The sequence below is a fragment of the Taudactylus pleione genome, unplaced genomic scaffold (assembly GCF_031769625.1).
Source record: "Taudactylus pleione unplaced genomic scaffold, aTauple2 ptg000437l, whole genome shotgun sequence".
NCBI classification, from domain to species: Eukaryota; Metazoa; Chordata; class Amphibia; order Anura; family Myobatrachidae; genus Taudactylus; species Taudactylus pleione.
In genome coordinates, this window is record NW_028284839.1 from 6553452 (window position 1) to 6672500 (window position 119049).

The window sequence follows — 119049 nt, forward strand, 5'->3', positions numbered from 1 at the left end:
ATTGGTTGTTACAGCAGAAGCATTACAAAGTTACTACCCTGGGCTGTAAAAAAAATAAATTAGTCTTGTTTATCCAAGTTCCACCACACGGTTACCCTAATCGGGTCTGAGAGCCAAAGCCTCGTACACACAGGTGGTAATTTTAAGTGTTTAACCTGCATTCCTATATGCTACTAAATGTGCTTTCATGCAGATAGTGCAAATGTGAACAAGTGAACGTGCGTGCACAGCTTTTCACCAATGCTTGGATAGTGCCTTCAATGTTGAAGTCTCTCATCGCCCAGTAGAATACAATGGATGTTGGTGGCCATTCGCCCAATTGTGGTGGCTCCCACAGGCAGAAGGCATGGAAAAGAGAGATCCTTACATTTGAGAAAGTGAGCACTGTGGATGCCCATATGGCTGGCATCATGAGGACAAACAGCGGGCGAAGAGTAGCAGGTGTACCCACTTCAGGTCCTGCTGCATCACTGAGTGCTAATACAGTCTGATGTAGGGAGCTGGGACCTGCCCCCCCATACATCTAGCACATATACGTTCCACTAGTCTTACCGGGCCTGTAAAGCAAAGTCAGACTACTAAAGCACATTACCAGGTTTGTGGAGCTTGTGAAGGATTTACCCCATGATTACAAGGAAGCATTATGTATGGACTGTGCCTAGAAGGAGATGGCCGATTGCAACCTGCAGAACAATATTAATAATTAACTGGATGATGAGATACTTTGAATCCATTGTGAGTGAGTTCAGATGATTCAAGGTCACCGATAGGCATAGATCTGGATACTGTACAGGAGGTTTCCCCAGAAGGTCGTATAGGTTGGTGCATATGCCCACCTGATGGCGTGGAGGGGGAAATTAAAGACGAATCTGTACATTTGACCCCAAAGTACTTAGGAACCTTAATTATACACATTAATAAAACTCAGGGTATACATGATACACCTATATTCAAGTTACAAGCGGACTTTGCAGAGTATAGTACACAAGGTGAGTAAAGACCTGCTGCTGGATCTGTTGGAGAAAGGACAATCAATTTTTAAAGGATTAGACCATATGTTTCCCTTGCAAAAAATTGAGACTGCTAATTGGTAACTATAGTAACTTGCCTATCCACAGAGCGGCTATAGCAGTGCTTCCCAAACTGTGCCGTGGCCCCCTGGGGTGCTGCCACAGGCCTACAGAGGCAAGACGATGTTTTTTTTTTTTAAGTAGTTATCAGAAGGATCACAATGAATGACAGAGATCATAATAATCAAAATCAGTCCAGCGTACACAACGGTAAAGTAGGCAGAATAAAGAAAAAAAAGAGATTAAAAAGAGAAAAGGAAAGTTCCCCGGGGTGGGTCCCAAGACTGAAATAAATGACTACATATACACATCCTGTAAATATACATAGATATTTATACATATTCCAATATAAATTACTTACAGGGCAAATTGGGAGGGGGCAGATTGAGACGCTAACCACGGGCTGCATGGGGCATATTCAATTATACAAGAGGTTAAAAAACTCGCTCCCCATACCCGCGGTATCTAATGTTAAAAAAGTGGTCACGGGGTTTTCATATCTGAAAACAGTCGCATAATTTCAAAAAAATAAATAAAATCTGCACTTACCTGGCCGGGGGGTCTCCCCTCTTTCTTCTTACTGGAGAGGGGGCTGCTGGGAGGCTCCAGGGGTTGGTGGGAGGGGCAAGGGCTGCTGAGAGATGTAGTTCTCCCAGCGCCCAATCCCGGGGGGGCCACACATACACTGGGGGTCACACTCACTCATACACATGCACACACACACTGACATACTCACCCTGCTGCAGAAGACAGCACTGCAGAAGGTAAGCAATTAAGGACTAATTAAGCTAATTGGAAGCTTCCAATTGGTTAGTCCTAAGGGGAGGGGGGGGGTTTGCCGCTGGGGTCCCAGAGCAAGTCCTGCTGATTTTTCCTTAAATTAATGATTTAAGGAAAAATCTCACTTGCTCTGGAGGTGCGAGGAAAAAACCTCCCGGACCTCAAAATAATAAAAAACACGCACTTAATTGAATAGCAAGAATCCTGCACCTAGAAGAAATACCTCACAGGTGCTGGATTTTTGCTAATTTCGCACCCAATTGAATATGCCCCCATATGTTAGCAAAAGATTTAGAAGAATGGTTAATAATGCTGGTCATATATTCCATGCGATAAATATACCAGATGTGGGATAGAACAGACTGCATAGAGCAGGGGTGGGGAACCTTTTTTCTGCCGAGGGCCATTTTGATATACAGAACATTAATCGCGGGCCTGGTGCAGGCCACACCACATCCGTGTGATGTCACACAGGGGCAGGGCCACAATTGCCGGTGATTACAGCAATGACCGGAGCATCCTGAGGATGCTCCGGGGAGCTGTAAGGGCAGCGGTGTGACCGTCTGAAGCGTCCTAAGGATGCTCCAGGCGGCACTGCTGCATAGATTCTGGCTGCAGGGTGCCATTCTAGGCACCTGCTAGCCAGATGAGGCTAGCAGAAAAAAGCTCAGAGGGCCAGACCCAATGATTCCGAGGGCCTTATACGGCCCCCGGGCCTGAGGTTCCCCATCTCTGGCATAGAGGGAGAATCAAGCTTTTTCCAATCCCAAGCTAACTGACATTTCATTGCATTAACAATATGGTGCATCAATTATATTGGTGCCTAGTCAGCGTAGGAAGGTCTAAAGGGAGAAGAATATACAGTACTTAAGATCATAAGGAATAGGTATAGTGAGAAGACGGTTTACAAGGCCAATTACTTCTTTCCAAAAACCTACTATCTTAGGACAAGTCAACCAAATGTGGAAAAGGAAGCCCTCAGTGGCACAACCTCTCCAGCACCTATCTGACGTGCCAGGATACATTTTGCTCAATCGAGAGGGAACATAATACCATCTCTATAATAGCTTGTATGTATTCTCTTTGATTTTAACACAAATTGAGCTAGAGACCACATTATCCCAGACCCTGGCCCATTCCTCATCATCTAAAGAGACTCCCAAATCCACCTCCCAAGCCTTTTCATGAGAATCACGCTGTGGAGACAGCTCCTCAAAAGCATTGTATATAGGGAGGTAACGAAACCTCTGGTTGAGGGACAGTTGGTTTTTTTTTTTGTGTAAAATATTTTTTGTGCACGGGTGGGAGAGGGTTTGGCTGCGTGGAGTACAGCGGAGCGGCAGGGATGTTGCGATGAGCAGGGGGGAGAGCTGCCACTGTAAAGCAACAGGCAGTGAATCCTGAAGCTGCCTGTTGCTGAATGGGGTCCTACAACATAGGGCATTGTGGGAGATCAGACAGGAGGTATTAGATCTGAGGGGCGATGTTGCAGAACAGTGCTGACGATCACAACTAAAAGTAAGTAAGGGTGAGGGGACATGGAGAGGGAGATGAAGGGGGCAATGGGTAAGAGGAGCACTATTTTTCTCTTTTTGTCCCCCTTTTTTTTTTTTTAAATACTTATAATGTTATTTTGACCAAACTACTTTATTTTGGTTTAGGCGTGCCTTGAAAGAAATTATGGAGACCCTAAGTGTACCTAAAATTGAGAAAGTTTGGGAACCACTGGGCTATACCATTAGAGATTGGCGGTCCTCTTACACATCCAATGGATAAAAATGGAGAAATGTTTGAAGGAATTACATGTTCCATAGGTTTGACAACTAAATCAAGTCTTGCTGTGGCTTCAGTCTCCAGAGCAATCAGGAATTATATGGACAATGTGAGTACCGATACTCAAGAAAAACTAAGACGCAACATATGGAAGGATATTGAGATGATGGAATTACTCATTTGTTCAGCCTGAATAGACACGGGACAGCTAGAGGTATAGCACCCGCAGTGGTGGTAGGGAGGGACAGCAGTTCAGCAGTCTACAAACCCCCTAACTACACTCACATTTGAGGGTGGATTTCTGTATAGTAAAAAACTGGATACGATTATTCAACAAGTACTGAAGATTTTTTATATCAATCACTAATGATTAATAACTTTCCGGCTTATTCTAGGAATCCAGAAGTAATTGTTCTGTTAGCGAGTATACCAGACTTCATTGCCTCACTCAGGCATCCTTATAATCCCTTTTGCGGAAAATCGGGAAGACAACCAAGAAATCTACAAGATCAATGGATTAAAAGCCTCCATCGAGCCTAGTGAGTGGCAGGACTTTGAGGGTGGTGGGTGTTTGGATTACTTGCTGCACATGACCTTTTGGTGCAGAACTTCTGAAAAAAAAAAAAATGAATACAAAATAGATTTCCAGGTAGCACCCAGTAAATGTTTTTTTTTTTTTTGTGGCGCCTTGGCTCTCACAGTCTCTAGTGCAAAGGAAAGCATTGTGCACTAGCCTACAAAATACTGGTGGAGAAACAAGTGATTTTCAGATTATTGGATGGTGGTGTTCTTCATAATCCGCCAAAGAGGCACCAAGAGCAGGTACATGATGGTAGGAATATCAACAATCCAATCATGGGCAGACACCACCTAAAATCTCTTACAGAGCTCCCATGTAGCGGAGAAGGACAAGCTGGCAGATTGGGTTGGGTACGGATTACCTCAGTCGATTTCATGGATTTGATGACAAGCTAGAATTCCAAGTGGACTATCGGTGGCCCTGCAGAGCCTAAACCATTTACTGGGACACTATTAGGCACCTATTTGAGTATCTTACTTTCATCTCTGTGGCATGCGATAGCACAGTATAGTGGAATCTGCCTCTCACACTTACTAGGCTTGTGCGAAAGGCTACAGAAAACATATCACCGCTCTTCTCGCTATTCTCCTTGTATACCTATGCCGTTTTTCGGATGCAGTCTTGCCACGTGTAATGGGGCACAGACGTAAAATTGCCCAAGCCCCCCGATCAGCAAAATCCAACATGTTAGAAATTCCGACCATTTTTGGATCAGAAATTGTTGAAACGAGGATTTTGCCAACTTTTTATTTTTTATTTTTTACACAGTCTCTCGGTAGGATGCAGCGTTGTGCCGATAGATTGTTGATGTAAGGGCCCCACAAGAGTTTGCTTGGCCTTTCGCTGGTAGAATAATATTTTTTATTTTAGAGAGAGCTAAAGACATTATCCGCCCGTTTGGGATAAACTCTTTGGCCTACAGCTGGTCCAAGCGTGACTAAGCACAATTGAATACACATCATTGACCAGCATATCTGCCACTGTATGCCTTTTGTCAAAACCCTCCAGTAGGAGGTGGATATCACAACCATGACCTTGCATGAAAGAGGTTATGCCCAGCAAGGAATTTCATTGCTATTGTGACACCATTGCTGCTACCCAGGGACCCCCCCCACGCTAGTAGTTGGGAACAGATCTTGATCATGTGACGCTTGGCAACAAATCTGGTCAAACTCGCTAAAACATTCTATTAATGTGCCCATGTGTAATGGTGCCACCGTCCTCATGAGATGATCCATTCTCACTTAGCTAGATTCTTCCCTTCAGTCATGTGTCTGCTGTCTGGATGGATCTAGGTTCCAAAAGTATGCTGGCCATATGAAATGCCCAAAGTGTAAAATGTGTTGTATTAGTGATGCTATACTCCAAGTGAGGACCACCAGGCCACCGTGGAAGACCCTTCGCAACAAGCAAGTTACACTATCCAGTGACCTCACACAAATCGGTACATTATATATTCCTTGTGTTCAGTCCAAGGCAATTGCTACAGACGATTTGCCTTGAATATGTTTTTCTTACATGCACAGTTTCCCTGCCCCAACATTTATCTCTGGCCAAGTTTATGTGCCCATAAAACTTGAAATAAACAAATGCCCGACTGGCTGCTATGATTTACTGGAACATATTGCAAAGTCTGGCAATACAATTAATTCACCACACGGGGGCACTGTTCATTTAAGCAACTTGATGGCTCAAATGCCTCTTAATAATAGGAGGTAAATGTGTACAGTAATAAACTCTGTACAGAGAACCATGGTCTGGCGTAATTGTTAAGCCGCTGGGACAACATCCTGTATCCCTGTTATGTAATGCCAAGAAAATAAAAATACATTTAATACAATATAGTACAAAATAAAATCCCTCTTATTTTATTGGAGGAAAAAATAAAAAACACTTAGGAATAATACTTTTTTTTTTGTAAGCAACCACCGTACAAAAATTGTTCTGGTCATTGAGGTGCAAACTACCTCCTTAGGGATTATTTTAATATTCGCGCAAAGGGGTATATTTAGAAGTGGAGATGTTGCCCATAGCAACCAATCAAATTTGTAGCCAATATCTTCTAGAAGGTGCTAGATAAATGTTAAGTAGAATCTGATTGGTTGCTATGGGCAACATCTCCACTTCTAAATACCTGCACTTTAGTAAATATATCCCAAAGTGACTATTTATAGTCATTGACAGAGGACCCAGACAATAGTTTCTTTACTCCTGACCCCTAGAGTTTACTATAATGTGTTAAGATATGAAGGCACGCTAATATTATAGTACACAGTATAGCAAATTATTATATATGGTTGGACAGGTGCGATGCTAAGCATTACATCATCTAGCCAGGAAATGCAGAGCCTGTACTGTGCTCCTATTATAATTCTGCACAATTATATTCATCCGCTATAGAAAGGGGGGTGGGGGATGATGGAGGAAATGGAAGCTCAAGCTGGGTACACACTACAATTATCTGGCAGATCATCTGAGGATTTTATGATCTGACAGAAGATTGTATAATGTGTACGCACGAACAATCTCCATTGACCTCATAAATCATTGTCATCGCACAATCGCATCTTCTAGGGTGCTCATAAGATGCCATAAATCTGGTCACGGTATCGTGAACAATTTGCCGTGTCTATACACTGACGGCCGATCTGCCGACAGATTTTATTTTGATTAGGTGGCTACTATACAGATAATCTGCGCGGTGCGTACTGGGACACGATCTTCCCTTCCGATGATCAGGACAGAGGAATAGGAGGATCTGTAGAAACACTGGGCCTGATTCAGACCCGCTTGCAATCGCTATGCGCTCGCAAGCGGATGGATGGTGGCCCAGTGCGCATGCGCACGACGGAGCCGGCTCCGTCGTGCGCATGCGCGAGACCCGGATAGCGACGGGCAATCCGTCGCTCCGGGTCTCGTACCAAAGGGGGCGTGCTGTTGATGTTGAGTGACAGTACGCCCCCTTTGGTGGGCGGGCCGGGGGCGTGGCTGCCCAGACGGAGGCGTTCCCATGGGAACGCCTACCGTCTGGGGTCGGTCCCACTGACATCACAAGTGATGTCAGTGGGAGTGCTTTTGGCTCTGTTAGAGCTGAAAGCACTCTTGGGCTTGCGGCAACGAGACCCTACCACAAGGGTCTCGTCGCAAGCCCGATGGTCACGATGGTCTTGACCATCGTGACAATCTTCCTGGCAGCTCGCTATAGCTGTGGGTGGTCACCCACAGCTATGCGAGCAGCCAGGAGGCCGCTCTAAAAAACAGGAAGGCCGGCCCTGATTCAGAGCGTCCGCTCTGTCAGAGCGTCCAGCTCTGAATCAGGCCCACTGTACGGTGTGTACCCAGCTTTAGATTAAGACGCACGTCACTGCATAAAAACAAGAACAGGTTTTGTTTTCTGTCCAACTTTATTTAATTTAAATTCCATTCCAAACAATACAATGATCATGTAAAATAAAAACTAAATCATTCTACACAAAAAAACAAAACAAAAAACAATATAAAAGGCAAAACATGAGAACAGCACAAATGTCACAGTTTGCAGCTAATGATGTAAATACATACAGTTTTCTATGAAAACATTTATTTGCAGGCGAATAGCATCTGTAATTCTGCGTGGTGAAACTGTGTGTAGGAAGCGATCAAGTCACATCATATCCTGATCACCGCCGCCTACACATAACGGGGGCAGCGAGCGGAGAATACCCCACAGGAAGCCTGAACGCACACCATACAAGATCCCAGAAACAGTCAGTGGCACAATGTGAACTGGTGACGCTCGTCTTGCCGTATAGGAAGACGCATTATGGATAGTGCAGCGGGGAATGGGTGAGCAGCTTGCCCTATCTGGTATATATATATGTAGTGCAGCAGGGAATGGGTGAGCAGATTGCCCTATCTGGTATATATGTAGCACAACGTTCTGCAGGAGCTTATCAACAACAAACCAGTTCTGCTTTTCAGGAACAGACCTGCGTAAAAAGGACCTGATGCAGCGTGGATCACTATTCTGCTTATACGCACGCAACGCAGTTGCTAATAGCAGCGGTGACATGTAAATGTTTGCATTCGCATTGCGATTGCAGCCTGACATAAGGACGCCCACTTCCCCATACTAGGGCAACATAGCAAAATACTTGGCCACGAAGGTTTTCCTCCAATATCTCCACTGCCGATAAGCTGCCGATGGTTTACATATGTATTTGTGTGATAGAAGTTGCTTTACATAAAAACAATTTAGGTTTAATCGTCCTTTATAGCTATGAATGTCTAGGAGAGTCCACTGAACAATGGCTGGATATAAATGTACAGTGGGTCTCAGGTTACTATGACGGTTTATACTGCACCAGCTTTGTCCGCAGAACGTACGTTAGAACCATACGTGTGCAGTGATCCATGTAAAAAGGCGGAGACATAACTAAGTCTGAAAGCCTATAATCTAATGCAGCAGAACCCCAACTACTCACTATGCAGCGAACACATGATATAATTCAGGATCTCATCAGTGGCACATAGCATTCAATGGGAAACACTGTTTCCCTATCATACAAGAGCATAACAGCATATAGCGTTTTCACAACTGGAGCGCTTGTGTGACAACTACACGGTGTTCCCATCACCAGATACTATGGGTGGAATTCAATTGATTACGCGGTCCGGATCTCCCGTCTAAAGTGACAGGAGATCGTGGGCCGCCATTCAATTGCTGCCGTTCTTCGCGCTGATCGCGCCCATAGAGGTCAGGTTTAGCCGCGTAAAGCAGCTAAACCCGACCAAAGTGCTGGGCGCGATCGCGAAAAGTGATGTTTGGGTGCCCAAACATGTCACTTTTCGCACATTTCAGCTCTCATCCCCCAGGGGCTGCAAGCTGAAATGTAGCGTTTGGCAGCTGATCGCGCCCGACAGGAGCAAGAATAGAATAGCTCCGTCGGGCGCGATAGGGGATGAAAACAATTGAATTCCGCCCTATGACTGCTCATGATTCTATGGTGGATTCATAGGTAATGCAGCCACTGAGCTGGAGAGGCCTGGGAACACGCTTTGGCAACTCTGGATAAAATAGAATCTAGAATAACGTGAATACACAAATCTGCAAACATTTATTTTCTAGAGCGGTGCCACTGTTGCTACAAGGCGGGTGCGAGTCTGGAAGATACACTGAATTGCAGATAAAAGCAGAGTGACACCAGAGTAGGATTTATAGGTCACCTAATGTAAACCTGGACAGATATTGGCAACACTGCATTGCAATTGCACTCCAATGAATACGTTTAGGGGTATGTGTAGGTTTTACCCAGCTGCAGTACAGATCTGAAGTCCAGCCTGGTATATACCTGCATGGCTTGCACTGCAGAGTGCTTTATTATACAGAATGACAGGAACCAGTGTGGATATAGGAGTTAATGACCCGAACTATAGGGGAAAGAATATGCAAAAATGGCGCCCGCAGTTTAGGCAAAACCGCCGAGGCCATCTGGCTAACCGGCACAGGAGAACGGACAATATGCTTATTACGATGGCAATCATTATTGATTGAGGGGGAGGGGGAAACAGTATCAATATTATAATATGAATATATTATGGGGAGCAAATTAATGTATACTTATTTTGAGAGCTATCTTATTTATTACCTTATAGGGGGCAAACATATTACAGCACTATAAATGGTGCCCCATAAATACATATTTAATGCCCCATAACATAATTAATACATTATAATGTGCTCTTAATTCTAAATTAATTTGTCCTCTATAATTATCTTATGGGGCAAAATGATTTTCTGAATATATTATGATCAATAAATAATGACTGCCCTTATAATAAGTGTATTGAGCCCCCCGCATGTGCTGATTGGTCGGAGAGCGCAGACAGGATACGTCTGAGGAATCTCATCGCTCAGCACCAGCTCATATTTCTAGCGGGCTTTAAACTGCAGCTGGATAGACTTCAGGGTATGAGTTTTACTCTATGTAAGTAAATCAAGTTGGTGATTTCTGTGGTGCTTTTTAAGACATCACGTATTTCAGCGGTTTGGCCTTAGGTAATCATTGCTATTTCAAATCTGGCAGGAAAAATTGCCAAAAAAACCCCAAAACAGAACACCTTTAGTAAATCTTGACCTTAGTGTTTTGTGATACAGTTCCTCTTAGTGTTTAAGCTAGTCTGAACTAATAGCATACAACTCACATACATACATCAGCCATAACCAGGCCCGTAGATAGTCCGTCCGGGGCCCTGGGAATTTTCGGGGGGTTGGGGTGGGGTTTTAAGCCCAGGCTGGATAATTACTAACCCCCTCCCCTTCCTTCTTGGCTTCCCTGGCCATAACATTAAAACCACTGACAGGTGATGTGAATAAACTTGTTCAAGAACGGTTTGAGGAACATGACAGAGCCCAAGGTGTTTACTTGTCCTCCAATTTCCCCAGATCTCAATCAGATCGAGCATCTGTGGGATGTGCTGGAAAAACAAGTCTGAGCCATGGAGGCCTCACCCCGCAGCTCACAAGACTTAAAAGGATCTGTTGCTAACATCTTGGTCAGGGTGCCAGATACACAGGATACCTTCAGAGGTCTTCTGGAGTTCATGCCGCGACGGGTCAGGGCTGTTTTGGCGGCACAAGGGGGACCAACACAATATTAGACAGGTGGTTTTAATGTTATGGCTGATCAGTGTCACATACACACACAGGAAATTGGTGTCATGACAACCTACATTATCAACTGTTGCGGCCATTTTGTGGGCTCACCTTATCTTTAGCATGCCGCCTATGGGTTCTTTAGGACACAAAGAGAACAAGCTCTCGCTGAAGTTACTGACATCTACTGAATAGATTAGTTCATGAAAGTGACTTTGTTCCACAAAATGGCGTCCAGCTCTGGGAGATAGTTTAGACATGATGGCTACTACAATGACATTCAACGCTTACATTCCTGATGATGTTATTAGCGGGGTGGCTGTGTGTTTTACATATTTTTGTTTTTTATATGTTTGATAGCAAAAATATATTTTATAAAGATCTAATTCTTCTCCTTTTTGAAAAATTCAAAAGAAAAGTAACAGCTTTCAGCATACAGACACACCCATTGGCATGTATATATATATATATATATATATATATATATATATATATATATATATATATTTTGCAGAGTGCATCACGTGATCATGTGGAAAAAAAACAAGCGTATATAAATATATAATGTTATTAAAATAGAAACCGTGTCGTCTTCTAACGCGCCATTGGCCCTCTATCGATCTGGTCGTTTGGTTAAATTAGGTTGAGATAAAAGAAATATATCGATCTATCGTCGGTGCAATTCATTCAGATTGTGGTTGTGCAAGTTCTGCCGTCGTCTGTTCAGATTGATCGTGTTCCTTTCAATATTGGCGTTGTCTAGCGGGACGCCATCAAAGCTGTACTGGGTATGAGGCATAAACTGTCTGAATATGCTGACGCTGCCATGCCAGAAAGTGGGCTGAGGTAAATGTCCCACAATGCCCCATTCCTTTGTCTCTGGGTCGTATGCCTCCACCACATCAGATAGTTCAAAGGTATTGTCGTAACCGCCGGACACGTACAGTCTCCCGCCTAGCGCGGCCAGGCTCCCTCCAACGTGTACCTGAAATTATTATAACAGTGTTTAGACACCCATAAGTGTGGTATATTGTATACCAATTCCAGGGACTGGCGAGTACACAAAATCTACGGTGCTGCCGCAAAGATTTATTGAAATAAATGTGATTTCTCTAAATAAATGGTAATGGCCACCTACACACAATAGAAGCCGCCGTTTGTGTTCTCAGTTATTATCCAAATCAAGCAATTAACTTATAACCAGTGACAGCACAGCCAACATTCAATAATTAATGGCGGGTACGTAACCAATGCATTTTCTGGGCTGAACAAAATGGCTGCCTTGGCTATGTGCAGGTGACAGGTGCAGCTTAAAACGGACAAACTAAATATTAAAAGATAAAGTGTAACAAAGTATTCTTCCCTCGCCATCACAAATACAAAGACACACATTTCACAGCTTGTAGTTACTGACTAAAGCAGTGGTCAGGGAACAGGGGTAAATTACCCCACATGGGGTAAAACTAAAATCCCTGGGGGTAATGGACGGACAGCCGGGCATGCATATGAATCATTTTATAATATAGAATGATTCATATGCATGCCCGGCTGTGCTGCAGGGAGGCTCTAAGCCGGACGCCCGCTGAGATGTTATTACCAGCGGGCACCCCGCTCCTTCCCCGCAGCACCGCGTTAGACGGAGGCTGGTGTTCTCTCCTGAACTCCAGCTTCCGCCTCTCTCCATGTGCACTATGGGAGAGACTCATGACGTCTCTCCCATAGTTCCGAGGAGCAGCCGGACGGACAGGACGGCGGCGGATGCAGGAGCGGGGATTAAGGTAAGTGGGTTTTTTTTTTTTGTACAAGTGGCACTACAGGGGCATTATATGGGGACACTACTACAGGGGCATTATATGGGGGCACTACTACAGGAGCACTATATATGGGGGCACTACTACAGGGGCACTATATATGGGGGCACTACTATGGGGGCACTACTACAGGAGCACTATATGGGGGCACTATATGGGGGCACTACTACAGGGGCACTACTACAGGGGAATTATATGGGGGCACTACTACAGGAGCACTATATGGGGGCACTACTACAGGAGCACTATATGAGGGCACTACTACAGGGGCATTATATGGGGGCACTACTACAGGAGCACTATATGGGGGCACTACTACGGGGGCACTACTACAGGGGCACTATATGGGGGCACTACTACAGGGGCACTATATGGGGGCACTACTACAGGAGCACTATATGGGGGCACTACTACAGGGGCACTATTACAGGGGCACTACTACAGGAGCACTATATGGGGGCACTACTACAGGAGCACTATATGGGGGCACTACTACAGGGGCATAACTATGGGGGCACTACTACAGGGGCATAACTATGGGGGCACTCACTACTACAGGGGCATTATATGGGGGCACTACTATATGATTTCCTTCCTTTCAAATCAAGGGGGTAACGTCGGCGTATCTAAATATATTTTGGGGTAAAAGGTAAAAAAGTTCCCTGACCCCTGGACTAAAGGATGATCATATAGGCATACGGTGATTTATTATTAATGATTTTGACCTGTATAATTCAGATCTAAGAAATCCACAAACACCAGCTCAATCACAATTCCATGATAAGTACAGGAAGACAATAGAAAGAACAGAACATTACCTGCTTCATGTCAGGTATTTTGTTCCACTCATTCTCCACAGGACTGTATACATCCACTTCAGCCGAGTCGTCTCTGTAGTATGAAAAAAAGTGTGTTACTGAGAATACCGACACGCTGAGCGATATTTTACCCCCATCGATATCACTTATAAACATGTTGTCACAGACAGAACTAAGATGTGCAATTCTTTTGACTGCCATCTTGTCTTCATTCTAGCCACACGATGAAAGATAAAGAAGCTCCCCCTCCGTTTTACTTTTGCCAGCGAAGGAATAGGACTGCAAACATGCCCATCAGAGATTTGGAGAAGTAAAAACCTACTTGTGTCTCTCGTTCACACTGAATTACAGCAGCAGCTGCAAGGGATAGAGCCTGTTTACACTCCCACCATGTTCCAAATAGATTACGTAAAACAAAACCCTGTGCGCACCTGTGGGACAGACGGAAACGCCGGGCAACGTGCTGCGACCTGCAGGTTACACGGCTGCCCGGATCGGTAGCAGACGCGTATACGGAAACATCGATCCGGGTGCCTGCAGTATTTCAAAGAGCTCCACTTGTGTTGCGCAATTCTGAAGGCCATGTGATCAATTTCCCTCTGAGCGCTTAAAAATGGCCGCACGTGCTAATGCACCGGCAGCGACACCATGCACCCGCCATGCATGATGCCCATTAATACCAAATCCATCACATTATAATCATATAAAATTGTTGAAAAATGACATCATGAATGTGCAGACGCCTTCCAGGCCTGTATTGTCCAAAGTGGTCACCCGCAAGGTGCCTTGTTGTGTCGCTGGTATCTAGAGGGTTGGCAGCCGGGTATATAATAAACATAACCGCTTCCAATGTGAGTAGGAAATAGGTGCGCTTTAAATCTGAAAGTCTGCAATGCTGTACTCCCACAGGGAAGAGTAATAATTTTGCCCAATGCAGAAGAAAAACAATAAATAAAGGGTTATTCCAGAGATAAAAGCTCCTGCACAAAACATGTTGGTCAGTTGTTCCCAGCAATGGGGGAACATGATCCTGCAGACATTTCTCATGGTTTTATTATAGGAAAAATGTGTGTGACAGGAACAGGTGAGGAGCATTAGCCGAGGCTGGCGGAGGGATCAACAGCTGCCGCCCTTAAGAATAGTCATGGTAACTACTGAGGAAGGACATTTAAACAGGCACTACTGGGTTTGGCATAAATAACATATTTGGTTTATGTCGGCTAGACGTGATGCCTCGGAGGAACCTCTGTGGATCAGAGCCTATAAACATTATATTTAGTGGCGATGTCATGCTCAGTCCTGTTTTTGTTCTGGGTGTTTAAGGGAATGCAATGTTCTTGTAAGGGAGAAGAGTTCTGCCAAGATGGGCTTTTATATCCCGCAGCCTTCTATATTTATACTTCTGAAAAATAGTCTGAGGGAGCTTTGGACGGATGCAAAGTACAGACCTTGCTGGAAGAATACTCAGAACACAGACACTGTGTACAACACAAGGCTTTGTTCTGTTGTGCTGGGAGAGGCGGCCATCATTTATCATTTTAGACATTTTCACGGAAACAACAAGATTTACTCAGACGTCTTACAAAACACCACCAATATGCTTCTAAACTAAATAAAAAAAACAAAAACAGCTAATAACTGATTACAGAAGTGTTTACACCGCCTTGATTATATTCCTTTAACTGCAATTAGAGATGAGCGTTTATTTAGTGAAGTATTTACAAATTTCCACCCCAGTCGTCCTTCCAATATGGCTCTAGTTCAATCAGGTTGGATGGAGGTCTCTTGTTGTTGAAGAGCCTGAGTTTTCAGCTGGGACAGTCAGAGATATTTAACTATATATATATTTATTTTTATGCCACGCCAATGTGGTTTTTAGTCATGGTACTGCTTGTATATTAGTCTTGGCCCAAATTCTAGATCTATAGCCCTCACACACCTGCGCAATCCTGTACATTTTTGAAGGGCCGGACAAGTGTGGGCGAGCCAGATGAGGAGTGTGGGCGGTGCTTACAAGAGGGGGGAGGGACTATCCTGTCTTTAGTGCGCCGGACACCCGGAAGGCTTAAACCGGCCCTGTATTCACCAATTGCCACAATCTCCATATTTCTTAATGATGAACTCGATAGAGTTCTGGGGGATAATAAAGGTCTTTAAAATCTTCTTATGTCCTTCCCGTTTGGATCTTTTAAACAGCTTTTTGTTAAATTGGGTTTAATTGTTCTTTGATTTTCATGATGAAGCTCTTGTTTGTGAGATGCCCCACAGGTGATTAGTGTATTTTCAGACAGTTTTAATTTATTTTTTAAATCAACTGAAACATTACTTGCACACGGGTGGGCGCTCAACACTTATATGTCCATGGAAGACAGATCATTTCAACAAGATTTATTTAGGTAAATCTTAGTGGAAAATGATGAACAATTATGCAATCAATTACGGTCTTATTACTAGGAAAAATATAAAAAAACAAAAAACAAACCTTTATTGTTGAGTTTTATTTATTAATAAGCTCACAAATTCTATATACTGTCAAGCAGTAAGAGTTCTAGAATAAGGGGTCTATTTACTAAGCAGTGTTAGGAGAGAGTGAAAAGTGATAACAAAGTGATAAGTGCCAGCCAATCAGATCCCGACTGTCATTTTTCAACACAGCCTGTGAGATGACAGTTGGGAGCTGATTGGCTGGCACCTTATCACTTTTCACTCTGTCTCTTAACACTGCTTAGTAAATAGACCCCTAAATTTGGATTTCTCAATGTATGTAATTAGAACCTGTGCACTGACACTTGATATGCGGAAGGAATATTTTATAGCGGTGTCACAATTACAGTAGCGAATGGATAGACTACTGTGATTTTCCTTTTAGGATGGTATCAATAAAAAACAACAACTGTAAAGGTGATAAAAAGGTATTAAAAAACAATTTAATTTATACCGGAATGTGGTGGTAAGCAGAGTTTTACAGCACCAATAAAACAGTGATAAGTAACCAACTAGAACTGTGACTGGTCTGAAAATTCAAGAGACCCTCCCCAGCCTCAATATGCAGTCACATAACTGGTGTCACCTGCAAACAGCAGAGGACTTTAATAGCAACTAATAACATCACTGAGGAACACTAATCCTCAGCGGGTGCGCTTTACAGCTGTATGTATATTGTGACCTCACAGTAGGATACAGGATCTTCACTGTACGGAGCGCACATCTGTTATTCAGGCCTGTAACCAGATCTTACCAGAAGACAAGTCCTGCAATGACGAGATCCCTCCTCCCAAACACTTCCCCCCAAATGCATTAGTATTGCCGAGACTCACCTGACAAAATAAATTAATCCATTAAGTGTCACAGTTTTTGGTGCAAAGGACCAAGGGGGCAGCCGGCCACAGTTGACCAGGGACCACAAGTCACTTTCTGGATCATAGCACTGCATGACCATGGTCTCCTTGCCCTCTAGAGAGCCGATAGCGTAGAGCTTGCCCCGACAGGAGGTGGTTGAGCAGTTATCCATTGGGTACAGCATTGCCCGCAGCGACTCCCAGGAATCTATGGTGTGGTTGTAACGTTCTGTGCTGTCGGAGGCAATAACGTAGAGGAGGCCTTTCAGCACCGTGGAGCTGTGGTATTCCCGGGGCTTTAGCATCGGCGAGACCTCCGTCCATTCATTCACACTGGAGTTGTATCTCCAGACACAGTCGTAAAGCCGGGAACCATCAGACCCTCCTGGAATACAAGTATAAACAAAATAAATACATATTTTGTGCCGGTAGATAGTTCTTAATGACATTGTCTGTATGTTTGGGGTCGTTGTCCTGCTACAGAACACATTTGGAGCCAATCAGACCCCTCCCTGATGGTATTGAATGATGGATGAGAGGTACAAGAACTATCTTCAGCGTAAAGAAGAACAAGGAGTCCTGGCCTGGAAGTGATGATATGGCCCCCACAGAGCCCTGATCTCAACATCGAGTCTGTCTGGGATTACATGAAGAGACAGAAGGATGTGAACAAGTCTACATCCACAGAAGATCTGTGGTTAGTTCTCCAAGATGTTTGGAACAACCTCCCTGCTGAGAAGGCAAAGGGCGGTCACACCAAATATTGATTTGATTTAGATTCCTCTTCTGTTCATTCACTTTGCATTTTGTTAATTGATAAAAAATAATATATTAACACTTCTATTTTTCAAAGCATTCCTACTTTGCAGCATTTTTTCCACACCTGCCTAAAACTTTTGCACAGACCTGTATGACTGTCTACCTTTCTCTATGCTGGTGAACATACCCATGGAGTACCGAACTCCACCCAGAGTGATCGTAACCTTACACGTATATTTATCATTTTATTTTTAACAGTCACCTCCCACTTCCACCTCCACCTTCCTAGTTTCCTGCTGGGGTTGTGAGAGAGGGTTGAGCCGCAGAAATACAACAAATGCATGGGGACTCCTGTGTGCCACCACCTAGGAGAAAGATATTCCCCTAGGTGGTGGTACATCTGTACATTGTGTAACAGTGCTCATCTCAGTCACTGTATGAGTCTGGTCACCATGTCTGTGTAATACGGCTAAAATCACAGATCAGAGGCACTAATGTACTTTTCACCATTATGACCGTAGAACGAACTGCAGAACAGGTTTCCTGATAGGATATCCCATTTATGAAGAGATGCTGCAAACGTCTCTTATTCTACAAGTGGCGGCTTGTGACTATAATACAATCGATAAAGGCTTTCCCCAGTGATAGTGTAGTGGAATTGAAGCATTGTGAATCTGGTAATGGGCGAGCATGCACGTGGCTCAGTGTATCTGCACCTGCTCCTTCACATCTCTGGGGAGATATCAGAGTTCATACAAGTCACATTGTTATAAATAGATGGTGACTGAAGCGACAATCGCAGCTCACAAGACAGAATTACAGGCAGTACCAGGCTGCGACTATCACCTGCAGCTCACTATGCATGATGCTATACTGGCAGGGAGGTTAAACATCTACCCATAAGAAATTTGCTGGTCAGTGACCAGTTCTTCGTAAATTACAATCCAGCATCTAGCACAGTGGTCGGGGAACAGGGGTAAATGACCCCACATGGGGTAAAAATGAAATTCCTGGGGGTAATGGACGGACAGCCGGGCATGCATATGAATCATTTTATAATATAGAATGATTCATATGCATGCCCGGCAGTGCCACAGGGAGGCTCTAAGTCGGACGCCCGCTGAGATGTTATTACCAGCGGGCGCCCGGCTCCTTCCCTTCAGCGCCGCGTTAGCCGGAGTTCTCTTCTGAACTCCAGCTTCCGCCTCTCTCCATGCGCACTATGGGAGAGATATCATGACGTCTCTCCCACAATTCTGAGGAGCAGCCGGGCGGACAGGACGGCGGCGGATGCAGGAGCGGGGATTAAGGCAAGTGGTTTCTTTTGTACAAGCGGCACTACAGGGGCATTATATGGGGGCACTACTACAGGGGCACTATATGGGGGCACTACTACAGGGGCACTACTACAGGAGCACTATGGGCTTCATTCAGAGGCGGCCGTACGGTCTACGACCGCACAGCCGCCTCGATGTTTGTCCAGTGCGCATGCGCACGAGGGAGCCGGCTCCTTCGTGCGCATGCGTGAGACCCGCTACAACCGACAGCGCCGGTCGTAGCGGGTCTCTTTCCAAAGTGGGCGAGCTGTCGATGTTGATTGACAGCTCGCCCCGTTTGGAAGGCGGGCCGGGGGGGTGGCAGCCCAAACGGAGGCGTTCCCATGGGAACGCCTGCCGTTTAGGGGAGGCCCCACTGACATCACTAGTGATGTCAGTGGAGAGCTTCCGGCTCTGACAGAGTCAGAAGCTCTCCGGGGCTTACGACAAATGAGACCCTACCCTAGGGTCTCGTCGTAAGCCCCGATGGTCGCGATGGTCTATGACCATCGCGACCATCACCCTAGCTGTCGTTAGAGCTGTGGGTGTAAACCCACAGCCTAACGACCGAAACAGAGGCGGCCGGTCAGGATGCAAGCGGCCGCCCAGTTTCTGAGCGACCGCTTGCATCCTCCGGCCGCCTCTGAATGAGGGCCTATATGGGGGCACTACTACAGGGGCACTACTACAGGGGCATAACTATGGGGGCACTCACTACTACAGTGGCATTATATGGGGGCATTACTTTATGATTTCCTTCCTTTCAAATCAAGGGGGTAACGTCGGTGTATCTAAATATATTTTGGGGTAAAAGGTAAAAAAGTTCCCTGATCTAGCAGATCAGTAGCAGTAAGATAATCGTGTTGTCCAACTTGTTACCAGGTGCTAGATGTGAAGCTTCATTGGTGCAGGTACTGATGAGCCTGGGTTGCCTATTGCTACAGCAATGTAGAGTGTTGGTGCTATATAGACAGAAGATAGCAATAACAGTAACATCAATTCTGGTCTTTGGCTCTATTGGTACATGAGTAACCATTTGCCTACGGCCGGCCAGGTTCTTCTGGGGGCACTGACATCATTACTTCCCAGCTGTCAATGACAGCTGGAGGATCAGGAGAAGGTGCCAGAACGGTCTCGCTTGGTTCCTGGCATCCTATTGGCAGCGTTCAGTGTGAACGTTATGTGCCGAGTCCCTTTTTGAAGGGGAATTCCTGTGACGTTGCTGCAGTGACCACACAGGACGTAACCCAGCAGAGGGCAATCCCAGGGGCAATGCAGGGCAAAGCTGGTCTGCAGCTACTAGGGGTAAATAAACTGGATGAAATATCAGCAGATCTAATATAGCCACTATGCACTGAGGACCTTATTTCAGCTAGTGCTCTGCTGAACGCAGATCCTCGATGATAGGGAATCTGCGCAGGTGCCTGACGCAGAATGAGTCTGCGATCCTGGCAGCAGACTGTCATTGATTGACAGTCTGCTGCCGTTTGTGGGTGGAGAGGGGCGGCCATGGCCTCCGTTTCCCAAAATGGAGACCTGTTGCTGCCGTCGTTCACAGACATATCGCTGGTACACACTGGCCGACGGGCACCAGATATATTGCCAATATATCTGTCAGTGTGTACCCAGCTTAAGTCTCTTGGATCTTTTTAGGTGGGGTCTGATCAGCACACAATAATGACGAACGTACAAATGTGTCCACATTTGCACCTTTGGCGCATCACGGACTTTGCAAATTAGCTGCACCAAGCATAGCGCCAGAGACTTTTCCCAAAATATGCACCCTAAATACTAAACACTAAGGCGTCTATTTACTAAGCAGTGTTAGGAGACAGAGTGAAAAGTGATAAGTAAGTGATAAGGTGCCAGCCAATCAGCTCCCAACTGCCATCTCACAGGCTGTGTTTGAAAAATGACAGTTGGGAGCTGATTGGCTGGCACCTTATCACTTTTCACTCTGTCTCCTAACACTGCTTAGTAAATAGACCACTAAATACTGAAGCCAGCATTTCATGTAGCTTCTGTGTAAAGAAGCAAAAGACAGTGGGCCTGATTCAGACCCGGTCGCAAGCGCTATGCGCTCGCAACCGGGTCGATGGTGGGCCAGTGCGCATGCGCGAGACACGGATAGCGACAGGCACTCCGTTGCTCCGGGTCTCGCAACAAAGGGGGTGAGCTGTCGATGTTGAGTAACAGCACGCCCCCTTTGGTGGGCGGGCCGGAGGAGTGGCTGCCCAAACGGAGGCGTTCCCATGTGAACGCCTCCGTTTGGGGGCGGCCCCACTGACATCCGTCAGTGGGAGAGATTTCGGCTCTGTTAGAGCCGAAATCTCTCTGGGGCTTGCGGCCACGAGACCCTACCACAAGGGTCTCGTCGCAAGCCCGATGGTCTTGACCATCGCGACCATCTTCCTGGCCGCTCGCTATAGCTGTGGGTGGTTACCCACAGCTATGCGTGCGGTCGGGAGGCTGCTCGAAAAAAACAGAAGGCCGGCTCTGATTCAGAGCGAGAGCTCTGTCAGAGCGTCCGGCTCTGAATCAGGGCCTGTATTCCGATACGAGTGACTGTGCAATGCCATGTATCGTTGCTTACAAACTGGCTGATTAAGAAGCATGTAAGTATGGAGGAACCACGTTTTTTGCAAACCTCACTCTTCAGACTGCTAATTCTAAGTCAGCACGGTTGGCGTAGTGGTTGGAATTGCTGAGTGCTTTCTGTGTGTTGCATAACATTTGCCAAACCTTGCCGGTTTAAGAAATCTGACATTGTATTAACACATACTAAACAGCTGACTGCAATATACTGCTCTCTGCTATCAGCCATTTCAGATGCAAAGTTACTGCTCGCAGTGTCCTCTCGTAGGGTTAAAGAGAGACGTCAGATGTGCATTGATAAAATATATCCACCTTTTCTGGGTCTGTGAATCAGGACAGTCCTGTCAAGATAGGGACTGTCGGAAGGTATATAAAGGCACATTTATCATTGGTTGCTATGGTCTCAGCGCAGACTGGCACCTTTTCAGCGAGGACAGTAAATAACCCTACGTGCGCTTCTATAAACGTCTCATGTTTGGCAATCTGCGCTTACGACCAAAGTGCTGTTATGATTCAAGGTCTAAATATGTTCCGGTTGCTGCAAATAAAATGATCTATTTAATTCTGATTCAGGCTGTTTATTCAATACTCTGGTGCTGGTGGGCTATTAATACACCTCCGCGTGACCACGAGGTGGAGGAGGACACTCGGGCTGTTCACAAACTGTGATCCTGACAACACCAACAGGAATCTCAGCCAACGGCAGAGAAGAGCTGGAATTATTCCGCTGACAAGGTACACTGAGAACAAGACAGAGAACTGCTGCAACGTAAGCATAGAATGATTCAGCAGACAAAGAAATCGGATTACACCCCTCAGTAAGGGGCCTATTTATCAATTATTATGTGCAGGATACCTCCGAAAGCACCTGTTATCAGGGGGGTACCCGCAAATAATAAGTATCCCTCAAATGTATCTACAGTGATATTGGACATATCTTCTGCGGTCTCCCGTTTCGGCAAAAGCAGCCCCCATAGAAACCTATAGGGGGATCTTTCTGGCAGAATTTACCAAGCTCCAGAATGCTTGGCCCCGGTAGCTATAGGCTACAGATCGCAAAATGTCAGCAGACCACACATGCGCAGTAGATAATTTCTTATTGCCGCGAATAACGGCGATAAGAAATAATTATCGGGACAAAAACACAATAATTAGTAAATGGGCCCATAACTGAGGTAACTCCTCCCAGAGTAGGGCACAATTTTTAGGAAGTAAATAAAAACTTCTGATCCCATCTACTAACAAAGATGATTTAAAGGGGCACATCCACTAGGCAATATAAATGAGCGATTGAATAACAAAATCGTTATCGTTCAATCGCTCATTAATAATCGTGCACTATAATGTCTGAAACGACCAGTGATGTGCGCTCCCGCTGGTCGTTTCCGACATCGATCATCGCCTGAACATGCCGGTCAATCTGCCGATAATGACAGATTGACCATGTTCAGGGATGAGGGAGGGAGCCTGCACTGAACGATGTATAGTTCAGTGTGGGCACTGCACAGTTTAATGAACGTCTGAACGATATCGTTCAGTCCTTCACTAGTCGGCAAGTGGATGTGCCCCTTTTCAGCTTTTGTTAGTCACACTACTAGATATCAGATAGTTGCTATCGGATATCTACAATCCTTTCACAATCTGTGTCCCTCACCATTAGCAATACACTGCACATTTGCCTTTAAAGCCTGGTACACACTAGAGCTGGGTACACACTAGGTCGAACGGCTGACAGCCAACCTTTCTGCTGATTGGCAAGTGTATACACACCAATCGTCTTCCCTCTGTGCCAGGCTTAACAGCTCATCTGGGCGGGCATTTAAATTGGCCTGTCCAGTTGAACTGTCAATCACCGCGGGGTCCCTGCAGCATGCGTACAGATGATCAGCAGGTCGCTCGTATACAGCAGCATCTGCTGTGCTGCACCGCAGATCGATATGTCGGTGCACGACGTCGTTCACAGACATATCCGCTGTACACACTCGGCGATGCACTACAGATAGATCGCCCGTTCACTAATGTCCCTTGTTAAGCTTGTTTTGTAGTTTGTGCGGTAAAGGCAAATATAAAGCACTGAGTCTTGTTTGGAGAAAATTGCTATATAAATGACATTATTATTATTTCTCCATACACCCAAATAATTTCCCATATGACCTTACCAATATACGGGGGGTGGAATTTGCTTATAAAAGGAAATAACATGATACACACATGTGTATATAATGATGCCTGTCTGTGACATGTGCAGCGAGAGCCAATAGAGGTACGTGCATACCCACTGCCCGTGCTCACCAATGAGGGAAAACATGTTGGTAACACACAAACGCTGGGCATATCCTTAATATTGCAGGGTTCAGTGCAGTGACTGGAGAATTATGAATTGGGTATAGTTAGATGGATTTTGCCCAGATTTAGCTGGCCACAAATGCCACATCTTACCCCGTCACCTTGTACCATGGAAACATCTGTTGCTGTATGAAATCACCTTCCAGCAAAATGCCATTGTTAAGCTTGCCACCGAGGGTGACAGGCAGGAGAGGATATCCAATAGGACGTGTGTACTGCCGCCACTGTAGGATGGTCCAGTTTAGGGTACGGAACTAACCTTCCCGTTTACAGACCTGACAGAGGTGGCCTGATAATTGCATTTCTCCATTGGCTTTTTGCCCCTTGGCTTAATAAGTAATGGCAAGACTGAGGGAACGGCTGCTTTTATACCACTGCCAGTTAAACCTGACATAAGGCCAGAGAAGCCCGCTCATGTGCCAGCTGCAATTTAAGAAACGTAGGGGCCCTTCTTGCCAGTTTCCAGACACGCAGCCTTTTGTAGGAGTAAATGTATGGTGAAAACGTATATGACAGATCTTACGAAAGAACAGCAATGGACATTATCTAGGAGACCGCACCATTATGTAAATGTGCCCACGGATTGTGGCTGTCTGGTTGCAGAAGTGGCTGGAATGCTTTGCTAAGATGACCCATCCTGCACTCACAGCCCACATGGACCTAAAGGTAGGTGGGACACGTCCTTAGTAAAGGTGCCCAATCCGATCTATGACCAATAGCCTAAATCTGGCCTGGGCATGTTCTGTACGCCACCTGATCCCCCCGTTGGCACCAAATGTTTCCAACTTTGTAGCCCAATCCCCTTGTTCTTTGCGGAATGCGCCATCATCCTATAAAGCCACCATAGCGTTACCGTGCCTCACCTGTCACGTAGATGTCGTTGCCCAGTGCCGTGATGCTGTACCCACCACCCAGGTGGTCGGGGAACTCCGCCAGGTACCTCCACTGGCCGGTGTGGGGGTTGTAGCAGTCCACGGTGACCAGTTCATCGCAGTCCTGGTCGCAGCCACCGATGACCACCAATATCTCCGCCAGGCCGGTGGAGGGCCGGGGCCTCATCCGCTCGCAGGGCTGGTCGTGGCGGTCGTATTCGCAGGACTGGAAGGAGCGGGCCTCGCCAATGAGCCTCAGGCAGGAGGGGCTGTAGTAGACCAGGGGGTCGCTCTCCACATGGGCCAGCAGGTAGAAGCGGCGGATGAAGGGCAGGCGGACGTGCTGGAAGAGCTCGGGCCACCGGTGCTGGCGGTGGGGCAGGTCGGCCCGGACCCAGCACAGGACTATCTGGTAGGCTGTCTCCTCCTTGTCCACACACAGCCGGTCGTCCATGATGTACTCCAGCATGCGCTTCCAGGGCAGCCGCTCCACCTCCCGGGCCTGGGCCAGGTGGGCCATGTGGGCCAGGATGAAGCGCTTGGTGCTCTCGGCCAGGCCCCGGCAGGCGTAGGCCTCGGCGAAGTCCTGGATCTCCAGGCAGTTGCTGACGTCCAGCTGGCGCTCCAGGTAGGCGCAGCAGGCCTCCTTCACCGAGGGGAACTGGAAGAGGTCGGCGGCCTGCAGCAGCAGCTCCACGTTCTCCTGGGTGACGGTCACCCGGCCGGTGTAGCAGAAGTCCAGCAGCAGGGCCAGGATGGGGCCGGTGACCTGCTGCAGCTCCACCCGCTCGGCCTGGCTCTCCCGCAGGCGGCCGGCGAACATGGCGCGGAAGTAGGTGCTGGCGGCGGCCAGCACGGTGCGGTGACACGGGAAGTCCTGGCCGCCGGCGCTCACCGTCATGTCGAAGAACTTCTGCTCGGCCCGCAGCTCGCTGATGCCCCGGAGCAGGTGCAGGGCGTGAGAGGAGTCGAAGAAAGGCAGCGAGGCCTCGGGGGTGCCTCCTCCGCCCGAGCCGGGGGAGGTGGGGAGCGCTCTGTCCATGGTCCGGGCCTCAGCGGCGGATCATCTGGGGGACGAGAGAGAGAGAGAGGACGTGAGATGGGGCCGGGGACTGAGAAGGGGGGGTCAGTGCCTAACGCTGTGTTCTCCTCACCCCGGCCCTGTCATATAGCATGTATATTATATATGCCTACACTGTGCCCCCTAATATTAAAATATATATATATTACGTCATCATATACACTGTGACCCTATATATAATGTACCTCGTCATATACACTGTGTGATAATGTACCTCACATATACACTGTCACTATATATAATGTACCCCATCCCATATACATTGTGTGACCCTGAATATAATGTACCTCATCCCATATACACTGTGTGACCCTGTATATATTGTACCTCTTCCTATACAATGTGTCACTATATATAATATACTGTCCTCATATACACTGTCTCTCTCTCTCTCTCTCTCTCTCTCTCTCTCTCTCTCTCTCTCTCTCTCTCTCTCTCATTGTATACTGTGTCCCTACATAATGTACCTCGTCATACACTGCATACTGCCCCTATATAATGTACCTCGTCATACACTGCATACTGCCCCTATATAATGTACCTCGTCATACACTGCATACTGCCCCTATATAATGTACCTCATCATACACTGCATACTGCCCCTATATAATGTACCTCATCATACACTGCATACTGCCCCTATATAATGTACCTCATCATACACTGCATACTGCCCCTATATAATGTACCTCATCATACACTGCATACTGCTCCTATATAATGTACCTCATCATACACTGCATACTGCCCCTATATAATGTATCTCATACACTGCCTCTATATAATGTATCTCATACACTGCATTCTGCCCTTATATAATGTACCTCATACACTGCATACTGCCTTATATAATGTACCTCATACACTGCATACTGCCCCTATATAATGTACCTCATACACTGCATACTGCCCCTATATAATGTATCTCATACACTGCATACTGCACCTATATAATGTACCTCATACACTGCACACTGCTTCTATATAATGTATCTCATTATACACTGCATACTGCCCCTATATAATGTATCTCATACACTGCATTCTGCCCTCCTATAATGTATCTCATTATACACTGCATACTGCCTCTATATAATGTATCTCATACACTGCATTCTGCCCTTATATAATGTATCTCATACACTGCATTCTGCCCTTGTATCTCATACACTGCCTCTATATAATGTACCTCATCATACACTGCATACTGCCCCTATATAATGTACCTCATCATACACTGCATACTGCCCCTATATAATGTATCTCATACACTGCCTCTATATAATGTACCTCATCATACACTGCATACTGCCCCTATATAATGTACCTCATACACTGCATACTGTCTCTATATAATGTATCTCATTATACACTGCATACTGCCCCTATATAATGTACCTCATATACTGCATACTGTCTCTATATAATGTATCTCATTATACACTGTATTGTACAGTAACAATGTGCATGTATAATGTATCTCATACTCTGCAATACACATAACGTACCCAATACACTGTAGCATACTTCTCTATGCCTACTATTGCCTCATACACTGTACCTTACTGCTGTATACTGTACCTATGTACTTACACTTAGCATTCCCACAGTTACTGAAATGTATATTCAGGCCATCCATAGGTCTTTATGTAACCTCCGCCATAGATTCTACCTCAAACTTTCTTTTAGCTCCCAAATAAGGTCACTCAGACAGAGGGCTCTCTTCTATATTTGGTGCATGAAGATTTTGGGTAGAAATAGGAGGACTCTCCCGGCACAAACAACAGATGGACAGATCTATTATCGCACTGCACAAGTACAACCCTGCAAACACATTGTATTAGCAGCAGCAAGCCCAGATCACCCTCCTAAATGCGCCCAGTAATTCTAGTCTCTGACCATTGGGCGTCTTCGTGTGTACCAGTCCCCGAATAGTTACAATGTATCCGAGCCCATTACACCGGCTGTTTTATGTTGCAAAGGTTACATAAGGATAGGGGGAAATGCAACGATTACAATAATATAAATATATATACAAACAATGCTGACCTATCACCTGCCCAAACAATGCCAAGCTATAATAAGCACACAGACATACACACTGCACATGATGCCCTGAGATTTTATTACTGACCTGGGACTATCAGGAGAAATACAGAGATCTTCAGTCAGCTCAGTGCTAGGGCTCTTCCTATACTGGTAGAATGGCTGGGTGCTGTGCCAGTCTCTCCCTGGGCACGGTGTGACTGCCAGCTCCTGGGACAGAGGGTCTCTCTCTGCACTACAGCTGCTCACATTGATCTACAAGAGCAGCTTTGTCACGAGTGTCCACCCACTGGGCAGAGCCAAGGCACACGTGCTCCAGACAGACACTGACCCCACACTGCTGCTGCTGCTCCCCCCGGGGCGACGTGGAGTGACTCACCAGTGCAGCAGCTAATGGTGGAGACACGCTATTAACCCATTGTCACTGCAGCAAGCCCACAGCCCTGCTATTTATAGGCAGCACAGTACATGCAGTCAGGATTACACAGCCAGATGTGATGGGATGAATCAGTTTAAAAGGGGAACTTGTAACGCTGCAGAAAGTAGCATTATACTACACAAAACTAAAGATAGCCCCTTGTGACTCACTGTAGAGAGCTATCCCCTTAAGGCCAGGGGTTCCCAACCACAGTCCTCAAGGCACACTAACAGTCCAGAATTTAGGGATAGCCATATTGAGCACAAGTGACTTAATTAGTAACCATCTGTGCACAATCACGGATATCACTAAAACTAGGGGGCCCATTTATTAATGATCGCATTTTGCAATGCGATCAGGGCATGCAGTACCGCCCCTGATCGCATTGCAAAATGCGATCCTATCTGCCGGATGTATTATCCGGGACATGCAGGGAGACGGGCTCCGAAAAGAGCCCGTCCCTGGGATGTCTCCGGAGGGCAGTCGGGGCTTCTGCGCATGCGCAGTCCCGCGGACTGCACATGAGCGGCGCCCATTGCCGGCGGAGGGATCTGGGAGATCCCTCCGCCAGCTGATATGCGGTAAGTCCCCATAGGCTACAGCGGCTAACGCTATCTTTAGATAGTGTTAGCTGTTGGGGCCAATATCAGGAATGCTTCGCATTCCCGATATTGATACATTTTGCAGCATTGCATCCCCCATAGAAATCTATGGGGGAGGCAGCTGCCGGCGGCAATGGAGGGATCGCAGCAAGTATCGGAGATACCTGCTGCGGTTCCTCCTTCATACATCCTGGGGATACTTAGTATTTGAGGTAAACCCCCGAAAACAGGTGTTTTCGGGGAATTTACCTCAAATTCCCTTTGATAAATGGGCCCCTAGGACTGTTAAGGCCCCCATACATCAGCAATTGATAGCAGCAATCGATTGTGTATAAAAATCTTTCCCTTTTTCAATCGATTGCAGAATTGCCACAATCGATTGAAAAAGGGAAAGATTTTTATACACAATCGATTGCAAATTGCACGATTGCTGCAATAAATTGCTGATGTATGGGGGCCTTTAGGCGAATAATTCTAATATGTAAAAGTTTCTGCATCTGAGCAGTTATGAGAGAATGACAAAAACATGGGAATGGTAAGATGTTCTGTTGCTTCTGCATTAGGCTGTTTGTGTACAGATTTTAATCACTGGCTAGATCCATACATCAGCAGCTGCAACTACACCAGCAAGCTGTTGTTTAACTACATGACCCAAGACAGCTTAACGTACATTTACGTTTGGTCGATTTTTGCCGTTTTTAAACTCTATTTGACTCGCTGAAACTCGAGTGATTTTAGGCTTCTGAAACACTCAAATTTACCAAGAATCGTGCTTTGCTGAGAGTGTGTTTTCCGATGGTGTATCTGATTGAGATTTCTTACCCGAGTTTGCAGTGTCTGAACGCAGCCAAACACTCCCGAACAAGCAGCCTGCACATATCAGTGAGATATGTGAAGGCTCCTTGTGTGTTTTAACTGTAAAAAAAAGGGTTAATAAATAAAAAAAAATTATGTAAGGTCCCCCCAAAAAAGTATAACCAGCCCCTGGTTCCTAAAAGTATGGGGGGAAAAACGAGTAGAGTTCCCCCATATTTTAGGAACCAGCACTGGGCTGCTGAGCCAGTCTTTGTTTTTAAAATAGGGCGGGAAAAATGCGTAGGGGTTCCTCTATTTTTAAAACAAGCACTGGGCTCAAATCCGGCCACCTGCTGGCACTTGTAGTTCCACAAGTGCCAAAGGGCAGGCACGCTGGTACCTGTAGTTCCACTGTAAAAAAAACAATAGTTTAATGGTATTTTTAACACTAACCCCTGCACCCACAGCCCAGGAGTGTGGGGAAGAGCCCCGGGCTTCAGCTTAAGTCTGGGGTGCTCGGGAGAGGGGGACTCTTTATTGGGGGGTCCCCACCTCCGTTGAAATCCCCGGTTTGGTCTGACTGGCTTAGGGTGATAATGCTTTGGCTGGGGTGACCCGGTGAAAGGGTCCCCTGGCTGTGGCATTACACCTCAGCCGGATTTGAGCCCAGTGCTGGTAGAGGGACCCCAACACAATTTTTTTCCCCCTATTTTAGAACAAGGACTGGCTGAGCAGCCCAGTGCTGGTTTCTAAAATACGGGGGAACCCTACTCGTTTCCCTCCATCCCCCCTGTATTTTTGGAACCAGGACTGGATAAGCAGCCTGGGGCTGGTTATGGTTTGTTTTTTTTTGGGGGGGGGGGACCCTACGTCATTTAAAAAAATAAATAACACTTCAAACTGTCTGTAGACGCAGAAAAATACACAGATCACACTGATCTGTGTATTTTTCAGCAAAACACGCACCTCAGGAGGTGGTCTATTTTAAAATTCTATTTAGGTCCGAGTTTGCTACAATTCCACCAGTGATTGTAAACACGATTCTTGGTAAATTCCCGAGTTGTATACTTTTCAGTAAAAGTACTTTCGAGTTTGTCCGATGGTGTATTTAATCCTGTTTGCAATCTCACCCGAGTTTTTCAGTGTACATACAGAAATCTCTCCCAAACTCACCCGAGTTTGTCTTTAGTAAATTTGTGAGTTGAAAAAAATACCTAAACTCACCCGAGATTGCAATCTCGACCAAACACGATTCTTAGTAAATTCACCCCTAGGAATCATATAAATGATATATCGGTGATATCAATATTCAAAGTAGGTAGCGACTCGATTTCCAATCGATAACAGCCAATTTGATTTCCGCCAGATCGATCAACTATCTGCACTGTTAGAAAAGAGTTGGGTACGGGATGCTGGCGCTCGGGATCTCGGCAGTCAGAATCCAGATGCCGACATGCCGACAGGTAATATAATTAGTAGGTATTCTAACCCTACCCCTCCCTCTCCGCACCCTAAATGTAACTTCCCCCACTAGTGCCTAAACCTAACCCTCCTCGCTAGTGCCTAACCCTCCCCCTAACCCTACTATTTATCGTCGGGATGCTGGCAGTCGTGATGCCGTCGCCCGGGATTCTGACTGGTGTCAGGATTCCGGTGCCAGTGTTGTGAGCGCCTGTATCTCAGCTGTCGGCATTTTGACTACCTCCCGTCAGAAAAGTGTTCTGCTGCAATCTGTAAACTATTTTATTATTATTATTATTACACTTTATTTATAGGGCGCCACAAGTGTTCCGCAGAGCCGTACAGGGTAAAACAGTACAGTACAGTAGACCAGTAACTATTAGTGCTACAAATTTCAACTGATACAAGGGCTACAATGGAAAAATCCAGCGTAAGGTGAAACCTGTAGCTATTAGCGTGGGCTCAGATAGCGGGTCTAGGTCGTCTGAAGAAACAAAAACAACAGAGGAGTGAAGTCCAGGGGCAGAGAGCCCAAGGAGGAGTGAAGGCAGAGTGTAGCTGGTGTGCTAGAGAAGTAGGTAATGAGGACAGGAGGGAGGAGGGCCCTGCTCATGGAGCTTACAGTCTAAAGGGAACGACATACATCTCCTGTGTGCATGTGTGAATTAGCTAGAACCTTCAACTCTATGACATGTAAAAGTGGAAACTGGTTGAAGTCATTTAAGTTGTGTGTATATGTGAGGGGAATGCAGCAGACAGCAATACACAAAGGGCCTGATTCAGAGCCGCTCTTAAGCGGCCGCTCGTTCGCTCCGAGCGATGTTTGCCCAACTGCGCATGCGTACGGATCGTAATACGCATGCGCGAACCAGTCAGTGTGGCCAAAAATCGTTTGTTCGCTAAATAGCGAATGCCTGCTATTTTGAGTGACAGAATGAGGCGTTTGTGGGTGGTAACAGGGGAAGGTGCTTGAAAACGGGGAGTGGAGATCAGAACGCAGGCGTGCTTAAAGGTCAAAACGGGCGTTCTAAGGGTGTGCATAATTAATACAGCAGCGTCATTGACCACGTCACTGGGTTATTTTATAGCCAGAACTGCTCGCAAGATTGTGGTAGCAAAAACCAACCACAAGAATAGCGAGCAGTTCATACACTGGTCGATGTACTCGATTAATCTAATAAATAGCGGAAATGACGTAGGATGCGAGCGGCCAGGGGGCGTATTTTTTCAAAAAACGACCGCAAGTTTTGTTCGCTCATTCAGACATAGAGGTGTGAACAGACCGCAAAAAGCGAACGGTTCATTTGAATAGCCACCCCTATTTTCTGGACGAACGACCGCAAATAGCGTCCGGCTCTGAATCAGGCCCAAAGTTATTATATCCTGAGTCAGTAATTATAGGGACTCAGGGCCTGACTCAGAATCGCAGTTGCTTATACACACGCAAATTGATTTTCCCTAATGATTCAGACCATCTGATTGTCTATCCCCACATTACATGCTGCGCTGCCTGCTCAGTGCCCCTGCGGTACCCTTCTACTTAGTGCATAGTCTCCGCTTAGGCACAATGGCCCTCACTCAGAGGCAGTCGCAAGAAGCGAGCGCTTGCTCTGAATGAGGGCGGCCGCTTCAGTGTTCAAGTGCGGCCTCCTGGTCGCTAGCTAAGCTGTGGGTTACCACCCACAGCTTTAGCGACCGACCAGGGTGATGGTCGCGATGGTCAAGACCATCGCGATCAGGGCTTGCGACGAGACCCTAAGGTTGGGTTTCGGCAACCGCAAGCCCCAGGGAGCTTCCTGCTCTGATGGAGCAGGAAGCTCCCCACTGACATCACTGCTGATGTCAGTGCGGCCGCCCACAAAACGGCAGGCGTTCCTTAAGGAATGCCTGTTTGTGTAAAACGCCTACAAAACGGGCCAAGCTGTCGATCAACATCGACAGCCGGCCCTTTTGTAGTGAGCTACAGAGCGAGAGAATTTCTCTCTCGCTCCGAGGCTTGCGCACGCGCAGTGCCGCTGCTGCGCGTGCGCAGGGCCTAAACATCGACCCAGTTGTGAGTGCTTGCGAACGGGTCTGAATGAGGGCCAATGTCTGCTCATCCTGTACATTAGATATTGGATTCTCACCTGCTGACATGGATTTAAACATAAGCTCAATACACAGTAACATTATTTTGCACTGAACCCCTTGTATCTTCACTATGGGGGTCATTCAGACCCCCATAGTGAAGATACAAGGAAGCTCTCCGGGGCTTACGACAAGGGAGACCCTACCCTAGGGTCTCGTCGTAAGCCCCGATGGTCGCGATGGTCTTGACCATCGTGACCATCACCTTAGGCGGTCGTAAAGCTGTGGGTGTTAACCCACAGCCTTACCACCGCAAAGGAGGACGTCTTGAAAATTCAAGAGGTCCTCCCCTCATTCAGACCGACCGCGCTCTGTGCAACCGGCTCTGAATGAGGTCCTATGTCTCTCTGATACTTTAGTAGAGCTCTTCTGACTATATGTTACTGGCCAGTCTTCTTCTGGACCTTTCATTGGGCTACTCTCTGATTGCTGAATTACCAGCCATTACTGACCCACCGGGTAAAAATTTACGAAAGTGAGAGTTTTTAGAAGTGGAGATGTTGTCCATAACAACCAATCAGATTCTACTTAACATTTAACTAGCACCTTCTACAAGATAATAGCTAGGATCTGATTGGTTGCTATGGGCAACATCTCCACTCTTAAAAACTCTCACTTTAGTAAATTTACCCCACCCTGTTGTGCACCATCCCACTTTCTGTAACACCCCTAACCTTGTTTCTTTCAGGCTTCCAAATCTGTACTGCGTGTCCTCACCCCTGGTCTGTCTCCAACTTTATCTGACTTGTTGCATTGTCTTATGATCTATGCAGTCGCTGTCAGCTGCCATCTAGCGGGAATAGCCTGGGGGGCCTCAAATTGTGTGTGTATCGCAGTGAAGGCTATAACATCCTTGCAATGATTCCTGGCAGTGATTTCACTTTCTAATTTCAACTTTTCGGCTCAAGACTTGTTTGTTCCTGGTTAAAATGGGCACATACGTAACATAAGAGATTGGGGTACCTATACAACATGCATAACATAAGAGACTGGAGTATCTATACCAGAGGTTCCCAAACTTTTTTGAATCACGGCGCCCTAGTGCATCAGCATTGTTTTTGTGGCACCCCAAGGACAAAAACATGTTATTGAGAAATTCAGAAAAAACTGTAGTAAAGTAGTTAAAGTGAAGTAAAATTTGCTACCTGTCATCCTTAGGTTCAGTTATGTCTGGGATGGGGAACCTAAGGCCCGGGGGCCGTATAAGGTCCGCGGAATCATTTGGTCTGGCCCTCAGAGCTTTTTTCTGCTAGCCTCATCTGGTTAGCAGGGTGCCCAGAATGGCATCCTGCAGCCAGAATCTATGCAGCAGTGACACCTGGAGCATCCTGAGGACACTTCAGACAGTCATACCGCTGCCCTCAAAGCTCCCCCCGAGCATCCTCAGTATGCTTTTGGCATTGCAGTAATCACAGGCGACTGTGGCCCTGCCCTTTGTGATGTCACACGGAAGGGGCGTGACCTGCACCGGGCCCGCGAACAATGTTATATATATCAAAATGGCCCTTGGCAAAGAAAAAGGTTCCCCACCCCTGAGTTATGTGATGGGGACAGGTTTGCGCTTCTATTTGTCCACATACAACTGCAGGTCAGTATGCGGTTTGGTTTTGTACTCTAGGTTCAGAACTTGGGTGGAACCCCAAAGCGCTCGTGGCTACCTTTTGGCATAGACTTTTTAATATGTAACGACTGGCTGGCAGGCCCAAATGTTCCAGCACCGCTTATGTAAAGAAAACACTGGAGTTTCGCCAGAACTTGGTGGTGCAATTTAAGGAATGAGGGAGAGACAGCCTCTCTGCATTCGCTAGTACAGTAGTAGCGAGACCCAGTGTTGGAACATGAAGTCCGGAGGCAGGATCTCTTTATCCATGTGCCGCCCCCTTCCCCAAATCTCCATATGCACCCACCTCTTACACACCATTACGCGTTGTTTGAAACATACAGAATGCAGTCAGCGCTGTGAGACTCTCCCCTACTTCTCCGAGCCGCTGCTAGTGCCATTTATTGCATCAATAGTCTGTAATCATAAATGACCCCCTCTAACTCTCTTCCACCAGGTTCATACAATGCTTCACCCATCCCCTGTCAGGGCCGTTGGGTGGGGTGTGCTAGCGGTGCCATCGCACAGGACCCTGGGGGCGGCACCTTCGCTGCCCCACGATCTCTGCAATTCAGGTACTCTTAAATGACCTCCCCTAACTCCCTATCACCAGGGAGAGGTGTGCGAGTAGTGCTATCGCCCAGGGCCGTGGTGGCACAGTCGCTGCCACAAAGGCCCCTGTATCTGGCTAGCAGGGCATATGGAAACGGCACCCTACGGCCAGTAACATTGCTTCAGTGCTGCCCGGAGCATCCAAAGAACGCTCCAGGCAAGCACCCTGCAGGGTCCGGACAGCTCTACACTTTCTCCTGCCGGTGGCCTCGCCCACACACCATTGGGCACAGATTCCCTGTAATGCAGCACACCACTCACTGTAGTGAAGCAAACATGTCCTGTAATGGAGGATGTATGCCCAGTAAACCAACACACTTCCACTTCTCCACAATTCACCTGCCTGTAATTCATTATACATCCTTGGGGACAGAGCCACTCATGTAGCTATCCGTGTGCTGGAGAGCTGCAGCCATTTTCTTGTAGCATACATCCTTCTTAGTCTTCCCCAAGTGTTTTCTCCATGGGAGGTGGAGAGAGACTACATCATCCCTGTGTTGCTTACACCCAGCCCGGCCTTGGGGAGATTGCTAGACTATTCAGAGAGATCACCACTATTTCAGGGAGTCTCTGACATTCAGGGAGAGATGCAGCAATGCCCTAAAGATAACAAGGCCATGACCCCACAAGGAGATTTGGGCTCCTCTCTGGATCTTGGAATTTTTGATGCACCTTTTAGTAGTGCAATATATTTTTTTATCTATTAGATTAATATATTAATTTGGATTAAGATACATAATATATGTTCTGATTAACTCTGCAATTTGTGATGACTTCATTATATGTTTTTGATATGTATGTTCTTTCTATCAGGTCCGTAACTAGGGTAGTGCGACCAGTGCCATGGCACCGCAGGGCAGGGGGCGCTGTTTGGGCTGTCAATTTATCTGTTTATTATCATTCTCACTTGTATCTTCCTCTTCTTTTATCCCCAGTATCTCCTGGCCTCCCCTATCTCTTCCCTGGCCCTTCCCCATGAGGCCATGGCCCTTTTTCAGGTGCACTATCTTATGTCCCTATTTAAAAAATGGGGGGGGGATGGAGGGTGCCAATGCTCTCTCTGGCACAGTACACCAAAAAGTCTAGTTTCGGCTCTTCTTCTATCCTAATTTGTGAATTCTCCCCAGAATTATTTTGTATTTTTTATTGACGGACAATAGTTGGCCAACGAAAAAGCAAACACTTCTACCGAGATGACATAAAGGCTTTGGCAACATAGTGGACAGTTCATGCCCAATCCGTGTACAATACTGGCGAGGGGACGCCTCTTTACGCCCTGAGACTGTTACATGCAATACAGGACTGTTGGCAGGTGCCCAAAGATTCATTTAGTGATGGAATTAGTGAAAGTTTCAGGAGGGCGCTTAGAAACTAATATTGTCAGAAGGTAAAAAAAAAAATCCTTTTAAAGAAATCTGGTCTTCATGTCCAACTGGTGGTTCTGTTGTATAGCATACAGGCAGAAGCCAACTAGGGCTGCGCTATATACAGAAGAAGTTGTAAGATTATCACGTACAAAACTGTAGTCGGTGACCGAATACTTATCCACACAGCAGGCTGTACTAGACGGAGGGTTTTTCAAACTACGAGTGCCAGTCAGCCTTAGGACAGATGCACGCTGCAAGAGGTCATTTGAAACTTGCAAAATTAAAGCTGTATTTTGCTAGTGTATAAGTGAGTCTTGTTTAGTCCTCATAGTACTTAGATTATCCATTAAAACTGCAAGTGGTGTTTCAGCCGGCTATATACAGCAACACCATGAAGAACATGATTAGATTGGTGCCTGGAATCTCAAGTTTGTTATGCAAGAGACTGTGTATTTTAAGCTGAGCAAATTTTTAAACTGTGACCTGTCAAACGACAGCCAGTGCAGAGTCAAATTCATCCCTCTTGTGTGGCTCTCAGTATGACAGCAGAGGACAGTATGTGACTGTAGTCATTCAGGGGGTGGGGGAAACGTCAGAGCTGTCTGATGACTAATTTATGTTAAATAGAAAAACATGACCAATGGCTTGTAATGTGTCATCTAGTGCATGTCCTGCAGTCACATCCACTTCTATAAAGCAGCTGATTGTATGACTGTGATTCTATTGCACTTTTGTGTTGTGTTCTATTAGAATCTTGTGTTCTGTGTTTTTGTTAGGTCTCGATGATTATTATTTTCTTCCCAGTTGTCCTAAACTGCATCTGGTGCAAACATTAAACATATTGTCATTTTTTTTCCTGTTTTAATATGTTTTCATTTTCATAAACGTCTTAAGATTATCTAAGCAGAGTTCTTTTTTTATTTATTTTTTTATTACTATTTATTGTAAACACACATAATTGGGCTGAGTCGCACGCTAAGTGTCTGTAGTTGCCGGCAGCCGCGGGATCAAAATTGACTACCTTACACTAATGTGAGAATCCGTAGGTCTAAAGGGGGAGTTTGTGCTCTGTTATTGGAAACACAAAAATTATTGATCAATTGTTATTTTTCCACGTTATACTGGCATATGTAATGCCGGCTGTCAGGATGCCTCCTATCACAATACCGACAGCGGCATCCCAATGGTTGGTATCCCGTCAGGGGTCAGGTAAGTAAACTTACCCATCTCCCCCTAACCCTCCACACCCCGCACCCTAAAGCTTCCCCGATAGTGCCTAAACCTAAGTTCCCCCCCTTCGTTTCTAAACCCAAGCCTGCCCATTAGTACATAACCCCCCCCCAGTGATGCCTAATGCTAACCTCCCCCCCAGAACCTAACGCTAACCCCGCTGCCTGACCTAAACCTAACACTAAGGGTGCCCTAGCTTACCTTTGATGGGGCTGTCGTCCTCCTGGATTCCGGCGTCGGGATTAAGATAGTCGTCAGTATTTCGACGCCTATCTTAAGTCCCCTGTCGGCCTTCCAGTGTCGGGATTGAGACCGGCGGCATCGCGGACGCTGGTCTCATAACTGCATCCCATACTGGCACATGGCAACCGGTCACATGGCAGAGAGACTTTGAAACATCTCTGTGAATCACTGGACTTGGCAGTTCTGTACGCAGGGTTTAAATAGGACAATAATATTAAATTACAAGACACTCCTGGTTTTGCCATTAATATTACTGCCCTTCTACATCCCACAGCTTTTAATAAATATACGCCTAGGTCTGTGTTTCAGACTGTGACTGTGTCTGGCAGCCATAATGGTTTTCCCTCCAGAGAGACTTTGAAAGGGGATAATGATGGAGGAGAAAATGTACTACCAGATGTATGCTTAAAAAGGTACTAAACTTGCGATTTAAAGAAAATTAAATTCAACGTGTGATTGTTGCTTTGCGGTTCCTTTACTAATGGCTAGGAAAAATAATATTACACCACTTTCATGAATTCTGTTCCATGGCTATTCCCTACATGGCTGCCTACGTTACTTGTATGATCTGGTAAACGGGATGTATTCAGCATGGGATGCCGACAGCCTAAATACCGATGTCGGAATCCCAACAGCAGTTGGTATCTCGGCTCCACAATACTGACCGTCGGCATCCCGAAGGTGAGTATCGGGGGTTAGGGTGCATGGTTAGGCTCTGGGGGGGGGGTTAGGTTTAGGGTCCGGGGAGGAGGGAATTAGGTTCAGGCACTAGGTGGGGAGGTTAGGGTTAGGCACCAGGCACGGGGGGTTAGGGTAAGGAGAGGGGGAGGGTTAGCATACCAAAAAACAAGTGTCACTGGCAGCAGTCCACATGCAATGTTGCCATTGCACTAGTGTTCTACTAACACTGGCCTGGCTACCTGTGGCTCTCCAGCTGTTGTGAAACTACAAGTCCCAGCATGCCTTGCCACAGTTTTGCTATTTGGGAATGCTAAAACTCTGGCAAGGCATGCTGGGACTTGTAGTTTCACAACAGCTGGAGAGCCACAGGTTGGCCAGGCCTGTACTAACACATTTATCCGCAGATACAGATGTTCATGAAAAGATGCAGGTGTACAGGTAACAATGGCGACGCATTCTTATTCTACATAGAGACTGGAGAAACAGCCCTGCTCTGCGTGGTCACAGAGTATATGCGGACGTGTAATATATGATCAATTCACAAGCGTGAATATATCAGTCATTTTATAGACGTGTTAGAGGTTAAGACATTTGGAGGCTGAGATGAGTGAACAAGGCCTCTTATTCAGATGGTAAATGATCACCACCGGCAGCAATGGAGGCCCCCCCACTGCTCGGCCTATTCCACAAACATTGTGGTTTATTTCACATTACAGCAACACAGAGGAGGAGCATTACAGGGCGAGACCTCTGCAGTGACACAAAGTGATTTGCAGAGTGATCATCCACTTGGGGAATGAATAGTACAGTTACACAGCAGGGGGCCTGTCATGCTTTAGAATACGGGCTAAACAAAGAATGATGACAAAGGAAAATGAAAATGTACGTTATATATATAATGAAGATTGTTGTTTTGTAGGCTGAACCAATATACACAGCCTGTCAGTATATTACTTCTAAGTGACATCACTGAGGCATGTAGTGTCTCCTGCCTCAGTATTGTCATAATAAATGGCTGCATTCTGATAAAGGTTCAGTGCACAAGAAATCCGCTTCCCCTGTTTAGACTGAGAATAAAGGGCTTTTATTACCTAGCACAGTGGCAGTGGCTCGCAGACCCCCCAAGTCACAGCATGATTGACATGCTGCAGTGTTTGAGGGGGGGCGGAGCGTGGAACGCCTGGGCGACCGTTCTCAGAAACGGTGGGGTGTAGCCTCCGTTTTCCAGGAGGGACAAGGCTAGGGTCTGCGTCGGCGGACGCAGATCCTGGCCTCTTGCGTGACCATGCACCGGCCAAGATAAGGGAGCCTGACCAAAAGAGCAACCGGTTGCGATGGTGATCCCAGCCTGCTGCGTTGGTTGCAGTGCTGGGATCGCAAATGCAGCACAGAGGTGTCCGACATCTCCTTCTGCATTTGCATGTGAGATGGACGCTTGTGTGGGGCTGTGTAAATCCGTCCATCTCTGAATCAGTCCCACTGCTGATATGGTAGCCCAACATTGCTTATGTTACTGCGCCCCCTATCGGGTAGCGAGGCTAAAGGAGCAATGATGCCGTCATTATGAGCGTTCCCAAGCTGTTCCCACAACACATCACAAGTAACTGAATCGTCCCTATTGAGTTTCATTAGTTTATATATTATGGTACAGTATATCTCAGCTGTGCCCACATCTCACTTGAATCCTTTGTTTATAAGCATGTACATGTTATTATGTCTCAATCCTCCTGCGCTCTGTATATGCAAACCTTTCTTTTATTAGCCACAAATCAGATTTTCAGAAATAAGCGTGCGTTTCCTTCATCACAGTCACAGATTACATTGCACTACATGGGGCTTAGAAAGTATGACCATCTGTATGTAATCAGCCAGCCTGCCTGCATTCTCCAGTACCACCCATGTGTGTGGGCAGGAATATCTCACAAGAAACTGGATACCGGCGGTTACACTTTTAATCACATAATTGAATATCGACCTAGCAATCCGTGTATATCCAATCTCCATAACTCTGCCAGACACCAGCTTAATTCCAAACTTCATGGGATTTGTACTTGATCATTGCCTTTCAGCTCTCATCCTAACCCACTGCTCCATGCTCCTTCCTCTCTGTCTACCCCATCTGTGTCACCCCTGTCTGTCTACCCCTCCCTATTAGACTGTAAGCCCTCACGAGCAGGGCCCTCTTCCCTCATGTGCTTCTCCTTACTCATACTATTATCTACACCTAATCAGGGCTTAAAGTGGTCCTGGAGAGGTGGTGGAGCTCATCTCTGCCTACTCTCCCCCCAACCCCCCCGCCCCCCTCCCACCAGGCAGAGCTACTCTCAGAGGCCAGGACAACTGTGAAAACTGTTCTTTACACACAGTTGTGTCATACTTGCCTACTTTTGAAAAGTAGTTTGAGGGAGATCATTTACGGAAGTAGCAAACGACACGCGTGTTGTTGGAGGGCGTGGCCAGCACTGCCGAAAAGGCGTGTCTAGATCCATCTATTGGTGTATCTATTACCACGCGCCCACACACACACACAGTAATAGGACCCCCCCACACACATACACACACAGTAATAGGACCCCCCCACACACATACACACACAGTAATAGGACCCCCCACACACATACACACACAGTAATAGGACCCCCACACACACTCAGTAATAGGACCCCCCCACACACACACACAGTAATAGGACCCCCCCCCACACACACACACACACATTAATAGGACCCCCCCCCACACAGACTCACATTAATGGTCCCCCCACTGACACACACAGTAATAGGACCCCCCCACACAGACTCACATTAATGGTCCCCCTACTGACACACTCAGTAATAGGACCCCCCCCCACACACTCAGTAATAGGACCCCCCCACACAGACTCACATTAATAGTCCCCCCACTGACACACACAGTAATAGGACCCCCCCACACAGACTCGCATTAATGGTCCCCCCACTGACACACACAGTGATAGGACCCCCCCCACACAGAGTCAGTCTCTCTCTCTCCCTCTCTCTCTCTCCCCCTCTCCCTCTCTCCCCCTCTCCTGCAGCACCACTGACATTCATGGTTCTTGCTGGAGCTACAGTGAGCTCTGATCAGTCACACAGCTCCTCAGTCAGTGCAGCGTAGGCTCCTCCCCCAGCTGTCTGTCCTCCGTTATGGCTGGGAAGTCTGGGCTGGCCAGGGAATGCTGGGAGCATCAGTCTCTCCCAGCAGTCAGTGTGTGGCCCATGTGACTGTCAGCTGTGCAGGGGGCGGACCTGGGAGGCATCTCCGGGCTCCATAGCAGACAGACTCCCTGCCCCTGCGTCTTCCTATATACAAGCCTGGGCCCCATCACGCATGCGCAGGTAGGATTTCCAGCAGGGCAGTGGGGAAAGCGGGGGATTGCATATACATTGCGGGGTAGCGGGAGCTCCCATCTTAATTCGGGAGGCTCCCGCAGAAATCGGGAGGGTAGGCAAGCATGAGTTGTGTATAGAAAACTTTAACGTGAATGGCTGGGGGATGCCTGGGCCTCCAGAAGGTTTGGGGGCTATGATAGTGTGAAATACATTTTAGATGATTTTTTAGCACTCCTGACCTCAACTGTCTACAATGTTAGAGTACTTAAGGGGAGATGTACTAAGCTCTGGAAGTGATAAATTGGTGAGTGATAAACTACCAGCCCTCAGCTCTTAACTATCATCTTACAGGGGGTGTGGTATAAGAGATAGACAAAAGTTAGTTAGACAATGTCTAGATCTACCCCAGTTGTTAGACAGTCAATAGATCGACAGGTACTAAAGGTCGACATGTACAAATGGTCGACAGGGTCGAAAGATCGACATGGAAATGGTCGACACATTTTTTTATTATTTTTTTTTTAAATTTTGCATAAATACCATTCGGACCCTTGCGGGCTCGCTTCGCTCGCCACGCTGCGGGCACAGTGGCTCGCTTCGCTCGCCACATGGATTTATTCCCCCTCCATGCCCACTTGGATGGTAGGGAATGACGTTGGATGGTAGGGAATGACGTTGGACACTGGCTCATCTTAAGTGCCTAACCCAAAAAAAAAAAGTGTAGATCATTTTTGTGTCGACCATTTTCATGCCGACCTTTTGTACCTGTCGACCTTTTGTACCTGTCGACCTTCTTACATGTCGACCTTCATTGTGTCGACATTTAGTACCTGTCGACCTTTTGTACCTGTCGATCTACTGACTGTCTAACAACTGAGGTCGATCTAGACATTGTCTAACTAATTACTGTCTATCTACAGTCCGGCATCCCTTACAGGTTGTGTTTGAAAAATGACAGGAGCTGATTGGTTGGCAGTGTATCACTTTCCAGAGCTTAGTACATCTGCCCCTTAAAAAGAAAAAAAAAATGTTCTATATCATCAGTGTAACTCTTACACTGGAGAGACAACATCCTCCTATGTCTCTCCAGCATCTTCCCCCTGCATCCCTACAGTGCCACCCCCCCTTGCTACTCATCAACGCCATCCCCCCTGCATCTCACCAGCTTCATCCCCCTTGCGTCTAGCCAGCTTCATCCCCCCTGTGTCTCTCCAATGCCATCCCCCCACCATCTCTTCAGCACCATCTTCCTGTGTTTCACAAGCATCAGCCCCCACTGCATCTCACCAGCGCCATTCCCATGTCTTCACTCCAACACCATCCCCCTGTGTCTTTCCATCTTATCCCCTTGTATCCTTCCTGCAGCTCCCTGCCCCTGTGTCCCTCACCAGCAGCTCCCTGCCCCTGTGTCTCCTCTCCCACCAGCAGCTTATCCCGCACCCCTTTTCCCTCTAGCACACTGGTCGGGGAACAGGGGTAAATTACCCCAAATGGGGTAAAAATTAAATTCCTGGGGGTAATGGACAGACAGCCGGGCATGTATATTAATCATTGCATGCCCGGCTGTCCGTCCATTACCCCCAGGAATGGAGGTCACTGGCGCCAGGCGCGGCGCCAGTGACCTCCAGCCCGGCACCGCAGGGAGGCTCTAAGCCGGATGCCCGCTGAGATGTTATTACCAGCGGGCGCCCGGCTCCTTCCCTGCAGCGCCGCGTTAGCCGGAGGCTGGAGTTCTATTCTGAACTGAACTCCAGCTTCCACCTCTCTCCATGCGCACTATGGGAGAGACGTCATGACGTCTCTCCCATAGTTCCGAGGAGCAGCCGGGTGGACAGGACGGAGGCGGATGCAGGAGCGGGGATTAAGGTAAGTGTTTTGTTTTTTTTTCTTCGTACAAGCGGCACTATATGGGGGCACTACTAAAGGGGCATTATATTGGGGCACTACTAAAGGGGCATTATATGGGGGCACTGCTACAGTGGCATTATATGTGTGCACTGCTACTTGGGTATTAGATGGGTGCACTGTTACAGGGGCATTATATGGGGGCTCTACTACAGGGGCATTATATGGGGGCACTACTACAGGGGCATTATATGGGGCACTACTATATGATTTCCTTCCTTTCAAATCAAGGGGGGTAACGTCGGCGTATCTAAATATATTTTGGGGTAAAGGGTAAAAAAGTTCCCTGACCCCTGCTCTAGCAGCAGCTCACCTTCGTGCCTGACCTGACCCCTGCTTCTCAGTGCACACTATGCAGCAGTGGTGACGGCATGATGTCACATACGCTGTGCTGCAAAAGGAGCTGCCGGGATGCAGGCCCACAAAGTAAGTGACAGGAGGGGTGGGCCGCAGGGGGAGAAGGAGGAACATGGAGCTGGAAACCGGGGAGGGGGAGGCGGCGGCCGCCAGACAGAGTGGCCCTCTGCCTGTGGGTCTTCTATGCAGGGACATGGCGGAGGTAGATCTAGTTCCACCTATCATTAGAGGTGACGGAACTCCTCCCCGTTCCTGGCCACTTTAACCCCTGCTCCTAACTCCCCACAAGGGCACCTAACACTTGGTTGCTCACACCCTGCTGGTTTCTAGTTCGCTCACTTATTCATGTACTGTGTAAGGCGCTGCGGAACCCTTGTGGCACCATATAAATAAAGGATAATAATAATACAGGAACAGTTTTGCATATATTTTTCCTATAGTAAGTTATATTATGGGATATTATGTCACACTTGCCGACTCTCCCGAAATGGCCGGGAGCCTCCCGAAAATGGTGTGTCGCTCCAGGCCCCCCCAGTAAAGTGGGCAAGTCTCTGGGCTGACGCCACGCACCCACTCCCCCTTGCTGTTGGCTCCCCCCCAGCCGTTCGCCCCCCCCCCCCACCCGTAACTGGCTGTCCAGGGGAGCTGGTGACGCGAGTAACAATTGTACAATGCAATCGCTTACAGATCGCAGCTGCTAAAATATGGTAATGCCTGCCGAAGCACAGTCGACATAAAGACGCCCACTGCCGCCTTCTCATATCTGTCCAATGTCGCACTCCTGCGTACCATCTACCCACATCGGGCAGTCATGCAGCATGTACCAGCCGCAAACACTGCAGCTCTCCTCACATGCAGAGAGGTCTCATGCTGCGAATGCAATCGCCATGGTTAATTTATGCACGCCCATGAGATGGGCAGACGCGCCTGCGTTTACTTAACCACTCCTCGTTACCTCCCCCCAAACGCTGACCACATGACACTTTGCAAGTGGATCCTCTGTGCGTACATAGTCGCTATGCAATCGCAACGCATTGGCAGTGCGACTTACACGCTTGCGCTCAAAATAATCGCTCGAACTGTAAACATCAGCATTGAATCCGCTGCTGAATCAGACCCTAAGTAATTATTTTATTTCAAGTGATTCAAGTTGGAAAATAAGTGGAACAAGCGCAGCTAAACTGTTATCACACTGTGACACTAATAAAAAATCAAGTTGAGAGGCATAATTACCCCGGCCCGGGGAGCGTAAACGTCGCAACACAAAAAAATAAAATAGTCAGATTCCGGCAAATAAAAGTCAGATGAAATGTGCGACATTTACTAACAAAACGCAGAAAATCCGCTGTCCGCAGGGTCTTGGTTGGGGTTGGTTATCGAAATGATACTAAAGGTTCCAGGTCTGGGTAAATTTGTGAGCTTTGGGCCTGATTCACTACCGTACGCCGCTGGGAATACGCACGCAATCTGCCGATTGTTTTGCACTGCGCAAGCCAATGCATTGCAGTGCGCTTCCCCGAACTCGCCGCTGCGATGGGGACTGCGATCGCAGCGGCTACGCAGACCGCAGAGTGATTGACAGGGAGTGCTGTTTGTGGGTGGTGACGGGGTGGTGGTCGGCCGAGCACTGGCGTGCCATTGCAGGGGCCTGCATAAATTAGCCACTGCGATGCCATACGCAGTCTGAGGCCTCGCAGCGCGCGTGGTTGTTACCAATTTCTGAGTATTTCTTAGTTCTCCGCAACCTCCAACACTGGGGTGGGGGTGGGGGTGTCGCAGTTGTGCTAACCATCCTCTGGAGTCTCTATTATAGGTGGTATTTGGTATCAGCAAGTTTCTAGATGGGACCAACATGCCGGCAGCGTCCAATAGTATACTGTGGTAAACTGCCGTGACCTCTACCTACAAGCTAGACACCGATTTCATGCAGACCTCAGCTGCCAAGAGACCGATAGCTCCAGATCTCCGCACCAGACGTCCCTGTGTGCTGCAATACACAATCTGCCATGCTCCGGTGAGTTGTGGCACCAGGTACCTTGGTCTGCCCAAATCCCTTCCCATTCTAGATATTGCTTCGTAGGGGATCGGTATGAAATGCCGCCGAACCTATGTCCGGCGGTTCAAATCCCGACGTCGAAAGCCCGACACCAGTGAAAATCCCGACCGCTCTAAAGGTAAGTACTAACTAACCTAACCCCCCCTAACCCGGAATTGGTATTATTTACAGTTGGAATCCCGACAGCGGCTACCCGATATGGGTGAAAATACCGATGAACCCTATGGTAAGTATTCACTAACCTAATTCCCTCACCCTAACCCTCCTTAGGGGTGCCTAACCCTAACCTTCCCCCCCAGTGCCTAACCCTAATCCCCCCTCTAAGTGCCTAAACCTAACCCTCCCTTCCCCACCGCCTAAACCTAATTCCCCCGGGGGGGTGCCTAACCCTAAGTCCCCCCGAGGGTGCATAACCCTCCCCCCTCCTAGCCTAACTCTAACCTCCCGGGGGGTGCCTAACCCGAAGTCCCCCCAGGAGCTCTAAATTTGACCTCCCGGCGTCGGTCAAATGTCAGGCGTCTAGATTTAGATGCCTGTCATTTAACCCTCGCCAGCATAAAGCAGTCGGGAAGCCGGCTGTCAGGATTAGGTCTGCCGGCTTCCCGACTGCATACCCTTAACCCTAACCCTTCTTTAGGGGTGCCTAACCTCCCTCCCTAGTGCCTAACCCTAACCCCCCTCTAAGTGCCTAAACCTAACCCCCCCTTTCCCGCAGCCTAAACCTAACCCTCCCAGGGGGGGGGTGCCTAACCCTAACCTAATACGGCTGTCCACGCCTGGCTTACCTTCGATCAGTATGTCGGGCTCCCGGCGTAGGTGAAATGACAGGCGTCTGGAGGATATCGATGCCTGTCATTAGACCCCTGCCGGGATTAGACAGTCGGGAAGCTGGCGGTCGGCATTTCGACTTGGTTTTAACTAGCAAATTGTACAGGGGTGACAACATACCTTTGTAAAGGGGATTTGCGAAAACATCGAGACTCAAGTTGCGTCAGGGGTCTGGCCGTGCATTTTCATTGCCCATGAAGGTAAAATATATTAGACAGTTTTTAATTTGACATTACATTATTGTTAAAAAGAAAGTATTCCATTACAGACAGCTGCAACTCCTCTGTTATCTGTAGGACATTGCCTTGATGGGTCACAGCACAGGGCCCGATTAGCTGTGACATCATGGCTGGGCTTATATTTCTGCGAATCAACCAATCAACATGGTGCGTTTCTGCAAAACCCAGTCTGCCAAGCTGTCGGTGACTATGGGCCTGCAGTTTATCTATATTTTTACTGGTGTCTTAGAGATTACTGTAGACTTCCTTTATACATGCCAAATATACATCCTTTATAAATGCAAAAGAACAAAACAAAACATGGGACAAGCAGCATGACAAAAATGCTACAACACCACAAGTGGCATTGACAACATGCACAACAACATTAGAGATGGTAGGTTCTACTGTCACACCAGTGTCTACGCATTTTACAAACATTAAAAGCCCAGGCAAACAAAGAGTCAGTAGGTATGAGGCCTTAGAGAGGTATGCAATCGGGAAGCCGACTGCCTAAATACCGGCAGCCGGCTTCCCGACTGTCATATCCCGGCTAGGGTGAAATGCCGGGCGTCTAGATGTAGACGCCCGGCATTTCCCCGACGCCGGGAGACCGGCGCCCGGCATCCCGATCGTAGTGATGCCAGGCGCCGCGAGCGGACAGCCGCGGGAGGGGAGGGTTAGGTTTAGGGCTCCCAGGGGGGACTTAGGGTTAGGCTAGGGGGAGGGAGGGTTAGGGTTAGGCACCCCCCCGGGGGACTTAGATTTAGGCAGCGGGGAAGGGGGTGGTTAGGGTTAGGCACTTAGAGGGGGGGTTAGGCACTTGGGGGGCAGGTTAGGGTTAGGCACCCCTAAGGAGGGTTAGGGTTTGAGGGGTTAGGTTAGACAATACTTACCTATCCACGATCGGGATTTCCAGCGCTGTCGGGCTGCCGCTGCCTGGATCTCTGCTGATGTCGGGCTGCCGCTGCCGGCGGTATTTCATACCAATTCCCTTAGAGAAGCATCTTCACTCCGGATCAATTACCTGACATAGGGCCATATTCAATTAGCGGCGAAAAGTCGGAATCCGCAAAAAAGTATCGCGGATGACGTCATTTCGCCAGGCGGAAAGTTTCGTATGGGAAAATTCAATGTAATTGGCAGAAAAGTTTTGCCTATGAATAGCAGGCAGGAAAAAGTGCAGAATTGGGAAAACCCTCCTGCACCCTTGGGACAGTCCCCCAAAGATAAACTGTGTCAAAAAATAAAAGAAAAATACTTTAGGACACCCCAAAAAAGTACTTTTAATTTGGGGGCAGAAATGTTCAAAGTTGGGGGACAAACTTAAAAACTAGCAAAATAGACTTCTGGGGGGTCCCCAAGTATTCGGGGGGCATCTATAGTGATCCCCAATGTAAGTGCATCATTGGGGGGTGTCAGGCTGACTTCCCCATTTTTGACAGGACTTTTCACCTGTTTCGGTTTTGCCGGGTGCCGTTTTTGCGTCCTTTCTAATTGAATACAGCGAATAGTGGGAGCGCGCCCAATACTTTTACACATGCAAAACACGTGATGTAGGCGAATAGTCCGACATGCGAAAAAGTATCGCGGGTGCGAAACTAAATGAATATGGCCCTAATTCACATGCGGATTAGATAGTGTCAAAGGCCAATAATAGCACAAACAGGCAGATAAAGGGCATGGGTCAACCAGATTGAGCAAAATCTAATATTAATAGTAATTACTATTAGTTTTGTGATCTAGATCAGGTTGGTCTATAACAATTATTATTATTACATTTATTTATAGGACGCCGTACATACAGTAAAGGGTACACAGAACATTACATTACAATACAGTAACCAACTTATAAACAGAGCACAATGTAATTAGTCTTCATTCTAGCACCCTGCACCTGTCACAACCAGTGCAGTTCCTCCATCCTGCCTGGGGTGTCGCTCTCTGCCCTGGTGCTACTAGCACACTCAGCTAATGCACCAAACCGCCGAGATACAGGCACAATGGACCTCATTCAGAGTCGGTCGTAGCGGCTGCACGGTCGTAAGGGAAAAGGGGCCGGATATGCAAATGATGCCCTCGCAAGTTGCGTCCTTAAGATCGGATCGTTAGCTGGCCGACCAAGGGGAGGATGCGGCCGTACGACAAAAAATACGCCCCCTTCTCGTACGCATTACACGTCATGTCCGTGCATATAAGGATTAATTGAGACCATCGGGAACCATCGGAATTGATCGTAGAGCATAAGGTTGACCATACCCTCTCTTAAGCACTACGATCAGGTCAGTGTACAAACCACCCATGTCACATGTGCCATGACACTACTTTGTTAATTATGCACTCCCATAAAACGCCGTTCACATAATTAGGCACGCCTGCGTTCGGATCTCCACTCCCCCGTTTTCAAGCACCTTCCCCTGTTACCACCCACAAACGCCTCAATCTGTCACTCAAACTACGGACCTGGCTGTGTTCAAGGAGAGAGAAATTTCTGATCGTAGCAGCTAGGTTGCGCATGCGCATTGCGAACTTTACGTATGCGCAGTTTAGCGAACATCGGTGGCGTACGACCGACTCTGAATGAGGTCCAATGTGTGCAGACTGCAGAGCCTTCATGCCGATTGGCACACAGCTGTCGGGTTTGCGGCTGCCCCACCTAAATCGGTACACTCGGGAGGTATTCCCAAAATGACTTAAGGCCCCCATACATCAGCAATTGATTGCAGCAATTTGCAATCGATTGTGTATAAAAATCTTTCCCTTTTACAGTCGATTGCAGAAATGCCACAATCGATTGAAAAATGGAAAGATTTTTATACACAATCGATTGCAAATTACACAATTGCTGCAATCAATCTCTGATGTATGGGGGCCTTAAGTTTACAAACAGGATATCTGTTTATTGTGCAAAGCAGTTTGTGTTAGGGCAGAAGACTGAATACAACTAGCGCACGGGAAATGCCATTATGTATTCCTCACCTGCAGTGTATCAAACCAACAATTAGCTTTAGGATATGGTCCTCTCAGGGAAAACAAATACATTAATAAAAATGAAAACAATTCTTGAAAGTGGATTGTGCATTTAGACATATCCACATGTTGCAAAGCTAAAGGGGTTAAAAACCAAGGACTTGCTGTGGCTTAGTTATGTACAGTTTACTTTATGACCACAAGAGGCAGCCAAGATGCACTAATTCCCCTCAAACAACGGGCCTACTGAGGAGCACAGTACTTCTACAGTATGTCCAGACAAGTTTACAACCTGCCTTTCCACATAAGCCAGAGCGCAGTGCAGGCTTCCTTTACAGGAGAGCATTATGGGTAGTGGCATGTAAATTGGCAGCTTGAGAACAATATGTTTTTTTTTTTACCCACAGAGAATTATTCCACAGCACAGGCAAAGCGACTGATCAATAAAGTCAGACACAGGGGCTGATTCTGAGTTACACAAAGCAAGTAACGTTGCCATTCACATCAGTCCCTGCATGAGTGGTGCTTACTATCTATATTCCCTACCACACATATATAAAATGTGCAGAGGGATTTAGATTTGGGAGGGATGTGTCCATGCTAAGATCTAAATTACAGTGTAACAATAAAGCTACATGCCTACTCTCCCGTGAGCCACGGGAGGCTCACGATTTTTCGGGTAACCCCCCCGCACCCCTGGAAGTATAGGCAGATCTCCCGCATCCCGCCCACTTCCTAGTGGGAGCTTTTCCAATACATTTCCGGTTCCGTAGGGAGGGGCGGAGCTAAATAAAGCAAATGACGTAATTTAGCCCAGCCCCCTCACGGACCCACAAATCGAGGGATTTTACTGTAAAGGAGGCGGGGCATAATGACAGCTATAGCCTGGCCCCACCCCCCAAAGCTGAGAGGAGCAGGTCCTCTTCGGCTGCTCCCGGAAAAGACTACTGAAAAGTCGGTAAGTATGCAATAAAGCTGTCCAGTATTTGAGGGCTACTTGCAACAGCAGCCAGTATTTACCCTGCATGCAAAAACATATGAAAGTATTTGCCCCCCTCCCCCCTGTTGCATGGCAGCAAGGTTTGTTCCAGTTACAAAGATACTTTTTCGCTTTGCTCTCAACTCAGGGGCCCATTTATTAAGCAGTTTTATGATACCCAACAAGTTTTAAAACTCTCCAAAGGCTTCTTTGCAAAATAAGCCCATAGACTTCTAAAGTGGCATTGCCTGTCGGGCAGTAGCTCCGAAAAGTGTAAGTGCTACGTACCGGCACATTGCAGCCCCATAGAATTCTATGGACTGCAACACCGGTGATCCATAGCGGATATCTGCTGCAGACCATTTTATTACATACAGGGAACCATATATGTATTGCATTAAAACTCCAAAGCATTCCGTTATGGAGGTTTATCCACATTTTAAAGTTTGATACAACCCGCCCTAAATAAGAAATAGGCCCCTGAGACTTGCTTAGCGCAACGGTAATGTCACGAATGGGACATTGGCTGTGGACGTCTTTTACCCCTTTATGCTTCAACGCAGAATTTCAGATCACTGAATGGATCTGTTTTGGAGATATAGGTCAGTTTAGGACCGGACTTGCCAAACCTGGGCATGGCCTAAATATACCCATATGTAACACAATTTTGTGAATAGTTTGTTAAAGTATTTTTTTATTGACATCCACCATTTAAATATTTTTATTTATAGTATTAAAAGATGCTTAATCACATTCCCACAAGTTATTTTACAAACCAGACGATATGTCGGCACCAGCCGCATCCCGCTGCATGGGGTCATCAGCTGGATTGTCAGAATGAGCTGCAAGTAGGGCCGACCTGACGATGTGACTGACGACCAAACGAGGATGCGCTTGGTCGTTAGTAGTTCGTACACAGTGGCTGGTGACGATGTGTTGGCCCGATCTGCTGGATTGGACAACATATTGTCTACATATCGGGTAATGTGTACTAGGGATGGCTATCGACCATCAATGTTTCAAAACATCAATGGTTGCTGGCCGATGTTAACTACTTTTGGCAATGTTTCTCTGCTATCGATGGATGATCAGATGATCAGGAGACGATTTTGATCAGATGATCAGGAGATGATGGATGATCAGATGATCAGGATGAGCTCAGCCCCGTCCCAGCCCCCGATAAGCCTCACCCCCATTTTTAATTGGCCCGCGGCTTGGCGTGCCTGCAGCAGAGGTGACCATCGAGGGGGTGCAAACCCACAGAGGACCATCCCTAGTGTGTACTCAGGGCCTGATTCAGACTCGCTCGCAAGCGGGTCGATGGTGGCCCAGTGTGCACGCGCGAGCGCAAAAAGCACTCGCTCTGTGGCTCACTACAAAAGGGGCGGCTGTCGATGTTGATCGACAGCTCGCCCCATTTTGTAGGCGTGGCGGGGGGGTGGCTTCACAAACAGAGGCGTTCCCATGCGAACGCCTGCCGTTTGTGGGCGACCCCACTGACATCACCAGTGATGTCAGTGGGAGAGCTTCCGGCCCTATTAGAGCCAGAAGCTCTCTGGGGCTTGCGGCCACGAGACCCTACCACAAGGGTCTCGTCGCAAGCCCGATGGCGACCATCATCCTGGCCGCTCGCAATAGCTGTGGGTGGTAACCCACAGCTATGCAAGCGGCCAGGAGGCCGCAACAAAAAAAAAAAAAAGCGCCCACCCTGATTCAGAGCGAGCGCTCGCTTTTTGCGAGCGCCTCTGAATCAGGCCCTCAGCTTTAGGCACATTTTCACTAAAGTAATAAATAGCTTCAAACACACAAAATGAATTTTTGTATCTGGTACAGGCACGTGAGTCTCATGATTCCTTTCATTCAGAAATTAGTCAGAACCATACAGTATCTTAGGAGAAAACAAATCAGTCGTGATGAATTATGGGGGTGGTTTTAAAATGGTAGGAGAGAGATTTACCTGGAAAGGAACATTGCAGGAGGCAATTTTTATGGTTCATTAATGACCCTTTATTTTCGGTAATGCTAAACAAGGGGGTCATATTAATTGCCCCCTGGGTGGCAATGCTCTGTTGCATGATGATAAATTATAAAAACTTTGATTTTTGGCTGTTTTCTACGTGTATTTTATATAAAGTTAATCAATATTGTATTATACTACTATGACACAATCTGATGGCATGTATTTTAATTAATAACACAATGAATAACTAGCTAATTGATGCAGATCTGTCTTCTTATGTTAACTTTATGTACACTTATTTTATGCAAATTTCTGCAAACCTCTTGTGGCAGTAACTAAAGGCATTCATCTAGGAATGCACTACATACATACATACATACATACATACTGATAGACCTCAGAATGCATTACATAAGGCATTTATAAAGTACTTTGCAAGTAATATATGACCAAAGACAAATTATAACAGACATATTTATATCCACAAAACCCCAGCTGCAAGATGCTTGCAATCTGAAACATTCCACATTCCTCCTGTAGACTGGACCCAACTGAGATGCTGATTATAGCACTGTTATCTATACAGCGCATTATACCTATAGTCTCTTCAGTCAATTCACACCAACATTCACAAACCCTTCTTGTCTTTGGCTGTTAAGTTGGGTACACACTAGACGTTATGTTGTCCAATCCAGCGTATCGGAGCGACATATCGGATACATTGTCTAGTGTGTACCCATGGTATGCGCGCTCCCATGGGTCATTAGCGACATCGCCCGTTGATCCTACTGCAGGGCCGATGGGGGATGTCGCTAGCAATGTCATGCTTCAGAATGCAGCATTACACGTCCCTCCCCCCGTTGAACCCAGCATCGGCAAGTTAGTATTCACTTGCCGCATGCCAGGTCCCGTCACTGGCGATATAACACTGGGCACACATCAGCTACAGTTTAAGCTGTAGATTTGGTTGCAAGCCAGTGTGTTACCAGCAGCAGACTCTCACACACTACCAGGCTGATTTAGAGTTGGAAGCAAACCCCCCCCCCAAAAAACATGCTGCACTGCAGGGGGTGGCAGATGTAAGATGTGCAGAGAGATTTAGATTTGAGATGGGCTACATACAAAAGCAGCCAGTATTTACCCTGCATGCAAGAAAATAAAATGAAGCACACCCCTTACATTACAACACAGAATGACCAGGTGCAAATCTTTTTTTTTTGTTTTGTTTTGCTCACAACCCAGAATCAGCCCCTCTGTGCTCTGTCTATAACAGGACTTACAAGGGGAGAACATAGCAGACAGGTCACCATAGGGTCTTATGATCTGTTTGCATCATGACAGAAGACTGTAATGTAATGACCATTGCACTGCATGTGGGGGATCTGGCACAGCGAGTAGAGAAACTGCACTCAGCAGTCACTGTATATACTCTGAGGCAGCAAACATCCATTTACTGCTACATTGCATCTATGTCTATTCTATGTTCTGTGCGGTTACATTGTATCTATGTGCTGTATGATTACATTGTGTCTGTGCTGTACTGTTACATTGTATCTATGTGCTGTATGATTACATTATGTCTGTGCTGTACTGTTACATTGTATCTATGTGCTGTATGATTACATTGTGTCTGTGCTGTACTGTTACACTGTATCTATGTGCTGTGTGATTACATTATGCCTGTGCTGTACTGTTACATTGTATCTATGTGCTGTGTGGTTAAATTATGGCTGTGCTGTACAGTTACATTGTATCTATGCTGTGTGGCCATATTATGTCTGTGCTGTACTGTTACATTGTATCTATGTGCTGTATGATTACATTGTGTCTGTGCTGTACTGTTACATTGTATCTATGTGCTGTATGATTACATTGTGTCTGTGCTGTACTGTTACATTGTATCTATGTGCTGTATGGGTACAATATATATATGTGTGTGTGTGTTGTACTGTTACATTGTATCTATGTACTGTATGGTTACATTATGTCTGTTCTGTACTGTTACATTGTATCTATGTACTGTATAGTTACATTATGTATGTGCTGTACTGTTACATTGTATATATATGTGCTGTATGGTTACGATGGCTGTGTTGTACTGTTACATTGTATCTATGTGCTGTATGGTTACAGTATGAGTATGTCTGTGCTATACTGTTACATTGTATCTATGTGCTGTATGATTTCATTATGTCTGTGCTGTACTGTTACATTGTATCTATGTGCTGTGTGGCTATATTATGGCTGTGCTGTACAGTTACATTGTATCTATGCTGTGTGGCCATATTATGTCTGTGCTGTACTGTTACATTGTATCTATGTGCTGTGTGATTACATTATGTCTGTGCTGTACTGTTACATTATGTCTGTGCTGGTCTGTTCCATTTTATATATGTGTTGTATGGTTACATTATGTCTGTGCTGTACGGTTATATTGTATCTATGTGCTGTGTGGCTATATTATGGCTGTGCTGTACAGTTACATTGTATCTATGCTGTGTGGCCAAATTATGTCTGTGCTGTACTGTTACATTGTATCTATGTGCTGTATGATTACATTATGTCTGTGCTGTACTGTTACATTGTATCTGTGTTGTATGATTTCATTATGTCTGTGCTGTACTGTTCCATTGTATCTATGTGCTGTTTGGTTACATTGTGTCTGTGCAGTACTGTTACATTGTATCTATGTGTTGTATAGTTACATTATGTCTGCTCTACTGTTACATTGTATCTATGTACTGTATGGTTACTTTATGTCTGTGCTGTACTGTTGCATTGTATCTATGTACTGTATGGTTACATTATGTCTGTGCTGTACTGTTATATTGTTTCTATGTACTGTATGGTTACATTATGTCTGTGCCTGACTGTTACATTGTATCTATGTGCTGTGTGGTTACATTATGTCTGTGCTGTACTGTTACATTGTATCTATGTGCTGTATGGTTACATTATGTCTGTGCTGTAGTGTTACATTGTATCTATGTGCTGTGTGATTACATTATGGCTCTGCTGTACTATTACATTGTATCTATGTGCTGTGTGATTACATTATGTCTGTACTGTTACATTGTATCTATGTGCTGTATGGTTACGTTACGTCTGTGCTGTACTGTTACATTATGTCTGTGCTGGTCTGTTACATTTTATATATGTGCTGTATGGTCACATTATGATTGTGCTGTATGGTTACATAGCTATTGATACTTACACAGGTCTTCTGTACAGCAATACCTCTGGAACTGGCAGCCTGATAACCGTCCTCACATTCCTGCCCCTGTAGCAGCTATTTCTGATCACCCAGCCAGTGCTATTACACTGAGGACACTACACTGTACCTGGGGTAGAGGGAGCTACTGCCACCGCTCCAATAATCTAACAGGATGATGCCATCCCATCGGGCTCTGGTGATTCATATTACACCCTATAAACTCACAACTGGCACAGAACAGGCCTCACTGACAAAGGATTTTGCATATTAGACAAGTTAATGATTCTGTTCCTCCCCCTTGATGTGGTAGAGATGGTATAACCCAGCTGAATGAGTAGCATTGTCCTGGAATGCAGGCAGCTTGCACTGGTGTCAGCCCTGTACTGTATGTTCCTTCATGTCTATTCCTCCCATTATGAGCTCAGAGGCGGAGCAGTAACACTGACTCAGTCCTGCATTAGGGTCAGCTATCTGAAATAGAATAGACATGTACTTCTGATTGGTACAGAGTGCCGCATATGAAGCATTGAATTATGGCTAAATGCAGTATTATATTACACGTTAATCAGATTTCATTTGAACACAAGCAGGGCCATATTAACAATGGGGCAGATTGGACTACAGCTCCACATAGAAATAGGCCCATCATGACCGCATGATGGTGATCAGCCGCCAGCTGGCCCCCGGTTGGCCATAAATCAGACGCTTTAAAACTGTATTTGTATTTTCACCACTAAATGATGACAATTTCTACTTTCAGGTATTTAGTGAGATTTTGGGGCTGGTGGTGTAGGGCGTGTACATGTCCACATGGCACTGGCCACACCCACACTGTACTGGCCACACCCACCCTGTACTGGTCACACCCACATGACACTGGCCACACCCACACTGTACTGGCCACACCCACATGGTACTGGCCACACCCACACTGTACAGGTCACACCCACATGGCACTGGCAACAACCACACACCATTGGTCACATATCCTACACTTCTCACAATAGCTCCTTGATCATTTTCACCCCTTGTGGCTCTTAATCCAGACAGCCTTGAGCACAAGGACCCTTCATAGAGTAGAGGCATTCAATTAAATACTGCATGTAAAGGAGCCCTCCACTTCCGAACACATCCCCCTCCCCCTACGTACTGTACATTGAGAACCTTTCTCTCAGGAGGCAAGTAGGGCAATACAATGGTTGGCAACCATCAATGTTTTAATACCCTCATAGTCACTGCAGACCCAGCCAAATAGATAACTCATCCGCTTAATGAAATCCTAAAAATATGACTAAGGGCCCCGTTTCAGAAATTATCGCAGAGCCAATAGTTACGCAGTTGAGCAGTGTCTTGCTATAGCGCATGCGCAAAAAGTCCAGTAATCCCTTACAGCGCTCATGCGCACCCAAGTGTTCAATATCACTCGCAATTGCGTAAGACATCGCTAACACTTGAGAAGGGATTTGCTATCCCTGGGAGTTTCGAGCTGGAGACTGGGAGGTGAACTAAAGTGGTAGCAAAAAAGAGTTGTTTCCTGGGTGTGTTAGGGGGGTGTGTCTAGGAACACTGCTGTGCTTCAATCACAATGCCAGGGCTTCAGGGGCCATGTTTCATTGGATTAGGGAAGAGTAGCTAGAGTAGACCCTAGGCTACCGCGAATGTCGATGGTGCGACCCATATTGCATTGATGTTGGAGTGTTTACAATCTCCATCGCAAATGCACACACCACAGAGACTGAAAGTGGGCGTCTCACCACTCGTATACTTCATCCCGCACAAAAGGAAAGCTGAGTTTAGTAATTGCACATTCACGGCTACATTAGCAACCAGTGGCAGCTCCAGAGCAGTCTAAAATTCAAACAGTAGCCAAAACAGCTGCCCTTCCAAACGCTGCCAAACATCGCCGGCCGGGACTTACTGGCAGTTGGTGGGGCTCCCCTATTTGAATTTTGGACTGTGCTGCAGCCCCACCTCTGGTGCCACCCCTGTTACCAACTATCTCTGAACCTAAATGCCAACTGTCTGCCTTACCGAATGGGCTGGAAGGTTGGGAGTATGTTCCATTTACTGCAGGTCTTCATAGGAATTGTGCTCGCCAGTCAAAGGGTGTTCACAGGAGACAGGAACAGGGCAATTGTTATGAGCCAAAGACAGCCACAGTGACGTTTGGTCCAGGCTGATTGCTCCCAGCTGGGAAGACTCTGTGAACACGCAGCACTCTGCTGCTCATAGTGGTAATTACCAGAGGCTGGTCTCGTTTGCTCACATGGGATTGGCTCAGACTTCTCTTATAGGGCAGCTAGCCCATTCCTGCACTGTCAGAGATAGTTTCTTGTGGAATTTGTGCCATACGGTCCCTGTATCTGCTGTTTGGTATTCCTGGTTCCAGTCCTGACTCTGTCTTGCATTACCTGTACCTGTTGCAAGTACACCTGGAACATTCATTGTGCTACAAATCCACTCTGCTAGCCATGTGTATCTGAGTTTATTGCTATAACATCTTGCAATATATCTGTTGTTTGTGATTTCCACTATTTTATACACTTGTGTTTATATGCAATCGTATTCTGTTATTGTCCGCAGTACACGCTGCTCTGTGGTAATTACCCTGCAATATTATTTAGTATTGCTGATATTCACGCTACCTGTTTATTAGTGTGAATTCTATCTTGCTTGTGTCCACTACTGCAGGCTCCTCCGTGGTTAATATTACCCTTGTACTACTACTCCAGTTTTACCTTGCAAACTATATATAAGCCCCAACGGTCCGGACCTGGCGGCATCTTAAGTACTGGTGAGTGCATCATACTCTATGGGAACAATGGGCAGTTGTTTTAGGCAGATGCCCTCCCTAGAGTGACTCTAGGGGACTTATACCAATACAGGGGAGATTCATTACAGCAAGGGGCAGCCCAGCAAGGAGAAAAGCCTGGACACACTCTTGCTACTTCTGACAACGCCCCATTTTTTGTGCAGCTGCATTTCCTGATTCCCCAACCTAATAATATACCTGTTGGGGGTATTTAATGGCGGGGGAAGAGCAGAGTTGCCATAATCTCTTTTTAGTCCTGAAGTTAATTAATAAAGGTTGCAAATTTATCCCATTTATTTCTACATCAATAGGATATTACAACATAGTAAATTAGACACTTTAAGCTGAGTTAACTGGGTAATCAGGAACAGTTGTTTAAAAATAAAACACTGGCCAGACCTTACATATTAGGGGTATATTTACTAAATTGCGGGTTTTTAGAAGTGGAGATGTTGCCCATAGCAACCAATCAGATTCTAGCTATTATCTTCTATAAGGTGCTAGATAAATGTTAAGTAGAATCTGATTGGTTGCTATGGGCAACATCTCCACATCTAAAAACCTGCACTTTAGTAAATATACCCCATTGTGTTTCATCTATAATTTTATCTATACATTAGAATCCCATAACTGGGCCAGAACCATATAGAATATTTGGACAAACGGTGCTAACATGGTATTTAACCATAATACTTGGATATTGGTAATCTATTTTAACTAATAAGTTATTTTTTTATAAGCTTATTCGTACAATAAGAGTGCACACAAAAGAGTCTTTATTTCTTCCTCTTTTCGGACTTACTTGAATATTGTGTATACAGGGAGCACACGGGATTCCCTGGCCAGTGACACATCCTGTCTTACTGTGGCATGGGTGTGAACATGTAAACATAGGCAATAAAGTGATCATTTAAGGTGTGCACTGCGGCTGGCCCTAAAGGCTTGCTCACACTTCCGCTTGCATGGAGAGTGCAATTAGAGTCCATTAATTTAAACTACAAAATGCTGACTCTGTGTTTGACCTGTGTTGAAGTGTGAATGGGCAGTACGGTTCTTATGCAGATGGTCGGAGCAGTTATCAGCGACCCTACAGTCACAGAAGGCATAGAACAGCCCCATGGGTGAACAGCAATAAGTGAATAGGCATTTGGAACCAGACTGCATGATTTCATTTTGGACTGGTCACCTACACAAAGTGATTGTAGCCAGGTTGTGGGCTGAACTGATGTTTATGACAATGCGGCCATTCAATTAACTAGGAATTAGTGAGATCACTGAGGTATGAGCCATAAGGTGCCTCCTTCCTCAGTGTCATCACTGGTTTCTGGTCAGTTGATAAGCTGTATGCTCTGCCCAGGAAATAACTGCGCCCACTATGTGTAGCGGTACTTTGACCTGCACTAGTAGATAGCGAGTAGTACCGAGTCGCTCAGGATAACGGAGATGTCATTGTTATCACAGACGATTTATTGGGTAAGATTCAGAGTGTGTATATATTATTTTGCCTGCCTCAAAAATAATGTAACATTCATACACTTTATGATAAACCCATAGTTGCCGACTTTCTGGCTGCTCCTTCCGGGAGGGAGCAGCCAGATCGGCAGGGCAGCGGGGTGGCGTGGCCGAAAAAGGGGGCGTGTCCGGATGGGTGCCTGACGTTTGTAGGCATCACGGGGCGGAGTCACGCGATCGCATCATTTTGGCCCCGCCCCCGCTACACAATGCCGATAATACAGGCATTGTGAGGCAGGGCCCAAATTACGCGAATCGCGTCACTGGATGCCCTCGCAGCGGGGGTTAGGAGTAAATTGCGGGGGATTCGGGGGGATCGGCAGCCGCCGGGAGGCTAGCCTGCCTTTCCGGGGGGGGGCGGGAGCTGCACCTGAGTATCGGGAGGGTAGGCAACCCTAGATAAACCCATGTAATCGAAGTTTATTTCCTGAAAAAGTTTTGACATTAGTTATCTGTCTGTCTATATACTAGTAATGTGAATCTAGCATTTGCTGGGTCCCCTCAGCCCGCTCCCGCCCCCCTAACATTATACTGACCTGGTCCTCCTATTTTCTTCTGGTCGCTCCTGTCTCTGTAAATAAACAAAAAAATATGTGACTCAAAGGAAAAGGCGCTTGTGCAAGAAAAAATTAAAAATAGGAAATATTACGTTCCTTAGAAGAAAATAGTGTCCGTGATGGAAGTCTGGAGAGTTCTTCCTTCTTTGTCCTCCAGTATATACGTGATATCATAAAAACACACAAAAAAAACAAATACATATGTGTAATACAGTTTTTTTATAAATAAATTGTGTATAGACAGTTCTTTGTAGTGAAGATGATTCATTCAAATGGGTGCAGGCGTACCCCAACTCACACTCAGTGGTGTAATTTCATACATCAAAAGGTTTCTTTAATTCACCTCCGTGTTAAAGAGCTATATAGCCCGCACCAGAAAGAAAACAGAAAAATGGGGTACCCCACTCACTATAAGAGTGTAGGGTTTAAACACATCAAGGTATCTTTATGTAACCTCCACAAATGAGAAGCGTACCCCACTCACGGTAAGTATAGATGACTTCAAACGTATAAAGGTTTCTTTATCGATTTCCTTAATTCTCCATGTACAGACACTCTCTTCGTGAGATGTTAACGAGTGTGAACAGCCTTTGTGTCCTGGTACATCAGGTTTGCATCCATTTGAATCTTTTGTACTTTTTTTTGGAACTTTTTCAAATTTTTTATTTTTCATGTTCTTATGGAATTGTGGGCTTTATTCAGAGGCGGCCGTACGGTCTACGACCGCACGGCCACCTCGATGTTTGTCTAGTGCGCATGCACACGAGGGAGCCGGCTCCTTCGTGCGCATGCGTGAGACCCGCTACGACCGACAGCGCCGGTCGTAGAGGGTCTCTTTCCAAAGGGGGCGAGCTGTCGATGTTGATTGACAGCTCGCCCCGTTTGGAAGGCGGGCCGGGGGGGTGGCAGCCCAAACGGAGGCGTTCCCATGGGAACGCCTGCCGTTTGGGGGTGGCCCCACTGACATCACTAGTGATGTCAGCTGAGAGCTTCCGGCTCTGACAGAGCCAGAAGCTCTCCGGGGCTTACGACAAGTGAGACCCTACCCTAGGGTCTCGTCGTAAGCCCCGATGGTCGCGATGGTCATTGTGGGTGTTAACCCACAGCCTAACGACCGAAACAGAGGTGGCCGGTCAGGATGCAAGCGGCCGCCCAGTTTCTGAGCGACCGCTTGCATCCTCCGACCGCCTCTGAATGAGGGCCTGTGTCTCCTATGTATGTTTGACCATATTTGTAGGTCATTATACTTTTTAATATATGATTATTTGTTGCTGGCTTGTGCTATGGGCGATCTGTTGTAATAAAATTGGATATTTATACTCACTTGGATTTTACAAAAATCTTTTTTTTGGGGGGGGATTAACATCTCACGGAGAGAGTGCCTGAACGTAATATTTCCTATTTTTTCTTTTTTCTTGCACAAGCGCCTTTTCTTTTGAATCACATACTTTTTTTTGTTTTATTTACTTGTACTGAAATTTGGTGAGCTTTCATATGTTTGAATCGTCAATGCGGTGGGAGCTGTTGGGGGTGTGGGGGCACACTCTTACTGCGCATAATGAGAATGGTGGAGACGGGACAGGCCATCGTTGGTTCTACACATATGTTTTATTATGCATCATAAATGGCGGCATGAACAATCCATTATTATACCTCCCAGCAGTCCCAATCTCACGGCTCCATCCCACTCATGGACACGTTTGTTCGCCCCTGGATTGGAAGGTTAAGAGGTATACCCCTTCACCACTGATCTGCTGCAGATTTAAAGCAACAATCATTTAAAAGGCAAAACCAGGTTGTTTTTGCCTTTTAAATTATTGCTGCTTTAAATCTGCAGACGAAGTTGCTGTAATTGTGCTGGTTCACAGAACTCGCACCCTATTACATAAATCCCATGGCCGGGTCGGAGAATTGCTAATTGTCGTAATCTAGTGTAAGGAGGCGTGGCCACACCTCCTTACAAAAAAACATGCGACTCCGTGAGTTTGAGGGCGCTGTTCTACCACTCAGATACAAGGGTGGAGGGGTGCGACCAGTGCAACGCCATCTCCCTCCCCCACCGCCTTAGGGAAAACAATATCTAAAAATAATAATTGTGCAGTCGATGTGCGCTGGAGGGGGTGGCTCTGTAAGACCCTCAGCCATGGGCATATCCCATCCACCCCCGCACAGACAGAGGAGACTGCTGCCACTGCTCAGTGGCAGCAGCCTTCCTAGCCCCGCTGCTGACAGGTAAGACTCTTAAGACAGAGGGGGGGGCTCCAACAAGCAATTAGTATCCGCTGCCCCCCTCTTGGCGCCCCTGTGTGTATGGGACCACAGTTGTAGGTTGAAACATGCCCCGAAAACCGTTGCGACACATCTGCGTTTTTTGTTGACACTACCCTTAACCACCCCCAAACAAACCCCTGCTGTCAATCACTCTGGGAAGAAGTCTCTTGGCGCGCGCACAGCGTGACCGTGAAACATGCGCAGTCGGACGATAACCATCCAACTGTGTACATATCGCCATTCCGTAAATCTCTGTATCCGGTCCTGAGCCCAGTGCAGTGTTGGTGTGGTCGGAACTCTCAGTACTGCTCAAAATGCCGCAAAACGGCCACGGTGGCCATTTTTCCGGTGTTTTGCGCATGCGCTATGAGGAAATCGCCAGGAAAATGGCAGCCGCGCCATTTCCTCTGCGCTTGCGCAGTAGACTATCGACACACTCTATGGCTCAGAGTCTGCTGATTCTGCGGTGGCCGGGCAGCCGCGTCAGGGTGAGAGGAGGGGGCCCATGATGGGGGATGCACACAGCACCCTCCTCTCTAAAGACGCCACTGCTCTGATAGGATGGTTCATGCCCAAATACTTTCTTGGGGCCGTATTCAATTAGAGGCATTCGCCAATGCAATGTTTTCGCCACATTCCAAAGTATCGCCCTATTCAATTCCAGCACGTTCTCACATGTGCGAAAACTCCATAGACAAAAACAGGCAAAATAATTTCTCCACCCAAAGGCAGGAGAAAAGATGTGCAAAATCAATATTTTTGAGTAAAAATGTGAGGACTTGGTTCAGAACCCTTTGGGCACCCCCCTAATTACTAATTAGGCCATAAAATAAAATAAAAAATATCTAAATACACCCTAGAAAACACGTACATTTTGGGCTGAAAATTTAAAAATTTTGGTAAATGGGCTTAAAATACTGGGACAGGTATTTTGGGGGGCCTGTATGGATGTGACAGGTGTTTTTAGGATTGCAGGGGGCCGCAGCAGGTGTATTTTTAAAACTTTTTTATAAGGCACTTTGTAGACACAAAATGAAACGAGTACCCATTTAAATGAACGCCAAATTTAACTACAACAATTATTTTTCCCAAAAGAAACATCTTGTTATATTTAATCCACACATATGCATATAACAGCCATATGACTCAATTGAAAAAGCTAAAATACTTGTATCAGGTTTATTAATACACTTCTATATTGATTCCCTGAGTCAATTAGGCTTTTTAGAGGGTACAGAATGATTCCCCCCCCCACACAAAAAAAGTGTCCTTTTCGCTAGTCTCACCATTTGCTCATATGCGTTTCTGCCTGTTTTGCAATTGTATAGGGCGAAAAGGGGGAGCGCGCATTGTGTAAGTAGGCAAAAACTTTGCATGAAAATAGGCGGATGAGGTGAAAACATCAGTCATCGCCGATCCCGGCTTTTCGCCCCTAATTGAATCCGGCCCTTGGTTTTAAAATAGAAGCTAAAAATAGGTTGGGTTCAAAAATAACTAATTATGGGGTAGGCTGAATAGGCTGCAGCCTAGGGGCCCCCAACACCCGGGGCCTTTCCCCACAGTTCTTTATCCAGCCCTGATCTGAGCAATATTTATGAATAAAAACTGAAACGTACAGTATTACTTTATAAAGGAGGTTGTTCTAAAGCTACAGGAGGAGGACTTTGATGTGATGAATTCCACATTGTGAGCTGCAGACCTAAATGCCCTCCTAGTTTGCATAGCGTCACCAAAGAGCAGACAGTGGGCATGTACCTTCAAGTGTGCTGGGCGGACCACCCAGGCGCACTGGGGCAATTGTTGTGGCATTGCCTGGTGCACATCCGATGTGTTCCACGAATGATGTTCAATATGTAGAACAAGAGGAATTGTACCGAACAGAGGGCCTGATTCAGACCCGGTCGCAAGCGCTGAGCACTCGCAACCAGGTCGATGGTGGCCCAGAGCGCATGCGCACGACGGAGCCGGCTCCGTCGTGCGCATACGCGAGACCCGTATAGCAACGGGCAATCCGTCGCTCCGGGTCTCGTACCAAAGGGGGCGGGCCGGGGGAGTGGCTGCCCAAACGGAGGCGTTCCCATGTGAACGCCTCCGTCTGAGGCCGGCCCCACTGACATCACGAGTGATGTCAGTGGGAGAGATTTCAGCTCTGTAAGAGCCGAAATCTCTCTGGGGCTTGCGGCAACGAGACCCTACCACAAGGGTCTCGTCGCAAGCCCGATGGTCATGATGGTCTTGACCATTGCGACCATCTTCCTGGCCGCTCGCTATAGCTGTGGGTGGTCACCCACAGCTATGCGAGCGGCCAGGAGGCCGTTCTAAAAAAAAAATAGCCTGGCCCTGATTCAGAGCGAGCGGCTCTGAATCAGGGCCAGAGGGTCCATACTGATGTATAAGGCTACTTCCAGAATAAATCTAGGACTGTGCATGGACAGAGTTGGGACAATTGGCAGCTAGATATGCAATGTTTATATATGGCACAGTGGTATTCAGCACAGCTGTCCCTTTGCCAGCTATGGAGGCCAGGAGTAGGGCAGCACTAATCTACAAAGTTGAAATCATCTCATATTTATTACCAAAACAATTTACATAAAGCAGTGAGCGGGCAATCATTTAACTGCAGACTTCAAACATTGTAGCTTAATATTTGGAGGAAGCCCTTGTTTACACGGGGAGACTGCTACTGTACCTTTACCCAAGGCGGGTGCCAGCACCAGAGCCAGATTAACTACAGAGTGGCCTAAGGTGTAGCCCAGGGTCCCCAATACACTTGGACCTCCCACATAGCTACATCACCAGCGTGTGGGGTATTGTGGCATAATATATACCTCAATGATAATAACCAGTCGTCCTTTGCACTACAGATGTTTAAATGAGGAAAAGACAGGGGGAGATGTATCAAAGCTTGGATAGAGATAAAGGGAATGGGGATAAAGTACCAACCAATCAGCTGCTAACTTTACAGACTGTTTGAAAAATGTCAGGAGCTGATTGGTTGGTACTTTACCTCTCTGCACTTCAGCTCTCTCCAAGGCTTAGTACATCTACCCCATACTTACAAGTCCCCCACCGATGGAGGCTAGGGGTGAAGGTGGCAAGAGGTTGTAATTACGCAGGTGTGTGATGACATCATCCAGAGGGCAGGGGTCAGCCAATTATGCTACCATTTTGGTTGGAGAGACTACTTGGAAGCCCAGTCGTTACCTAGCAACAATGTGAGATACAACCCGTCACCAGCATACATAAAAAGTAATATATCACATATACATGCATTGCACACACACATACAGTATACTGTACATACATGAGATGAGAGGAGGAGACTGGCGGTAGCAGGATGATGTCAGGACAGATCTGCTAAAGCTGTGTATGAGCCCCAGCTCCCGCAATGACATTCTCTGATCAGAGCTCTCTGTCTCAGGAGTTACCACACATGCTGGGACTCAGGGGTGTTTCTTGAGGAGGGGGCCCGTGTGCAGTCTCCGGCATGAGCCCCCTCCTCTCTGTCCGGCGGCCGGAAGTGCACTGCGCTGTACACGGCCAACTCCGGAGTTATAGAATTTGGGCACTAAAGTGCGCCCAGAGTCTATAGAGATTGCGCAGGTCCCCGGGAAAATGGCCGCGGCGGCTATTTTCACTGTACTGCGCATGCGCAAACAATGAGAAAAAGGCGACGGCGGCCATTTTCCAGTAGCTTTTTACAGCACCGGACCCCGCGCCGACGTGGGACTCTGGAGAGGTAAGTAATACTATGGGTGCAGGGTGTGCGGTGCGGGGCCCCCCTAGACCCAGGGGACCGTGTCCCCGCACACCCGGCACCCATTATAGATATGCCCCTGCTGAGACTGAAGCTGGGTATCGTTAACAATTTCCCTTGAACGCCCCAGAACTCCTGGACAAACAATATGGTGTATACACACTGTGCTCTGCAATATTAATAATGACCAAATTATACATCGTTCGTCGTTAACGTTTTCCAAATCCTTAGATCATTAACCATATATCGTTTGCTGTATAAAACACCTGACGACCATCTTAAAGATTTCTGCCCAAATATAAATAATGGGCTGTACTATGACACAGATGCATGCACAGATCAGTGAGATCAGTGTAAACCCCCCACCCCCCAAAAAAAAAAGTGGGGTCCCCCCCTAAAAGCACAACCAGCCCCAGACTTTTCAGAGCCAGTCCTGGTTGTGAAAATACAGGGGACAAAAGATGTAGGGGTCCACTGTATTTAGCATAACTAGCCGGTCCTGGTTTTGGAGGTTAAAATGAGTAGGGGTCCCCTGTATTTTTCGTAACCAGCATCGGACTCTTTCTAGCAGGGGGGGGGGTATACTGCCACAGCCAGGGGAATCCAAAGCATTACATCTGACCGTTAGTCAGCCCAGGCCGGGGATCCCTCGGGAGGTGGGGACCCCCAATAAAGGGGTCCCCCTCTCCAGGGCTGTCCCCGGCACCCCTGGCCAGTGAGTGCTGGGTTGATTGTGTAAGGTGTTGTGTAAAAATAGATGTAAAAATTGTCTTTTGTTGGATAACTACAGGTCCCAGCAAGCCTCCCCCGCATGCTGGTACTTGGAGCATGCGGGACATTAAGGGCCCGCTGGTACCTCTTGGTCACCTGCAAAAGAAATATTAAAATAAACCGTACAGCCACCAATGTGTCTGTTTACTAACTGTCTGGATCAGATCGCCCCTCTCCCCTCCCTCGTCATCCAGCGCTGATGCTTGTGACTGAGATCAGCAGCAGCACAGAGAAGACCGTACTGAGAATAGGGCAAGCAGTCGGGAAGCCTGCGGACAAAATCCTGACCGCCGGTTTCCCGACTCTTTAATCCCGGCAAGGTGCTAATGACAGGCGTCGAAATCCTGATGCCTGTCCTACCGACACCCGGCATACCGATCGAAGGTAAGCCGGGTGCCGGGCGCGGACAGCAGCGGAGGAATGGGGGGGGGGTGTTGGGTTAGGGGCTGCAGGGGGGAAGTAACACTTCTGCCCCATAATATATTGCTAAGAAGATAAAAGAAGAGAAGAAACTCTCATCTTTGCTGGGGACACTCTTTGACAAGATATTAAAATATGACTTTTATTATGTATGTTAAAATGATCTTAACAACAATCAAACAACGTAAAACACATAAAAAAGTAACAAACGATGATACAGCGCTAACATGAATAATAAATAGTATGATATTACTGCATAGTTGCCGACTTTCTGGCTGCTCCTTCCGGGAGGGAGCAGCCAGATCGGGAGGGTAGTGGGGGGGGCGTGGCCGGAAAAGGGGGTGTGTCCGGATGGGTGCCTGCCGTTTGGAGGAGTCACGGGGGCGGGGTCACGCGACTGTGTCATTTTGGCCCTGCCCCGCTACACAATGCCGATAATACAGGCATTGTGAAGCAGGGGGCGGGGCCAAAATGACGCGATTCAACGTGAATCGTGTCACTGGCTGACTTCGCAGCAGGGAATAACAGTAAATTGCGGGGGGGAGGCTTGCCTGCCTTTCCGGGGGGCCAGGAGCTGCACACGATTATCGGGAGGCTCCTGGCCAAATCGGTAGGGTAGGCAAGCCTGTATTACTGAGTGTTAATATCCATTAGTATTAGGCAGCAGTCATGTTCAAGTATATAGGCAACTCTCTGTATATAATCCGAAGTAAGAAAATATATAGTACCTGGTAATTGCTTAAATAGAGTTACCTAGTATAGTCTTCTAATAGACCATTACTGTATGTAGTCTCTTATGCACTCACTACTTCTTATCTCCAACATACAATATAACTACATATACATACAGTTTTTCAAAATATAGTGATAGCATCCACCAATGGTGCAATATGTATTGCCGCCCATCAATAATGGCAATAAATCAGTCCTGAGGACCGAGTATGAGAACCACTGTATTAGTTAAATGATAGCTACAATCCAGTGATGGCACTGGGATCGGTAACACCTAGTGCATTCAATAAACTCCTTGTGTGCGCCGGAGGCTCGAGCACCTGAAAAGAGGGCGTGAACTTCATGGGTATGGGGCCGTGGCCTTGCTGCACACCCGTTTCATCACTCAGGGGGCATTCCCAGCACTCCAGGAGATACCCCAAGAGAGCGGCTCCTCAGTAAGGATGGCCATCGATTGGTCCATCAGTGATTACCATCGATGGTACACATACCGTCTATGGTGAACCATCGATGGTTTGCACCCCTCAATGGTCACCTCTGCTGCCGGTATGACGGCTGAGGGCCAGTCAAAACTGGGGGTGCAGCTTACCGCCAGCCAGGGGCGGGGCTAAACATAGATGGTCGATGGCATCCCTATTCCTCAGTGATCGGGAGACGGGCGTTGCACTGTGATTTCGGTGTGCAGCGATCGGCTCTCTGTCACTGAGACTGAGGTGCTGCCGGCATTTTGGTGTCACCCTCTTGGAGGGCGACACTCGGTTTCCTCCACAACCCCCTGCACCTCCTGTAGTCAGTGCTACAACAATCTGATTGGTTGATATGGGCAACACCTCCACCTGTCCATTTTAGAAGGTTTTGCTACATCCTCCTCCTTAAGCCAAATTTAGCATATAAAGTTTCAACTGCTAAATAAAAATAATAAAATCTAATATATATATATATATATATATATATATATATATATATATATATACACACACACACATATACATAAAAGAATCAGGCTGCTGTAATGAATATCTCATGCTGACATAAATAGTGGGAGCGCGCGCTGCTAATGTAATATGTAAAGCACCTCTGACTCTGAGACAACTTTTAGATGCCAATAAAGCTAGTTGAATAAAAAAAAAAGATGAAAAAAAAAAAAATCTCTCGCCAGCAGTCCTGTGGCGTCCAGAAGACTACAAGTCCCGGCATGCTGTGCTCTGCCGCCATGGGTGATTTCCTCGTGAGACTGGCCAATCCTACCAAGGAGGAGAGATTAACAAAAGCAAATTGTCAGTGACATCAGAAAAGGCGAGGAGGGTGAGAGGGAAGGGGGGGGGGCAAAAGGAGAGATTCATTGGGAGCTGCTGGAGTAGTTGGGTGGGCTGCCTGGCGTTGCAGGGCTCTGGACCTTGGGGGGGGCTTCTGGGATCACTGTTGCTGCTGGCACGTTATGAGGACTTGCTGCTCGTGGAGAACACGGTCTGCAGAGCCTTAAGGTGGCCAGCCTGGACACCTGACCCTCCCTGGGATTGCACCAGCACCCCCTGTCCAAGGGGGGCTAACCTACAGCTCCATTGCCCCATCCCTCCACCCCAAACACCTTCCTGGGATCAACCACCCCCTTGGATCACCCCCCTCCCCTGGATCATTCAATCCCTCCTGGGCTGCCTTGCTGACTGCACACCACCTACCCCAGCCATGGATACTGCATCCACCTCAACTTTTGATTCAGAGGTAAGTTGGTTTTATTTGTGATCATGAAATGCAGGTTGCTATGCAGCCCCCCCCTTATTGCACCTCCCCCCTTATATTTAGCACCCCATATGCTTGATGCCCCCTACCCCCAGCCTGTGTACCCCCATAGCAGGGCTGCCTATCCCTCTCGCTACCTGACCCATCTCTCATTACAACTTGCGCCATCTTGTCCTTGCACAGGGGAAGAAAAAGTATCTTTGGGGCAGCTTGCTCCCTACCCGTCCCCTGGTGACTGCCCCCCACTTGCCCCTGCTAGTCCCCCCCCCCCTGTAGGACGTGTCTCATTGTCTGAGCTTGGGGTTGTGCTCTCCAGGTATCTGGCTGGCAGGCAGTGTGAGCACCAGAAAATCACCATCTTGAATCCACTCCACAGTCAGGGCTGTGAGGCGTGACCTGCCTCACATTTGGGGGTACAGGTAGCTCCTTACAGTGAATATACCCCCAGATATCCTAGATTAATAAGAATAAAGTTAGGATTTGTGATCAGAGCATGGGGGAGGCTGGGGGCAGAGGTGGGGGATGAAGCTACTCTACCTAGACAGGCGACCCCCCCAATACTTGATCAATACACCTCTCCGGTGTCTGTCTCCCCCCAGCCCCCCCACATTGCTTCTCCCCAGTCTTCTTTGGTTTAACACTTTGCAGGCCAGATAGAAAGTGGTGCCCTGTGCATGTCTCATACAGCAGATGCCACACTGACCACAACTAAATCCCCCTCCAATTCCGTTTATAACGTACTAATCTACACTCATGGATGCATTATGGGGGTGCTGTAGTCGGTTGGCGTTCAAGGGGACCCACCCCCACTGCCACCATAACCCCACTGGTCTTTTCCCCACCCAGAAGTTTGAGACCAAGATTGGTAGGACACTGCTAAGTGGGGGGTGATTGTATATTTTATAAGTGTGAACCCTAATACCGAGGTATTATGTATATTTTATAAGTGTGAACCCTAATACCGAGGTATTATGTATATTTTATAAGTGTGAACCCTAATACCGAGGTATTAGCCCCCCCCTGCAGATGTCCCCAGTCACTGGCTATGGAGAAATGCAGGCGGATGAGGGGGGGAGGCAGATAGCCCAGACTACACCCACTCCCACTTGTATTGCCTATACATTTGCTTTGTTTCTGCCTTGGGTGTCCGGTCCATGTCCTGGGTGCTGACAGTAGGGAGGGGTGCACCAGTGTAGGGGGTCCCTGAAGCTGATAAAGCAGGGGGAGGGGGTGTGTGTGGGGGGGTCCGCCCTCTCTTTCTCTCTCTCTCCCTCTCTCTCCAGCAATCCCCAGCGCAGCGGTGGGCACATGAATCTCCTGTAAGATATTAAGGCATAAAAATCAGCAGCTTGTGCTCAGCGCGTTAATGTGGTGATCTGGTGTTACATTGTATCCCCACAACGTGTCTGTGGTGGAGGGGGGGGATCTCTTGCTGTGATCGTTTCTGTAATCAGGTTGACCAGGTCTCCTAGATGACCCCCCTCCCTCTCCCCATTTAAAGGGCAGGGTTCACCCTCATCGGACCACTTCTCCCTATTTCAGCCCCAATCTAGCTACAATCCAGCAGTAACATGGTCACTGGTGTCTGGCCTGCAGCCAGGAGGAGGAGTTGTTTGTTACATTGTATCAGTTATCAGGCTCCCATGTACAGGCTGGAAGGAGCCTCTCCAGTATTTAGTGGCACTATGGGGTAGTTTTTGTGCTGCTGCAGCGGATGGGTAAGGACTGGAGTTGTCACTCTCATGGTGTATATTAGTTGCTGGGAGTGTTACAGTGTATCTGATCAGTCGATCCTGTTTCCTTCCCTGGTATATCCGTGTCCCCTGCACAGGCAGGTCAAAGCACTCTGCTGTCCAGAGAGCCTCATCTCAGCGTTTTCTGGGTTAACTGTCACTCTCAGCAAGCTCCGCCCCTGGGCTTTCCTCCTGACTCCTCCCACAGTGTCACAAGGACTGAGGATGTCCCTGGTGGCTGCAGTCCCACCGATCACCATGTAATGCCCCCAGCACCGGGATCTATAACACCCTGAGCCCCTTTGGATGGCTGACACTGCCTGGCTGTGAAGGTGTTAACAAGGGCTGTCTTGTCCAGTGTATAGGGAGTTCCTTCTATGTATCAATAATATTGCAACATTTACTTAACCGGGTTTCAATGTTTACTCAATAACTAATGTTTGTCAATTTGTGGGGGGTTATAGGTTGCTCAGTGTTATTGCCGGTCTACACTAGAATCTTGTATGTAGACTCTGGAACAAACAAAATAAGATAAGTTAATGACAAATTTTAAGGTCAGCCCAGTTTTCTTCCTTAGTGACTGCAGTAAGTGTCTGCCCCCACCATAGCAATGTAACACTGACTATAGTCTACGTGGATGGGGCTAGTGCGTCAGACGGGTTTCCCAGATGGTGTGGATGGCAGAGGAGACTTGGCATGGTCCCAGGCAGTGTCTGGGGCACATAAGGTTTGCTCAGTGCCACATGATGCCATGGGGAACCCCTTATAGGACTTACTGTGTCCGTTTTATCATAAAGTGCAATAAATCTAATGCACCCATCCAATGTCTTATACTGGCCGCTAGTCCCCTCTGGGCTGTGCAGGGGAAATGAAGGAGTTAATAATAAGCTATATACAAGCTGATATGTCATTTGTATGTTATACCTACAATAAGTTGTCAGGCATCTGTGTGAGGAAGGTTGCACCCTCCTAGTGCCCGCCTTTACTGTATGTGCAACATGCTTAGTCTGCAATTGGCATCTGACATGTCAGGGATCTGTATTGACTTAGGGCATTCATCTGGTTTAACCCGTGAGGTTCCTTGAGGAATGAAGCCAGCTCTCATTGTGCGGTGTCTCACAATGGTGCCATTATTGTTCATGTGTCTCAGCTATTAGCATCCTTATTGGTCTTTAGGCATAAAGGAACTGTACTTATTTTAGATTACACATTAATGATCTGCAGAATGTATATATTATGTGCCCCCCTCCTCATGGTGCTGAATGGGGTTATCACAGATCCTGAAGCACTGGGTCATTTCTGTGGCAGGGAAAGTTTAACAGCTCCCAGACTCATAACCTGCTGCAGACCCCTGACTTGGGGTGCCGGCCACTGGGCCTGGCCGCTTTGTGTTTTTAACTCTTCACATTCCAGAATGTACATTGTCCATCACTGTCCACGTTGTGTGTGCTGCTGGCTGTATACATGTCAGTATAAGGATACTGGTTGTAAGTATCATTGCTTATAATAGGTAGTTCTGTCACATAGGATGTGTTTCATGCCTTTGTGTCATCTGTAGTCTTGTCTACACTAGTGGTGCAGATACATATACTGTATACCTCTTGTTAGAATATTCTACAGTGCTATGGAGGATTCTATTTATGTGGGGGTCACATAGGGGGGGTATATTTGGTCTGGTAGCGGTTCATTTTCATGGAACAGTTTGTATGCATTTGATTAAAGATCCCATGTTGAAGCACAAAGCAGGGATCCCATGTTTAGATCACCATTACCCATGTTATTGTGTAGCTGTTCTGTGTGGTGGCTTCAGATGCTCGCTCTGTACTGGCAGTGCATGGGTTAAATGCTAACACTGTTCATTGCAGGGCACCTTCCTGCATCCATTGTCATCTGTCCCCGGTAAGGTTGGGTTAGATCAGGTGTACTGTAGCAGAGACCTGCAAATGCTGTGAGATGGAGGAGAAGCAGCCTGGGGAGGGTGTATATTATATGTAAATGAGTGTCCCTCCCCAGTGTAAGGCGGAGACTGCATACTGTATGCTGATCAGGCTGCTGCTATCTGTGCAGCACTCAGGGCTTTATACCATGCAACAGTTACGGGTCAGCAGAAAGGCAGCTATGCAGGGAACTGATAGTATTCAGATATTAGGGTCAGAGATCCAGTGATTACAAGAACCCAGACAGAAAGTAATACATGGAGGGATCCATATTCTGCATTTTACTTTTTTATATTATTTATTTTTGTAGGGTTTTATTGGCTTAGTGTAACATTGCTCATCCACCTCTCTCCTTACTGTTAGGGCACTTCCCATATAGCCCCATCGGTTACTACTATCAAAGTGCAGCATCCTGTGCCTGTCCCTATAGCTAGAGCAAGTGTGTCCTCTCCTGGCCCTGCAGCAGCTGCCAATCAGGGAATTGCTAGATACATTGTATACAAATAAAAAAAAAAACCCCAACAACATTGTTTTTATTTATTACATAGATTGTATCCATTAACTTATCTCCGTAAGTACGTAATAGTATTATGTAGACTGAATACTTATCCTTTATTTAATTTTTTTTTTCAATCTCAGATGTTTATACAACTGTAATAGAGGAACTAAAACTGCTCACAGTGCAGAACATTTGTGCAGGAGACAAACAGGTGTGAGGCGAATAATATATAGCTGATTGCCTGCCTGCTTGGTCCATGTCCAAGAATCAGCACTTTTTTTAACTGCAGTTCTAAGTTTGGCCATTAGGGAGTCGAGAGAGCTCTGTGCTCAGTACTGAGTCTTGTGGTGATAATTATTACAGTCACTGCTGTGCAAGAATGTCACTGTTTGTTAATAAGGGTGTGGCTATTATGTATGTAATTAGTGTATGTGTGTGTGATATATATATATAATTATATCTCTCGTGTGTTGCAGACTTTGTATGCGTTTATGGTACGATCGTTCATTTAAATGATTGGGCATATAAAAAATGTATGGTAAATATAGATGGTCCTGTTTGGTTTGCAAAGTAGTTGCTTGAATTGTCTCATTAAAAATTGCTACAGTTTAAGATATTGTGAGTTATTGCGCATATGGCACAAAACTGATCCTAGTACGCTCCCCTGTATGACGCGTTCCTGACGCGTTTGTACTGTGTGGCACCAGCTACACATGGCCAAGTCACAGGCTGGAAACGGCCCATTTAGTCTTAGCGGTCACTACTTTAGTGCTCATTCCCGTGCAGTTCCTCTTTCCTACCTGGGGTGTTGCTCCCTGCTCTGGTGCTTCTAGCACACTCTGGTCTGAATCTCCGCAGTTTGTTGCATCAGCTGAGTGTGCTAGAAGCACCAGAGCAGAGAGCAATACCCCAGGCAGGAAAGAGGTTGTGTGTGACAGGTGCAGAGTGCTAGAATGAACACTACTACTTCTGTGTATGCTGTTTTAAAAAATAAACAAAGTGTAAATGAGGAAACACTACTTATTGTTTTTCAGGATGGAACCCCGAATTACAGACGGAGGAGAACTGTGGAGGACTTTAATAAGTTCTGTACATTTGTGTTGGCGTATGCTGGATACATACCGTACCCCGAAGAGGTAAGTCTCCAAGTAGCTGCTTTTTAGGGGAATGTTTATACTGTTTACAGTCAGTGTTTTATCATTTTTATATAGGATAATAAACAGCGTGCGGTCGGAGACATTTATCCTCCTAGTCACATGTAGCTTCTGTATAATGTCTGCTAAGCGCAGGGGCAGAAACCCACCTGGATGTTACATGCATTTATGGGAACCATTGTGATTCTTTATAAATAAGATGATGAGATTATTATCTTCTAAAATAAAAAGAAGGCTGGAAGGAGCACTTGGGGCCTGTAACACGTTAGAGTACTTAGGCCCGTCTTCAATTAGCCGCAAAAAGTCTGAATCCGCGAAAAAGTGTCGCCGATTGCAACTTTTCGCCAGGTGGAAACTTATCTCTGCATTCAACTGCAAACACTGTTTGCGTATGCTAAAACGCAATGTAATGTAATGGGCGAGAAAGATTCGCCTCTGAATAGGTGGAGAGAAAAAAAGTGCAGAATTGCTATTTAGGGGTGCAAAGGTGGGGAAACCTGCATCCTTGGGACAGCCCCCTAAAAAATAACTGTGTTAAAAAAAAAAAAAGAGGAACACCCCAAAATAGTACTTTGAAAATGGGTGCGAAAAAGTGCAAAGGGGGGTACAAACTTAAAAGCTAGCGAAATAGACTTTTGGGGGGTCTGCAAGTATGGGTGAGGTGGTTTTTTTGTTTTTTTTTCTTAAACTTTACTTTAGCGACTTTAAACCATGCTTGCACCCAATTTCAAGTACCCCAAATTTGACAGGACAAATTATTTTCAACAAAAAAAACTGCTTAACGCTATTCTTCACCATTTGTGCAAAGACGCTAATTAGAAGAAATTGACACACCTTATGTACCCCAAATAGCTTTAGTAGGGCTATTCGGGGGCATGTACATTGATCCCCAATGTTAGTGCACCTTTTATGGGGTGTCAGGCTGATTTCCCCAACTTTGTCAGCACTTTTCGCCTCTTTTGCATTCGTCGGGTTGCGTTTTCGCATCTTTTGGAATTGAATAGGGTGAATCACGGGGATTTACACTAAGTTTCCGCGGCTAAAATACGCGATGTAGGCAAAAAGTACGGCAGGCGAAACTTTACCGCGTACGCAAATCTAATTGAATACTGGCCCTAGGAGTCTATTTTACTAAGCAGTGTTAGACAGAGTGAAAAGTGATAAGAAAGTGATAAGGTGCCAGCCAATCAGCTCCCAACTGTCATCTCACAGGCTGTGTTTGAAAAATGACAGTTTGGAGCTGATTGGCTGGCACCTTATCACTTTTCACTCTGTCTCCTAACACTGCTTAGTAAATAGACCCCTTTAGAGTGTTTGGTAGCACAAGCTGCGGTTTTCTGGCCTCTGGTACTTCAGCAAACTTGTTTAAAATAAAAACTATTGTTTACTTAGTAAATCCGAAAAGATTTTAAATTGTTTTAGTTTAGCGCACAGGAATTTTGTAAATGATATAAGCACCTTTTTCCTGTAGCACTGTGCAGAATATTTGGTGCCATTCTGAAAGGGTTAAAGGAGACTGATCTAATATAAACAACCATTTGGCACGATTTGTGCAGGGCAGTGATTAATGTACCCAGTGACAGTCATCTGGCAATTTACATGTCATGCTAGAGGGCGGCTTCTTGCAGCGAGAGGTGCGTGTGGTATTGTGTTCTATTCTGGAGGAAGTTTGTCATCCTAATGTTACCTGACAGGTTACAGCAGAGATGATGTCACTCAGCAGCTGACCTGGGGCTAAGAGATCCCAAATGTCACTTATGTGGTTACCATTTCTGCACAGCAAAGGCAAGCAACCTGCGGAAGCCCAGCTGCTGAGGGACTACAAGCTCCAGCATGCTTTGGATGATAGGGCATGCTGCGACTAGTAATTCAATAGCATCTGGAAATCTGCAGGTTGTCTAAAACTGCTGTACAGTTTATGGGGGGGGGGGAGATGTGCCACCAGACGTGACCGTAATGTCAGGCAGAGTACATTACCGTCCTGACTGATCACTATCCCTGTAATGGCAGCCTTTCATGTACACCATTGGCAATCAATACAATGAAACCTAACAAGCGTTCTAGTATTTAACACAGACACTGGCAGCACAGAAATGGATAGTTTTTTGTATTTGTTCAACCAGAACCAGGCATTTAACACAGGGGCAATGTGTGGCACTACATATCCCAGCATGTCCTTCCACAGTTCAGCTGCAGTCCCACTCATTGCCTTCCCCTGCTCTAACAAGACATTAGTGAGACTCCTAGTAAGTGATCCCTCCTTTATAGAACTGCAGCATGTCCGCTGATGTATATTGATGGACAAAGTATGTGTGCCCATTAATTTCTGCTTGGTAATGTTTAAGATCCAGTGGTATTTATAACCAGCGGGTGCCCAGGCCTTTAGGGCAATTCCACTGTTGAACGAGCCCTCTTTAAAAGTTATGCCACTATTGATGAATAAGAGGAGTATTCCTTTGGGACCTGGTTTTAGATCCCTTTCAGACCTCTCTTGGGCTCTTCTGAGGTTGGAGGACAATGGGATGAGCTGTCCCAGGCTGCTCTCTCTCTCACCTGCTCTACCATTCTCTGACTAGCGGGTTTGAGCTGTTTGTGTTGAGACCAGGTGATGTCAACGCCAGGGATGGGGCTGATGTGTAACTAGCAGTGGCCTCACACTAGACCAACTTTCATCCAACTAGTCTGTTGGTTGGAATGAAAATAAGGGAATGTGTGGTATCAAATGACAATCAGCAATTTGCTCCCAGACCCCAGAAAATGGACAAAAACTGTCGTTCAGACCAAACAGATTTAACCAACTTTTCCGAACGACTGTTTTCCGGTGTTTGGGAGCAAATTGCTGCTTGCCATTTGCTCCCATACATTCCCAGATGCATTCCAACCAACCAACTAGCTGGATGACAGTTGGTCTAGTGCAGGCCTGGCCAACCTGTGGCTCTCCAGCTGTTGTGAAACTACAAGTCCCAGCATGCCGTGCCACAGTTTTAACATTTCCTCATAGCAAAACCATGGCAGGGCATGCTGGGACTTGTAGTTTCACAACAGCTGGAGAGCCTCAGGTTGGTCAAGCCTGGTCTAGTGCAACCCTGGCCAACCTGTGGCTCTCCAGCTGTTATGAAACTACAAATCCCAGCATGCTTTACCAGCTGAGTGGTGGGAGGGTATGCTGGGACTTGTAGTTTCACAACAGCTGGAGAGCCACAGGTTGGCCAGGCCTGGTCTTAGGGTATTGCCAGCATACGACCTGGTCATTCTGTAGTCCTCCAACTTGAGAAGAATTCAAAATCTGGAAAAAATAGTGAGATACAGATGTGACCACATAAATCTGTCCACTGTGCGCTACAAGTTGCGTTACACAGCGCGTGAGAGCCATGTGACTCTGGCGCTAAAAGATGCTCTGCGCTACCATCTTTACCTTCAAATGTCTTATTTGCACAGCGATGCAAATAGGAGTTTCTGCTGATTAAAATGATATGCGGCATGCTTATATTCTGTTTGTTTCTGCGGGTGTATCTGCATGCGAAATGCTACGTTAGACTATCAGCTGCTGTAACACTGTAACGTAGCATTAAATTGTGCGGTTTAACATTCTACTTGTTTGTTCTGGCAAACTGTATTGGCCCACTGACTGTAACCATTGACTGTGGAAAATTATCCCATCTGGGAATTTGCTTATATTTGCAGGCTGAGACTAGTAAGTGAGTTTGTTTTAGGAAGAGAGACCTTGTCTGTTTCCTAGAAATGGGTTATAAAAAAAAATATTATACTACATAATATATATATTTTTTTATTAAATATCTATTTCTGGCAGTAATAAGTGCAAAAATGTTTTGATATGTTTCTGCAAAGGCACTTAAAACCAATGGGTAGCTGCTCCCTGTTTTCACACTGGCGGCAGCCATTTTGTTAATAAGAGATTCACTTAGGATAATGTCCATTTTGTCGACATGTGCCAAAACATTTTGCTAATGAAAAGTATGAGGGGGAAAAAAGTCATAAATTGATTCCACTCCCCCTTGCCGTGTGCACTGAGTAATTGATTATCATTTCATCCTTATCTCTTCAGGAGTACCCTCTCCGAGCAGGCTCTAGCCCCCCCAACAGCACCGGAAGTACCATGGACAGTGACAGCTGGGATTCCAGGTTCCAGGACGTCTCGTCCACCGGGGTTTTGCCAATCAAAAAGCGAAGAAGCTTTGGAGACCTAAAACACGACCGATCCTACCCGTCGGTGCTGAAACGCTCCAAGCTCAGCAGCTTTCTCCTGGACCGGAAGAAACTGGACAAAATAAAGAAGAAGAAAAAGCTGAGGAAGAAGGAGCAGGCGGAGAAAGAGGAAGCGTATTTGAAGGCGTTTATTAAACTAGAGCCGGAGGACAACTTGCCAGAAGAGATGACCCCTGCTCCAGTCCTCGACCACCCCTTGGACCTTAAGATGTCCCCGCCACATGAGATGCCGGAGCCGATGTTTGAGAGCTGTAATGACAGCATGGACAGTGCTTCTGTCACTATGGCCTCTTATGACCAAGATGAGATAAAGACTGAGTACACAGAGGTGAACCTGGGGAAAAGAACAGTCATACGGCAGGGAAAGCAGGTGGTTTTCCGGGATGAAGACGGCACAGGCAACGATGAGGACATCATGGTGGATTCAGGTAAACATCGACTTCATCTGACCAATAGTTGGGATAGGCAACATAAAATGCTTAAAAAAAACAAGTTCTTGTCTGTACAGAGTGGAAACGGCCATTTTGTGAAGTCCATTTGCCAATTCAACATAAACCAGCATTGTGCTAGAGTGTTGTCACTGGATCCTAGTGAAATGGCTGCATTCTTCTAAATATTGGTTGAGTTCACAAAATGGCTGTCTCCACTGATTGTAGCTGACAGGTGCTCTGTAGGCATTTCCTTGGTTCATGTTATAAATGGATGTCTTACTTGACAGCAGGAAGCGTCATCAGCGGTTGTGCTTCAGAATAAGCAGAAGTAATGAGAGGTGTTTTTTTTTTTTGTTACATGTTAAGAATTTAAAATATAGAAACAACATATCTACAGACCTACATGTTATGTTAATAATCCTGTTCAGATTACATCCTGCACCGGAAAATAATTGTATCAACAGATGGCAGTAGGGAAAGATGTCTGATTGCACAATTATATTGTAATCCAGTTATGGCAGCCATTTTGTGTGCTGAACCAGTAGCCATTAGAATGCAGCCTTCTGATCGTATATGGACATCCTGGAGGTGTGTCATGGCCAAATATCCCAGTTACTTGATAGTTTATAGCAGGGGTTCCCAACCATGGTCCTCAAGGCACACTAACAGTCCAGGTTTTAGGGATAGCCATACTTGAGCACAGGTGACTTAATTAGTACCTCAGTTATTTTGATTCAACCATCTGGGCACAATCATGGATATCACTAAAACCAGGACTGTTAGTGTGCCTTGAGGATCGATGTTGGGAATCACTGGTCTATAGTGTTTTGAATATTGGCGCAGTCCACAAAATGGCTGCCTCTACTATGTCTATATATAATCTTGTCGTCATAAAATTAAGCTCTACTAAATGGTGCTTTCTCTCTGGCTATTCTGGACTGAATCCAACACTTTGTGGGAGATGTATGAAGCCGTGGAAAGCGATAAAGTACCAACCAATCCGCTTCTAACTCTCATATTACAGGCTGTGTTTGAAAAATTACAGGAGCTGATTAGTTGGTACTTTATCTCAGAGATTTTATACTTCTCCCTTGACACCACTATGAACGCTCATATGTGCACAAATAATGTAATGCATTAAAATGATTGATAGTACAGCGTTGTCCAATTTTTGGACAATGTACATAATTATAAAGCTTCTTTATAAGCGAAAGTCATTTTTATATGAAGGAAGAAGACACAAGGCATTCAGTGCGAGATCCACAATTTCTTGTTTCACTTATTTCAAAACACAAAATGGCAGCTCCCACTAACTCTGCTCAAGATGGCCGCCTTCCACTATGGAGTAAATTTGTGGATATTTTACACAGAGGCACAATAAAGTTAGGACAAAAGCAAATGCTGCTTATTGTATAAAAGTTTGTGAGGTGTTAATTTTGGAGGGGTGGACAAAATAAGGAGGAATTCTAGAGTCCTTAAGATTGAGGCGCTATGAAGGAGCCAGGGAGGATCTACATCCATTTACATCAGTAGAAATGGCTCCCACAAATTAGGCTCCAGCAGTAATTTTTCAGGTACATTGGACACCTTGTTCCTAGGAATTGTCCAGCCCGGGTTCATTTTACCCAAAAATGATAGGTAGCTTTTACACACCATAGATTTCCTGATAGTTTTTTTCTGAATACATGTTAATCTTTAATCCGGACAACTACCCAGTGAATACAGCGGCTGAGGCCTAATGAGGTATTTGTTTCGGGCTGCCCAGTATATCGCTCCTGTTTTCCCACCGATCTGCATGTGAATGAAGCCTAATCCTTCGTTTTGCTCTCTAGCGCTGATCCTTGCTCATAATGCTTTCGTTAAAATGCGACCCATTTTAGATGAGATTTGTACAGTGTTACAGCACCCCGCCTCTCCCAATCAGCCAGCACGATCAATGTCAGCTCCTCAACAGGCTGTACAAGCCTTTCTCAGAGTGGGGCATTTAACCCTCTCTTTCCTGTTCCCATAAGTAGATCTGTCCCATGTTGTGCTGGGTCTTAGTGCAACAAAGAGAAACAAATAGTCCCCAAAAATTAACAATAATAAAAAGTTAGCCCCTGAACCATGTAGCACGTTCTAACACATTCTGTACGAGTGCCACACAGAATGAATGTCGGCACACAATTAGCTTATTCCTACTGTAACCCATGTGCAGAACGTTCTAGAAAACGTATTCTCTGTGAAGCTAGCACACCTCCTAAGTGCAAACTTAGCCTGGCCATGAAGGGTTAATTAAATTGATTCATGGGGTGTTCATGCTTCATTGCATCACTGACATGAGGTGGGAGGTTCATACCTTATAAAGGGAAAGTATCCCTTTTTAGTCAGAAGGGCTGAGGCTGTAGCTGCAGATAGACACTTAAGGGGAATATTTATTAAAGAGTGTTTGAAAAACTGCAGTTTCCTGAGGATTTTTTGCAGTGACTTCCACAATAAGAGGCAGATTCAATTAGCCGCTGGCTAAAGTACCAGGTTTAACGTCCGGAACCAGTCAATTACTGACGCATTTCCATGCATGGTAAGCCCGCGCCTAACGCGCGGTAACCCATAGCTCCTATAGTGCCCAGAGTTATCCCGCTCGCTAAGCCCCAGAGGGTACGAGGACAGAAGCCAAATTAAGTGCACCCTCTGGGGCTTACAGCGTGAGGTAGCGGCAGTAATTTAATAATTAGGGGTAGCGCTTTAGGCCAACAGCTAATATTAAATCTGCCCCAAGGTTTCCCCAGAATAGATCAAGAGGGTACCACAGGAGAATTTTTTTTTTTGGGATCCATTTTTTTGGCTGAACCAACCATTCACAGGGATGCAGCTGTCATTTCAGTACAGACTAGTTCATGACGTTGGTTTGGCCACAAAATGGCCACTTCCACTACGTGAGACTGGTGCTCTGTAAAACAGACAAAAACTTATTTTCTGGCTTATATCTAGCTATAGTCTGACATTTTAGGCTCTAAGGGGTAAATTTACTAAGGTGAGAGTTTTTAGAAGTGGAGATGTTGCCCATAGCGACCAATCAGATCCTACTTAACATTTATCTAGCACCTTCTAGAAGATAATAGCTAGAATCTGGTTGCTATGGGCAACATCTCCACTTCTAAAAACTCTCAATTTACCTCCCAAGACTCTCTCTATTAGTTTGTAGATAGGTATATGTGACTGGTTTTGTGTATATATAAAATTTTTTGCCTGTTTATTGCAGATGACGAATCTTGGCATCTTGTCACCTGTTTCTGCCTGAAGCCCTTCGCCGGTCGGCCAATGATTGAGTGCAACGAATGCAACACTTGGATTCACCTATCCTGTGCCAAAATCCGCAAGTCTAACGTTCCAGAGATCTACGTTTGCCAAAAGTGCCGAGACACCAAATTCGACATCCGGCGATCAAACCGCTCGCGCATGGGCTGTAGGAAGCTCTTCTTGGACTAAGCAGAGGGGCCGTGTGCGCAGGGACTACGAGCAACGCACACAGGACTACACCACTGCACAGATCACCTTTTATCCTTTCAGAAAACAAGCAAACAATGCTTGTAGTAAATGGGCACACGTTTATAGACTAGTTTGTTATTGTTTTTTATTATTATTTTGATGGCCCCAAAGTCTGCTGCTTCTGCCTGTGTGAGAGCAGGCCACCGAGATGTAATGTATTATTATTGCCTGGCAGCAGGGGGTTAAGTGCAACTCTTGTAGGAATTGTAGATCACTGACCCCTTGTGTCCCCTTCCCAGGTGGTCCCCAATAATCCACCGAGGGAATTCAGAGATTGTGAAAGAGGATTACCAGTTCATAACTAAAATTTTATTTTGTTGACGTTGAAGTCCGATATATTTATATATAAAGGAAAAACAAGCGTTTGGTAAAGACCAGACTTTTTATTTTTTTTTATAGAAATTTTTGTCGTGCCCAAAGGACACATTTCTCACACAGCCACTACATAAATTGTGAAAAAGTACAAATATGATAATTTTTCAATAAATGTTTTTCTTTTTCCCCTCACTTGATCAGTTACATTTTGCAAATTTTTTTTTTTTTTAGTTTTAAAACTTATCTATAACGTGGAGGTTTAATTTCAGTTGACTGGTTTGTTCATTTATCTACCTCTGTCCATGATACGTCAAAGGGAAACCATTGAATTTGTCCTATAGACTTCCACAATGACTGGAATTGCAAAACCGTCGTTTTACTTATTTTCATGCGCTACAGAGAACATTTATTAATCTGGGTTTGTGTTTCATTTGTGATATTTAGTGGTGAAGTTACTTGTATCTCTAAACCTAACAGGACCAGGCAATCTAGCATTTTAGGGACATATTTTACCATTGCAGTCCCCCTTCCCCCATTATGTAACAAGGAGGCTAGATGGCCATTGCTGAAACTGTTCTTATTTCAGGGACTTGCTACTGTCCTTTTCTAGAGTACTCTGTCCTTATAGCTGGGAGCAAAGCAGCTAAGTGTGCAGCCCTGCAGTCAGACTGTGTTACGCTGGCTCACGGCTTCCTGTATACTTCCCTGCTCTACTGCTGTGCGGGTCGGAGGAGGCCTAATTGCATGCCCTGGATAAAATGCTCTCTCCATGGGAAACGTTAAAGCAGTGGTTCTCAAACTCTGTCCTCAGGACCCCACACAGCTCACATTTTCCGGGTCACCCAGCAGCGGCACAGGTGTATTCATTACTCACTGACAAATTTTAAAAGATCCACAGGTGGACGTAATTATTTCACTGATTCTGTGAGGAGACCTGGAAAACATGCACTGTTTGGGGGTCCTGAGGACAGAGTTGGAGAACCTTTGTGTTAGAGGAACCGGGGACAGGTCCACTTTAAGCAGACAGGACTTATTACATGACTAGGAGATAACCACATATTATTTTCCGGTCTAAGCTGGAAATACATTAGTGAAAGTCTTTTGTATTACAGGGTGTCTTTCTCACCCTGGTTCATGAATATGGAAATGAAGGGTTTAGTCAGGAATATGAGATCAGCGCAGCCGAACGTGCTGGTGTTATGTGGGGGTTCTGCTTTGGAAAGAGCAGCATTCCAACACTAAGGGAGTACCATGATTAGAAAAGAATGTTTTGGGGGTTTTTTTTGCATAGAAAGAATAATCGGTGGCTATTCAACTGCGGTGGCACTACAGATCCCAGCAATTCCTGCTAACCAAGAGGCCGCATGGGTGACCTATTAAAACCGTAATACCAGTATTGGGGAACCCTATGGTTTGCAAAACATTGATACTGCCCCAATACCTGTTCTCCTGTTGATATACTGCGTGGCTGAATTTTCCCACCCTCTGTATTAAAGAACTTTAAAATAATTTTGTAGTCAGAATTGAAATCCCACGGAGCCACATTGCATCCTCCTCACTGTGATTCCAATCCCTAATCTCTCCTCTATTAGCCCCTGGTCACCCTGTGGGAATTGGTTCTAAATAATTCTGGATTTGACTAAGATACTTTTAGATACAATAAAAAATAAAATAAAAAAGCTTTAATTTTACCTTTCATAACATCCTACTTGTCTGTCCGAAACAAGTGAACGACGAGAAAATGACAGTATGCGGGACATCTGACAATCCAGGCTGGCTGCAATTTAGCAGATAAAATAACATTTATAATGAACCCATGATTGTCTAACATTGTGCTAGGTTTACATGGGTTTTTCTACAGTGACCCTAATTATCTAACTCCGTAATAGATGGTAAATATAAATCCTGGGGAGAATATATTGGGTATTATGTTGCATTATTTTTTTTTTTTTTTTAATAAATCTTGATGGTTGACTTATTCACGTTCTCTAAGGAATCCTGGTGGAATGACATTACTAGCAAACTGGTGGCAGAAATATAGAGAAACCAGGAAATGTGCAGAGTACCAATGCTGGCCAAACACTGCTGCTTCACCAAGTGTCTGTGCAACCGCAAAACACATTGTGCAATGCCTAGTGCCTCCACCCATGCCTGGCCAGGTACAGCTTCATAGGGACAGTGGATTCATATTCTAAACTCAGTTACAAATTCATACGGTTGATCTTTTGTCATTGAGCTTAGCTCCTGTGCAGCCCTTTATACGTCCCAGTTATAAACCTTCACCCATTAACTAAGAGATTCCGTAGTCTCATAGTCTAATGATATTTTGCTATTGTTGACCAATTTAATTCTCCTGCTGCCAGGGCTAGTACAAACCTCCCTTACATTGCCATCCATTATGACTGCACTGTGACCCCCCCGCCCCATGTACATGGCACTAGTAAAGTAGTCATTTCTGGAAAATAAACTACTGCTCTATAGACACAACTGTTACACTGCAGTACATATTTGATTAATGCTGTATATTACACCTGACCAAACAAAACAGTTGTGTGACCTGTAGATATATCTATTCTTCCTTGCACATATCTGTGTAAATTGTTTGCACACGTATGTATAAAGTGTTTAGTGTTTTATTTTCTCTAAGGATACACAGGGCTTATATAGTGAATAATTTCATTTTATCTTTTTCTACATAAGATGACCCGTTACTCCTGTTTGAAAGTGGCAACTGTAATAAAGCTATTTTTTTGGCCGCAGTACCTCTTATGACCTTGCCTCGTGTGGCGGTGCTACAGACTTGGCGTCTTTGGGCTAACTTCTAGTCTGTGGCAAGAAAATAAATAAGTGTTAATATTTATAAATTGTTTTTCTTAACAATAGAGTATGGAGATATGTGGTTTTATTTTTCTCCTTTTAACCACAAGGTCAATCCTTAAAACGTCAACGGTTGTGGTCAAAGCTATACAATCTAGTGATTGAAACGGAGTGTAAGCAGACACACTTCCAGCATTAAAAAAAAAAAAAATTTTTTTTTCAAATTTGATATTTCACGTTTTTTTTTTTTTTTCTTGAAATTTAAGTACATTTGTCACAATTTGCTCATTTCTTAATGTCTTTTTAGGGTGTTTGGTCTTGCGTTGTTTAAAGTTACACTCAGTAATTTTCCTGACACCTACATAAGTATGTGTAAATAGAAATATATAATTTTTGGGGGGAATATATATATATATTAGAGCGCGAGAGTGAATTTTTTTAAAAACATTTTTTCCTGTTAAATTGTGTAATACTGAGAGAAACCTTGAACATTCGTAATAGAGCACAGGCTGGGAAACATTACGTCCTGTATAAGACTTGTGTATTCGCAAAGACCATGTTTCTGTGAAACTCTGTACATTTGTAAATAAAGATATCAATATTTTAACTTGAGCACGTTTCATGTTGTTCATTATCTACAAATGATCCCATTACTCGAATCTCTCAAAATGATGATCTGATGGAAAAAAAAAAAAAAAATTAAAATACAAACTTAGAAAACTGTGCAGGAATCTTATAAACACATTGCCCTCACTATAACAATGTTTAACTGTTCACATGTGTAGAAATAAGATTTTAATGATATAGGCAGCACACTAAAAATGAATATGGGTATGAAGCTGCCATTTTAAACTAATTGAGCTCCTATTAATTTGTCTGTAATAGAATGTGCTAACCAACAAACAAACAAAATGGCTGCCGACAAGCTAATTCCAGCAATAAAGGAGCTGCATACATCCCACTTCCAATATAACGGCTGCTCCACATCCAAATTCCACTAAGCAAATTGCTACCCACATCCCGAGTCCTTCAATAAAATGGCTACCCATAAACCAATATCGCCACTAAAATGGCTGTCTGTATACCAATGTCAGCAATAAAATGGCTGCCTACATACCAATTTTATTGGTTTTGGTCATGGATAACAGTGGACTCTTCATAACCACATAAGACTAAACTATTATAATTTTATACTTCTAAGGTCCTCAAACGTTCTGAAAGCGTTCCCATGCTTGGATCACCCCTCTCCGCTAATTGTCTGAAATCCTCATTAAAAACTGAGTAATTATTTCTTATAAACTTGTGCCACCAACACATTTAAAACGGGAATGTAGATTTTTGGAAGAGGTCAGGATAATTGCTTTAGTACAGTGGTCAGGGAACTTTTTTACCTTTTACCCCAAATTATATTTAGATACGCCGACGTTATCCCCTTGATTTGAAAGGAAGGAAATCATATAATAGTGCCCCCATAGTTATGCCCCTGTAGCAGTGCCCCATATAATGCCCCTGTGGCAGTGCCCCCATATAATGCCGCTGTAGTGCCACTTGTACAAAAAAAAAAAATTACTTTAATCCCCGCTCCTGCATCCGCCACCGTCCTGTCCGCCCGGCTGCTCCTCGGAACTATGGGAGAGACTTCATGACGTCTCTCACAGTGCGCATGGAGAGAGGCGGAAGCTGGAGTTCAGAAGAGAACTCCGGCTAACGCGGCGCTGCAGGGAAGGAGCCGGGCGCACGCTGGTAATAACATCTCAGTGGGCGTCCGGCTTAGAGCCTCCATGCGGCACAGCCGGGCATGCATATGAATCATTCTATATTATAAAATGATTATTATGCATGCCCGACTCTCCGTCCATTACCCCCAGGAATTTCATTTTTACCCTATGTGGGGTAATTTACCCCTGTTCCCTGACCACTGCTTTAGTGTGTTACTGCACGGTTTATTTTGTAAGGGAAAGCATAACAAACAAACAAAAAAAAGCATTATTAGGGAAGAAGGGGCGTCACCTCTCTCCGGCGGTTCCGCAGTGCACTGTAGATTCTGGCTTAGAATCTACAGTGCATGCGTGGGACTCCGGGAAAATGGCGCCTGCACAGTTTTCCTGGGGACAGTAGTACTGCGCATGCACAGGTCACTGGGAAAATGGCCGCTGCCATTTTCCCAGTGAATTTTGCTGTTCTGCAGCACTGTCTCGGTGCTGCAGAACAGCATTACGGAGAGGTAAGTATAGGACTATGGGGGCAGGGTGTGCGGTGTGGGCCCTAATGGACCCAGGGGCCAGTGTGCCCCGTACCCATTATAGATACGCCCCTGTATCAGACCATAATTGCCAATTCCTAAAATGTGGTCACTATAAACTGAAATAACATATTTGTTATTGTTCCTACACAAATGTATCATTTCCTCTTATAGCGTAATGTACACTATGGGCGCTGCCAGCTGCATGTTTCATGGGTTTTTAAATTTTAACAATCACTTTTATGCTTCCTGATGTTTCCCTGAATTTAGACATTTTATTCAATGATCTCATGTTCATGTCATTTTACAAAGGACTTTTCACATTTGTATATATATTCTCATTAGCTACACCCTACTCCTGTGTAGTGTGTAGTTCTGGATGTATAACTATAAATTAGCATTAAATAAGGATTAACGGTATAGAAAACCGCAGAGTATGAAATTCTACAGCACAAACTGAGCAGTCTTTGTACCAAAATAAAACAATGGTGTCAGGTTCATGCCAAGCGGTGAATTATTTAGATATTTCTCAGTGAAAGAGCTAAAAGCGATTACAAACAATGGAAGATAATTTCAAGAGAGAACTGAGCCTAGGCAGGTAAGTGACAATGAACTAGTGACTTCTCTGAGCTTCCCGAATGCACGGATTTAATAAATATGGGGTGGCTGTCGGAGAGAGATAAAGTACCAACCAATCAGCTCCTAATGGTGGGTACACACTGACAGATACATTGATACAATATATCTGCTGCATGTCAGCCAGTGTGTACCCGCGATATGTCGGTGAACGTTGTCGTTCACCAACATATCGCATTGGCACAAGCAGATGATGGCCGTTCAGTGTGTACGAACGACCATCATCTGCAGATATATCTGTCAGGTGTGTACCCACTTTAACTGTCACGTTACAGGCTGTGGTGTCTATTTACTAAGCAGTGTTAGGAGACAGAGTGAAAAGTGATAAGGTGCCAGCCAATCCGCTCCCAACTGTCATCTCACAGGCTGTGTTTGAAAAATGACAGTTAGGAGCTGATTGGCCGGCACCATATCACTTTTCACTCAGTCTCCTAACACTGCTTAGTAAATAGACCCCACAGTGTGTCTTGACAGCTGATTGGTTGGTACTTTATCTCTCTCTCTCCAAGGCTTGATATATCTACCCTAAATGTTCTTTCTGAGGCAGACACCACCAACCAATGTCGAAATATACCAAGAGCAGGAACCATTAACCATGACCTCAGTAACGTAATCGGCCATGAAATTAGGAGCATTTCAAGCAGTGGAATTCTCAGTAAAGCTGAACAACAGGCGTCGGCTCGGAAAATAACCAAAGTTGTTCCAGCAACTAAAAATATAAAAAGATTAAAAAGCAAAAAAACCCCTAAAATTGAAAAAGAATACTTAGATCTGTATTCAATTTGAGCCGAGCCGCGATACTTTTTCGCAGCCCGGACTTTTCGCCTGTTTTGTAGGCGGAAAAGTATCGCGCTTCCCCGCTTTACCCCGTATTCAATTTGAAAGTGCGTGAAAACGGGACCCGGCGAAACTTGAATAGGCAGAAAGTACTGTCAGATTTGGGGAAATCAGCCTGACACCCCCCAAATGATGCTCTGACATGGGGGTATTTGGGTTTTTTAAACGGGCTAAATCGCTTTTTTCTATACGTGGTGCAGAATAGTATTCAGGAGTTTTTTTTCCCAGAAAATTTGGGGTACTTGAAAATGGGGGTTAGCATATTTAAAAGTTGCTAAAGTGAAGTTGAAAAATCGTGAAAAATCCACCTGCCGCAAGCACCTGCAATCAAAAAAACACTTGGGGCATACTTGGGGACCCCCCCAGAGTCAAGTTCGCTAGTTTTTAACTTTGTACCCCAAGTTTTTCTTTTCACCCCCTTTTTCAAAGTAATTTTTTGCAGTGTCCTTAAGTGTTTTTTAAACTTTTTTTTTACACAGTTGACCTTTGGGGGACTGTCTGAAGGCTGCAGGGGGGTTCCCGCAACGATGCACCCCAAAACCCCAATTCTGCACTTTTTTCTGCCTGCTATTCATAGGCGAAACTTTTTCGCCTAGTACATTGCATTGACTTTCCGCCCAGGCGGAAAGTCTTTTAAATTGAATACGGGGTAAAAGCAAAACAGGTGAAAAAGTATCACGGATCCGGACTTTTCGCCTCAAATTGAATACGGGCCTTAGAAAGTTATGTTTTTGGCCTTTGCCTTATGTTGTGGATATACCAAAAATTGGTTTCTGTACAAGATGATCACCTTATCATTGGTCTTACCCCTTTACATCAAGTGCCATGGCGCAACCCAGTTAAGTGTCCAATATTTTGTTCCTTACCGCTGCTTATAGGTTTGGGGAGTCAGTCTCTGGCGATACGCACACGTGAAAGTCATCTGGCTGGTTTGTTACATGATCAATGAATATTTCATGTTTCTGCTTGTGATGGCAAAAACACAACAGGTATTGAGGAAGTACAATAGGCCTCGCCACGCAAGCGAGCTATGGCCGGTGATTTTTTACCCTTTCATAAATATGACCCTAGTTATACAGCTGTAGGACCCAGGCATCACAGTCTTAGTTAGCGGGGTGCTATAAGAGGTTCTGTGTTTCTTCTCCACTCATATTCCCAGTCTTTGGGGTCTATTTACTAAGCTGTGTTAGGAGATAAAGTGAACGGTTATAAAGTACCAGCCAATCAGCTCCTAACTGCCATTTTTCACACAGCCTGTGACATGGCAGTTAGGAGCTGATTGGCTGGTACCTTATCACCGTTCACTTTATCTCCTAACACAGCTTAGTAAATAGACCCCTTTGTCTGCCAGTCCCAGCGTCCAATAGATGCACCAGATATCTCTGCAGCCCCTCATGATTCTCGCCAGTCTCCCACTCCCATCTCCACCCCTCAGCTGCAGAACTTTCGATCTATATTCTCAGCGCACCCCCAGCTGACTACCAGACAAGACCAAGACTATCACAATGGGGTTTAACGTTCACTGGACACTACTTAAGCTCAGACTGACCCCCAGCATTTGTTAACTTGTAATTGAAGAAGCTTCTGTGCTGCAGTGCAGAGGTAGGAAAGACACACTGCAACAGGCGCAAAGGGAGGGGTTATCTAGACAAGAAAAACACAATGTAGGTGAATGTTTTTGGTCAGAATTGTCTAATGGGAAGTAGTTGTAAGGGCTTGGCGATGTGGCTTGTGTCATTGTGTCCCTGCACTCATGCCATTGTGTAGCAATTGGAGGGGCCAAAACTGTGCAAATCATGTTATTGAGCCCCCCATCCACTATTTATTACCAGTTATTTATTTAGCGAACACATATTTTGCAACGCTTTACAGATATTTGGAAATTCACTCTCTGCCCCAGTGGAGCTTACAGTCTATATTTCCTACCACATGTAACACACACACACGCACACACACACTAGGGTTAATTTTTCTGTCGATCCAATTAACCTACCAGTATGTTTTTGGGTTGTGGGAGGAAACCGGAGCACCTGGAGGAAACCCATACATGCCTATTCTCCCGGAAGCTGCGGGAGGCTCACGATTTTTCGAGGAACCCCCCGCACCCCTGGAAGAGTAGGCACTTCTACCACATTTTGCCCACTTCCTAGTGAAGTGGGAAAAACGGGGAGAATTTTCCCGGGGCTTGCCGGGTCGCGAGTAGTGGGCAGAGCTTAATGACATGATTCCGTGAGAATTCCGCCATTTAGCCCCGCCCCATATTTGAATATGCTATATTTACGGCAATTTACAGTGAGGGAGCAGCGCTTAATGACGCAAAATGTCCGGTCCCGCCGACCTGCTTCTCCTCGCCGTGCTTCTCCCGAGGAGGAAACAGAAGAAGTAGGTATGAGGAAACCCACACAAGCACAGGGAGAACATACAAACCCTACACAGTTATAGCCTTGGTGGGAAGCTAACCCAAGACCTCAGTGCTGTGAGACAACAATGCTAATCACTACCCCAACCATGCTGTCTCAAAATTTGGGACTCCCCCCAGACATGCTGGGAGAGAGTAGCCATGTGTAGCATTAGTCGCTCTTTTATACATGTCAACATGTATTTTATATACTATTTTCCTATAATGACCATTGTTCCTATTCCGATTTACTGGTCAATGGCCTGGAGAGGTCATTAGCATAACAGACTGTCCCTGTTTTCCTGGAGAGGAAAGGTCAGAGGTCACAGCAACATATTTTGTAGAAAGTAAAAGTGTCTCATTACTACAAACTTCCTTTCTTCTCATTCCAAACCCACTGTATACATTAGGAGAGAGATAATATCGACGACTATCAGAGAATGCTCTGTCCTCAATACTAGATTTTCTTTTAGAAACTATTACCACAAAGGTCACTTGTGTCTGCCAGGTTATTCTGGAATATCTGGTACTTCTGCTTCCAGAGCTGGAGAGCTACACGTAACCTGTATTAGAACATCCTTAGTCTTCTTCTTGCATTAATCATTTTCAAAATAAGTTTTCTAAGCGATCTAGTAATCAGCAGTCAGACCCAACTCCCCCCTGACGGACTCATACTGATGTATGCTATAAGGAATAGCCTCCATTAAGCCATTTAATAATTATTATAGACATCAATAGCAACAGTGACACCAGCAGTCTTTAGGAAGGAACCTGTATATGCTAAATGGAGAGGACCCTAACTAGGTAATAAATATAACCAACATTAATATCATTTGCCTAACAATTATTCTGATTGTACAGCATAAGAGACATCTTCCCCATTCTGTAAGCATCAATCTCATTACTGTCCACTCCACAAAGTGACTACTCATGCAAGTCTAATGGGATGGCCACGTGCTTTCATAGCAACGGCCAATAAAAGGACAATGAATGAACGTATAGTCAGTAGGTCAGACATGGTGGCCATCGTATCGCGGCAGCAAAATAGAAGCGTTTTCATTTTCACCAGTAAAAGTTCTCGAAATCTTTGGAATTGTTAAAACGTGTATGGATGGGCTAGTCCCGTTACTGACTGATACGCCCTTTGTGCAGACATTAGTCATACAACTTAACACCAGCATGACAAGTTACTGTTACTATGGTCTTTGTGTGGTAGGTCAAAAAGGTGAAACTTTAAAGCTGTAAATTTATATTATTATTATGTTTCTTTCTCAGGTTATAATAGAGCCACTGCTATATGGGAAACCACTAATACCAGTCACACAGTGCTTCAGCTGTAATTGTGCTGCGCGCAGGTGAACAGCTTAGTGTCACTGTCTTCTCTAGTGAAGTCTCCATAGAAGTGAAGCGTTAAAGCTGCCCTCACTGGCCCCAAGCGCTGGCTGGCAAATTGTGGCCTGGGGAGGGGAGCACTCACCCCTAGTGCATAAGCGGCAGCAGCCCACCTGTAGAGCGACAGCTCCACATTATTTTCCTGAGCAGAGTTGGAAGTAAATTGCGCCTATGGTGGTCCCAGACTGCGTGTACAGAAATATTGTGTTTATTTGCCCTTATTCAGAGTTATACACATCTTGCACGTAGGGACGTGTGCGCTTGGTTTTCTACAAGCCACCTGCCATAATCTAGGTGCAAAAGGTACATCTCCCAACAGGCCTGTCCAGTAAATGTAGATGGATATGGCACCGCATCACCCAGACATTCCGCACATGGCACCGCATCGCCCGGGCACTCCGTCCATGAAACCGCATCGCCCGGGCACTCCGTCCATGACACCGCATCGCCCGGGCACTCCGTCCATGACACCGGAGCCGGCCGGGGGCTGCGATGACAGGGATTAAAAGATCTTCTTCCTGCATCTGGAGCCTCCATTGGCTTAAAGCAGTTTACACCATCTGAAGATGGTGTAAACTACTGGGGCAAAACTCCAAAAAGATTTGCTTTTTGGAGTTTTGTACATAGGGGCCAGATCGTAGTCCCTATTGATAACAATGGGGACTGCGATCTGCAGCGCTAATTAGCACTTTGCCGGAGATTTCTGTGAGATTTCCTGCATTGTGCCATTAGTACATAGGCACAATACATACAATTAAGCTTTAGACATAGGTCCCTAAAGGAGGCGTACATGGAAGTCGTCCATACTTAAGAGTATTATAAGGCAACTCTGGAGCCAAGACTTCCACTGGCTTTGATTGTATATACAGATAAGCCCAAGTTGGGCCGGTCTGCTGAAAGCTCTGAGACAGCTAATGGCGCAGTCTGACATTTGATGTTCTCCGTTACCAAATACTAGGGGGTATATTTACTAAAGTGCAGGTTTTTAGAAGTAGAGATGCTGCCCATAGCAACCAATAAGATTCTACTTAACATTTATCTATCACCTTCTAGAAGAAAATAGCTAGAATCTGATTGGTAGTTATGGGCAACATCTCCACCTAAAAATCTGCATTTTTGTAAATATACCCCTAGGTCTTAATCGGGCACTGATTGCAGGGTTGATTTTTAGGTACTCCCTATTAAATCAGAAAATGGCCCATGGATTTATAAACACATTAAAATCACTCCCAATTTGACCAATATAGAGGATTTCCCAGAAGAGTAAAACGCGTTGGATCCCAGTGCTTTCCTCAGATATTGTAGCTACTGACACATTGGAAAGTAAGAAATGTCACTACTGCCATAAACACAAGTCAAACACGCCAAATGTTATGTTGTTTAGTATAGGTGGTGTATGTGGCCCCAACTCTATTATAATGTGGGATTAGTTATAAATAAGCTCACGCCTCCTGTAATACTTGGTTATGCTGTGGACATTCTAATGACCTGAGTGACAAGTTCCTGTAATAAGCAGTGTTACTAGGTTTTAGGTGCCAGTGGAGACCGCATCACATGGAAATGCAAGTGTACCTGTTCACTCCACGCGTTTTGTAGGCTGACCAAGCATTCAGTAAGCCACAGGCTGCATGTCTGGTACAAGGCTGCATAGGTTTTTATTTCAAAGTGTTTTTTTTTTTTTTAAGTGGTATTATATTCACAGCATAATTTAAAGCGGTAGACAAGAGACCTTACTAGTTTCATCCTCTGCGATCAGCGAGGGATGATGATCTGATTGATTTTCCCTTCTCATCCTGCAGGTAATCTATTGGGACCAGTCCTCTGACATAGAACTAGCAGTGCTGTATAATTATACTGATTTCATAGGTAATCTATTGGGACCAGTCATCTGACATAGAACTAGCAGTACTGTATGATTATACTGATTTCATAGGTAATTATTGGGACCAGTCATCTGACATAGAACTAGCAGTGCTGTATAATTATACTGATTTCATAGATACTTTGTTATTAATTATTATCTGCAAAAACCAGAGTGACTTAAGGTCTTGCAACTTAACTATGTATTAACTCCTAGATACATGGGATGCTGTTTAGGGTCTTTCTGTTTGTATTAGAATTGTATGACTTGTATCTGGTGTGGGTGAAGTCATTGGGGGTTGGGGTGTAATCAGTGACTACACATGTATGCTTCACCATATACCCAGTAAGCCACAGGCTGCATAGGTTTTTATTTCAAAGTGTTTTTTTTTTTTTCTAAGTGGTATTATATGCACAGCATAATTTAAAGAGTTAGACAAGAGTTAAACAGGAGGAAGACAGGAGGACAACATTACAACTTGAAAACAATTAAAAAGGATCTTCTGGATACCCTGCAACTCAGCCACCAGCTTTCATTATAACTTGATAACGCCTTTTGCCAACAGCCTGCTTCAGCATTGCAAGCCACTACCAAGTGGATTGCTGCATTTACATTTTTGAATGTATGTTGTTTTTTTGACCCTACACTGTTTATATTATTCCTTTACCACTGCCAATTTATCTCTACACCACTGCAGTATCTACCATTTTTAAACACCTTCTCATCTGTAAGATTGCTTCAGCCTTAATTTAAAATCCTGCAACTTTAACAGCTCTAAACTCATTTTGTTTATTATATACTCTTGTAGTTGTGTCTTTACATCTACTAACACTGTTCTTCCTTTTATCTGATTTTTAGACATTTTAACTGTACTATTCCTGTATCTCACTCTCATCACTGCTACTGCCGTTTTCTTCCCTCATCTACGCAATATCTCTTTTCTTCTGCTCCCCCCCTCACTCAGAAGCGACATACTTTCCTCTACCACCAGTAGCCATTTCTTTTCTCCCTCCATAGTCTCCTCCACTTTCTCCTCTCCCTCTATCTCTCTTCATCCCATCTAGTACTCTCCACCTCATCTCCCATAACTCATAAGTCCTGCACCCTCCCACCCTCCCTTTTCTCCAAGTTACACCTCTTTTTCTCCACCCACACCACACAAAACCTCCACCTTGCCCACCACCTGCTGTCACCCTTCCTCAGAAGCCCACCAAGTACCCACACTCTCCTTATCCCCCTGCTCTAAATCAATCTCAACCCCATGCTACAGCAACCCTAACAATCTCCTTCTCTCTTCTCCCAACTCTGTCCCTCCCTCCTGTCTCCTCTGGAATGCCAGTACTGTCTATAATCTACTGGTCCCTGTCCATTAGGGCTTCATATTCAACTCCTTCAATCTCCTTGCCATCACCAAATCCTGGACTTACCCATCTGACACCACTTCTCTTGCAGCTATCTCCTTTGGGAGCCTCACATTCTCTCACACTCCCTGGCCTGGAGTCTTGGTGTTGGGGTACTTCTATCATCTGGTCACTCCCACCTACTCTTACCTTCTAAACTCTCCACTTCATTATTTGCATTCAATGCTCATATCAGTTGCCTTTTCCAACTTCCTCGAGTAGCTAACTTTCCTCGTCCCCCTGGCCTTAACTCAAAATTTCATGTTAACTTTGCTTCTTGACTCCCAACCTTGAAATGGGCTCTCAAGACCCCTTTCTTCCTCAAAGCTTTCCAGCGCTCATCCTAACACACTACTCCATGTTCCTTCCTCACAATCCAGCCTATCTGTGTCACCCGTTTGTCTGCCCCCTCCCCTTTAGAATGTAAACTCTCACGAGCAGGGCCCTCTTTCCCCATGTGCTTCTCCCTCACTTACTCATGCTTTAATTTACAACAGCACCTAACCCTTGGTTGCTGACGCCATGCTGCTTATTTCAGTGTTATGCAGCAATGTATACATCGTGTATTTAGCCTGCATTGTTTGTACTGTTAATAACTGTTTTTCCTGTGTTATCATTTGTCTATGTACTTGTTTTGTGTGCTCATTTGTTTATGTACTTTGTAAGGCGCTGCGGAACACTTGTGGCGCCATATAAATAAAGGATAATAATAATTATGCAGTTTATCGCTTCTCCAGGAGATCAGCAACTTGTCAACATTGGTCAAGAAGTGCTTCAATGGTCGATTCAGCACAAAATGCTGCTGGTCCTGTGACTCTCTAATGGGTCCACTGGAATTGACCTTGTTATATATACATAATTATTACAAAAAGTTTATTATTCATTGGTCAAATTGCAGTCTTACATTGAACTTTTACTCATATTTTCCAGGTTTATGAAATAATGGATGCGATGTCATCTAAACAATTCTGACCCTAGAGGAAACTTCTTACTTGCTAGAACACATTCACTGTAGTTTAAAGTCCAATAATATGTGACGATAGGAGCAGTGAAATTGTAATAATGATATAAGCCAGTGTTGGCTAACCTTGACACTCCAGCTGTTGTGGAACTATATATCCCAGCATGCCCTGCCACAGTTTTAGCATGCCCTAATAGCAAAACTGTAGCAGTGCATGCTGGGTTATGTATAACCATAACAGGTGGAGTGTCAAGGTTAGCTAACACTGATATAGCCATAGGTTCCCAAACTCCAGCATTACACTCCAGGTTTTAAGGATATCCATGCCTTAGTCTTTATGATTAAATCAAAGTGACTGAGGTACTAATTAAGTCAGCTGTGCTCAAGCATGGATAGCCTTAAAACGTGGACTGTAATGGAGTTTTGGAGCCTCGGATATAAGCAGAGAGACTTACATCATGTGCCATTATTAGTGTAACAATTAGTCACAAAATGTTATATCCGTCTCTGTGACGTTCCGGTGTCGGGTGAATGCTATTTAATAATCATAGTTATAACTGCACCTACAGGCAGAGAATATAACAGCATAAATTATCTAAGAATTATAAATACTGTGCGTATTGGTGTAAATGAAGATAACAAGTCAGTAGTAGGTGGTGTATGATAATGCTAGCAGGTATGAAAGGGTTAAGGTGGTTACGTGTTGAACACTTATGCGTCCTAGAGCGGGGGCTCCCAATTTTTGTCATTCTGGCCCCCCACCCATATACTGTGACAAAAAAATATTACATTGAAAAGCCGACCTGTTTCTGCATATTTACCCCCAAATCATAGGTATAACGAGAAATATACAAACGGATATTCGTCTTCTGCTTCTTATGGGAGCGTTAACCATTAATGGAGCAACCGTTGTTTAGCTGTAAGGGGTGAAGGTTATTGGATTATGATGATTTGAGTACACCACTAGCTGGTGTTCCAAGGCACCTGCATGTGTGATGAAACGCAGAAGCTAATTGGCTGGCAAATTAGCAACATAACTTACTTCTGCATCTTCAGGGTGGGGCTTAAAGATGGGATTCTCAACAAATCACAATACTTTCCCCTCAGTCTTTGCCATAAATCAGAGGTTCCCAAACTCTGCCATTACAGTGCAGGTTTTAAGGATATCCACTTGATTCCAAATGATTAAATCAAATTCACTAAGGTACTAATTAGGTGACCTGTGCTCAAGCTTGGATATCCTTAAAATGTGGAGAGTAACGGCGGAGACACTTCTGCCATAGAAAATCCATGATGGTAATGTCTGATATTCCAGATACAACAGAACTGACTGGTTTGGTCTGACCTGTGCTCAGTGGAAGAGTCCCCAAAACTTGGCTTCTGTGCTCTTTCAAGGACTACAATATTTTACCTTTGCCTCAGAAAAAGTACAGCTACCAAGGAAAAGAACATTCCTCCGTCATGCACCTTGTGTGATTCACTTGCAGTCTCCTAGGTAACATTCTATACAGATTAATGACTGTTGGATATATGCCATATTATATATACACTGCACATCATTTCCGAGGCCGAAGAAAATGGAGTTTTATAGTGAACCCCTCCTGGTGGATGACACACAAATGGAGACACTGTACTGGCTTCACATATGAGACAGACCCTGGGTACACCATGAGCAGTCAGGTATAGGGATGATGAAGGTCACCAGTACTAGCAAACCACTTATGGTGTTAGCTGATCACAAAAGTACAGCTGGCAGATGCTTGCTCCATTGCTCGGATGTGTTATTTTGGGGAAGGTCGATACAGAAGTTAATTTGACAATCATTATGTAAAAAAAAAAAAAAGCTGGCGGTGGCATGGTTACAATGCAACCTGAAGCATTTGGTCAGCGTCGGCAGAATACTGTAAGGCTGATAAGGCAGCGTGTTTCCAGTTATGCCGTCACCATAAAATACTCCTTTAAGCCGCATTTTAACCTTGTCCGCATAGTATGGCAGCACAGATGGTGTAATGGTTAGTATTACTGCCTCACAGCACTGAGGTCGTGGGTTCGATACCCAATACGGCCCTAACTGTGTGGAGTTTGTATATTCTCCCTGTGCTTGTGTAGGTTTCCTCCGGGTGCTCCGGTTTCCTCCCACACTCCAAAAATATACTGGTAGGTTAATTGGCTCCCAACAAAAACTAACCCTAGTGTGTATGTGTGTGCGTGTACGTGTGGTAGGGAATATAGATTGTAAGCTCCACTGGGGGCAGGGACTGATGTGACTGGCCAACTATTCTCTGTAAAGTGCTGCGAAATATGTGTGTACTATATAAATGATAATAAATAGTTGGGGTGTTTATCGATGGTTACCATCGATGACACAAAAACTATCTATGGTGAACCATCGATGGTTTGCACCATCTCGATGGCCAACCCTACTGCATAGTGCTGCCTATCACCTGATTGTCGACATCATAAACGCATCCCATTGGGGGGAGATTCAGGTAAGTGCAGTGCTCCATATACACACACACACACATCAGGTTATTGTGTTAGGAATATGATGGAGCTGTATAAATAAAAATAAATGCGCATAAATGTTCCCTGTGTAATGGAATACACAAATGCTGTGTTCTCTAGCTACACCATGTGGACATTTAGGGGTACTGCAGGCATACCTAAACTGAATTTTTAACCATTTCATAGAGCAAAGCATTTGTGTTAAAATTACAGCAAAATCTTAGTGTTGGGAGACTCGCTAGGAGTTATTGGCTTAAGCATCATCATCGCTACCCTGCCGTCCCTGCACCGGCTGTAGGAACAGAACCTGCAGATACCAAACAGGACTGCCGCATAGATTTGGAAATTGCTCCAGGGAGTCCTGCCGTCTTCCCTGGGGCACACCAGGCGGCAGACAGTGGTGCAAGTAAGATGGATTTTACTTCTGAGGAAATTAGCTCTTGGGAAGCAGAGATTACTGCTTCCTCTGATTATCAGATGTTGGAGGAACATTACCACTGTGAGATGATTTTTTTTTTTTTTTTTACCCCTATATAAGTAACTTCTCTACTATGGAGAAATTTTCATCCAAGTGACATTTGAATGTACATAATTGCTGGGTATTTTGTGTTTTTGAGACTTAAGTCAACAGTTTTTAAGGTTTGGATGAATTACTGCTTATTCGGCCATTAGGGATTATGCATTGTGTTTGTCCTATATGTTTTTATGTTAACCTATTTATTATTTTTTTCTTATGTGAATAAATTGTGATATTCTTATTTTAATTTATACTAGACTCCATTTATCTTTGAATATTCACAGACATAGTTCAGGACCCTCTTTTGTGCCTAAGCCAGAGGTTCCCAAACTCCGCCATTACAGTCCAGGTTTTAAGGATATCCATGTTTGAGCACAGGTGAACTAATTAGTACCACAGTCAATTTGATCTACCCATCTGGGCTCAAGCATGGATATCCTTAAAACCTGGACTGTAATGGCGGAGTTTGGGAACCTCTGGCCTAAGCAGAAAAATCTGAGTGGTCTGTGCAAAAATGTCTTCCCAAAATTGCCAGAAAAGTCTCTCTCTATTGAAATAGCAAAAAAGGCAAACTAAAGGTAAATGCATGGTTTTCTTAATCTCCGCCAGGAAATACTGCGCGTTGCTTGCTTCAGGGATAAATCCACCTTTCCAAAGTAGCAAAAAGCAGGATTGTACATATTGGCTTTCATAACAAAATCTGCACTTATTAATGCTCTTTTTACTGTCGTGGATGAAACGGATACAATGTTAAGGAATACTAAGGTAATATGGTATACCAATAGGGCCGCCCCATCACTGGAAAATATTATGTTTTCTATAGTGTAGGCCACTGTTTCCAAACTCCAGCCCTCAGGGACCCCATGTTTTACAGATCTCCTATAGTCAGTGCACTGGTGTATTCATTTCTGGCTGACACGTTTTTAAAGATCCACAGGTGGTTCTAATTATGTCCCTGGTGACACTGAGGAGATCTGTAAAACATGCACTGTCAAGGGTGCCGGAGGACTGAAATGTGTGACACACTGGTGTAGGGTATACTTGTCTGGTGATCTAATGAAGTCAGGAAGAGGGTAGGGTCTTACAGCATACCGGAACACCATTATATTACAGCAGTGTAGGTGATTCACTGCCCTCAAGTTAGGTACCAGGTTGGGAAAAATAGACTGAACCCCCCAATCCATGCACTTTTTTTGGGGGGGGGGGGGATAGAGCATAGATTCCCAAACGCGGTCCTCAAGACACCCTAACAGACCAGGTTTTAGAGATATCGATGGTTGAGCCTAGGTTATTTCATTAGTACCTCACACCCTGCACCCATAGCATACTTACCTCTCCGTAGTCTCACATTGGCGCCAGTGTCTGCACTGGAAAATGGCTGCCACAGCCATTTTTCTGGTGACCTGCACATGCGCTATAGACTCTGGGCGCACACTAGCGCAGCCGCCGGATTGAGAGGAGGGGGCCCCCTCCTCTCTAGAAACACCCCTGCTCTAAAACCTGAACTGTTGGGGAGCCTTGCGGAGCGCGTTTGGAAACCTCTGGTATAGACTATACCGCCTCCTCAATGACATCAGCACACTGGCGTTATGGAGTCCGTAAACTGCACCTTCTGGACTGTAGGAGGCGCCATTACACGTCACTGATGCCAGCAGGGGCTACACTGCAGGGGTTACATGCCCCATTTGGTTCTAGGCAGGCTCCTCGGACCACCAGATGTGGGGGGGAGTACCCCTGGCACCAATGAAACGAACATAATCACCACAAAAGCGGTGTGGTTGCTATATTAAAAATATATTTTTAAATAGATATATTCTAGTTCTTTATCTACAGATTCCTGCAGAAGGAGTGAGCACAGGAGGACCCAGTTAAATATATATATATATATATATATACACACACAGTCAGGTGCATAAATATTGGGACATTGACCAAATTTTCATATTCATATTAAAAAGTGGGAGGCACATATAGAAACCGTTGTAATTCCTAAACCGTTCTCCTGATTTGGATGTAATTACCCTCAAATTAAATCTGAAAGTCTGCAGTTAAATCACATCTTGTTTGTTTCATTTCAAAGCCATTGTGGTGGTGAATAGAGGCCAAAATATGAAAATTCTGTCAATGTCCCAATATTTAGGCACCTGACTGTATATATGTATATATATATATATATATATATATATATATATTTTGACGAGTATACAGCATGCTCTTCATTAGGATGCACAAGCAGTCTACACCACACATCAAAAAATATATTCCTGTATGTGATTATTTGTTACACTTACACCGCTTTTATACCTAAATTCCAGGTTTGACCTGGAGGTTGGAACAGGGTTCCCAACCGGATCAGACCCAGAATTTAGCCATCGCCAACCCAGGATATTCCCGAGTCGGAGCCATTCACACTGGAGCCGGGTCTGCAGTGACCTGGCTCTTCCGGCATGGGAGTGGACGCTTGGAGAGGACATCATCTCCAAGCGCCACTGAAGTCGGCCAATCGGCAGGCATGCGGCGCGCTCCAGGTCATCGTGACCCGGAACGCGCCGTTTACACTGCAGGGTTTCACGGGTCATTCCAGTGTTAAACCCTGCAAGTTACCTGGGTTGGATTGCCGGGTCACTCGATCCGGAAATCCAACCCTGTCCCGTTTTACACCGAGGAGCTACCCAGGTTAACCCTGCAATAACCAGGGTTTTAGCTCTGGTGTAAAAGGGATATAACGGAAAGCGTTTACTCTGATGGTAATGGGTTAGAGCTGCAATTCCTTACCTTGGGCGCCATCGTGTGGCCACTACTGTTTACTACTTGAACTGTACCTTCCAACGATTTTACAATTACAGCACAACCAAAAAATATGTGCGGAGCCATGGCTGAGGGTTACAAGAGGATATCATCATTTAGCCACCGATAGAGGGATGATATTTTAGTGTTTTCTACATAACTATTTACAAATGAGCAGGGCTGCCATCAGATATTGTGGGGCCCAGGACTGACAAAATAGGCAGGGCCCCTGGGTCCCCCTCCCGCTACTGCTAAGTCTAATTAATTACGACTTACCTTATCGCCTTGTGCTTCTTCTCCTCCTGGGCTGGCTGACACTGCTCCTCACGCGCCGCGGCTCATCTGACCTCTCCCTTCCAGTGGCGTGAAGTCATGCACCCCAACGCCAAAGGAAAAAAAATGTATTAAACAAGTGCAGGGGCAAACGCAGGATTTTCTGAGGGAGAGGGGGGGTTTCTAATAATAAATATACATATATTATATATATGTGTGTGTGTGTGTGTTTTGTTAAACACACACATACACATATAATATATACAGCATAACACACATGTACATGTTATATATAACACATATATCCACGCTAACATACGTACATCCACACTTAAACATACATACACTCTAACACATACAGATATATGCATACGCATATATACACACTAACAGACCTATACAGTACATATGCATATATACACACTAACACATACAGACATACATACCCATATATACACACTCACACAGACCTATGCAGTACATACACATATATACACAATAACACATAGACATACATAAACATATACTGTATACACACTAACACAGACATATACAGAACATACCCATATATACACACTAACACAGATATATACATTACATACCCATATATAAACACTAACACAGACATATACAGTACATACACATATATACACACTAACACAGACATATACAGTACACACACATATATACACACTAACACAGAGACATATACAATACACACACATATATACACACTAACACAGAGACATACAGTACATACACATATATACACACTAACACAGAGACATATACAGTACATACACAAATATACACACTAACACACAGAGACATATACAGTAGTACATACACATATATACACACTAACACAGACATATACAGTACACACACATATATACACACTAACACAGACATATACAGTACATACACATATATACACACACTAACACAGACATATACAGTACATACACATATATACACACACTAACACAGACATATACAGTACATACACATATATACACACACTAACACAGACATATACAGTACATACACATATATACACACTAACACAGAGACATATACAGTACATACACACTAACACAGACATATACAGTACATACACATACATACACACTAACACAGACATATACAGTACATACACATATATACACACACTAACACAGACATATACAGTACATACACATATATACACACTAACACAGAGACATATACAGTACATACACACTAACACAGACATATACAGTACATATGCATATATACACACTAACACATACAGACATACATACCCATATATACACACTCACACAGACCTATACAGTACATACACATATATACACACTAACCCATATATACACAGTAACACAGACATATACAGTACGTACACATATATACACACTAACATTATTATTATTATTACCAGTTATTTATATAGCGCACACATAATCCGCAGCGCTTTACAGAGAATATTTGGCCATTCACGTCAGTCCCTGCCCCAGTGGAGCTTACACTCTATATTCCCTGTCACATGCGCGCACACATACACACTAGGGTTAATTTTTTGTAGGCAGCCAATTAACCTACCAGTATATTTTTGGAATGTGGGAGGAAACCGGAGCACCCGGAGGAAACCCATGCAAACACGGGGAGAATATACAAACTCCACACAGTTAGAGCCGTGGTGGGAATCGAACCCACAACCTTAGTGCTGTATATTTTTGGAGTGTGGGAGGAAACCGGAGTACCCGGAGGAAACCCACGCAAGCACAGGGAGAATATACAACACATAGACATACATAAACATATATTGTATACACACTAACACAGACATATACAGAACATACCCATATATACACACTAACACAGACATATACATTACATACCCATATATAAACACTAACACTGACATATACAGTACATACACATATATACACACTAACACAGACATATACAGTACATACACATACATACACACTAACAGACATATACAGTACATACACATATATACACACTAACACAGACATATACAGTACACACTAAAACACAAACAAACTTACTACTTACACTTGTGCACAGCAGCTGGTTGCTAATGGGTGGTGGGCACCTTGCATTATTAGGCCCCGCCCCTAAGGAACGACACGATTCGCGGATGTTTGGGGGGCGGGGCTTGATCCATTGGCTCCGCCCCCGTTACGAGCCGACCGAAGAGGGGAATCGTGAAGGAAGGGGGAGGGAGGGGTTTCTTCAGACTCGAGCATGGGCATCTATGTAGACTCTCAGAAATGTTAAAAGAAACAAATAAATTACTTTAAATATACATTTTAATCAAAGGAGATGGGCCTTAACGGAAAGAAATGTAATGCAAGAAATCTGAAGCAAAGTACACACAGGGTGATATAGAACGGCCAATATATTGTGAGTGCTTTGGCAGGTGTGTACCCTGCTACGTCTGCCGTTCACAGACATATCGTATAGGCTGTGCAGCGCAGCAGATGGCCAGTATATCTGGAGATATATCGGTGCATCTGCTGGTGTGTACGGCCGACCTGCCCATTGCCTGTGCACAAGCTGCAGGGACCCGGCTGTGAGCAGGCAAATTTAAATAACCGGCCAGTTGTGACGTCAGGCCCGATACATAGGGCAGATGATTGGTAAGGGAATATGCACTTACCAATCATCAGATAGGTCGACTTGACCTATCTGACGATTGGTAATTTATGGCTGATTATGAGTTTAATGAAAAATAATATGAGATATGGTAAGAACTTACCCTTGTTATCTCTATTTCTACGAAGTCCATAAGGTTCCACAGGATACCTTGGGGTATAGGTGTGACGTCAGTCGCTGGGCACCATAGAGTTAAGCTTTTCAGCCTCCCAGGATGCACTAGGGTCCCCCTCCTATACCCCGCCCCCGAGCCAAGGCACCTCAGTTAGTTATCAAGCCATAGGCCGGAGGAGGAGAAGGAAGAGAAAGAAAAAAGATCTGGACACATACAAGAATCAAATTCTCACCAGAGGGAGACGGAAAACCGGTGACCAGAGCAAAGCCCATCTGCAGCACAGGTGCGACAGGGCGGGAGTCCTGTGGAACCCTATGGACTTCGTAGAAATAGAGATAACAAGGGTAAGTTCTTACCATATCTCATATTTTCTACTTCAGGGTCCATAGGGTATCCACAGGATACCTTGGGGATGTCCCAAAGCAGTATCCTTTAAGGGTGGGGACACTCCTGTGCAGAAAGGAGAATCCGCCGCCCGAAGGAAGCATCCTGAGAGGCGAAGGTGTCAAACCTGTAATACCTCACGAAGGTATGGACAGAGGACCACGTAGCAGCCTTGCAGATCTGAACTGCCGAGGCACCACGTCGAGCTGCCCACGAAGGACCCACAGACCTAGTGGAATGAGCCTTCAGAGAAGGAGGGACCGGTAGGCCTTCATGAAGATAAGCTTCAGAAATAGCCATACGGATCCAGGCTGCCAAAGTTTGCTTTGAAGCAGGCCAACCCTTTTTACGGAAGCCATAGAGGACAAACAAAGCGTCCGACTTCCTAAACGAAGAAGTGCGGTCAACATAAGTCCTTAAGGCCCGCACAACATCCAAAGAGGCCTCACCCAGGGAAAGACCCGGTGAGTTAAAGGCCGGAACAACTATTTCCTCGTTAACATGAAACTGGGAAACAACTTTGGGAAGAAACTCGGGCCGAGTGCGGAGCACTGCCCTGTTCCCATGAAAAACCAAGAAAGGGGGTCTACAAGAAAGAGCCCCTAACTCAGAAACACGTCTGGCCGAAGCAATGGCCAGAAGGAAAACAGTCTTAGCTGTTAGCCATTTAAGATCCACTGAGCCCAGTGGTTCCAACGGCGGTCCTTGGAGAGCCCTCAGGACCACAGCCAAATCCCAAGGCGCCACAGGTGGAACAAAGGGCGGCTGGATGCGGAGAACACCCTGCATAAAGGTGCGCACATCCGGTATTGTAGCAATCCTACGGTGAAACCAGACAGATAGGGCCGAAACCTGTACCTTCAAAGAAGCAAGGCGAAGCCCATGATCTAGTCCCGCTTGCAGGAAGGCGAGAATCCGAGACAGACGAAACTCCCGCGGTGCATAACCTCTCGGTCGACACCACTGGAAGAACGTATGCCACACGCGATGGTATATCCTCGCGGAAGACGGTTTCCGAGCTCGTAGCATGGTACGCACCACAGAGCTGGAAAACCCCCGGGACCTCAGCATGGCCGTCTCAACAGCCACGCCGTCAAAGACAGCCGAGTCAGGTCCGGGTGAAGGCAAGGACCCTGAGACAGAAGGTCCGGTCGTAGCGGCAACCGCAGAGGACTGTCCACGGACAGACCCCGAAGGTCTGAGAACCAGTGCCGTCTGGGCCACGCGGGAGCTATCAACAGGAGCGTCCCTCCTTCCTGTTTGAATTTCCGGATTACCCGTGGAAGAAGGGAGACCGGAGGGAACAGGTATGCGAACCGGAACGTCCACCGGACGGACAGAGCATCCACCAGAGACGCCCCTTCGTCTCTTGTGCGAGACCCGTACACCGGCAACTTGTTGTTGTGCCGGGACGCCATGAGGTCGATTTCTGGAAGACCCCACCTGTCCACCAGTGGTTGAAAAACGTCCGGGTGCAGGGACCATTCCCCCGGATGAACGTCCTGGCGACTTAGAAAGTCCGCCTCCCAATTTAGCACTCCCGGGATGAAGACCGCTGATATGGCCGGAAGATTGCGCTCCGCCCAAACCAGGATCCGAGAGACCTCTACGAGAGCCGCCCGACTGCGAGTTCCTCCTTGCCTGTTCATGTAGGCCACGGTGGTAGCGTTGTCCGACTGGACCTGCACCGGGCGACCCTGGAGAAACCGCTGTGCCTGCTGGAGAGCATTGAAGACCGCACGGAGTTCCAAGATATTTATTGGAAGCTCCGCTTCTGTCGGCGTCCACCTGCCCTGGAACAAGTGTGGACCCGAAACTGCTCCCCAGCCCCGAAGACTGGCGTCCGTTGTCAACAGGACCCAATTTGGAACCCAGAACGGACGTCCCTTGTTGAGGTGGGTCGTCTGTAACCACCACGCAAGGGACAGGCGAACCTCCGGGGTGAGCACAATCGTCTGGGACTTCAGAGACTGAGGCAGCCCGTTCCACTTGGACAGGATCAGGTGCTGCAGAGGTCTGGAGTGAAACTGGGCGTATTCCACCATGTCGAACACCGACACCATGGAGCCCAGTAACCTCATCGCCGAGTGTAAGGACACCCGGCGGCTGTGCAGGCAACTGCGCACCCTTGACTGTAAAGCAGAGATCTTGTCCTCCGTCACAAAGATCCTTTGCTGTCCCGAGTCCAATAAGGCTCCAAGATGCAGAATCCTCCGAGACGGGATTAGAGTGGACTTCTGCCAGTTGATTAGCCAGCCTTGCCGTTGCAGCAGTGCAATGGTCAGGTCCAAGTGGCGTAACAGGAGCTCTGGAGATCCTGCCACCAATAACAGGTCGTCCAAATACGGCAACATGCGGACTCCCTGCAGCCGCAGAGAAGCCGCCATGACCGCCATCACCTTGGTGAAAACACGTGGTGCTGTTGCCAGGCCAAAAGGTAACGCCCGAAACTGGAAGTGGTCGCTGCGGATTGCAAACCTGAGGAACTGTTGATGGCGCAAAAGAATAGGGACATGCAGGTAAGCGTCCTGTATGTCCAATGACACCAAGTAGTCCCCAGGTTCCAGCGCCAGAATGATGGACCGTAGGGTCTCCATCCGAAACTTCGGGACCCGCAAAGACTTGTTGAGTGCATTGAGGTTGAGAATCGGACGATATGACCCATTGGGTTTCTGTACCAAAAATAGATTTGAATAGAAACCCTGGCCCCTCTGGGAGAATGGAACAGGCACTATAACTCCAGCCTGGAGCATAGTGTGCAATACCTTCCGCAGCTCCGTAGCCTTGTTCCGGTCTGATGGTAGACCCGTGGTGAAGAAGCGAGCCGGGGGTCTGTGCTGGAAGGAGAGGGCGTATCTGTGGGAAACCACCTCCAGAACCCAAGTGTCTGTCGTAGTGGTCGACCAACACTGGGCGAACTGTAGCAGGCGGCCTCCCACCCTGGGATCCCCCAAAGGGAGGCCCGGACCGTCAGGCCGCAGGCTTGTCATCTGGCTTGGGGGCCGGACGTCTGGTACTCCATGCCTGCTTCCGGGGCTTGACCGATTTCTTAGGGCCAGCCTGTCGAGGAAACGACTGTGGTTTGGGCCTGCCCTGGGCCCTAGATGACCGAAAGGACGATGGTCCAGAACCAGAAGGAGCAGCGGCCGACAAGCAGATTTGGCTGCCGCCAGCGTGGCCACAATCTTATCCAGATCCGGACCGCTTCCAGACCTTTCTTGGAATCTGCGTCCGCCTTCCAGGATCGCAGCCACAAGGTGCGACGAGCAGCTACCGCTGCTGAAGAAATTCTAGACACCAGAGTACTAATGTCTAGAGCCGCCTCGTTGATGTAGGTGGCCGAATCACGGAGATTGCCAATCAACTCCGCCTGTTCGGCCGGACAGTCGGATTCAAAAGAAGCCTCTAATGAATCCGCCCAGCGCTCCATCGCTCTGGCAACCCAGCAAATGGCCATAGCCGGCCGTGCTGCCCCCCCTGCAAGGGAATAAGCGGACTTCAGGCAGATTTCTACCTTGCGGTCCGTAGCATCCTTAAGGGAGGACATGGATGGCATCGGCAATGTGGCACTACGGACAAGACGGGTCACGTGAGAATCCACCTGTGGAGGGGATTCCCACTTAGCAAAATAATTATCTGTGAACGGATAAGCCACCGCCAGGCGTCTCTGCGGCTGGTATCTTTTGCCAGGTTGTTTCCACGCCTCCTCTAAATGGTCCACCAACTGACCCGAAAGAGGAAAGACTGTGGCATCGCCCTTCACATCTTTGAAAAAGGCATACTTAGATTTAGCCGCTGGGGGAACTTCGTCCTCAATCACCAAGGCTGTGCGGACCGCCCGAATAAGTCCAGGAATATATACTTTGGACTTAGCATCAGCGTCCTTAGTATGGAGAGGTTCCTGATCGTAAGGATCCAGAATCTCCCCATCATCAGACGTCTCTTCGTCATCCTCATAAGGAGCGGACAGAGACGCCACCGGCCTTTTATGAGGCCGCATCACAGACTCCCCTTGCAACACATCCGACAAGTGCTGTACAGAACTCGTCAGGGAGTTAACCCACGCTGGCTCCTGAGAACCCGGGAGCGGGGAAATAGGGAGACTGTGGGGTACCACCAATTGTCGTGGGAACCCCTGCATGGGTGACGACACCACAGACTGCTGGGACAAACCCATCGGAGTAAACGCGGGCTGCGGAGCTAACTGGCCCACTAAAGCTGTTAACGCCTGAGCGAAACAAGCCCAGGGCGGCTCCTGTACCGGTGCTGTAACCGTAATAGGCCGCGCCATGGACAAACACTGCCGGCAAAGGCCCTCCGCGCTACCCTCCCCCTCCGCTAACGGTACTTTGCACGTGGTACACTGTAGCCGGAGGGGAAAATCACTTTCAGACATGATGGCACCACGTATTTGACCTCTCTCACCAATTAAGTATTAAATAGGCGAGAGACCACCCTGCAGCACCGCACCACCAGGGCTTTAGCAGAAAGAACAGGGACAGTAATAAAGCTGACAGTTTAGAGAAGAAAAGTTACAGGCAGCGCTAGCACAGTCACATACAATGCAGAGAAATAACAATTCCTGCACTAACAGCGCTGATCACTCAACTACACAGACACAGGGCCTGGTAGGACACAGCGCTGCATACACAGACCTGAGCCACAGCGGAGGAGAGGTATGCGGGGGGACCCAGACCACGATGCTTCCGTCCAGCGCTTCCAGCAGCGTTCACCATGCGTTCTGGAGAAGATGGCCGCCGAGGAGCAGAGAGGAGGCTGGCCTGGGGGAGGAGCGCTGCCACAGGACCAGTCGGCAGCATGCAGAGAGGGCTGTGTGCAGCGGGGGAGGCGCCGGCTGTGAGGCGCGCTCCCCTGGCATGCATTTAACCCCTGGGACGCCGCAGCGCTACCGCTCTGCTGCGGTCCGCTGTCCCAGGGGGTAGTGGAAAGCGCAGGTTGGTCGCCTGGCTCCACGCTGCAGCCAGTCCCCAGGGAGCCCCCTGCCTGGGGACTTAGAACCATGTGACCAGCGGGGACCCACCGCGGGACCCCGCTGCTTACCTTTGTCCCCCTTGGATCCGGCAATGGTCCGGAACATCTGGGGTCACCGCTAGCTGTGACCCCAGATGCTCACCAGCATCCCCGGATCGGTACCGGCGTTCTGGTACCGGCGGGGGTGTAGGGAAGACAGCATGGACGTCAGGACTGACTGTCCATGCTGTACATCCAGATGTGCAGCCACAGCTGCACTGAAGAAAGCTTCAGGGGCTCTTCTAGCCCCCCACTCCGACAGGTGCACCCGACGCCGGCCGGGCACCAAACTAAACTGAGGTGCCTTGGCTCGGGGGCGGGGTATAGGAGGGGGACCCTAGTGCATCCTGGGAGGCTGAAAAGCTTAACTCTATGGTGCCCAGCGACTGACATCACACCTATACCCCAAGGTATCATGTGGATACCCTATGGACCCTGAAGTAGAAAATGTCAACTGACTTGTCTGAACCAATTAAAAGAGCTTCACAGTCAGGCAAAATAAGATCTAATTCTGAATATATTTTAGGGTGAAATTACTGTTTCCCCCCGTTTTGAACTATGTATTGTGATAACTTAGGGGTAATTAGTTCGGTAGATTGGTGTCAGTGGTGCAGTGATTAGGTGCAGAATTAGAGCCCACACATGGCATTCCAGTAAAATAAACAAAAATGGTGTTTTACTTCCAGCTTGGTAGTCAGGAACCAGAAAATAACAAACAACCTAGCCCTCTCTTAGGGCACTAGCTCACTTCTTGAACCCTCACCATCAAGGTGCAGCTAGTCTGCCAATAAAGTCTCTACCTGCTTCTCTGCAGCTCTACTGCCGGCTCCAGCCTGGCTTGGCTGCCACAGATCTACAAACACTATCAGTCTACATGGCCTTCCCTGTATCCTCCAGGTATACAGCAGGCCCTGGCTTCCTTAGCCTGCAGCCCAGCTGCTTCAATGTTACATAGTCTGAGAGGTTTATGCCCCCCCCCCCCCTGCAAGGTCAAGACACATGCTTCCTGGCCCCCAATGGCTTGCTTAGCTTCACTGGGCTCTCTGGCTGCCACAGTCCCACATAGACTGTTTCCAACAGCAACCTGACTGGTCTGCCTTCCCATCAGCCCACACCTGAGCTCTCTCCACAAGGCAGCCCACAGGTGTTTCACAACTCAGTATTTCTACCCTGTGAGGGAGGATCTCTCCAATCCCAAACAGAGGGCCTGATTCAGAGCCGTATGCTATTTGCGCTCGCTCGTTCAGAAAAAGGGGCCGGCTATTTAAATTGAGCGCTCGCTCTTTGCGGTCTGTTGATGCCTCTATGTCTGAGCGAGCGAACGAAACATGCGCTCGCTATTTTGCAAAGACGCCCCTGGCCGCTCGCATCATACGTCATCTCCGCTATTTATTAGATTAATCGAGTACATCGAAAGGCGTCTGAACTGCTCGTAGTGCTTGTGGTTGGATTTTCCTACCGCAATCATGCGAACAGTTCAGGCTAAGAGACAACCAAGTGACGTGGCCGATGACGCTGCTTTGTTAATTATGCACACCCTTAAAACGCCCGTTTTCACCGTTTGGCACGCCTGCGTTCGGATCTCCACTCCCCGTTTTCAAGCACCTTCCCCTGTTACCACCCACAAACGCCTCATCCTGTCACTCAAATTAGCAGGCACTCGCAATTTTGCGAACACACGTTTTCCGACCGCACTGACTGGTTAGCGCATGCGCATTACGACCCTTACGCAGATGTGCGAACATCACTCGGAGCGAATGAGCAGCCACTTACGAGCGGCTCTGAATCAGGCCCAGAATCTGCTGCTCACCAAAGCCATCTCTGGTGATACTGCCACAGTATCGTAGTTTCATAAACAATCAATGTGTATGCCCAGTAGTTTCAGGGATAGGCTTTCTCACTTCACGTTTATCACACCAATTAGCTATGAATTACTTGCAGCTGCAAGTGAGGCTATATGCCGCACTTACGGTACCTCCTGACTCGCAGGGCCATGAAGGGGGCAGAGTAGCGCTGCCATTGGCGGAGTTTCCATGCAGTTACATTGGCAACTCTCCTCCCCTTGCGGCTAATTGAATTGACCCAAAGAAGAATTATTTTTCTTGGTTTCAATATTAACTTATTATTTAAAGCTGTTTTTCTTCAACTCCAATCGTCAAGTACCTCCGACAGTTCACGTATTCAGGATTTCTGTGTGTGGACGCAGATGGGATACTGACCAAGCGAAATTGATTAACTCACATGTGCATGATTAGAAAAATTCAGAACTCATGACCTGTTGAGGGTACTTAACAATTACAGTGAAAAAACCCTGGACTTTATTATTATTATCCTTTATTTATATGGCGCCACAAGTGTTCCGCAGAGCCTTACATAGTACTTAGAACATAGAACTAATAGGTGAACAAGAAACAAGTAACTTACAGTACATTGCAGTGCAGGACAAGGACATGACATATACATTGCTGAAATAGTGATTAAAGCATTCACAATAAGCTGCCGGGAGTTGGCGGTCACGTGTTAGGTGCCCTTATGGGGAGTAAGGAGTAGAAGAAAACGTAAAGAGAAGCACATGAGGGAAGAGGTCCCTGCTCATGAGAGCTTACATTCTAGGGGGAGGGGCAGACAGACAGGGGTGACATAGAAGGGGAAGATACGAAGGAAAGAGCATGAGGTGGGTTAGGATGAGTGCTGAAAGGCCTTAATGAAGTAGTGAGTCTTGAGAGCCCGTTTGAAGATTTGTAGAGAGGTGGAGAGTCTGATAGGGAGAGGGAGAGCATTCCAAAGGTAGGGAGCAGCACGGGCAAAATCTCGGATGCGGGAGTGGGAGGAAGTAATCAGTTGGTCTTCACAAACATCTGCAATGCACAGTCACAAATCACAGCTCCCCCCTTTATTTTATAGCCACAGTATCTGAACAATTCCTATAGAATATTACACATGAAATCAGTATAAAATCTGCATCCATTTTTTTTTTTTTTTTTTTGCTATAAGTGCAAGTGTACATCGAAATCTTATACATTTTATAGTACTCATTCTCACTATTTTCTCTTTTTTTTAATGGAATATTGCCTCCAGATCTGTGGGACATCCATGGGAACTGGTTTTGCTCCATCTTTCTCAAACCTATAAAGTGGTTAAAATAGGATGTAAAGGGATACATCGATGACATTTTAATTTTGTTAGTTTTTCAAGAATGTGGCTTATATTAACTTTCATTTAAAGTTTACCTATAACTACAATAAAAAGAGTATTACTTTTTTAGATTTAAGTATTAATACTGTTGAGAAAAGACTTTTGCCATAAACACATTTTAAAGATACAAATGCCAATTTATATGTAGTATTTATTGGTTGTCACCAAGATGTTCTAGAAATATACCCACTGGTCCGTTTTCATTAAACTAGGTATATTTTTAATCAAACATGCCCATATTCTAGATGCAATAAGTAGAGCAGACCAAGTAGACAGGATTGCTTTTCTTAACAGCATTAAACGCCGCACAAGAATATAAATTATATCCATTGTTCATTACCCACATTTAATTTCCAAACAAACATGTCAGAGAAAGCAGCAATCCCACATAGGATTTTCTTTTCTTTAAATTGCAAGATAATTAACTTTTAAGCATTCATCTGATAATGATTTCTAGAATAGCTGAGAAAGACTCTCTCCTATCAAGCTTTCTATAGGAGGGAAAGCAAAAATATCTGTCAGAAACGGTCAGTCTGTGCAGGCTCACAGCTTATGATGGCAAAGGAGGACGTTACAATGCAAACAGAACTCTGAGGGCAATCCAAAGCCCCTCTGCTCACATGATCAGCTATCGTGTGTCTGTGGATGCCATGGCAGTCCAGGATCTTATTGTAAATCATTAATAGCAGCCTAAAGAAAAATAAAGGGAATGTACCAACATTTTTCTTATAGCATCAATTTTCTTTCAGGGTATTGCTTGACTAATTGGTATTAAAGTCAATAAACCTGACATACGTTGAAGAGATCGTAATATGAAGAATTGAATATTTAATACAATGTTTAATTAAAGTCAATTAAACATTTAAGTTGGTCCCTTACCTGAAATATTTACAGGTGTGCTCACATACACCTATGCTCAAATCACTCCAAATAGCCCTGTTAAGTGCACACCAGACTTTACCACCAAAGAACACTATTCATAAAAACCAAGTACTATAAGCAAATTTAGACACAAAATTTAGAAAAAGTAGCACAATGGAGGAAAGAGTACGCTGACTAGAGTAAAAAGGCGACAGACAGGTGCAATACGAATGACCAGCGCCATACATCATTACGCTTAATCTGCGACTTTATACCAACTCCTTTGCTACAAAATTACTGATCATAAGTACCTAGTACACTATAAACAAAGTAAGATGCACAATTGTATGTGTAGATAATTATATAAGTATATACTGTAATAAACAACTTAATATATTGTTTAATAAAAAAAATAATGTTTTAGTGTTTTGAATGTTGTGCTTTTCCCTCTGACAAACCCAGCAGAAAAACAGCAGCTAAAATCTTCTCAGCATCAGTGACCTAAACCCAAAAGGTTAAATGTTAATGACATCGTCATAGCTGATAGATGATGTTAGGAGGATTAAGGGCTGTATGCATACACAAGCCCCTCCCATTATCCAACCAACTCACAGCTTGACCCAGCACTCTATACCCCCACTCATGAAACCACGCCCACTTATGAGTCCAAGAATTGGTATTATTGGGTGATTGGCTGTTTTACAACATTGTTTTCTTTCAAACTATATTTGCTTATGTTATGTCTTTATAAACATATTATAGAATGTATGCTCTCACGAGCAGGGTCCTTTTCCCTCATGTACTCTCCCTTCCCTCACTTTTGCTATAGTCTTCTCTATACTTGCAGTGGCCCTAAACCTGCCTCCTGCTCCCATCTATTAGGCTACAGGTTACAGCCATAATACGCTGTTATTATGATTCTATATGCATCATTGCTATCTAGCTTGTCAGTATTGTAATGTTCTGC

At 45.8% G+C, this 119049-nt stretch overlaps 2 protein-coding genes across 3 annotated transcripts; one reads left to right on the forward strand and one right to left on the reverse strand.

Moving 5' to 3' along the window:
- Nucleotides 1-7605: 7605 nt before the first annotated feature.
- On the reverse strand, nucleotides 7606-56876 carry KLHL21 (kelch like family member 21). 2 transcript variants are annotated; one of them, XM_088447765.1, is made up of 5 exons: nucleotides 56793-56876; nucleotides 24684-25759; nucleotides 16784-17189; nucleotides 13467-13539; nucleotides 7606-11822 (listed from the first exon to the last, which is right to left on the reverse strand). In XM_088447765.1, the coding sequence occupies exons 2-5, from the start codon at nucleotides 25732-25734 to the stop codon at nucleotides 11505-11507; spliced, it is 1848 nt and encodes a 615-aa protein (XP_088303891.1). In that variant the 5' UTR covers nucleotides 25735-25759; nucleotides 56793-56876; the 3' UTR covers nucleotides 7606-11504. The 2 variants fall into 2 exon arrangements, with proteins under 2 accessions (XP_088303891.1, XP_088303890.1); XM_088447764.1 differs by lacking the exon at nucleotides 56793-56876 and adding an exon at nucleotides 27908-28074.
- A 14084-nt stretch (nucleotides 56877-70960) lies between these two features.
- On the forward strand, nucleotides 70961-88617 carry PHF13 (PHD finger protein 13). Its single transcript, XM_088447766.1, has 4 exons — nucleotides 70961-71346; nucleotides 76568-76669; nucleotides 80754-81342; nucleotides 84587-88617. The coding sequence occupies exons 1-4, from the start codon at nucleotides 71311-71313 to the stop codon at nucleotides 84811-84813; spliced, it is 954 nt and encodes a 317-aa protein (XP_088303892.1). The 5' UTR covers nucleotides 70961-71310; the 3' UTR covers nucleotides 84814-88617.
- The last annotated feature ends 30432 nt before the right edge of the window (nucleotides 88618-119049 follow it).

Bases quoted from the DNA above. Each gene is read 5' to 3' on its own strand.
- KLHL21 (XM_088447765.1), bottom strand. From the start codon at position 25,734: ATGGACAGAGCGCTCCCCACCTCCCCCGGCTCGGGCGGAGGAGGCACC. The intron at 13,540-16,783 runs GTGAGTCTCGGC...TTCATACTACAG, and splicing joins GGATTAATTTATTTTGTCAG to AGACGACTCGGCTGAAGTGG. The intron at 11,823-13,466 runs GTAATGTTCTGT...TAATAATTTCAG, and splicing joins AAATACCTGACATGAAGCAG to GTACACGTTGGAGGGAGCCT.
- PHF13 (XM_088447766.1), top strand. From the start codon at position 71,311: ATGGATACTGCATCCACCTCAACTTTTGATTCAGAG. The intron at 71,347-76,567 runs GTAAGTTGGTTT...ATTGTTTTTCAG, and splicing joins CCTCAACTTTTGATTCAGAG to GATGGAACCCCGAATTACAG. The intron at 76,670-80,753 runs GTAAGTCTCCAA...TTATCTCTTCAG, and splicing joins ACATACCGTACCCCGAAGAG to GAGTACCCTCTCCGAGCAGG.